Source organism: Colletes gigas, unplaced genomic scaffold (genome assembly GCF_013123115.1).
Source record: "Colletes gigas isolate AHSC1104 unplaced genomic scaffold, ASM1312311v1 Colletes_gigas_Sc00004, whole genome shotgun sequence".
Lineage (NCBI taxonomy): Eukaryota > Metazoa > Arthropoda > Insecta > Hymenoptera > Colletidae > Colletes > Colletes gigas.
In genome coordinates this window covers 4,469,888-4,614,066 of record NW_025106633.1, presented here as the reverse complement: position 1 = coordinate 4,614,066, position 144,179 = coordinate 4,469,888, and the positions used below count along the sequence as shown (strand labels likewise).

Genomic DNA, 144,179 nt, shown 5'->3' with positions numbered 1-144,179 from the left:
GCCACAAAGCGCGCGTTCGCGCGTACAGTAGGTCCCGTGCAGTCGACTACCGAAACGACGAAAAGGAAAAAAAAGGAACCAACACGCGAGAACCCGAAAAAAGACCAGCTGCTGCGTGCGTGACCGTGCCCCACAGAGCTCTGACAGCTCCACGGCGAGTGGCCTCGCTTAAGTCTCGACTGGCCCCCACTTCCTCGACCGGGGGCGACGCTGATTGGTCGACGCCGACGGCTACACCGGCAATCGGCACTCCGATCAAGCTTTCGGAAAATTTCCCCCGATATATCGTCCGTCCCGGACGAGCCCAACCCCCACGAGCCGGCTGTCCCCGGGGCCCACTACGTGGGGAGGAAAGTGGGATTCGTTGGTCACCCGAGGAAGGGAGAGAACACTTCCGGACGGCGGACGCTCCTCCCGTAGCTCTAGCAGAATATTTCGGGACCCGATTGGTTCCAACCTCGATCGCCTCCGCGGGGAGAGATTATTAATCACGGACAGGGGGGGTATGTTCGAAAAAAAAATTTGCGTTGGACAGCCCCGAGCGACGCGCGGTTCCCAAAGCGGAACAGCCCGAAACTGTGCCACCACATACTGGGACAATAATCCCGAAAATATATTACACCTCCAATATCCACGCAACTCGATCGGTCTATAAGATTATTCTTTAAAAGGAAAACATAGAAAATTTGATATAAAATATTCTTGAACGATAGTTTGCTTCTAATCGAATGTTACCCATTAAAAAGAAGAGTAAAATTGTGGGGCCCAAGACGAACGATGTAAAATTGACATGGGAAAATTGAAAATGGTGGAGCAATCGATGTAACTGTGGTTTTTAATGAGTTCATCTAGCCCTGGCCCATAAAGTTCGCGATAAGTTTGAGGATGGGAAAAGCGACGAACGCGAATATGATGAAAGGAGTCGCGTTGCAAGCGATGGGACGACAGAATTTTGCATCGTCGAACGTCAGCGGTAACGGAACGGTCGTTCGTCGTTCGAACGCAGCGATTTCTGCTGCTCGAACGGAACAGCGAATTCATTGACCTCGTGTAAAATCGATTCCGTCGTTATCGTCTTGCGACCAGGCGCACTCAGCCCCACGGGACGGAGCGTTATCGCCGAACTTGACATTTTTCCCCCTCTGTCGCCGCCATTTTCTCGCGACCGTCGTTTTTTAACCTCGCAACCTTTCCTCTGTGTAAAATATTAAAAAATCTTCAAAGAACAAGACTTTGTACGAAGCAACCGCACCCAGGGAAGGTTGAAATTATTAAAGAAAAATATGCACGCGCCTGTTAAAATCCGATACTTCGATTTGAAATCGAAAAAAGGTGTTTTTCTTTGAAATCGTTTGTTCGTCGTGTATTCTTCGATGAATCGGGAAATTGCCGGTCGAGGCAATTTCGCTATAGAAATCAGAGCGCGACGCCGAGTGGTTGAATCGCATCGGCGACACGCACGATACTAATGCCGCGAAAATAAAATCCAGCCGGCATTAAATCATCGGTGCCGCGGCGGTGCTAGCCAGTCGCATCCTACGTTCGTCCTACGAACTGGAATTCTGCGACTTCCCTTCATTCCAGCCCTAATCCTCCCGATAAGGAAGCTCGTTAGCTAATAGGCTCTATATCTCGAATCGACTGGGACGACTAGACGCTTACGCAATCGCTTGGAAATGTCGGGAAATCGACGAAGTCTCGTTCCTTCGTCCACGAACGATCACACCCTATCTTGCACCCTGCGGTAACCAGCGATGGAAACGACACTGAATCAACACTATCGTCGCCCGGCCATAAATTATAATCTGCTATCGAACACTACCAAACATGTAAATTGAAATTAAGATATCCGACTTTGATACAAAGGACGACGACCAGAGATAGGAAATTAATTTACTAATTACTTAAACATTTCTGCTTGAGGCTTTGACCCCCTTCGACAGGAATCTTAAACGTTAAAATATCATATCGATGCCTACGGTTAATTTAAAACTCAAATAGTATGCAATTATAATTAGATTCAATTAGTTACGATAACCAACACTAAAATTGATACTTTTATGAAAGTAATGTATTCAAACGAACAAGACACTGGTAAATCAGTTTCTATCTAACATCGAAACCTCTACTGTCTAAGCTAATAAAGAAAAGAGGTGGGGATGCCAATGATCCTCTATTAACCAAACTGCACTGTCCCCTGATCGAACAAACGACCACCGTGCATTGTTTTGCAGGTCGAACGAAGTCGACGAAAGGGCCCCCCGATCGTCATAGGCCCGTGGGCCGGGCTTTGTGCACCACTGATCTAGGGGCCCCGGCAGCGCGAAAGGCGGCAACTCGCTCGAGGCTTCCGTGGGTCCGATGAAATACGAGCCTTCCGCGAAGTAACCCTTCGCTTTTAATCCCTCCTGGACAGCGCGTCGACGCGTGACGTCCGAGTAATAAACGCGTCGGGACGTTTTTCGTGCGGTCCGCCTCCCCTGTCGACTAGCTCCCAAGGCCCAGGTACGAACAATCGCGTTCCCCAGTGTGGTATTCGAATACGTGGAAGGATCGCGCCTCGCGGATGGCTCGTAGCGTTTATTGCGCATCGCAGCTATTCTTAAGTGCCGCCGCGGATTAAGGGTGTGGCCCACCGCAGTTACCGTTCTGGCCCCATTAAGACAACAGGCCCATGCCGTGGCTCCTCGTTTGCACGAGAGACAATGACCGGTGTCCCCAGACGACCTACCTTCCTTGTCCCACCTCAAGCTTGCCTCTATCAAACCAACAGATTGCTGGAAACATGGACTCTGGACCTTCCAGTACACTCTAATTTGCGTCGAAGAACAGAAGCCACGAGCCTCTGGTTCTCGACGAGTCGATTGTGTTCACAAATATCGTCCAAGCCCCTTTTCGTCACGATTTACTTTCTTTCCACTGTGACCGATTTGTATTATAGTAAGTATGGTCCCCAAAAGATTGTCTCCCAAGATATTCACATTCTTCGAGCGGAAAGAAATCGAAAATTTACGTACCATTTTGTAATCTGGTGCTTGGTTTTCGAAGTATAAGCAGTTAAAGTTTACCGGGACTCCCAACACGCGCCATTTGTATCCCAGTCAGCTGATCGCGCGGCTGCGCACGCATCTAGTGACACTCGAAAAAGATCCATGATGCTTTCACATGCAGAATCTTTAACTGCTTGTATCTCGATAACGAAGCCTCGAATTGCAAAATGGCAAAGGACTTTTCGATTTCGTTTCGCACGAAGAACGTATATGTTTCGGTTTGAAGCCCCTTGTATATCATAAAACAGATGTGTCGCGCAATCCTGCATAACAAATTTAAGGAAATGGAAACAAGCATAAATTGAATAAGGTCTAGTTACTTAAGTAGTACAATAAATTGAAAAAGACTTGTAATTTATAGAGAGGAAGGACGGAATGTGTGAGAACTGGGGAGTAGCCAAAACTGTTATCGTTAAAACGTAACTCCGAACGGTCGTGTAGTACATTTCTGTATGGAAAATTTAAGGAAATGGAAACGAGCGTAAATCGAAGAAGCTTGAGTAACTTAAGTAGTACAACAAATTGAAAGAAGGTTGTAGTCCATAAAAGGAAAGGATGGGACGGTGAAACACGCCGGCATCTGATCGGCCGATACAAATAAAGCACAAGCCCTGCCATCGGTCGTGTAGATATACCGCGAGAACGTGCAGTTTGTAGTTTGTCGCCCGTCGTCGCTCGCGGCTACGACTTCGTGTTACTGGGATAAAAGGTGAACGACTCGCTGGTACTCGGTTTGCTCGTCCCACCAGCAGCATCCCGCTCGACGTTTGGAGGGGTAGCGTCCTTCTGCAAAGTCTAACTGAGAGATACACCGGGACACGATCGAGCGGGAAGGGGAAAGGCAGCGAGGCAGGGGAAGAAAAGAGAGAGAAAGAGAAAAAGGGGCTCTCAGGGGGGGAGAGAGGGGAACCATAAATTACTTGATCATCCTCAAGGTTCGATTCGCCGACTGCGTGCACCTTCTCGCTGCGCCGCGCGGTGTCATTAAAGCGATTTTTGCGCGGAAATGTAAATCCCAGTGTCGCCAGGTCTGACCATCAGGCTGCCCTCGCGTGGGCGTAATCGATCCGTCCATCGACGGTAATTTCATTGTTATTATTTATTATAAACGGGGCTAGGCCTTTGAACACGTCGCGGCACGACTACACTCTGCAGGAAGGCAATTAATCAAAATTGACAGGAACAAACTTGTAATATTTTCAGAAACGTCAGATTAATACGATTTCCTTCAATTTTTTGTTTATTAAAGTAGTTTAAGTTTACTAAATTTTTGTCCTTCCTCGTAGCTCCAAAAGTAAAAAGTAAAAATAAAATAAAAATGAGTCGGAAACGTAGAATAAAATTTTTTCGTAAGAGGTTCCGTTCTCGAGATAATTAATTGTTAATACTACTTGGGGCAATGATTAGTTTCACAGTAGAAAGCTCCGTTCGGAGGTGGGAGCAATCGTTTCCTTTAACGAAAGACTTTGACTCAGTTTCAGTACTTGCAATGCGTGGGGAATTTTTCATGACGGATAATTTTTTCTAAGATGACGGCAACAAATAGAATCTCATAGTTGGAACTGCTTGGAACTAGCGCGAGATGTTGCAATTGCTCGAGTACTCGGACGTAAGACGTACAGGATCAATTATTTTTCTATATGCTGAGTCACGTAAGACGCAGTGTACCTTAGTACATATTACAGTATTATAATAATCGGTTCATTAATAATTTATTGTGTCTCGAGTTTCTTACACTATCGAGAACAAGAGCAACAGAAAAACCATTGCAAAGTTCACGTCTATATTTATTTATTTTCTCCGGATGGCGTTCGAAACGGAGACAATTTTTACGAGCTTTGGAAGGCGAAGAACCACTGGTCTAGAATAAACACGCGTCAAAATTCGACAGAAATATGCCTGTTTCGACCGATTTTCTGAATTGGTTGCAATCCTGATCCCCCAATTGTTTCGAAGGGGATAATGGCATCCAGCAGAGGTTAAAATCAGCCCGCAGCAGACCGTGGGCGTACGAAGAAACAGGAAACGGTATAATTTAGGGCCCCCCTCGACAGGTTATCGATTCCCATTTAACAGTCGCTGCACCGAATGTCGAAATCTCAAATCGGGTGCCGCATAGTTCACAGGTGACCGATGCCCTTCGTTCCACGATCAAGGTGATTCGCTGGTCTCTTGCATCAATTCAAAACTTCCTTTATTTTTTATCTCCCCCGCCCTTCCCCCTTTTTTCTTCGTGTTACCTGTACGCGTCAGTGCCGTAACCGTACGACAGAGAAAGATTGTGCAAGAGACGAACAACCTACCTACTTATCCGTTTGCGCAACCGGACCGTTTCGAAAAGACGTTCCAGCGTGGAGCGTCGCTTTGGAGAATACAGCGGCGCGCGTGCACTGAAAGATGGCGCCCACTTCCCGTATTGGCCCGCGAGTAATTAAGGGTGCTCCTCCCGTTTCGAATCGAAAAATAGGTTGAACGTTTCTTTCGTACGCGCCTGACGTTTTGGTCTCGTTTCTAGAAAGGCACGCCGCGTATTAAATTGAAACTTTGTACAGCGGGGGTAATGAATTTATAAGGATATTGCGTGAATTATTTTTGTACGATTTGGTTAAACAGCAAACGAGTTATTAATAATATTCTAGATGCCGACGTTAAAGGAAGTATTAAATGTATACGATTTTTATCCCGGGGTTCGATTTACGTAGCCGATAAAACGACTTTAATTACACCTGGCTACCTATAACTGGCCCCTTTGGGCAGTAGCTCGTTTTCTTGCTTTTATTTAGCGCGTTGACGCACGCCGGACGGCCCCATTAAGACGGTTAATGACGGAATTAAAGACTGGGCGCCTGGAGTCGCGAACTAGACATGCTAGTCAGTGAATTCTACACAAAGATAGGCAAAATTCTTATCTGGATGTAAGTTTCGAATAACTAATAAAAGATAAAGAACTTGTTGAACAGAAATAAAAATTTTAATTATAGAAGATATTTCGCGGCCAAGGGATAAAATTTTAACTCTTCGATCGAGGAAGCGTCACGAATAAAATTCCTTTACGATGATTTTATGAGTTATCTGTTATTCCAGTATAATTTTTATTGGAAAAAATAATTCAGGAAGAAACTGTTCGATCTAGAGGAGCAAATACTACAATTGGTCGATCGTTCGTTTCAAGGTTATATTTTTTGACATTTAAAGACTACCGTTGACATAAAGTAAGGTTTCGAACCGGTTACGAGTAGTTTCCGAGGTGTCAGTTCAGAATGTCATGGTCTGGCAATTTTAATTTTTATATTCAGTGTCATTCGAAGGTCATGCCCCTGTAACTCGAATTCTCCTCGATCTCTGTTAAGAAATGAACCTCGAAAAACATATCTTTGAAACAAAATCGTGAATCTAGTGAAACTGAAGAAGAGGGAGGTAATCGAAAATGTTCAGGATTCAAGAATCCCACCCTTGGAAGTTAGAAATAAAAAGCATCAACATTTCTCAATGAATAAATAAATTATTTGGAGCAATTAAAATTCAGGAAATAGGTGGTTTCGTTCAATGGAGGAAAAGGTCAACCCCTGTAGGCCTCCCCCCTCGTGTCCGTCACTATATATCATTGAACATTTACATAATATATTGTATGTGAAGATCCAACCGATATGAGCTACTGTCCACGCCTCTCTTGTATACTTGCAACATGAGTTATTGGTGTAAACCTGATTTTATGCAAATTATGTATCATTGCGCACTGTAAGATTACGTTGGCCTTCCAGGCATGGTTGGTTCGCAAAAGTGAATATAAAAAGTAAACTGGGAACAGTGGAGACGCGATTTAATATCATGAGTTCGCTAATAATTTGAAAGTATATTCAATAAATATCAATAACTAATTTTATTTAGTGAAACAAAAATTGTAATTGATACTGCAATAATTCTAATGCTAACCATCTCTTTAAGTGGCTGTATACTGCTGTTCCTTCGGCACAAACCACCAGTTTATGCGATGGTATGCTGCCTAATTTTAATTTTAGTGCCAATTACTTTGGCCAGACATTTTCTACAGACTCGGGGTTCTATTTAATAGCAACATATTTAATAAAACTATCGTCAGGATGATAATCGACAGTAATTCACAATGTTTAATTTCATTCAGGACCCCCATTTTTACAGTAATACTCTTAGAGTAGATAGATTAGGTTCCAATATATCTCTAATTCCTTATATCATATATTTTATGTTCCTTTAGGTTAATGACTCGAACTAGATTAGAAACATTTTGAATTAAATTTAAATTATAATACTGGCTAATGCAACAATGATAAAGTCACGAGATCCTTTGAGGACTTCCTCCGCAAAGGACGTCGATCATCCCTGGTATGTTAAGGGTCAAGAAATTGCAAAAAAAAGAAGAAAAAAGGATATTTTTACCTAAAATGACCAGACTGCCCCCTTAAATGGCTTCTATTCATGAAAGTGAACAGTTCCATTCACTCCCTGTGGTGCAACGTTCCATCGACACTCGTCATTCGCGCGATTCACCAAGTCGTTTCCCCTTCGCGTCACGCGTCCTAATCGCTCGCGACGAGGCAAAGACGGGAAACGATCGCATCAGGGACGTCCGTATCAGGAAGCTCCGCGTGCCATCGCAGCCGCGTGGACCGCGAAGGTGTTCACACCGGGTGGAAAAAACGTCAGGAGTAGGAAGAAGATGAAGAAGGAGCGAGCCAACGATCTTAATCGCGCGCCTAGAATATGATCCTAGGTCGTCGAAGGACCCTGAAGTCTCGAACGCAATTAAACACGCGCAAAGAAATAAAAATAAAACAGAAGTTGATATTTGAGAAAAGAGAATTTAGAGCGATTGATCCAACCTATGATGGGGATCTGTGTACGCCTGACTCAGTTGTGTATCAACCCCTAGTTGTGTTATGTAATTGCAAGTGATTTTAAAAAATATTAGACTCCATGGCGAGTGCAGTCATTGTGAAACTTGGCACAAAGAACTCACATGTCAGACTCGTCATTATAAAAGAAGAGGTTAAGAATAAGCAAGTGTTTATGAGACAATATGGTACGCCCATCAGTAGGCGATATTTCCTGTAGTTCTCGCTTAGCCGGAGGCGTCACGAAGGCGGCGCTAGTGTTTCGTGCCGCATTCCTCGCAGGATTTTTCTTCTGAGAACCTTATAATACATGGGTGTATGCCAGTACTTATTATATACAAAGTAATAGTGCAAAATGAAACTAAAGGCAATTTAATCAAAGACGATCAAATTGAACAAAGTTTCTAATATTATTTTTTATTAAATACCTTCGGAGCTAGTTCACGAACTAATCCAAAAATTAGGAGAAAAAGTTAAATTAAATTTGAAAAAATTTCAGAACAAAGTTGCTAAGGTTCAAATGACACATAAGAAGGAATCCATCGCGAGTGATCTCGATGATCTAGACCCCATTTTCTAGTGCAGTATGAATCACTTGGAGTCTGTATACAGCCACGGACACAGTCGCTCTCGTTTCGCTCAAAAGTAAGCGTCGCGAAGAAAAAATGGCCGACAGCAGCGTCGAATGAACCGTATCTCGATCCGCGAAGGTGTTCCAACTAGGTGGAAAAAACAGCGCAGGGGCAGTGGAAGAAGAAGAGGAAGACGACGACGAAGAAACAGAAGAAGAAGAAGAAGAAGAAGCGATCTTAATCGCGCGCCGCGGACGTGATCCTAGGTCGTCGAAGGACTCGGAAGTCGAGGCGCGCGCTAACGCCGTCACGCTGAGCCGTGCAAGCCTCCGCTTGCTCCACTAGCGGCTGGGAAAAAGTGAAAGACACTACGAGAGGAGGATGCGAAAGAAAGAGATCGAGGGGTGGGGAGAGTCTGTCGGAGAGAGACGGGGCTTGACATCGCGACCAAACGAACAGAGAGGGAACTAGGAAGAGGAGACGACGCGGGAGGGTGATGTCGGTGGAAAGGTGCGAAGGCGAGGGAGGACAGGAGGAAGCGAACCGAACCGTAAAGAGGGACAGGGTGAGCTCGCGGAGCGAGGAGGACGGTTGAACGTAAGATACAAGAGCGAGAGGGTTATAGAAGCAACGAGAGATAGATGGTTGGGAGGAAGAGAAGGAGAGTCACTCGCTCGAGTTGTCGAGGCGATTGTGCCGATGTGCGTGGCAAAGTTTTGCGCCGGGCTCTCCCTGACCTAACCACTCCGCCTCTCTCGACTCGTCTCGAGCGCGCCACCGGGGCCTAGCTGGTCAACAGCTTCCCGAACGCCGTCTGGCAACCCACCGAAATCCACCCAGCTGCCCCAAATCCAGCCCCCACGAGCCCCGAACGCCCCCACAGTCCCAGGAATCTTGCAACAATATCGGGGATATGCCTTTGAAATCTCTAGCATCACGTGGACAGCTCGACGATTACCACCTTAACGATCTACTTAATCATGTATTGCATAATGTGCTGAACCAGGAACTAGGTGTACCTTGTCCGACAAGACGATATAAATAAAGACAATTTCCATAAAATTAAGGATGTTTACTCATGAGAGTATCTAGTGACAAAAATGGTTACCCCAATGATCTATGGTCCCTGGCCATCGAATCTGAACCTCTGGAAAACTGCTGAAAAATAGTCAAATTCTAGCTTCGACCTTCTATTTTTTGTTCTTCTTGAGCTTATATTCATTCGATGTCTTTTCAGTTCAGGCTCGAAAAAAATTCCCATTTGTGGGACCGAAGAGGCGCGAACGAAACTCTAATTAGGAAGTAGAGACCGCGACGAAACGTCCGACCGCGGTGTTCCATGACGAGCGTTTCTCAGCCGCGATGATTCAGGGCTATCCGCGTTCGTTTAGCGATCCGTCAGCCGCGAAAGATTTCTCCGGGCGCGGCGACTCTTCTAGATCGCGGCGATCCCGTCTCATTAACGACCGCGGTCGGTCAGCCGCGGCTAAAAACGACTGACAAACAACCTGGAACCGATAGGAATCGGCGGACAGCGATCGACGATGTCGTAGACTCGATCGGCGCGTTCGCCAACGACGAGAGCCTTCCGTGCTCCTTTTTCCCCGAGCCGTTTTCCCGGAAGCGAGTTTCCCGGCGACTACGCGACCGCTCGCGGCGAACGGGCGAAATTCGATCGAGTTTCAGCATTCCCGGGCACGAGTCTCGGGCGGATCGTCGGGACAGGGTGAACGGCCGACCTAGAGGCTGCGCGCAGCGTCTTGGCTGCGCGCGATCGTCGGCTCTCGCGGGAGTTTCGAGCGGGGCTGCCGCATCTTCTCCAATTTTTATCCGTTCGAACAGTCCACCACCCGTCTGGGAGAAATCTTTTGGTTACAATCCGACCCCCGATTGGAATTTGATTCCCTTACCTATCAGATATAACCGATCGCTATCTTCAAACCTAACCTCAAACGATCGTTGATATTAAAGTCTTCGTAATCTTCGTTTGATACATCTCACGATGAAAGTTGAAATATCTCGTAAAATGTTCACTTTTTTCGAATCTTCTATCGACAGAATAATGAGAAACCACTTATACAGGGTGTTTCCTAACATTTTGATGAATCGAGGTGGTCTACGTATACGTTCGAGCTCGTTACTCGATCGTGAGTCAGGCATTTTTTCGTTCCACTCATTCGACAAATTTAGATGGAACAACTGAGTTTATTTACAAATCGTGAGGGATCTATGGCGGGCGACCTCGATCACTAGGATGTGGACGCAGTTTTGTAGCACAGTATGAATCACTTTGACTTCGTGTATAGCTACCGAGACAGTAGCTCTCAGCATTTCTCCTAAAAATAGGCGGTGCAAAAATGGTCGGGAGCAAAGTCGAAGAAACTGACGCCCGATGTAACTCACTAATTCCCAGAATTAATTGCACAAGGTTCACGGAACGCGGTACGGGCAGGATTCATGATTCCTCGCGTTTTTTCACTTCCTACTTCGCAATCTCTCCCATCGTCACGTGCCTTCCCGAACATTAAATTTATCTTTCGTCGTTAAAACCTCTCCAGATATTTATACACTATTCTCGCGATGATGTAACGATACACGTATTTCTGAAACACCGTGTACAAACGGTGGAGGGGACGTTGCTGTTGCTTGAATCCGGGGTAAATTTTGTCGCTTACATTCGATGGTTCGCAAAATTGGTCTCTCAAAGATCTCGGTTGGATCAAACAAATGGGGATTCCATCGATCACTCGAAAGCGGGCATTACTTACATAATTCTAGCTACTGTATAAAATTCAACTTCCAGAAATTTTAGTTAGGTCAACCGAACGTGGAATTCCATCGTTCGAATCCAAGATGAAAAAACTGTTACTTGAAAGCAAGAATTACCATATTTCATCCTAGCTACCGTATAAAATCAATGCCCCGCAAAATTGATCGTCCAAGAGTCTCCGAATCAAAAGATTAACGCGTCCACGTGACAGACGGGCTCCCGTAGTCCGGAGCCAATCCAACAATAGCCGTGATACGAGTCCAGATTTGACGGAGGCTGACCCGCTCGCAGTTAAAATCGGGCCCCCGGGGGGCCCGATACTCTTTTTCAAGGTGAAAAAAGCTCCTGACCGTGTGATACCTTTCCCCCTCCCGGGAAGTGCCTCCGCCCCCGTGCCCCGCTGTCCGCCGGAGCTCGTTTCTTGCGAATCGATTCAGCTGGATCAGTGACCTGACGCGGGGCGCCGTGCCGTGTTCCATCGATACGGGCTCACGAATTATCACCGTTCCTCTCCCTTCCTCTAACCTCTGCGTGTTCGCCTAGCGTACCGACTTACACACCGAGGCCCGTCGCCGTAGGCATCGTGGGTCCCGCGGTCGCCGAGGGGACGCAGCCCGATTCACCAATTCGAGATTCCACGGTCGGAGCTGGCGAATAAGTGACGATAAGTAGGTAGATGGGTAGGTAGGTAGGCAGAATGGATAGGTTGGCTGGCTGGTCGCTCGTTAGGCTAGGTGCGTTGACCCGCCTGGCGTGTTCACTGTTCAGCTAGAGACAGATAGGCAGAGAGCGAGAGAGCCAGGCGGGGGAGAGCGAGAGAGATGCGAGGATCCTCGGTTAGCGATAGAGAGAGAAGAAGACCGGCGAGCGGAGAAGGGAGGTTGCCAACACGTCAAGTCCGCGATCCTCCTTCCGCGGCCGATCGCTCGAGCCGAAAACCGAACAAAGAACGTTGAACCCCGGGGCCCGCCTTTCGGGCCCAGCGTTCGCACGTTCGACCCAACTCTCCGGGGGATACGGTCATCGTGTCACGATCGAGGCCACCGGTTCTCCCAGCGTCCGGCACGCGTCTTCTCGCTCGACGATCGCTTCCTCGATACGATTTATCGCCGACGACGAGGTACCTTGGCCTTATCAGGCCCTGTTCGGCCAGCAGGAAGCGGCTTGTGATCCCTCACCGACTCTTGCACATCACTTTGGACCAATCTTCCTACTCGGGGGTGGCGAACCATTTAACAAATGGGTTTATAGCCTTGCGAGGTGGAGGAGCGTATGATCGTTGATGGTGACCACTGTATACCTGAGTTTTATAGATCGCCAGACCTAGTCGACCATTGATATCTCTTGTCTCAAGGAGCTATTTTAGCTTGGAATCTTATTTGGAAGAAGCACAATGTGGTTTTTGCCTAGTTTGATGTAGCCCATGGAGGATGACAAAATAACTTTTTAAAAAAGCCAATACTTGACAAAGATGATGAACTCCAAACCTCTTCCTCCTACAGTATCAGATTCTGAATTAAAAATAAAGATTTATCAGCCGCGATATAACGTTTTCTGAGGTTAAGCGGCTCTATCGACCAAAGGCACGCTTCCGCTGGCCAAGAATCGATCGCTGGATCGGCATGAGTCACGATCCGAGACATGGCGATTAAGCGGTACAGATTCTGGGCCGTCGATCGCGGGGAAAATCAGGATTGCCTGCGATTCCTGGAATTCGCGATCAGGCTACCGTTTCTTGCGCGGATCTTGGGCAAGCGATAAATTAAAGAACCGTCGTTTTTTTCCGAACCCGGTCGTTATCTGTCATGGGACGGACGAAATACGAGCGACTTCGATAGAAAAATTGATAACGCGGTCGCCACTAGCGTTGCGCAACCGTACGCTGGCATAAACTTTCTAGCAAATTAGCCTGAACGTTGTGCGGATCAACTTAATTGCTAAAAGGAAACGCGATCTGGCGGAAAGTCGTCGGTTTTTTGTCTACGGATGAAAGGGAAACAGGCTTTGGTGCCTCCTGCGTGTTCGACTTCTTCGTTGGATATCGTTAGCTTGCCTTTGAAAGAGAACCGAGGAGTTCTGATATCTAGAAAAGTGAAAATACAGTCGTTGGGCTCGACGAGTCTCAACCCCTCCTTGTTACTTTCATTGTGACAGCTCGTAGCCGAGTCTTTCTAGGGTTAACACCTCGGACGCCCTCTCGCTGCACCGTCTCTATATCTCACGGTTCTCTTTTACTTTCCCCGCGCTGGAGGGAAGAAAAAAAAGGAAAATAAACGAAAGAAAGAGACGGAATAGAGGGAGAGGCACCTTCCACGTCGGGGAAAGTGAAATCGGTCGACTGCACGGCTGCACGCGTGCTCACCTTGTTCGCCGCTGCTCTTACCTGTCGCGTAAATCAGACGCGCTGCCTGGCCAAGTGCCCCACCATTAATAATGGAACGCGCTAATTTACCTACGGGGCCTCGTGCGGACGAAAAAGCTTGGCGAAAGCCGACTGACGTGGGTGGACGGTTCGCGACACGACAAACTTTCCAAGACGTGACACTTTGCAATAAGTGGAAAAGGGTTGGATAAACGTATTTGGACCACTTCAACCGTTAAAATGGTAGGAACGAGTGTAGTTTAACCTTGCCATGCCTTCGTACAAAATTATTGCACGTAATGCTGACACGTGTAATGTTTGATGCGGTAACTTAGCGATTCTGACGAGTAAAAGACGAACAGGGCAACGTGCAATTTTTTTCACGTCACAATTTGGGCATTACAACCTTCCCTTTTGAGAGTACATTCTTCTACCAGTGTATTACCGACTTAAGCATCCACTTCCCCCCTCCCACTCGTCGAACGAGCGTTACGTGACAGACGTCACATCGATCGTACATAACTCCCGAAGCATCTCTCGCGTGCTCCGGACCATTTATCTCCTTCGTCGGAGAACATCTCCACCAAACGTGATTCCCGTAGAAAAGATCACCGAGCCAAACTTGTGAGAAACACGAACTCCCTAGTAACACCAATAACATTAATCTATTCCTGGCTTTGACAAACTTTGTTTTCGTCAACTATATTAAACGGCTCATCCCGGAAAAATCGAATCAACCGTATTTAATATTGAAATAAAAAAGTAACTTGTAAAGTTTCAGAAAGCGACCAAACTTGATCGCACATTCCTATAAAACTAGCAGAGCAGCAAGTGTCAAGGAAGCTACCCAACGAGACTCTTGAGAAGCTAAAAAGAGGATAAGGAACAAAAACTGGATAGACATTTCAATAGAACTACCAACTCCTAGTATCACTTAATCTCCTGAAAAACGAATGTAATGTGCCTAAATATCTCACAAATACAACATGTTCGTTAACAAAAATCCTTAGGATTCTTTTTTAAATCGGCCTCTATAGATTCGTCAGTTTTCGGAAGATAAGAGTTTTGTCCATCTCTGACAGAGATCTCGCAGGATGTCAAGCGAACGTCACCCCTCTGCGCTTTCGAGCACGTCCGCGCGTCACGCACGCAGAACTGTTGTGCAGCGTTTCAGCGCGCATTTGCATTTCGCCGAGCGTGTACGTGGAGTCTGCGCGTGTGTGAAGCGGCCGGTGCACGTGTGGGGACGTAGCCGGTCGCGTGCAACGACGCGCGAATCGACGGTCCCGGTGGTGTGCGTGCACTCGGTCGATCGACTCGAACGCGTGATCGGCACGCGAGTCGAATCTCGATCGAGTTGTGCGCGTGCGCTTCGATACGCGACCGGACAGTCGACCGCGAAACAGGGTCGACGCGAGCCTCGAGTTCGCGATCCGCGCCGGCTAACGATCGCCATTATGCGAGAGTGAAAGAATCGAGAGTCTGTTTTGCCAGGCGACGCGCGATCTGACTAGAAATCTCCACGGCGGAGAAATTCGCCACGAGTTAGGTTATGTTTTCTTCTCGGGGCGCCAAGAATTCTTGAAAAAAATTGTAACAGCAAGATCGATGGGGCCGATGAAATTGATGGAGAAAATTTGGATAAATTCTACTTTGCGAGCCAACTGTACCCTATGCATGACGTAATACTGCGACTGGGAATCCCCATACGGCAGGAGTTATTATCGAGGCTTCATTACGCATGCGCGGAGTCGTGCACGTGCATGAATATAGATGCATTTTACTATCGAATCTATTAATAATTAAGGGTTTTGTAGAAGAGGGGACCTGAATGAAAGATCGAAACGTTTTTAAAAATATAAGCGATAACCTAACCTAGAAATATTGAAAGCGGGAAATCCCAATGTGTCGACTAACGAGGGGTGGGAGAATGGTCAAACAGAGGCTGTTGTAAGGAACAAAGGAAAGTGCGGGGGATTTCTGGCACGCGTGGCGAGAAAGAAAAATGGACGGCCGCGGTCAGGAGGTGCAGAAAGAGATCGCCGTCCAGTCTAGCGAAACTGGCACAGTGTCAAGGTGCCTCGCGGGCACATTTGCGATCGGTCGTCGCGGAAGAGGGGCGGTTGACACGGAGGTGGGAGGTTGGTTCGTCCGTCAGCCTTCCTCCTTCCTCGTTTCACCAGCGGCCGGTTCGCCAGGTTCCCTTCTCGTCGACTTTCACGGGGCTTTCTTCTTTCGCGGCCGACTTGCGATCGTGTGCCACTATTTCGCGTAAACACGCCCGAGATAGCAACGCCGTCGTACGTGCACGGACGCCGTGCTGCGGACAGCATGTCCGGGGTGAAAGGCAAAAGGAACGACTCGTCCGCGGATGGATTTTCCATGGAAATGAAAACCCCGTGACGCGTTCCGGTGACGCCTTTCTCCGGCCAGGCGATATTCGCTTGCGTTTCTTGTCCGGCTCCCACTGCACTTTCTTACTTTCGTTTTGTAATACTTCGCCACGGGGAGTGGACGCCGCTTCAGGTGGCTTGGAATGCTGACAGGGAACTGTGTTGAAAATCTAACGACTCTGGTTTGTTGGCACGGTAGAAACGGCTGTTTCGAGGATGCATCGGAGACTCGTCAGGGATTCACGACGTCGATTTGTTGGTTCTGGGACGCGTGATGCTAGGTCTATAATTTCAACGCCGGTTAAACGTGTCTTGTGCGTTCGAATCTGTTCTGTATGTTGCAACGAGCTGGTATTCTTCGTTGGAGCTGGAATGTTGCTACCTGGGAAACATGTTGCAGCCGTGGATGTTGCATCAGGTTGACACGTCGGTGGTCGGTCGTTCGGAAGATTCGTCAAAACTCGAACGAAGCCAGTAACTCCTAATTTGGACGACGATGGACGACCTGGGTACAGTCTTCCTGGGAGCGCGGACAACGTTTGTTCAACACGTTTTGAGCTAATGGGGTATGGCTATTTAGACACGGAATGCAGAAACCGCGGAAGTTGCGTCAGGTTGTTTGATAAATTCATCAAAACCTTGCAAAGTCAGTACGTTACTTCTCACTTGAGTAATAATAGGTAAAGTAGATCGAGTCTTGTACGAAGCGTGCCCTAAGTAGCGTCTGTTCTACATATTTTAGCGAAGGGGTATAATTATATAGAGATGGAATGCTGCTACTTGGGAAACATACTGAAACTGTACAAGTTGCATCACCTTAGATAGTCGGTTGTTCGAGAGATTCTTCAAAGCCGTATAAAATTGGAACTTCCAGGAAACGCTAACAAAGTCTGTTCAACATGGTAAATAGGTTATGACTAGTCGGAGATTGAATGCTGCTACCTGGGAAACGTGTTGAAATCGTAACAATTGCACCAGAAGTCGGTTGCTTGAAAGATTCATCAAAGCCTCGTGAGACAGTCTGTTCTTTGTGACTTGGTTGTCGATAGAGATTCATCGTGTCTTATGTAAATATTCAGAGACAGAGTCTTGCACTCGGAAGTCACGTTGAAATTCTTATTTCACATACTGCAACGAAGCGATTAAATGCCTATGAACCACAGAAGTATCAAATCGAACTGCCATTCCTGATTTAGATCTTGAAAGACACTCTCGACCGTTCTAGAAACAACGATCAAACTCTGTTCTACATATCGCGGCAAAGTCGCGTGGTTGCTTAGAGCCAGAGTACCGTTATCCTTTCCATGAACGATACTAGGTGAGCCAGTCCACTCTTTCACGGAACATAACTAAAGTTGCATAATCAAATATATGACATGACACGTCTGCAAAGTGAATTCGAAGCTGCAACGATGAGCCAAACAGAGCACGAAATCCATTCCGACGCGCTCATTTTCAACAAACAATCCCCGTAGAGGAGGCAACGCGGTGAAGAGAAACAGAACCTGAAGACGGTTGTCGTTAAAGGGACGTCGCACCGTCGCGTCGCGGAGTCAGTCTGCGTTAAACAAGCCAATTATCGCGACGCCGTGGCTCGGCTGCTAAAAAATTCATATCCAAACATGCCGATGGATGCGACCGCGTTCCGTAACGCAGTCACGTAACGTCCTCGAAAATCGAATTCTTCCGTGTACCGTCGCTAAAGCATTCCGGTCGTCGTACCGGTATGTCATTCATAAAGAAATTACACCGGCCCATTACTCAACCATTATTTATAGCGAACGAGCATACGTAGGCAAGCCCCGAGCGACTTCCTCGTCCCTTCGGGGCCCAGAGTCGCGCCAGGGGGACCGAATTCGACGTGCAGGTGTATCATCTGGTTATACGTTTGGAGAACGCCGAGAAAGATTCTCATCAACATTTCAAAACGGTAATAGTTGGTACCAATACGGTAAACTGGAGGTTACAACCCTTTTCACGGTATTTAGATGCATCTATAATAATGGGGGCCCAAAGATTGGTCCCATCCTCGAATATCGTGTAATCAATAGCATCGATACGATTCCCAGATCTACATAGAACATCCAAACAACTCTTACCGGAGTTCTATTTCTATGGGGCCCAAACGAGGCCCAACGTTCAGAAAACAATCGTCCCAGAAATTCGCCTGGGTCGCTCATCAGGTGCCTCTGCGCTCGGCGCGGAGCAACTGGGCCCAGGAGGTGGAGGGGGGGAGGCGGTGTGGGGGAGGCGGTGTGGGCCCCGGTTAAACGCGGCCCCGCGGTGCCACGAAATGATATTCAGTCGAGTGTTTCGACAGGCTGGGTGTCGTTAACCTCCCGCGCGGCTAGCCGGGAAACAATTGTCCGTTCTAGAACTAGTCGGGACCAGTCGGGACGCCCACTCCCCGGGGACTATTTCAACGCCGTTGGCGTGTCCCGTAGGTTGCGAATTGGGCGTTGGCCTCCGCCTGCTTCCTCCCGATGCCAGGTCGAGCGACGAGCACGCGTGGAATGCCACGTGGGAACCGCGGGCCCCAAGAAAACCTTTTTCCTCCCACCTTCCCGTACGGATTTCAGTGGGACCCACGAGGGGGAACGGGGCACCGTGCTGCCCGGTGGCATGCGAGGCTGGGACATGAGAGGAGAGGGGAGGGGGGAGGAGGGTGGAAGACGAGACTCGCTCGCGAGCAACTGGTGCTCTGAAAATTCGAGGTGTACACGTGGACGCTCGGGAGTGTTGCAATCTTGCACCGGGTTTCCGCTTCTTCTATGACTCCTCCCCCCGCGCCGTGTACTCCACGTCGCTCCATCGATCCTTCTCCGTGTGTGATTTCTCACGGTGAACGGGATGACCGGTACACACCTACGCGGGCGGCGTTCGTTTTCAGGGCCCGTCGACGTGTATACACGGTGGGACGAATATAACGATTTCGTAAAAACCGTAGGGCACCGAGACGACGGGGACGTTGACTGCAGAGTGCCAACGATTCAGGGCCAACCTGGGGAGAGGGTCGAAGGTCGAATTTGGACGCTAGAACTTTAAGGTCCCGAGGGTCCCAAGGTGAGCAAACGTTATGAGCGGACAGTACGTGTCTTTGATTAATGAAATGTTATCACGCAGGGAAAATTATTTAGTGATTTGTAACTAACGAGGGTGGGGTTCGACAGGCTAGACGAAAAACTTTATCAAGGACTTCCTCCTACTAGATATCGTGGACCACTTATTCTCGTTTCTGTGGGTAAATTATATCTTATAGTTAGGGTCTTTTCTCCCTTGTCTGATTACAATGACCTGTAGCTCATATAATTTACTTTTATTTTGAGAAAATAGTGTGAATGGTCGAAATATAAGTATACAGTATGTAGGATAGAATATCCCCTTAAATCGATCACTATACCACCAGACGATTCCAGACTCGTTCACACTTGGTCACGTGTCTGGCTGACGTAAATCGGTGGCGTGTCATCGCGTGGATTATTCGAATCAGCTTCGATCGGAGTTTTCGGTACACTATCAACCTATTTAAACTTAACACGTCCACCGTCCAGCATTTCAGACAGTATATTAACAGTGTGAATATAAAGGAGGTCGAGAGACGAGTAGGCTGGAGGATAGGAACACCGTTAGGTGCCCTTCTTTAATTTCAACTGGTCTCCCGCTGTTTGTTAGACCTGTCACTCTCGTATATCCGCATTAACTGCCTATTACCTTATTAAAGGCCCAATAAAAGTAGTCCAGCCGTTCTCTTCGTCCGAAATAAAAAATCAAACGGCAGTTTATTCAATGTGGATGTCTCCGTGGTCAGAACTCGAATCGTGCAAAAATATTCATAACTAAAAATTCGATAGCATTTAAAAGTAATCGACCTTTTATGTTTGTTTTTACATTAGAGCTAAAACTGCAGTAGTCAAACCGAACGAAAAAAAGAATATCGTCCTATAAAAGAAATTTCTAAGAAACCACTAAAAAATCGCGATCTAGACGGGAACAGCACCTTGAATTCCAAGAGCCACCCATCTCGAATGCATTTGAAAGTAATGCAGCTCGAAGTTTACGCGTTCCGCAATACAAACCACGGCCGACAGGTCCGAAAACAGTTTGAAACGCGAAATTTACGGCCGTGTTTCCCAGACAGGACGGTAGTTCGCCTGGTGTTTAGAGGCGGTGCACAGCCGTATAGCAGAAACGTCACGCGAGACGAGCCCGACTGTCCGTGGTAACGTGCACTAACTCGCGGCCCTGATCTATGGTGTCGGGGTCCGTGGCCGACTGATCGCTCTATTAGCTTGCGGATCGACCATTGAACTTCCTGTCCTACTTTCTTGACAGTTTACCTCTCCGGTCGCCGCTATGTTTCGTTTCGTTCGCAACTCTGGTTCACGAGCCAAGGATTTTGAACCCGCTACGTTCTATTCCGGCTTCTGAAATTGTTGAAGGAGCTATTGTTTGACGACAACCGTTACGCGTCTCCGCTACTCAGGTAGCTACCGTAGGCGGTGAAATTTAGGAACTTGGTCATTGGATTCAGACAGGGAACATATATTGAATAAATTAATCAAATGAATAAAAGATACAAAGCCTACGTTTTGGATTTTAAAAGATACAGGGCATCCCAAAAGCAATGATCTATATTGAATCTTCTGAAACATAGTTCGATGACAGCAATCTTACTGATCGTTAGTCCACGCGATACTAAATCTTCACCAACTCTGAAATAACCTCCCCAGATCCCCCGATCGATACTGAACGGGGCGATTCTGGGGCTGATCAGGATACGGAGCATCATTGATCACCGAAACGGAGTAGAATCGCGGCGGATAAACGCGATGGCCGTTAGCGGCGCAACGATGTTCCCCAGATACGTATGCAAATCGCAGGAAAGAGGTTGTTCGAGCGAGAAACAGAGAGGGGGAGAGACAGAGAATCTCCTCTAAAATCTCCGCGGAGGATCAGGCGGAGCGAGCAACGGTAACCCATTGTATCGAACAGCCGGTTCCTTTACGAGGAGTTTCTCACGATCGGTCAGTCGGCGGATAACCCAGAGGCGAGCCTGGGCGATCCCTCTCGCGGAGGATGTACCCCGTGCGTGCAACTGGGTTTACAGCCGGATGCAGCGACGACCAGGTCGCGGATGGAACGAACAGGCGCGCGCCAGGGCGCAGCCGGATCTCTTTTTTCGTGCGGAGAGCTCCGCTGCGCCAGGCCGCTCGCACGCGGCTAACTGTATTTTGACTTTGTGGCCTGAATTGCGGTAACACGGTAACTGGCTCCACCGCGCGCGACACCCCGGAGTAACGGGCCATATCTCGGTGCCACGCTCTTCGGGGCCTTTACGCGTGTAAGCTGCCTACGTAAAAGGTGCTCTCCCGCGCGCGTACCCGGGCCTCGCGCGTATCCTCGCTCGCGGACACGTGCATTTATCAGAGATTGCACAGAAACATCATACGGGTTCATTCGCTGGGGTTTAGACAGTAGACGTGAAATTCTGCCTCAGTTTTTCACTTTGGGGATTCATGGTTCAGCTAAGTGGATAGATACGAGGCTACCTAGCACCCTAGGTAGGGCTAAAGCAGACTACTTGTTGTCTACTGGAGAGTTTTGCTCCTTAGAGCTGATATCAAGAGTAGGATTCTCTAGTCTAGATTCAACATTAGGGATCTTCAAGCTGGGAGGATAGATACGAGGCTACCTAGCAGCCTAGGTAGGGCTACAGTAAACCTAAAGCTTGTTTTTGATAGTTTTGCACCCTAGAGCTGACAGACTAGGATTCTCTAGTCTACGTCTAGTATTAAGAATCTTCCATCTTGCTACTATGAAAGGGCTCCTATTCCTACTCTTAAGAGTGTAACTTTCGTGTAGACACCAAGATGCTACTTACAATAACTTAAATTGCAATTTTGATCTATTAAATAAATCAACAGCCCCCGTAACACAGCAAATGTGTTACGAAGCATCTGCCCCATATCGTGTTCCAATCCCAACCTTCGAATATCAAATACCAGGACCTAATGCGCGACTGACCCAGGCCGGCGAGTCTTCGCGCGAATCTTGTGCTCGTTTGAAATTGGTATCGAGATAAGAAATGTGGCCATCTATGGCGTTGATGCCCCCGGGAGGAGAGGCGGAGAGTCGTTGTTAGTGGAACGGAGACACGGGTACGAGGAACCCGGAACAGAGAGAGAGCAAGACGGTTTTCAGCGTGTGCGTTCGCCGGGCCCGCGCGCGGTCATTCCTGGTCGCGTTGCAGCGTGAGTGTAGGTACAGTTAGGTAGAAGGTGGCCACTGACTCTGTAGGTCGGAGCCGCGGGACGCGGCGGACCGACTCTGTATATCCTTCGCATCCGGGGGATCGCCTTCGAGACGACAGCAGGACCTTGGGCCTTAACCCACTCTTACTCGGAAAGGGACTAGCTGCCTAACGCTTCTTATTCTCGTCTCCTCTACGCGCGATCTTCCGCGTTCGCCGATCTTGCTCGCCGGGATCCCCCCCCCTCACGGGTTCTTTCGAGGATTTTGGCGTTCGTCGGAGGACGATGGTTTGGGGACGATTGTGGAGACCGGTTCACTACCGCGAATGGCGACTGGAGACTTTTAAACAGGATCGAAGGGACTCTACGACTCCAAACAAAACTGGAGTCAAGAACGACAAGTTTGATTCGGTGTTTTTTTTAAGGCAATTCGAAAATCTGTCTACTATTTTCTGGTCGATATTTGTATTACAAGCTCTAATTAGTGATCTGTTCCACGTACTTAAAATGTATGCACATGTAATTACCCGTCTTAATTCGCGATTTAACTGGATTTTTGCGATGATGCTGATTGAAGGTTCCGGTCGTTCGAGCAAAATTGTAGATTCGCGACGACAAAAATGACGCATAATTACGCGTATAAAAAATTATAAATTACCCGTTCCGTTCTTAAATCGCCATCTTCATTTAAAATGTATCTTGTGTACACTTTCCTCGTGTTCCGGGAATGGTAACACTGATTACAGTGGTTGAGTTGACGAAAAGGAGTAAAGAGAGTCAAAGAGACCGCGGATAAACACGTTTTCCTCAAAGTTGGAAACCTCACGGTGCACGTGGATTAATAATAAAGTGACTACGTGTCTTCAGCAACTTTTGATCCACTTCTCTTTGGATCTTCTTCCATCTTATTACTTCTTTTATTTACCATTTTTGCTGTTTCGTTTTAGAAGTTCTTCTACCTTCACAATACTTTTCGCTTTTAACGTGGCCTTTTCATATGAAACTATATAAGTTACATAAAATATTGAATTGACAGGACAAAAGTTTGACTAAAAAAGATCCGGAAGGACGAACACCGGTGGCCATGACGCAACGCGTAGCGTTTCCAGTGACAGAGAAAGAAACGGAGGGATGGCGGCGGTGGCGGTCGCTGAAGGGGCCATGAATGGACGACATAATCCTTCCCGATTCCTCGGGCATTGTCGATCGGTCCTCGATGCACGACGATCGACGTCGACGACGCGCAGAGGCGTGCCGCGGGACGATCACGTGCCACGGCACGCGACACGTAACTCCCGTGGTCTCCACGGTCCGCAGGAGGATCAGGAAGCGCGGACGGAGAGAAAGGTATCCTGTCCCTGGAACACGCTCGTCCCTTTCCACTCTTCCCTTTCATTCACCCCTTTCTTCTCGACGCTGTCTTCCTGCCCGTGGAAAAAGGGGCGCAGCTGTTTCTGCCGCTTTCTCGAGAACCCTTTCACGAGCTTTCTGTCCGCGAAGACAGCGGGCCTTCTTCCGGGATCCCGGTAACTCGTATTGCATCGGACTGGTTTCGGCCCGGGGAGCGCGGATGAAAGTGAAAGAAAAGGAAAAGGGAAAAAACGATCTTTCGGCGGTCTTTGTTGTCCATATGGCGATCCACGCCTCGACGAGACGACTCCATCGGCCTGCACGGGATCGATTTCTTCCTGGAAATGCTCGAATTTGATCCACGTGATCGACAACCGCGCCGGAGACCCGGAAGTCGGTGCCTGGCACCGCGGCCCACGCGACGACAGACCTCCTCGGCCACGGGGATGCATGGCTCCTCGTACCTAAGCCGGAATAATCGCCATTGATATTCGATCGAACGTGTTCCACTCTCGGAAACGTGTTTCAAGCTTCCTTCGAAATCTCCATTTTGGTGATTCTTGTACTTTATGTTGTAAAATGCATAATAAATTTACCTACAGCGCCTCCATAGTTGCCCAAACTTGATACAATAATTGACCATCAATTTTCGATACCTATACTCCTCGACTACACGTGTGCCATCGATTTAACGTCATTGTCCCGATCAGTCGTGAAAAGAACATGGAATATTGCTTGATATAGCACAGGCATTTCATCGAGTACGGTACCCTGGATTACTACAATGGGTGGGGCATACTAGACAGGTTATCCGAACAACTCGTTTATTTTTATAAATAGAAAAGAATGTTTGAGACAGAAGTCGTTTCATTTTATGAGGGACATGGTACGATGACGTTTCTTTTCTTGGTGGTAGCGTCCAAGACATTCCAAAGCCCTTCATTGATTTTCAATGGACCGATATATTTGTATTGTTTACTTTCCAGTAGAGCTTCCTAAGATGAACAGGATTATCTACGATTCAAGTTCATCCAGAGTCACGAAAGCGCCGCTACTTTGCATCTTTGCATTCTAAGTTTTAAAAAGTGGTTTGAAATGATTTGATCTCTACACTGTGTAGGTTTTTTACAACACAAGAATTCCTCATACGGTGTTTCACATCTTCCTCGGTTGTTGGTACCTGGCTGTACACTTGTTGTTATATTGTAGCCTAACGGCATGTCCTCGATTACCACTGCATATGTAGATAAACAACATTCCACCATGGCGTACACATCACATTTATCATAATATTCTTGCACTATTCTGTGACAAGATAACGACGAGATTTCTTACTCAAAAAATTTATTAAAACTTTCAAAATGCTTGACACGAGGGAACAGAGAATCCGCACGCAGGCTGTTCAAAACACGCGTCGTCGTTTCGATCACTTGGTAGAACTTCGAATATGACAAAATATTTATTGGAGTTTAACATAAAAATCGTCTGGAAGCGTAGATTACCAGCTGTCCTTGTATTTAAAATAATAAACGGCTCCATCAAGCACGCACCCCTTTTGGAATTAATTAAACTTCATACTCCGTCTAGACTGTTCCGAAGGTTATCCGTGCTTTATATTCCAAGGCTTCTATCTCATTGTTGCTCTTGTGATCAAATTAATTGCAATATTGTATCTGGAAACTCCTATGACCCCTGCCCTTTAAGTGCGTACAATCTGACAGACAGCAGAATTGTGTTTCCCTTATCAACACTTGTATTTTTACGATGCTCTCAGGTTTGAGTTATCGACTCTCTGAATTTCAAAAGTTCCTGACACTTATTTAGCAGCGTTTGCTTCAAATTTCAGCTTGTATGGGACCGCAAGATCGAGCTTCAGAGTCCGCGTAGTTAAAAAAACCAGCATAATCGATGATCCACCGGGTCTTCCGCCCCCGTGGGCTCGTCGAGCGAAGAATGATCGACGAATGAAAGAAACCACGCGCGTCCAGCCGTTCCGGAAAATCGTCGGGCAGATGTCCGGTGGCGACCGATGGAAAAACGGTGGTCAGTCGGAGCACGAAAAATGTCTTTTTAATTGGCAATTAGACGCGTGGTGGACCCTTTCGCATCTGTCAGCCGGCCGCGGGTGATCTTTCATCGCGCCCTCGAGTGCCCATTCAGGACGACACCGGTACCCGGGTTAACTAAAAAGACCGCACAGAACGTCCGAGCATTCTTCGTTAATCCCCGGGGCACGCGGCGGTCTATTTCCCGGCGAGTGGACACGCGAAGTCGGCGAAAAAAGAAGAATGAGAATCGGAAAAGTGGAGGCCTCACGGTGAACGATGGCCCATCGGGGGCATTTTTCATCCCTTAATTTGACGGACGGCCGTGCCGCTGTCCACCGCGCCGGAACAAGGACGGGAAGCGTTCCTGAATGTGTTCGTGGGTTTGTAGCCTTTTCAGTCGTCGTCGTGTTTTGCATGCCGCCGCTGCATTTTGTTCGTGCTCGCTTTCACGAGACCCCGGGAGAAATTTTGCTAAGCGGACGCCGAGAGTAGCGAAAGTTTTGATGGAGCTAGTTGACGGCTGTTTAGCGATAAGCGGGTGTCGGGTGATTAAGCGAACCTACTCTCGCGAGATTACCCGCTGGAACGGTTTACTCCGCTATACAGGATGATTCGAAACGCTTGGTCATGATTTAGGACGTCGCTCGATCTACGAAGATAGGCGAATTCTACAATTTTTCCTCGCGTGGCTGTTATTTGGAACGCGGGGGATTTTATTTTCGAATAGTTTTTGTCCATAAAGTTAGAAAATGAGTTACAGAGCACTTTCAACCAGTAGATCTCCAGGATTCTAATTGAAAAATATCCCAGAAGCTATGATTCCTTTGAAAGGAAAACAAGTTTATCATTGCACAACAAAATGAAATATCGTATCGTCGAAAAATAGTTGTTATTGCAAGGTTCAACTTTCTCCAGTATTAATTTGACGTGTCTTTGCTTAGAAAGTAGCTACAGCTTGTTTCAGTTTTTGGAGGCACTGTGCACGGTAACGTCAGTTAAGCGAGTAGGAATCAAGTAAAATTCGATCTGTTATACGGGAGCTTCTATTCTTTACGAGAATAGAATATAATGAAATAAATCTAATGAACGATTTCTGAAAAAGTGATCGTTTCTGAAGTCAGCCCACACGATGGGACGCTCGGTGGAGGAAAGATGCAGCGCCGTGGTCCCGGAAAAGCGATATCTCCAGCACGCGTGTATAGCAGCGCGCGGCGGTCACCGGTTCGAGAAATATCGTCGAACGAACAATGGGAAGGAACGCTTGCTTAGGAAGCGATAACAGAATCGAGGCAGCATATCACGGACCTTGAATTGCGCCGGGCACACCTCCGTTCTGCCATTACGCGGCCACTTGGCACCGGCCACGCTGTGTGCGTCTACCAGCCGCATACATCGCGCTTTTTACCCGCTGTGATCTATGCGTTCTACGATTACGCGACGTTCCTCTCATTCTCGAAACCTAGAGCTCGGTCGTTCCGGCTGAAAGAGAAGCTAGACGTATCGGCCATTACCGGACGCTAGTGATGGGACCAATCCAATGTCCCATTAATACCGATACGTATCGATCCACGAGCATTGTGTCGCGATATAAAGATATAATTGTTGCTGGTTTACTCGGACAAATCTGTAGAAATTTCTTGTGGGTACTGTGGGATATTGATAGGCGGGAGAAAAACACTGCAAAGTAGCGGTGCAGATGTAGATAATCGAGCAATTATCCGGGTACTCTGGAACGAAGACATATGGATATCCGTTGCTAGTGATGGGACCAATCCAATGGCATATGTTCCATTTAATAACGATCAATTCTCATGTATTGCGTTGCAATATAAAGGTATCGAAATTGCTGCTAGTTTACTGAAGTTAAATCCGTGGAAATTTCTTGCGAAACTCAGGATAATTGACGCGTTAGCGATACCGAGCTCCGAGTATACCTCGGTGCAAGAGCGTTGACTTCGAACGTCATCAGTCCCATCGCTACCTACCGTTTTCTCGCCTAATGCGCCGTCACTATTGTCACGGCTGCTTGATAAATCGGTTTCTCGATTGCCATAAATGACAAGAGAAATTCTGCGGCTATCAGTGATCCTTTCGAACCCGATGATCTTTGTCAGAATATTATCTCATCACTGTCAAGCGCCACGAACAAATTTCCTATCTTCGGTGATTTATAGTGACCCTATTCGTTAAAGCTGATAGATGTTCTGATTCTGCAAATTTGAGAACATCGGAGGGGTGGAATTCAGTCGCAGGGAAACGGATCACTTTGTTTAGAATGTATATATTTATAGTCGATAAAACCGTCCTAACCAGAGAGGACCACTTTAATGATAGATTGGGAACACAAAAGAAGATGAAAAGAGTTCATACGGATACATTTCGTACAGCTGTACGCTTTCATAGAAAGTGCTCAAAATGGCCACCTTTGGCCCGCAACTCAAGCCTGCAAACGTCGCCCCGTGAAGTTCCTCGATTTTATATTATTCCAGGGATTCGTTTTGTATACGTTGAATAAATAAATGTTACAAGTTTCTTCCACTTCCCGAGACCCCACCGCGTTCGTCGATGCTCTCAGCCTCCATTCCTGGCGTCCGAAAACCACTCGCTCCCCCCCCTACCAAAAGTCCAACGACGCCGTACGCGAAGCTTCCCGAGCAGAATGCAACGCGTCGAGCCGCAACCCAGGCGATATAAACACAGAAAGTCGACGACTATGGCGAAGTCTAATTTCAAACACTTACGCGACTCAGCCGAGGCGTCGAGGGAATCGTTAATACCCAGCAACGCCTGGCTCGTCTTCTTCGTCCTTCTGTTCGCCGCTCCGTCCGTCCGTCCGTCTTCGTTCGTTTCGCGGCTTCCCTCCTGCTTTCCCCCTTCCCCCGCCATCCCACCCCATCCCCCGGTCGGCTACTTTCTTTCCTGGTCGATTCATTCGGACTGCCGATGATGTTTCGAGAACAGTTATGTGGGAGTCTGGGTCACGAGGCGTGGCTTCTATGGGGACACCGTCCACTGTCCCATAGAACCACAATCCCATTGGCCAAGAAACGCTCGCGAGGCACGACCGGAATAATTATGTAACCTGCGCTTCGCGGTACGCGAGCCGACGCGTTCGCGCTCGAGGGGGGTTGCAAACAGTCGGCGGGGGGCGGTAGGGGAGGTGTCAAGCGGCGGAAGGGGGTGGATGAGGGGAAGGTGGGTGGGGGGTGGGGGGAGAGGGGAGGGCACCGTGACCCCTGAGCGCAGAGGAAAATAGGTGCCGGTCTGCCCACGTGCGCCTCGTGTTTTTCCTCTTTTTCCTTTCTCCCTTGGCCTTTCGTCCGTCGTCGGCGTCGCCGGCTGTCTTCTGTCGTCTCTCAAATGGCAGTTCGTCATTCTCACGCGCGTGGAAGTGGAAACGATCGACGTGACCTCGACGAGGATCCCGGGGTATTTATTGTCTCCGTTGGCCACTCTTATCGACGATGGATTCGTGTCAGGGAAAAGGTTAATTATACCCAGTCACGAGCGAGATCAAGCCGCTCCAAGATTTTCTGAGAGGCCGCGGCTAGCGATCGGCCGGGGAATTGACCTTTTAGGAGCCGGGGTTAAGCCGTACGGACTGACTGCGTGTGCCCCGGCGCTCCGACCGCCGCTCTCATGCTCGCGTGAGTTCTGAGATTCAACTGTTAGATGGCCTTCGTCGCGTCCGAGTTTAGGAATCCGACCCTGACGAACAACTGTTATGCGTACTTGATATCTATAAATTGTTTTGATGAATCATAAATGTGCCGGGTCGAACGTCACGGCGACCGACATCGGGTCAAACGCGCGACCGTTAAATATTTTTTTTGTTTACGAGTACGATCTTTGCTACGTTTGCAATCGGGGGTGCTTGGAAAAAATACAACATTAAATAAATGCGCGTTAGTTTCGTTGGAGCAAGAATGTGGATTCCGCCTTGTTCGAATTTTGAAGCGTGGATTCCTATAACCCGGAAATGCAGGGTAAAAAAGTGTGTACGATTACGGTCGAAGGGAGCAATCGTTCACGAGAGTCGATGCCATCTGTGTATTTCAAAATCGACGCCCACACGACGGAGGTTGCATTCCATTGATAAACTTCCGCGGTGAGGATACAATGAATCGCATACACGCGCTCGCAGGATATTATATCCTCCTCTTACGTCAGACCGGCAAATTGATTCCACCTTTTCACGGCGAAAGACTCGCCGGAGCGAAGGTTCTTCCGTAACGCAGAACGAAATAAGTTTCGCGCGATTGTTGTCCCTGATTATACCCACGCGATAGTTCCTGTATTAGGCGCAGATGTTACGTGGCCAGAAGAATTCTAATTGCCATTGGTTTTCGCGTGCCGGCCGTTTCCGTGTTCCATTATTTTCACGTTACGCCGCGCCGGGCTCGTCGCTCCTTTCTTTTCGTTATCGATAATCGTTATCGACCCCGCGAGTCACGACTTTCTTACGAGAAACCAACGAATGATATACTTGTATCGAACAGGTCTCAAAACGAATAGCCGTCGAATAGTGCTATTGATATTGAACGTAAAATAAATCTTTAGATTTGATTATCTACAGTGGAGCCACTTTTACTCAAATCTTGTGATCGTCGAAACCCAAATTGTTATTATCTTTATTACTTTTCGAGACGTTCAACCGAACGGGTATTTTATCTGAAACTACTGATGGAGCCAATCCCTATCAATTTCAAGTGTTGCTTTGAGGCATCAAACAAGTATAGAAACGAGAATTTGTTGGTATTAATAAGATGTACTTGTTGATATTTTCAGTGGCGGATCTCGAAGAGTTCAAAAGGTTGAGGGCTAACGAAAGATCACGAGAAAGATTCGAGATTCTAAGAACTCGAAAATCCTGCTCTTAGAGCGCATAAATAGAATTAGAAATATGCTACGTTTCGTAATCGATCATGAGGAACCAAACTTATTTTTGTCTATTTTTATTAGTCTCTGGGATGTTAAAGCAAAGAGGCATTTTGTCCACGACTGCTGATGGAACCAGTCCAATGTCATGTACATTAATGCCTTGTTTAATATGTATCAATTCCTAAGCACTGCATCCAGGCATCAAACAGGTATCGAAACAAGTTTCTATTGGTATTAGTAAGATGTATTTTTCGACATTTTTTGTGGTATCGATAGAATTCATTGGAATCATTTGAATAAATATTTATGCAGATTTGAATTGCTACAGTGGTGCTACCTATGACTTAGAGGAGTGGTATATAACCTTTCTTTTCCACGAACACGCTTCGTCGCTTTAAAACTTGAACCCTTTTTCTAGGATAATGCCTCATAAGAGTTTCAATTTGAAACTCATCAGAAGACTTTTTTCAAAGAAATTAATAGATAATTTACAATGTAAATTCAATCCCGGTAAAGCATTTCCGTCGACATTTGAAAGTTGCAAAGATGCTCCCTTCACTTATCTTCCATATAAATAGCTCAGCCAAGAAAGCTTGGTGCAAGACATAATAACGTCTTCAGGAAATTGAATTCAAGGATTTTCATAGTCTAATAGCTATAATATAACTTTAAAGCATCGAAAGTGTGAAAATTAGTATTTTCAGGTAAAACGAATGCAATAAACATTAATATTTAATATTTCCTTAATTACATCAGTCCGCGGGCTTGTATAGACTCGATTAATGAGATTCCGCCCCTCACCTTAAATTACCGCAAGTTTACTATATTTTTTGCAAAAATACTTTTACTTCTGATGCTTCTAATAAAGGAATATTTATGTGAAAAGTAAGACATTCACTCGCACGTGTAGTTATGCAAATGAACAACGACCTTTTCCAACATATTTTACACTGAACGTTTACAGTTTGTCTTACACCACGAAAAAAAAAGATCAATAGTCGAAACTTGACTCCAACAAGTATTTATTTATAAGAAACACAGAATACCAGGATTAAAAAATCTCCGCGCGAAGGGAAAACGCAAAGGCGTCGGTGGTTCTTCGAAGCCATGAATCTTGTTCGTTCCTTTCGCGTTCCCGAGGGCCCCAGCGTTTCCAATTATCATGGCCGCGTAAAACGACGCGGTGGATTTTTTAGGCACGGCCGTGCCTAATGCCCCAGTAACGGGATGACGCTTCTTTCACGGCGCCGTGAATTTGCAATTCAAATAATTAACGAACCCGACGAAAAACGTACCCGACGGTCTGTCTCGTGACCGCCGCCTTCGAGCACAGACGGCCACGTCCATTCGTGGCAAAATCGGACATGGGTCGTTCGCTCGCCAAGTTCCGCGACGAACGGCGAACACACAACAGTGACTTTTTGACCTAAATTCTTTAACGACCGGCGAAGCTGACGTCAGTGAGTCCTTGACCGTAACCGCCGATCGCCCATACTCCACCACCACCGCTGCCGCCATCGCCATGGGATCGCTGGTGACCCTACCGGGAATTTGATTCGCGCCAGCACTTCCTGTTTCTCGTTTCTGCTCCTTCACTCTTGCTTCGTCGACGCTTCGACTCTGTTCTCTCTGCCCGTGCCTCGGGAATTCTCCAAATTTTAACCAGACGTCGCGGGAAAAATTATGGGACTACTATTTTCACGGCTTAAACGTTCTCATCTAAATTTTCTTTCCGTTGCTCGTTATTTTCATTGCATTTCAGCACCGAGACAAATGAAATCATTTCATCCAGAAATCTTATCTTATCTCTAAACTATTTTTTTTTTATTTTTTGAATCGATTTATTTAACGTTCGATCCAAACGGATTTACCGATCATACTTTTATAAATTTTTGCAAGTCACGAAACGAATAGAAACGCGCATTAACGTTCGCCGCTCTTTGTCCAAAGTTCGTTCTCATTATCGCGACAGGGTTAACCGTGAAAATTGAGTTCGCAGATTCCAAAGGGTGATAATTCGCGTGGACGCGATAATTTCACGGTAACCCGGTTCTTCGGGTTCGGGGAACGTTTCGCGCAACGAGGAACTCTTTTCGCGGAGAGCTCGACCGGGATCCTTATCGTCGCTAACTTTGTACGAAACCGTGAAACGTTCGGGGGAACCGGTGCAATTATATGTCGCGTTTTGTACCACTGCGACGGGATGTTTACTTATTGAAATTGTAGGCCTACGGAAATCGGTGAGGATTACACCGAAACCGGTTCCGATTATGTAGCTATTTTTGGAGGTTCGCAAACTCATAAAAGTCTTTTACGAGGACCGATGGGCCTGCCGTGTCCGCAGAAGCGACCGCTGGATGGACGTCCATTGAAAACTCATTTGTTTCCGCAACGCGTTTCTGCGTTTACCCAGCTATCTATTCTTCTACGACTTCACTTTTTCGAAAGTGCAACATTACCAAGCAAATGCACTTGCATATTCCTATTCACACCCCATTTATCTACCCCATAGTCGCTCCATGCCATGGACTACAGACTCAGAATTACTTACAAGGACCTTAGGGTACTCAAATGACTTCTATCAAATCTATAATATTTCACGAACAGGGTACAATATTCGATTACCACTTTATGAATTCTGTTTGAAATTTAAACCTCCGGTAGAGGGACGCTATTTAAAACCGTTTGGAAACCGTTGCTCCGGATCGCGAGAGTCCAGCCACCCCCATAACCTTCCATTTCTCGACGCGGAGGAGCCCCTGGCGCAGGACATCGCCGAACTTGGCCAGCTTGACGATGCCGTGCACGTTCCCCCGCGTTTCCCGAGGGGTTCCTGGCCCGTGCATCCCGTTATGCATTTTTCCAGCGGGAAAAGGGAGGAGAGAAAGGTGGTCGTCCAGCGGGCGAAAGGAAAAAAAACGAGGGAACCGACAAGAGAAACGACGGCGATGGAAAAAATGGTGGCCGGCAAAAAATCGGTGCATCCTGTGCCCTGACCTCTCGGAGCACCCATTCGGGTAACGCGGATACCGTCCGATCGGCCTGGCCAGTCCGAATACTCTCTCGTGCACGTAACATCCTATCCTTTCTTCGTCGTGCGTGCCCTTTTTTCTCTCTCCCCGCTTCTTCTTCGTTCGCCAACCTCTCTTTTTCACGTGTCCCGTGGCCCCCTTTGTGCTCTCTCGCGTATTCGATTACGAGAATCTCGTGTTACGCCACCCCACGCGCGCGCGTCCAACGTTTCGACGCATCCCCGGAATCGAACGCGCGTCGGGACGCTCCTCGACCACGCGATTTTAACCCCCAACTACTTTCACCGAAATTTATTAAATAAGAGTTATCTTTATATTGTTAATTCTTCTTTAAATTTGATCGAGCTATAGATCTGTATCCAAAAATGATGGAACTATTATTATAAAATATCGAATGTCTTCAACTACTGAAGAGGTCACTAAGTAGACATTTATTCTGAAATCTTTCGACACTCTGGAACTTTCAATTTACTCAATGTACGAAAGACTAGTTTCAATAATTATTTTCCAACGAGACTATCGACGGTGAATACGGAAGCGATGAACTTTGCGATTATTATTTTCCGGAATGGAGCGTTTCGTTAAACCGATGGACGCCTATCAGTAACGCGACGGACGTGCACGTTGCAAAACGCGCAGACAATTTATTTTCGCATTAGAAACAGGTGGAAATGATGCGTCAACCTGACGGACCCCCAAGGTTTCCTGGCTGGTAGTGAGTAAGCAGCAGGAATTGTCGAGAATCCTTTTTCTTCGACTCTCGAGCGAGCCTTGCATTAGTTAGTTCCTTCTGGTTGGATACGAGAGCCTAGAAAATACAATCAACGTCGAAACTTTTGATTTTAAGATTACGCGGCGTGCTCTGGTAATTACAGATACCCAGAAACGGAAACACAGACGTCTTTATTACCGAAACCCTCGTTCTCCCGCGTTTTATTTCCAGGGACTGATGAAATTATTATACAGGGGGTTTCATAACATGTGGCACCTACATCAATAGTGGATGAATTCATTGTTACAATACTGGTAATACATATCTGTTTACCTTTGTAGGAAGTGCTCAAAATATGGAAAATCCTGTAAATTGAATTAACGTAAGAGCTAGATTGAAAGGGACTGTATGCTATGAAATATTCTATAAAACAGTGAACTTTTGTACTACCCAGAAATAATTAATTTAACAAGGGATCCCAGTTTAATAAGGCCCATTTTTTTTATTTTTATATTCCCTGCACATCACTGGAGTGGGTATCGAATATTATGAAACGCCTTGTAGAACAGAGCAACTTCCTCTCGTATCAAGCGGAAGAATTAATTTAACGAGGGAACCCAACTTCAGCTATCCCGACCATCTCTAGCAGCCCCCATCCCCCGCTGTATTTACAAAACAAAAAGGCACCGAGGAACCACAGCAGCCCGTCAACAAGGAAAAAATCTCACGCACGGCGTCACATTTCCTTCCATCGATCAACCGGGTAACACGTGACGCGGGGTAGGCTCTAGAGAACGCTTCGAAGATTCGACCGGCCAGGGCTGACACTAATCGCTTAGGGGATACTCGCAAATAGATTCTTGAACAGAAGTTTATCGAAAACTCCTGAAGCACAACACGGTGGAACGATGTTTGTGACATTAAAATTGAAAACTTAGAGCTTAAAATTCACAATTCTATTATCAGTGACGAGTGGTGTCGATGTTTAGCAGGGCGCTGGAAGTCCTTTGACCGGCCCTGCGTTCACCCTCCCGGTGTCGTCCGGCGGGCGTCAGGCAAAAAGAAGAGAAAAGGACGCGACGCGTTTCCCGGGAATCCAGAATTCGAGTTGCTCATCGAGGTGCCGCCAGAGGTTTCGGTGGTAATATGCACGAGGTAGGCCCGGTCGTTGTCGCGCACGAGGAAACGTGACGCGAAAGCCGAGTCCTTTCCCGTGCATCTCATTAGGACACCCGAGAGCCAGGACCTCTGTCGCTTATCAGGATGGATATATTTTACGATCGGGAAGTTGGGGAGGCTTCCGCTGTTGGCGGCTACCTAATTGGACGGCTCCTCTTCCTGGTACGATTGACTCAGGAACCCCTCGACTTTGGTAGCCGGGGAGCTTAGAAACGCTGCTCATTCCGCTCGGTCTTCGTTTTCTCGTACCGTTCCGCGTCCTTCTCGGTGCCTCTTTGTCCGCCCTACCTCCACGATCCCGTCCCCCTGGACTGTTATTCGCTCCTCTATCGACCTTCCTTCTCGCCTTCCCTCAACCACCCGGGACAACCGACGAGGAAGCTTAACGCCGCGGCGCGGAGAGGCGCGGGCCTGCGTTCGCCGCGCATCCGTGAAAGTGAAACGGAGAAAATCAGGTTTCGAAGACGAGCCTTCGAACCTCCTGGACGAGGTTCGAGACACGCCGATAGAGCCCGGGGAGTATTGTCCCGCGGACGAGACGGTGAATCGAGCGCGAGTCGATTGGACGCGATCCAACGAACAGGGACACACGTTCTTATCGTCGTTCCCTCCTCGAATCGAGAGGAACTGTTGACATCGATCGGAGATCCAGCTCCGATAATAGACAATCTACAACCAGACACTTTTCGCTTTTTTATCTCCTCACGAAGGTGTTCGTGCGCTAGCGTTGGGCACCGTATGAATAAAAAATCAATCGTTATTCCATCGTTCGTCGTTCTTTATTTGTCTCTTGACAAGGGAACTTGCTTTTTTTTAAATATATAGAGACACATTTTTAGTAGCTGAGAGGAATTTTAAAATCTAAAAATAATTGAGTGTATAGTTCCATTTGTCCTCTTTACAAATCGATCTTCAAGAAGAGTGACTCTGCATCGTTGCATAGTGACTCGTTATTATGGGCCTTACGTTATTATAGGTCAAACAGCTGTATTTGCCATTCTAACGCGTCAAGATCGAGTAACATCACCACGGGAATTGTACGATCTTCTAACTGTTAATACCGGAAAAATTAATTTTAGATTCAGCTTAGCGAGAGAATCGTCTTAAAAAAATACCCAGTGACCAACATTAAGACATTCGAAAAGAACAAATGAAAACGCACGTGTACGATAAAAATAAGTATACGTTAGGCACAAAGGCGAGGCACAGCTACACACATGCTGTTATCAACCTAACTTCAACGTAAAGAACTGAAATATGCAAACATGTATTCAGAACGTTCAGTTGGCCCATTTAGCTCCTTCTTGACAGTAACAAACGTGTACATAATATATTAAAATTAATAATTTCGTATCCTTTATGCATACGCGCCCAATTATGAAACCGTGTCTAAATGTATTTTACATCGTACGTTCGTATTTCGTTAAGAATCCTGAAGAGAAGTTAACGATTAGCGAGACTCGACTGGGAACGGCGTGGCGAGTTTAAAATTCAGGCCCAATGGATACATTTTATTTCCACGTACTTAAAGGCATGCACCACATCGAATAAAACTACCATGAATACGTGGCCCGGTGACAAGTTTCCAACGGAACGATGTTAGCGAACGCGTTACACAGAGCGTTCGACGGTTTTGAATTTTATTCGAGCCTGGCGAAACCGTGGACGACGATGTCATGACGATCGGGCCCGATAAACGTCTCCCACAATAGCCCGATACGCCGTCTCAGCTGAGAGGCGGCCCAAGTCAGCTGACTTCGAGTGTTGCCCGGCACGGGTCAAGTCTCCCCCCTACTTTCCTCGCTGTTTGTCCCCCTCCCCCTTTGCCCCCTCGAGCTTCGACTTCTGGATCGTTGAGCCGTGGCCGCGAACGCCACGAGAAAATCTCAAATTCCTCATCGGACTAACCAATGAGTCCCCAAATTGATACCCGAATACCTTCCCGGTGACGTTGACAAATAACCATTCGTCGGTGCTCGCTAAATCGCTGAAAAACAAACGGAACGTCCGCATCCCGGGGCCCAGCGTCGATTAATACCCAGCCAGAACAAAGTGTTCGGAGAGAAACTGATCGTTACCACGGCCTCGGTTCATAAACCAAGAAACCACAACGCTTCCCGTCAGGAACGCGCTCCGTGTGATCGTTCCTCCCGACTCCTTCCGTAAACAGACCCCAATTTATGCAACAGTTTCCCCGGCTACCGTATCCGTGAACCTCTTCCCAAACGCGCGATCGCCACCGGAGGAACGACTGTACGGATCTTGACCAGCTAACCAACTTACAGGCGCTTCCCGTTCGCGAGAAACAAGATGGCGACCGGCAATACGCTCGAAACCGGGCTAGGCATCGACTCCGGTACGAATAAACATAAACAAAGACGCGGATGACACCCGTCCCTTGAATCCGGGGTAAAAATTGGGTCCTAAAACCTCTGCCCCCCTCTCCCACTGGCGTCGCTTTGGTCATCTTCTTTCGTCCGCGCGAAATCGTGCGAATCGATCGGCCATGGGACAGAGTGCAAGGAGGAAGCGAACGATCGAAAAAGAGCAAACCGGGAAGACGAACGCAGAGGATGAGGCGGCGGCAGAAGAAGAGGACGAAGCGGAGGAGGAGGAGGAGGCTCGAAGAAGGAGACGAGGCAGAAGGCGAGGAAGAAAGAGGAGGACGAGGAGGCGCACAAGTCGTCGGTGCAAACCGAACGAGGTATAGAGGAATCGGTAGGCGATACGGGAGCGGGGGAGGTCGAGCGTGCGAGGGAGGGAGGAGGCGGCGGTCCCGGGCACGGGGACGAGGAAAGGAGGTGGCACGGGGCCCAGTGGGGGAGGGGGAGGGCTCGCGGGGCCACGGACGGAGGGAAGTCGGTATCGCGGATGGCGATGGCGATGGCAGAGTCAATGTCCTAGCGCTCGCACTGGGTCACGGCGAGTTGCGGCCAACGACCCAAGGCAGAGCTCCTCTTTACTTTGCACAGAGCGAGCGAGAAAGAGGGGTCCTCGCGGGAGGCGAGGGGGGGAGGGGCGAGGATGGAGCGGGAACGAGCGACAAAGACCGCCGAGCCGAGCCGGAGCAGGAACGTGCCAGAGTAAAAGAGACACACAGAGAGGGGGGGCGAGGAACGAAGATAAAGAGCGTGTTCCCTGGTTCCTCGTCTCGCGGTGTGTATACTGGGTGCTCGAAGCGAGAAGTCGTGGATCCTCGCGAGGATCCGCGATTTTCTGGCTCCGGTACGATCGGATCGCCTTTGTCTCGCGCGACTGCCTAATGGGGATTACACACGCGGAAGTTTGTTAGAGGTTTGCCTGCGGATTTCGTTCCTCCCGCTGATCTTTTCGTGAGAAACCGATCAAACCCGCGGGCAAGCCTCCGACCGAACCTTTGCTAAGCACGGATCCTAAAACTAGTAATCGTCTGGTGGATCAACGATGAGGCTGACGAGGATTTCCTAGAGGTCCACTTTCGTGGGAACAATAGACGGTAAAACATGCGGGCAAGCCTCCTTAGTTTAAATTATAGTTCATATACAATAATGGACAATCCTTCTCATTAATTTTTCTCGTAAAACAAATGATTGATCAGCCCCGCGGACAAATCTTCGATAAATCTCTGTTAAGGTCCTACGCAACAGAACCACCTCGTGGATTAATCATACTCGATGCAGAGTATGTAGATCTATTCAGACGATTGTTCTTGCCATCTTTCCGTGAGAAGGAGGGGGGATCATACCTACAGGCAAACCTCCAGCAAACCTCCAGTAAACCTCATACAACGAGGGATTACCGAGATAATATACACCTCGTATATATTAGTTTCAATTCACAGTACGTAGTTCCATTCACGCAGGGGTTCCTAAGAGTTTGAATTTTGTTTCTCTCGCTAGTTGATTTCATGGGGAAGCTGGTCGAACAAACCCGCTGGCAATCCTCTACTAAACGTGTACTAATATAGACCTAGTGCCTGGGGATAGCAGAGCGATCTCACGGCTCCATCGCGCTCGATATAATGTATATAGCTCCGTACACCCGGAGGTTCGTGGAAAGTTAACTCGCGAGTTGCATCAGCCATCTTGCTCGCTGATCTTTTTCGTAAAAGAGACCCACCAAATTTTCGCGGTTGGCTAATGGGAGGTTTATCGCATGTTCGACCGGGGCCTTAGACGATAGTCAATTATTCAGTGTACGGAGGCTCTATAGACTTAGGAGCCTGAGACACCTCAGACTCATAAATGCAGAGGTTTAGTAGAGGCTTAACCGCGGATTTGGTCGACAACATTTCCCATTAGTCTTTCTCGCGAGAAAGATGATTGATCCTGCAGGCAAACCTCTTGTAACCTCTGCTATACACGGGGCTGCTACGATAGGCATAGATCCTAACCGTAACAGAGCCATGGATCACACTCTATATAGGGTACGTAGCTCAATTTACGAGGAGGTCCGTGGAAGGTTTACTCGCGGATTGCAGCAATCATCTTACTTGCCGATCTTTTTTGCGACAAAAACGGTCCACCGAATCTGCGAGGTTGCCGAATGGGAGGTTTATTGTAAGTTTAACACAGACTTTGGTCAACGATCATCGTCGATTCTAGAGATTTCATAAAGCATTCATAAATGCCGAATTTTAGCGGAGGCTTATCAACGGATTAGGTTGACGATCATACTTCTTGGTTTTTCTCGATCCTGCAGGCAAGCCTCCAGGAAACAGTGTATGTGGATCCTGGCTAGGAGACGTCCAAATCCCCGGTACAGCGGAGCCACCTTAAACGGCTTACACAAGTAGACGTTTACGGCTGTTCTGGCCGACAGTCTTTCTCTCTGTTCTTTTTCACGAGGAAGACAGTCGATCCCGTGGATAAAGCTTTCGTAAACCTCGGTCATGTAAGGACCACTTTACGACTTAATCAAATTCAATGCTGAGTATGTAGACCCGTACAGGCGGAGATTTATTGGAAGATTGCCTGCAGGTTTAGTGGACCGTCTTTCTTACGAAAAAGATCAGCGAGAACGATGGTCGTTACAATCCGCGGTTAAACCTTTCGTGAACCTTCGCGTGTGTGGAGTTAGATACACTGTGTCGAGTCGTGAGACGGTTCTGCTGTATCCACTCTAATTCTATATTGGCATGACTCTAATTAACAAAGGTTTATTGGGGGCTCGATGTGATAGAGTCACAAGCTGGTTTTTGGATGACTATATCTGTATACTACATATATTCAAGCTCTAGAAATACTATATGTAAAATTACATATAGCAGGAGTTAATTTGCCTATAGGAAAACTGTCTCGAAAAGACGATCGATCCGTGGGCAAACGTGAGGCTGTACAAGCCACCTTATATACAGGACTAAGTATAGAGTATGGAGTGTTTATAGGGTCGTAAGTTAACTCTGTCATAGCCAAGCTCTAAACCAGCGCCATTAGGCGCCTACATAGCAGAGATTTACTAAAGATTTGTGCCAAACGACGATCAAGGTCCTCTTATCGATCAAATCATTCAAGAAAAGTACTCGAATGACGTCACTTTTTAATGAATTGAGACACCTAGAACAGACTCCTACGCAAAGTTTACCCAGAGGCTTTCTCGCTAGATTAACCCAGAGGATCGTCCAGCAAACCTTTCTGTTTATGTTTCGTTTAACCCAGAGTCTGGGTGGACTCAGTCGCGGGACGCGGAAACGCGATGATCCTGGCTGCAGGAGGACTCGAGAGGAGCTCGTAGTCGGTTTCTTTCCGAAGCAAATCGGCGGCAATTCGGCGACGGGACGCGGGGACGCCGAGGGTCCCGATGAAAACTGCTTCCGGCCAGGGGCCGCGAGGCTTCTCCCTTCCTTCTCGTTAATCTTCGAGACCGGGACCGGTTCCGCGATGTTCCGCGATCGGTATGACTCCTCTTTGTGCCAGGCAGCCTCGGACCGAGACTAATAGATTACATTCTATCCGTCTGTCTCTCCCGTTCCGGCGTCCGTATCCCGCGGACCGTCTCTCCTTCTCGGCGAAGCGAGAGCTTCTTATATAATTCCCCGTGTCCTTCCTTGAGGAATCGACGAGACGCTCGGAACACGGAACACCGCGAGATAGAATCTACCTGGCCGGGGCTGGCTCGCGAGAGAATTCGAGGAAAGTCGATAATGAACGCCCGATCACCGGCTACGCAGATTCAACGCGGGGATAGATAAATCCTCGAGGCGTCTAGCCGATCGGCGAACCGCCGTGTTCGGCGTTAGCCACGAGAATGGAATCGAGGATTCTACAAAGAGTATGGCTCCCCACGTTCGAGGAAGCCGGAGATCGACTTCCATTCGTAGCCATCGGCCGCTGGGAAGCTCTGAAAATCGTTCGACGTTGGGGGCAGCTTAGCCTCTCGGCGGATGAATTAATCGCGAACCTAAATTTCGAGATTCTTGAATCCCAATGCTGGGCATTAGCATAGTGAGGCAACGTTTGCGCGACGTGGTCGTTGGGAAACGGGATGTCCACCACGTGGTCCGAGCCGAGCATTTTTATTATCCGTAGGAACGATTCCGAGCAACGCTGGATAAATTATCGCGTCATGGATCGGACAGCTTTTTCGCTAACCTATACCCAGCGGCCTGGAATAAAATACCATCGAAAGTGATTACTCGATGGAGTTGTTTCAACACGGGCGGTTGATTTTTCTGCTAAGCTGCATGGGAATTGAGAATTGTTGCGTGTGGAGAACGCTTGTTGCGAAGTTATCTGTATTGTTCCCTGATAATGAGGCGTATACGGTCCGATCTATGCGCGACGCTTGTCCGTCTTGCTCGTTACAATGTAGCCAATAGTGTTTGCTGATAATGCGCCCATCCACTCTAATCTATGCACGACCTATCGCCTGCATTGTGTCAACATTGTTACCGTACGAAGCTTCCTCAACTTTGTTCTATCCCATCACCCCTATTCTACCAAGTTCTCAACAATCGTTACATTTTTGCAACTCGAATGGTATTCAAATTCTAGCTGAGTATCGATTCATTTCTATAGCTGTACTGTCACTTTAGTAAAGTACAATTCTTATAGCAATATTGCAACTCTAGTCAAGCGCCACTTCACTTTCATAGCGACATCCGAACTGTATTAAAGTAACAATTTCTATAGCTACATTGCAACTTCGGTAAGTTCATTTTCATAGCATCGTATCAACATTCGAATTCAAGTACCAGTTAAATTCTATAGAAACATTTCGAATGAACCCTGCAAATATTCCAATTGGAGTAGCCATCTCTATTTTGCTAAACGACGAGTATTTGCACATCTTGAAGTACTCACGAGTGCCCAGCGCAAAGAATTCTTATGCCCTCCAGCGAATCAGCGAACGCTGACCTTTGGAAAACGGTTACTAAGTGGCTTTCCCCAGGATGTTTTTTTTTCCACGTTTCATTTTCCATTTTGAGCCTCTCGGGTAAACGCACGGTCGTAAACAACGTTAGGATTAAATGTTATAATTCCGAGAATACTAATAACAGAGAGGCGTGTGTTTGACGATTAGATTTCAGGGACGATACAGTCGTTGATATAAATGATAGCTGGAACGTAACGTTAACATTCTTATCTATTCATCACATTCTTATCCATTGCCTTTCTTTGTGTTCTCCCATCCGCAAAATAATGCTAGTTTACCATAATACATTTTGTTCACGTACTCGTTGTTGTACTCCTCGAGTCGTACTCGATTCATGGCGTAGCAAGTATCGTCTGTGCCCAGAAAAGTCGCCTCGCTGGTGTATTTATAGTGACTCACATATTTATTCGCGTAGGCCAAAATACATAGTACCATATACGTAAACACCCTCTATGCTATACTTATTTGCGCTTTGTTAGCTGTATCTTTGCAATTGCTTGATACCAGCTACGACATTGCAACTATACAAATATAAAGTCACCCAGTATAAGCTACTCGATTTTAAGGAATTACTTTAATTTGACGCGAAAGAATCATTTACCAGTAATCTTTATTTTTTTGTTAACGCGTGGTAATTGCAATGGCGGTCCAGTTCCCGATTTATATAGTCGGCCATCGAGGATCTCGCGATCGATCGCGCGGGCGACCTCTGTGGTGATCGATCGCGAACGTTCCGCGCGTCTCGGTGGGCCCCGTCGTGGCGTTCTCACGCGGAGTACGCGCGGGGCGGGTCAGGCGGTCCCGCGCGGGCCTCACCGAATAATCGGGCTGGTTCGGGCGCGATCGACGGCTAATTAGAGACGCAGCCAGCGCGAGGAGACACAGAGAGAGCGTCGATCTCGCGTGATACGCCCGGCACTCGCGATAAATTTATTCGGCCAATTACTTCGGCACTGACGCGAGCCTATGGCGAATCATTGAGCGTAAAGGTCAATAGCACGTAGACTCTGACTCCGCGCCGTGGAACAAGTCATCTGAGCGACCGTGCTCGCTGCGAACCCGACGGAGATTCAGCTTCTCGAGCGATTAGATTTTATTCTCGTTAGCGTCGTCGACGGGGGGAAGGGCGCAGAAAGGGGGGAAGAAAATATATACTGGGTCAAAAAACCATTCCCACGTATCGGGGTTCGTGATTGCTACGACTCCATTTTTAGCATGGTAGTCAAAATCAAACGACGTTATGCTGTATCGCGAAGTAATTTTTTTCCGAACCCCATAATAAAAAGGCGTATTTCTTTCAACGTTGTCGCAAATAAGTTTTTAGAAATCGCGTGGTTCCGGGGAACGTGGCTGCCACATTAGAGGCCTTCCTCTTCCGATCCATCCCCGACCGAATTCCCCTGTTAAGGTTGTTACGAACAATCACAACACAGAGGGGCGAAGCACCATTCAACTGGAAGTATCCAATATGCCTGATTTGTAGTGGCAGGTTCTACTCTGCGTAGTTCCCCATCGTGCGCAAGAAGTCTCTACTCATGATCGTGGGGCTCTAATAAAACTACGACCCTATTACCCCACGCCGCAATGGAAATATACAGGGTGTATACTTCGACCATAGCTGCCGATACATTTACATCGATATCACAAATTAGATAACTGGTACTTAAATAGTCCTAGTCATCTTATTTTTAACAATGTCAGCCAAAACATTGAACGAACGACCATATAGTCTAATTGACCATTAATTACTCCTGACTTCTTCTGTATACGATAATTACCTACAGAAGAGGGTCGCGACTTCATTCGAGGATGCGTTAAGGGTAGTACTTTATATTTTAATCCACGTTCGGCAGCCAGGGTCGTGTCCGTGCAGATAAACGAGGGTTCCACCGGCGAAGTAATCGCACGGAAGGGTTAATATTTTTTCGAGGCACCCTGTATACGTATCTTTATACATACTGCGCGTAGTACGTACTCACGAGTTCCCTTTGGGATGTCTGACGGCGGCTCCCAGTTAAATATCGCGGAATTGCTTCACCCTGTTATTATACGTACCACGGTCCCTATACGTGTAGGGATTAATTAATCGCGCGATTAATAAGCGCGCTGCGAATTTCAAATATTTATGAGAATGGAATTCAACTGTACGCGGCTCCCGGGGAAAGCTAAGTGGGGGAGATCGCTGATAAGCGAACGGAAAATACAAGAGCGGAGCTGTACCCGCGCGCGCTTACAGTGAGAAGTGAGTGGCGATTAAACTCGCTGAATTACATCGGATCTTCGAATTCTGCGCTCACTCGGCACGGCAGGTGGAAAAATAATTGCCGCCTCGTGGGCCGGATTAATGATTCGGTTACTCAATCGATCTTCCCAAGGTCCGAGATCTTGATCTTCGATGCCCGATCCTCGGGAGCCCCCCCGCCCCCCCCTGAAACTTTGCTCGAACATCGGGACAAACTATACCATCTCATCGATACCTCGAAATAATAATTTTATTCGAACGCATTTATTTTTAAACAAATATTATTGAATGCAAAGGGCCTCCGGATCGAAGACGTTTAAATTCTCGTATCGACGACCGATCCGGAGTCCATAAGTTCATTTAACCTGACTGGTTAAGCGCATAAATTTTAACGCGACTTTTCTAAGCGCGGTCGATGCTTCGCCGTGAATCGAGAACAGCTTCGAGAGCAGAACAACGAGTACGTGAAGAAAATTTGGTATTATGGTAAGCGCAGCATTATTTTGCGGATGGGAGAACACAAGGAAGGGCACCGGCTAAGAATGTAATGAATAGACACGAACGCAAACGTTCCAGCCATCATTTATATCAATGACTGTATCACCTCGGGAATCTGATCATCAAACACACGGCCGTATTTTTGCAATTATAATTTTTAATTATAAGACCATTTACAGCGGTGGGCTGGCCAAGGAACTCAAAACAGACGATTGTACTATGAAAATTAAATCCTAAGTACTTGATTCTTTCTACCGACGAGGAGTGCTAAATTACGGGGTCTTGTAAAACCTCGTATGATTTTTTAATAATTGAAAACTATTCATTCGATAATTAGATTCGTTGCAGAGCGTTTACAACCTTGATTTCTCGAGTCATCTTCAGGCGTACCGTGATAGGTAATTGACAACATCCTGAAATAGAAACTTTTTAGAAGCTGATAACCCATTTGAATGTCGAGACTATAAATAACATACGGCTACGGTTACTTTAATTACAAAATTCAATTACGAATATGATTCGACCGATGTCTTCGACCTCAGACAAGTTTGGACTCTCATACAAGAGCCGATGGTTACCTCAACGCGGCCTCGATTTAAAAATTGAACGTACCTGTGTATGTAGTTATGCATGTAACTGTATCGGAGTCACTGTTACGCCAGCTTATTATGAAACCGTAGAGAGTAAAATGGAGCGTAAGAAATTCTCAATAAATAATAAAATCAAGTTTCTCAACGAGCCAGATAAGAACGGAAGAACGCAACGCCGTACTGCTAATGGATTCTCGATACCATATTAATCTCTTCAGAGATACTAACTCGTACGTGTAACGTTCAATCCGTTTCAACTATTCCCACTCAAGTGACCACAAATCTCGACCATCCCACTTTTTACGTTCGAGTTTCGGTCCATGGCGATCAGAATCCGACGAATTCCGATTCACGGAACGGTTTCTCAATTCTGGGCCCGTGGGCCCTCGGTCCCAGCGCGTAACGCGCATGAATTATTCCCCCGACCTCGCCCCTGACTGTTAATCCGCCAACCTACGGTCGCCGGTGGACCTTTTCCTGGCCCGGCGGACGTCGTCGGTCCCATCGAGCGGGCCCATCGATTCGTCTACGAGCAATTATTGGCGCTACCACGAAGGACCCGGCGCGCGACGATCTCGGAATTCGCGTCACGTTCCGTTCGGTCCGGGAATTTTCGACGCAGTCTCGTGACTTTCCTGAGAAGAAGGCTAATTCGCCGAGGCCGGAGGGGGGAGGGGCACGTGACGCTGCACGCTCGAGGGACCACGGAAACCGGGCCCCGCAAGAACAGATTCGACAGGGGGGACACCGAATAAATCCGAAACAGCGCTTGCGCGCCGCTCGATCTCCGCTCGGGGATGTACCGTTATCGCGTTGCCCACGAATAGTTCGCCGCGATCGAGCGATCCCGATTTTTTCCCCCGTCCGTCGGCTCCCTCACCTACTTTGTGGGCCCGTTGTTCTGGGCATAGCCGTCGATCCCACCGTAGGCCCTTTTGTTGGATTACGTGGCAGTTTTCCATGGAATTACTTGAAAAACATTTACAGATTCGAAAATTTCAACTTGCACTGAGAAACGATAAATATATAAATAAATGGCTAAAGCGTTTATAGAGTGCATGTACTATTATTTTGCCTGAAAGGACGTTAACGTTAAATGGGATAGATAATAGAGTAGCGTGAAATTGAAGCAGGTAGTAAAACGCCAATCAACCCCAAGGCATACATATGTATACAGTACAACTTATGCGATTCTAACAAGATACAGGGGCACTATTTCCCGCAAGATTCAGTCCTTATTAACTCCCAATTAGCCGAGCGAAGTCCAGTAGTGTGAAACACGTACTTCTTCTAAAAATGTATCCTGAGAAGGATTCAGTCAGGGATTCTGAAACTGAAAACGGTCTCCCTATATCATCTATTATCCTAAAAATTGGCCGATCGGCCGGATATAAAATTTGAATCGTGCTCATTCCAGATCGAAATCGACGAGGTGCGTTTCGGGCATTCGATTGATTCGGATTCATAATATACGCAGAATCGATTCCGGTCGCGAAGACGATGGGTATGCGATAATTTAGATAGGAAACGACGCGAGAAGCCGGCTGGCCGTCGCAACAGGGTCAACGTTGCAACGAGGAAGCGAACGAGAACGAACGAAGGGTTGCGTAATCCGGATTTCAATCGTCGGCGTTGTCTCGGGGTCAGCGTGCTTCTGAAGAAAATCACTTTCCTTCCCAAGAGGCAAGCCAGCGCCTTCCTTCCTCCCTGCGAGTTCGAGCGTGCGCGCGCGATCCGGCTCTTCCTGGTTTCTCAGCTCGTTACGAGGCGAACCCGACAAATTATCGGCTCGGCTGCCTCGCGAACAGGCGACGGAAAAGGAAGGAGGAACGAAAGAGGGAACGACAGCACGAAATCTCGGATGCGCCTGTAACGCAGCCCTCCTCTGGTACTTTCACTTCCTTTCCCCCTCGAGCTCTCTTCCTCTGCCTCCCACTGTTTTTCTGCCTCTTTCTCACCTTCCCTCGGACGTTTCTCTCCTCCTCGGACGGCCGGTGCTTCGTCTCCCTCTGTACTTCTCCCTCGGACATAGAACTACTTTTCCTTTCAAGCCCTTGACTGAGGATACCCGACCATGCCCATCGGGAATCCGTGGATCCTCGTGGCGCATACTCCGTCGAAAGGGGATCCCCAGGTTAAGGGTAAGATGATCGGAAACAGTGTCCCGAGCAATCTTCGCTCGGTCCTAGCAACGGACTGCAAACCTCTGACCCAATACTTGCGATTCCATCTAAAGGTGGGATCTCTCGGTCTCGAATCTGTACTTCCCCAGTCCTCGAGCGGACCCAGCCTTCCTGTCCCGGCTGCATCTCGCTGGGCCCGGCAACGCGTGGGATAAATAGTTGCGTCCAGCCGCGGCTATTGCCGCTCGATCACTGAACGAACCGCGCGCGGAGGAGGAGGAGGAAGGAGAAGGACGAAGCAGAGGAAGAATGAAAGAGGGAACGCGCTCGGCGTGACCTCTCCGGCGGTCGTTCCGCGTGGAGAGTAGCGGCAGCGTGGCAGTCTGCGTGGAGCGTGGTCGGGGGCTAGGAAAGGGTGAGAACGGGGGAGGGATAGGCAGGGACACGCGGTGGCAGCGACAATGGTGGCGATGGCCAGCGGACCGGGCAAAGAAGACGAAGGAGCTCGATGGAGCAAAGAGATGCTGCGAGCGAAAGAAGAGAAAAAAAAAAAAAAAAAAAAGAGAAAAAAGGACGAAGCGCGCGGGGCAGGGTTGTTTCGCGCGTGTGGCGACGCTTTCGCGTGATCGACAGAGACGGAGAGGACGTTGACGTCGGGAACAACAACAACCAGAACGCACCGGCGATAAAGAACGAACGAACGAAGACGAGGAAGCAAACGGGCGAGCGAGGAGACGAGGATGGCCCGACGATAGAGACAGCGCGCCGGCTGAGGAACGAGCGCGAAGGAACATGCAGAGGAAGAGGCCGAAGGAAGGCTGCAGAAGGTGGACGGGGGGCAGGGGAGCGGCGGGGCGACGGAGGCGAGCCGAGATGATGCAGTTGTGCGTTTGCAAGGAAGGCGGAAGGAGGAACCGCGGAGGGAACCGGTCCCGGTCACTGGGCCACCAGCCGGCCGTCGAACCCGCCTCACTGCCCCCTACCACCCCCTACCCCCTACCCCTCCTCTTCCTCTCACGCTCTCCGTCCCTCCTTATTCTGCCCCCAGCGTTTCGCGCGCTCCTCTCTGTCGCGCTTCCCTCGCCTGCCCGCTGCCGCCCAGCCCCCCTTGCCTTGCCACCACCCCCCCGTCCCCCACGGCTCCCGCGGGCAGCGGTTCCCTCCTCGCGAACCTTTCTCGCCACTTCGATTCTCCGCGACGACTTTGCTCGCTTCAAGTTCTTCAAACAATGTCAACTCGCGTGTAGCACCGCAGCGCGCGACCGCGCCGGCCCGATAATGCCACCGCTGCCACCATGTTTACCGGCCGGAGGCTATATGCTACCCGGAGGAGCCGTCTTCCCGCCGCGGGCGACGTTTTCGCGTGTCTTGCACGACCGGCACGGAACGATCGCACGGTTTAACGGTGAGAATGAACACGGCTCGGTGCCTGGATACCTTGTTCCGGGAAGGAACTTAGCGCCGAGGACGATCGGTCGATGGTAGGACTTTGTTTTGGCTACCACCACTCCTTCCACGCCTTTCCAATAACATGAAATATTATTCGAACGACCACTATGAACGTATAAATTGGTCCTGTATCTCGTCAACAACGCGAACGATGTTTATAATTTGTTCGAGCGAGCGAGAGACTCAACGTGACCCCGCGAGAAAAAAGCCTAATGGCGTCGATAGATTCAGCGGAAGCGTGACACGTGGCACCATCTTGTTGGTACCGCGTCCCGGACAAATCGCGCCTAAGAGAAGATGAAATCGTACAACCAGCCAAAAAGGATAGCGAGCGTTCAGGGGACTCTATATCGACGGTGCTGTCGTGATTACGTTTCTAAAGAACAGCCATAGGCATTCGAAGTCGCTTATCTACGACCCACCAACAGGTGTTCCATTTCTCACGCGTTGCCCGATCGATTCTTTCCCGCGAGCAATCGTGGCAAACGAAGTCGGCGGGGAGACACTCACGCGTTTACGCGAACCCGTCTGATCGATAGACGATAATCGTGATAATCGTGTTACTCCCTTCGGGAGTCAACGATCGAAGGAGGCGCGTACATCCACCGCCGATACGTACAGCCCCGGCGAAAAGAAACGGAGACACGGGGACGTGGCGGACACGCTCGTTCGCGTGGAAAGAATGGAAGAATTAGTTTTGGATCGGGCTTTCGATCGTGAGAGAACAGGCGAGCTGGTAGCGCAAACGGAAGCTTGACTCGTACACGGTAATCTCGGCAAGATACGCCAAACATTTTCTCTTAATTAAGAAAGGACGTGGCCGTAATTAAGTTTCCCTTCCACGTTATTCTCCTGCTGGTTACAGGCTCGCGTATTACGCTGTTGCGGCCGTCTTCAAAACTGAGGACTGGTTCGATGACTTGTCGGGGACTGTTAAACTCCGATTCGCGATCGGCCGACGAGGGGAGCGCTCGAGTCCTTCGGGTCACCGATTTAGGTGAATCCTTCCACGATCGTGGGCCCGTAGTTCGTTCAACGAGGAGAGAAAATAAAAATTTAATCGTAAATATCCAAAAAACTATCCGTGATCGGGATGACTAGACCTCCAAGTGTGCAAAATTCCACCTGAATCGGTGACCCAAGGGAATGGGACAACACGGTTTATCGTTACGATAAAAAAATTTGCTGCACAGCGTGTAATTATGCCAGAAGCGAAGTGCACAGAAGTTCAGAGAACATTCCGAGAAACGACCGCGATCCCTATCGTCCCGTAGCTCGCATTTATCAACGTTTCTCAGAACCTATCGCGGGTCCCGGTCGCGATAGCGCTATCGGGCTGGCGAAGCGTTAATTTAGCAATCAGCCAGATAATATTACAATTCTGTCCGTCGAGTCGAGGCTTGTAGTCCTTGTCCGTTTATCAGGACTGGTCGATCGACTTCCTGATAGGAGGGGTTCGCCTCAACAATACCGCGCGCGCGGGGCGTTATCGTGTCGCGCGCGTTTCGACGTTCGGTAACGCGTTCGTGCCGCTCTGTCACGCGGTGATCGACAGTCTGGAAAGTTCGATGATTCCTATGACTAGTCGTCGGCTGCTTAGATTGCATTCCGCAGATAGGGCAGGCTGGAACGTAGGAGGGGGGCACGATATATGCTTATTGGCATATGTCGCGGCGTTTCATAGTTTCAAAAGGAATGCGTGTGATTTCCGATTTTTCACCCGGTCGCGTGTTTTCTCTACCGGATCGCCCGTGAGAATCGTCCGACGCGACCGCGAACAGCTATGAGAAAATCGATGCGACCGAGCGAGCCTTCTTCGTTCCTCGAAAGTGGGGGTAAACGAGTAAAAAGTCATCCAAACGTTGCTACTTCTGTCGAACGTTGCAATATTGCTACCACGATGGAGCAACGTTGCGTTCTGTTACCTTGTATGTGCAGATTTGATTAGGGATGTCTGTCAGCAAGATGCTTTATCGATGCGATTCGAAGCTGAGAATGCACAGGCGCTACTTCTCGAGCAAGATCTCTATTTCTGTACTATCGTAACTACAATAAATAAGCCACCATCTATTTTATCCACTGCCAGTTTCTTAGCACCCGCCGGGTGCTGTGACCGATGGTCAATAACGTTTAATTCGTAACTCTATCACAAACAAGGTATACGAGTAGATCTTTCACCACACACGAGGTATACGAATAGACCTTTTACTCAATGTATTCTTTCGTCCCATTTTTATGGGATTCTAGAGCCCCATTACCATTTTCGTGTCACTCGCAACGTTACCAACAGATTCAGAAATGAATTTTAATCCCTTCCATAGTCACCTTACATGTATTTACGCGCGCACGCAGCTGAATACCTATCAATGCTAATTCAGTGAATAGTATCTCAACTGACCGCCATCCATGAGAAGAGGACGCTAACAATCACCTCCGAATTTTCTGGTCGGTATGGCAGTCAGATTGGACCGCGAAAGTCCATAAGGTACATAGGTAAACGTTACAGCACAGACGAGGTATATGAATAGACCTTTCACCTAATGTAATTTTTCGGCCCGAGTTTCTGGGGTCCCGGGACCCCATTACCATTTTCGTGTCACTCGCAACGTTATCAACAGATTCAGAAATTAACACAAGTGGAAGTGAGACAGAAAATAAAATTACATAAATTTCATTATTTTTGAACGGAATTAAAGCTGTATGGTCCAGAATTGAGCATCGATCGATCAATTTCATTGGAATAACCAATCGATTGAGATTATTTAAAGATTTCAAAATTATTAAAATACGTAAGGATCTCATTGATAAATACACCGCAAATCCTCTATTTTTTATGTTAAATTGTAATATATTATTTATTTAAAAACTAACTCGGCAAAAACGTATTTGCGACTCGAAATCAGTCTTATTAGACCGCACACCAGGGCGAAGAAGGTATGTGGAACTATAAGAAGAACTCAGCCATTAGCTCATATTATTTGCTATGTAATTAATAATTATATTAATTACATAGTAAATAATATGACCCGGGTCTCACCACGTGGAGGTAGCTGCGACTGGGGACCCACCCTAGCCTCGCCCTAACCACCCTTCCTTTGGCGAGAAATTCGAATACCTATCTAAGGGAGAAGCTATCGAAAAGTTCGAAACGAGCTAGAAAAGGAGACTTCTTAAAAGAACTGCCCAATCAAGAGATGAAGAACCTAACAAAATGTCAATATATGTGAGATGATACACATGTTTTCTAAAAACGAAATTGGAATGTGCAACTGCACGTATGAATCCTGATTACTAAATTATCAATATGTACTTTATTATTAATTGTTCCTTCTTAAATAAATACTTGCATTATGACAGTGCCTAACAAGACACTCGTACAAAACGAAGAAAGGATCCTGAAGATCCAACCAGAAATGTGCAACTGCACGTATGGACCTTGCATATTAGAATACTAATATGTATCTTAATATTAATCATTCCCACTTAAATTTACGCACACGTTTCGGTAATATTTAATAAACGGCAGGAGGACGCTTTTTTATCTTATAATCTATATACATTTGTACTTATATTCTAACGCAATCTGTAGAAACATGAAGAAATATGAGGAAATATTTTCTTCTTGGTGTCTTCATCAATCCCACGATGTTTATCTAAAACATACACTAATATACAATAAATTATAACCGACATGAAACAAAGAAATACGACAAGATATTTTCTTCTTGGTGTCTTCGTCACTCCCACGATGTTTTCCTGAAACAAAAACTCATATTCAATCAAATATATAACTCATATCAAACAAATAAATATGAAAAAATATTTCTTCTTGGTGTCTTGATTAATCCCACGATGTTTCCCTGAAACATAAATCAGACAATAAATAAAATTGTACAAAGAAACTAACTACATCAAGCTACTTCAAACTACAATAGAGTGGCACATATGGGGATGAAGTTACACGTTTTAAATATCGCAACACTACGGGGCAACAACGCGATAAATCAACAATCGCAACGCTAATTTATAATAGAACAAATTCCAAACGCGACTTGTAAGAATAAAAGGAACCCGCGAATGGTAATTATTCGCAACACTATCCTGAAAAGCAAACGCGAAAAATAGTAATTCGCAACTCTAATTCGCAATCGCGTTTACTAAAAATTCGCAACGCTATTTTTAAAGCAAACGCCCGGTTCCTAGGTTTGCATAAAAACAATCGCGAATCGTGTTTAGTCGCAACACTAACCCATCAACGCGATAAACATTTGTTCGCAACTCTACGAGAAAACGCGAACATTGTATATTACTCGCAACTCTACCTTTAATCAGGGGCTATTGGTACATGTACATAGACATGTACTGGCCACAAAATAAACTAACTACTACTAGTACTACAATTGGGGTAGAATTTGGGCATTGAAAATATCGCAACGCTAAATAAAAAATCGCACGATTAATCAAGATCGCAACGCTAACTTATAGTATGAAAATTGCAAACGCGGTTGATGTCCATTATATGTATAAAAGAGAAAAAAAGCAACGCGAATCGTGATTGTTCGCAACACTACCCTGAAAAGCAAACGCGAAAAATAGTATTTCGCAACTCTACGAACAATCACGTTTATCAATAATTCGCAACGCTATTTTTAAGCAAACATTCGGTACCTCAGTTTGCAAAAAACCAATCGCGTATCGTGTCAAGGCGCAACACTACCCTGAAAAGGAAACGCGAAAAACAGTGATTCGCAACTCTACAAGCAAACGCGATTATTGGATATTCGCAACTCTATGTATATAATAACCGCGAGTTATGGGGACGGATGGCTGGCATGTATGGTGCAATCATGTACCATCAGGTACATGCATACGTGAGCGAGTTAGAAAAATAAACTAACTACAACTACAGACGAGTTAAGTGACAAAGTAGTAACAGGAATGACTTTCCATCGTCATCCGAGGATGAAGATGAAAAACCATTTGTTGTAGCCCACTCTTGAGACAGTTTGTCAGGGCCTCTTCAGCTCATATAAAGCCTTTTCTTTCTTCGGCGGTCCTGCCGATGCCTGAAACTTACGAAAGACCGGGCTCGAGATTTTGTGCAATACGTAGTCTTCCAACAATATACGAATTGTTGCAAGAGCATACGTGGTGAATTTCGAGCGGGACGAACGTTTCGAAAAGGACCTAATCCCGACCGCGAGCGCGAGAGAGCGACTTGAAGAGTCGCGCGATTCGAGGAATCGAAAATAAAGCCGAAACAAACAGCACAAGTGCACCATTTGAATCAGCAAGATTTCTACCCTCGAAATCGTAACTACAGTAACAGAACTGCCACGCGAAAACGCGCCTAGCCGAATTACTAATGTGGACAGTCCTGCCCTGACCCTACCTACTTAGGTTTAAACACACACACCAGAGAATAAGTTACCTACCTACCTAATCCTATATTTAAAAAAATGCAAAACTCTGTCTCTCAAACAAACACTCCACGGTTCTCATTCTCAATGTCCGGGCGCGACCTAAACTAGAGAGGACTCCCCGGGGTTCCTCCGACACCCGGACACAACCTCATTCATACTCTAATTGTGTACGTACCAGTTTTTGCAGTGGACTGACAAAGCTAGTGCCCATTGCGTACTTTTATTATTTATGTAAAACATTTTAATATATCTGATATAGTCTTTATTAAAATATACTCTATACATATATGATTATATAAGATTGAAAAGCTAATTCATTATGTATTTTACAATATTATCGACGTGTATGCAATGCGAACAATTGCCAAGTAAATAATAACTACAAGATTAATATTATTATTGTGATTGTTATGAATCTAATGTCAAAAAATTCTGTATCTGAATTGTGATGAACTTTTGATACGATGCACTTCCACAACCTAACCACAAACACACATATGTGGACAGTACATCGTGCACGAGACACTAGCATTGTCAGTCGCACAGATAAATTATTATTATAAATGTTACAAACTAAGTCATCGTGCTCCGTTGCCTTCGCTCGTGCAAATAACACTTGGGCATGTGCATGAACTTAGGCAACGAACACGGGAAAGTATCCTGAAAATCCTGACTAGAACAACTGGTTATTAATAATTAACTAAACGGTATCTATTCTCAATTGAAATGACTCGACTTGTTATATGTAATATATCAACAACAGAATACGTTAATATCGAAAGATGTTATTATTCCAGAAAAATTTGTGACTGAAATTTAATTGTTCAAAATGTAAGACTTTAATAAAGATTTCATGATAAAATAATTTACTTTGCAAATTGAAATAAGTTTGTTAAATTATTATTCAAAATATTCAATTAACCTTGGTCGATTCTGTCGTCAAAGTAAATTTTTAAAAAAATAAAATTAACATGCACGTTAATTTGAGTTGAAAATCGACCAGTCGCGAAACGCCTTCTTGCACATAAAATACATCATATGATGTATTAATTAATAAAACGAATATTTAATAATTATATTAATGATGTAAGATATTTTACTCAATCGTACAATTAATATAATGTTTTCACATTATATTAATTCATATTCTACTCAATTATTTAATTCATATAAAGATAATAAACATATTTCATATATTTTATCAAAATTGTGTAATAATCATATTGTGTAATATTTATTGATAACATTAAAAAACGCGAGTGCAAGAAGACCCTAGCCTGCACTAAAAAAATATAACTCATGGGTATTTTTCATACCCGCGGTCACTTAACTCGTCAAAAATACCAAATATACAACTGGTCACCCGTGTTGATTCGGATATTTCATCCTACAACATGGTTGGGGACCAGAGGAAACAAAATAGCATGCGACTCACCAACTGTAGAATTCAAGTACCTGGGCGACGATGTCGCCTAGTAGGAGTCATCAGCGAAGTCATCAGCGACGTTAGAAACGAAGTCAGCATCAAGGTCAGCAGCGAGATCATCGTCGAGTTTCTCTGGATCCACAAGTACGATGATGAGATGTCAGGATCCTTTAGAAGGAAAGAGTAAATGTTTTTACGAAAGGTTTCTACCGTATTTGAAAACTTGATGGCAAATTTAAATCAAACAATTTTTTTTAAGCGTAAGGAACGAAATACAAAGGATACTTACATTTTTCGCACGTGAGCATCGCCAAATACTCTTTTTCGTATAGATACAGGTTTCCTGTCGAAACGTGTTCACAAACTCTCAAAGCATTATGGCGTCGCGTGACCGTAGTTTGGCGGCAGTTGAGAGTCTCACGTGGTTGAATTGTAATTACGAGCTGCCACAGAAATAAAACACAAATTTGTTAACAGACACTTATTAATATTGGATAAATGCATCGATGGATAATGACGAAAAGAAGAGAACCGGTTAAAAATGAAAAATACGTTTGACCGTAGTTGAGCATCTCGTGTTTGAATTGTAATTACGGGCTCTTACAGAAATAAAACACAAATTTGTTAATATGCACTTATTAATATTGTATAATTGCATCGATGGAGAATGACGAAGAGAATAGAAATGGTCAGAAATAAAAAATACGTACCTAATTAGACGCGAAGCTGTCAACGCACTTCTCACACCACTTTCCAGACGAAGAATGACGAACAGGATCGGACACGTCTCTCGCGCGAAGAGTGGGGAGCGGTGTGGGGAGTGGGGTGAGGGAGTCACGTAGTCCGTCTCGACTCGTGATGTGTATCTTCGAAATAAAGGTTAAACCTTATATCTCGAAGAACTGAAAATAACTAAAATTAAGACATGAAGAAAATAAAATTAATATAAAAAGATATCAAACAAACAATTAATTAATGATTTCTAATCTTTATACTCCTGTGACGTCACAATGAGCAGCATCCGACTTTCGATTATTCGATAGATTCAATAGTGTCTCTTGAAGATGAAATATCGATATACATAGGGAACTCATTTTATCGAAATATGTCCTAATTAATATGTAAATATATTCATTTTTAATTGAAATTTTAATAAATGCTTTTCATATAAATTGAGTGAACGCAACAACAATAGACAAATAATATGTATAGAATATACAAATATATTAATTTTTCACGATGTTTTTCTTTTATTCGTCATAGGACTCCCACTGAATACTGTTCCTGTCTGTTACTCGTCTGTACCTATTTCTAGTGTATTGTATAATATTCTTGAAAAATATTTTTATTCATACCATTGTTAGCATTCCTAAGCCAAGGATAATGATGCGATACGTTTCTTATCTTTTAAAAGTTCGGTCAGGTTGTGTTTACATTCTCGGACGCCGGCCTCTCGACTTCACCTTGGAGATGGACTCGTGAATTCCTGAACTGCGTGACACTAACACTGTTGTTTTATGCATCTATACTATGCATTGTCTGTGCCCTTAATCCCTGTCTTACGAAAAAATATCGCGTTCGGCGTCTACTTCACACTACGTTTATGCCTGTAGAAGACTTCTTACCAAACTGCGTCAAGTTCAATGTTATCGACACCGCGTCAAAGAAGGTTGGATATCTAGTGAGAATTAAAATAAATATCTTTAGAAAATTTAGTAGAAACAAAAGAAACTTTTATATGAAAAACTGATTGAAATTTAGATTGAAAGTTAATACTTACGCATTATATGGTTATAATTAATATATTTTAATTGATCTAGTTATATATGCAACCAATAACAGATCGATATTAGATCAGCCAATGACAGCTTCTCATTGGACGTCACAGGAGTATAAAGATTAGAAATCATTAATTAATTGTTTGTTTGATATCTTTTTATATTAATTTTATTTTCTTCATGTCTTAATTTTAGTTATTTTCAGTTCTTCGAGATATAAGGTTTAACCTTTATTTCGAAGATACACATCAAGAGTCGAGACGGACTACGTGACTCCCTCACCCCACTCCCCACACCGCTCCCCACTCCTCGCGCGAGAGACGTGTCCGATCCTGTTCGTCATTCTTCGTCTGGAAAGTGGTGTGAGAAGTGCGTTGACAGCTTCGCGTCTAATTAGGTACGTATTTTTTATTTCTGACCATTTCTATTCTCTTCGTCATTCTCCATCGATGCAATTATACAATATTAATAAGTGTATATTAACAAATTTGTGTTTTATTTCTGTAAGAGCCCGTAATTACAATTCAAACACGAGACGCTCAACTACGGTCAAACGTATTTTTCATTTTTAACCGGTTCTCTTCTTTTCGTCATTATCCATCGATGCATTTATCCAATATTAATAAGTGTCTGTTAACAAATTTGTGTTTTATTTCTGTGGCAGCTCGTAATTACAATTCAACCACGTGAGACTCTCAACTGCCGCCAAACTACGGTCACGCGACGCCATAATGCTTTGAGAGTTTGTGAACACGTTTCGACAGGAAACCTGTATCTATACGAAAAAGAGTATTTGGCGATGCTCACGTGCGAAAAATGTAAGTATCCTTTGTATTTTGTTCCTTACGCTTAAAAAAAATTGTTTGATTTAAATTTGCCATCAAGTTTTCAAATACGGTAGAAACCTTTCGTAAAAACATTTACTCTTTCCTTCTAAAGGATCCTGACATCTCATCATCGTACTTGTGGATCCAGAGAAACTCGACGATGATCTCGCTGCTGACCTTGATGCTGACTTCGTTTCTAACGTCGCTGATGACTTCGCTGATGACTCCTACTAGGCGACATCGTCGCCCAGGTACTTGAATTCTACAGTTGGTGAGTCGCATGCTATTTTGTTTCCTCTGGTCCCCAACCATGTTGTAGGATGAAATATCCGAATCAACACGGGTGACCAGTTGTATACTTAGTATTTTTGGCGAATATTGTGATCGCGGGTATTTTTTGTACCCAAGCGTAGGAACATATACATATATGCCTACATAGGTCGGAAAGTAAAAAATGTCTGGGCACTCGGGATTATGCGAGTTCGAATTTCAGCTGTGTTGAGAGCAAGAAGGATAGACTCACATTCGCCGCCTTTCTCGAATCCTCGAAGTTATACTTTTTCAATCCCTCCCATAGTCAACTCACATGTATTTATGCACACATTCAGCTGGCTGCCCATTAATCCTAATTCAGTGCCTAGTTCCTCAACTGACCGCCATCCATGAGAAGGGGCCGCTAAAATCACCTCCGAATTTTCAGGTCGGTATGGCAGTCAGATTCGAACGCGAAAGTCCATAAGGTGAAAGCACAGATGAGGTATATCATATATCTCGTCTGTGGTGAAAGGTCTATTCATATACCTCGTCTGTGGTTACAGACGAGGAGTACAAGTAGACCCTTTACCTTATGGACTTTCGTGGCTCAATCTAACTGCCATACCGACCTGAAAATTCGGAGGTGATTTTAGCGGCCTCTTCTCATGGACGGCGGTCAGTTGAGAAACTCACTGAGAATTAGTGTGATAGGCAGCAGACTAGTTGCGTGTAAATGCATACGAGTTTAAAAGTACGAATTATTCGCGATTCCTTGACTAGCTAAAGTTGTTAATAATTTGTTAAAATCAGTCTATCCGCGGTTTCTACCCGAGGCATCCTTCGGGTTCGTAATACAAGCTTCGGGAGACGTCGGAGCTTCCCCCACCCCGCCACCTCATGCGCGAGCATTACCGAGCACAGCGATCGGCCATCATTCGTACTTTGACGTCAAGACGTACCGGCGTTCCGCGACCGAGGTGCGTATTCCTAACCTGTTGATCTTTCCACTATTACTACTCGCGTATTAATTACTATCTCTTGCAATACGGTTTCGATTTAATCATTATTTAATTATAATAATCGTTTGTGTACTTTAATGCATCGTTATTTCGTTTCTGTTACAGTCTCTTATTGGAATTCGAAATCAAAAAAGAGTAAGACTTGTTGAAACCTGTCAAGACGTGTCGGCGGTTCGCGACCAACGAAGTATGTATTTCTAACCTTTTGCTATTTCCTCATTATAATCAATTATTGTTTAATTATGATTTAATTTGTATTTTATTTCTGTTGCAGTCTCTGATTGAATCGACGCCATGGAAAATTTTATTGGCGCGTAAAGGACACCATAGCAGATGGCAGACGAGTCGACAAACTTTGAAGGGAATATTGGTAACGTTTAAACAATTACAACAAAAATTAACATCCATATTAATATTTATACATTTTTATCGGTTTATCACGTTATTCGTTGGAAGCATGATCTTAATTTTCTAATCGGTCATTGTTAAGATAAAATATTAAAGTCGTTAACAAACTTTTTATCTACTTCGGTACATATCGAAGTATACAGAAATGGCGTCGGTAGATATTAACGATACATTTGAATAGTTTATATTAGACTGTATTTTGATCGCGATTAAATGTTTTCGACTGTTATTTATTTAATTGATTGTTTATATTTCTTTATGAATCGTTGCAATTGCAATTTGCATATATATTTCGATACAAGCTTCAGTAAACGTAGTAACTGCGAAGTTGGAATATGCTATTCAAGCATAAATAACTAATGAACTTTAATTCTTGCAAATTTCGGAATATTTATAAAAATTACGGGATATTCTAACATTCGATAAAGTAAATATAATCATGCTTACAACTCTAACTATGAAACTTGGTGATATATTTATAAATTGAATAATTATTTTCGTAGTTAATATTTTTTCGTTGAAATTCTCATTGATTGAGAATATTTCGCCTTCGTGGCATTGATAGTTTACGTGGCAAACAATCTATACAGTAATATTAAGTAAACCAGTATTTCTGTTGACGAACATTAGCTAGAAGATGAAAAGAGAAAACCAGTAGGCTAAGCACAGGTGTGCTTGTTGTTTTTCTTGTCTCCTGTCCCTTTCTTTTCAGCTCTTTTCTTTCCAGGAAATTTGTTGGCCGCGCGCAATGCGGCCGGTAGATTCAGTGATTGTACGTAGCAACAAGTTTGTTTCTCGGGGCAAAGTGACCTCAGGCACGTTGTCGTTCGCGATGTTAGACAAACGCGAGAATAGAAGCAGTGTTTTCTACGCATTATTAAATTACTTCCAGAGCATCGTGGCTCTCCTTGTTTTCTGAATCGCGATAATAGAATCATTTGTTCGCCGATTTGAATCTTCGGTCGCGGTGATCTAATTTAATACTTTCTAATAAAATTAATTATTTTTTCAATTTGAAATTTAAACTCCTCGTTACCGGAATTAGAGTCAGTGCATCACCGAAGAGGACTATTGGGCGATGCTCCACGAGCAAACAATGTAAGTATAAATTTATACTTTGAAATTTTTAATTAAAAATCTCTACAATTTTGACAATAGATTCTAATTGTTTTCTTACAGTTTTCTTACAGTTTCTGAGCATGATCCTGGGAACCAGTAGCAGTACCCGGGGGGTATCGGGCGGTGGACCACAAGCGAACAACGTAAGTATAAATTTATACTTTGAAATTTGTTAATTAAAAATCTCTATAATTTTAACAATCGATTCTAATTGTTTTCTTGCATTTTTGTTACAGTCTCTGGACCTGAATCTAACCAGCAGGACCATGCTGACTGATGGATGACTGATGGATGATTTCGAGGACTTCAAGTCATCACTGGTAAGTTGCATGCTATTTTGTTTCCTCTGGTCCCCAACCATGTTGTAGGATGAAAGATCCGAATCAACACGGGTGACCAGTTGTATACTTGCTATTTTTGACGAGTTAAGTGAATATTAACATCAACTGTTATATTTTTTAGAGCAGGTTTTAGGGTCTTCTTGCACTCGCGTTTCTTAATGTTACAAATGAATAGTACACATTATGATTATTATAAAATTTTTACAAATATACAATCTTTATAGAATATATGAAATATTTTTCTTAACTTTATACGAGTTGTATGATTGAATAGAAAATGAATTAATATAATGTGAAAACATTATATTTATCATGCTATTTAACGTGCAAGAAGGCATTTCGCGACAGGTCGATTTTTGAGTCAAAGTAACATGCATTTTATACTAGTTTCATCTTTTAAAAAGTTTACTTTGACGACAAAATCGATCAAGGATAATTGAATATTTTGATTGACAATTTAATGAATTCATTTCAATTTTTAAAGTAAATTCTTTTATCATGAAATCTCAAGTAGAGTCTTTCATTTTAAATAATTCAATTTCAATTATAATAGTTTTATCGAATATTAGTATTTTTCAATATTATCGTATTTTATTATTGATATATTACATATAAAAAGTCGAGTCATTTTAACTAAAAATTAGATACGAAATACCGTTTAGCTATTAACCAGTTTTTCTAGTCAGGATTTTCAGACTAATTTTTCCGTGTTCGTTGCCGAAGTTCATGCACATGCCCAGGTGCTATTTGCATGAGCGAAGGCAACGGGGCACGATGAATTTATTTATAACAATTCAACGACATATCGAGGACTGACATTGGCTAGTGAATCGTGCGCGACGTACTGTCCACATGTGTGTGTGTGGTTAGGTTGTGGAAGTGCGCCGTTTCAGATGTTTTATGATTGCAATTTACATACAGACTTTTATAACATTAGATTTTTATCAATAATAATATCAAATTTCAATTTATCATTTATTTGAATACTGTTGATCTTAATGGATTTGAATCTTAATATTTTTCAATTTTGAATGATACATCTATACAATAGATTTTATTAAAGACTATATTCCATATATTGAAACGTTCTATACAAACGTTTATCTATATAATATAAGAACGCAAAGATCACTAGCCTTTGTCAGTCTCAGAAACTAGTAAGTCCACAATTAGAGTGTGAATGAAGTGTTATGTCCGGGTGTCGGAGGAACCCCGGGGAGTCCTCTCTAGTTTAGGTCGCGCCCGGACATTCAGAATGAGAACCGTGGAGTGTTTGTTTGAGAGACTGAGTTTTGCATTTATTTAAATATAGGATTAGGTAGGTAGGTAACTTATTCTCTGGTGTGTGTGTTTAAACCTAAGTAGGTAGGGTCAGGGCAGGACTGTCCACATTAGTAATTCGGGTAGGCGCGTTTTCGCGTGGCAGTTCTGTTACTGTAGTTACGATTTCGAGAGTAGAAATGTTGCTGATTCAAACGGTGCACTTGTGCTGTTTGTTTCGGCTTTATTTTCGACTCCTCGAATCGCGCGACTCTTAAAGTCGCTCTCTCGCGCTCGCGGTCGGGATTAGGTCCCTTTCGAAACGTTCGTCCCGCTCGAGATTCACCACGTATGCTCTTGCAACAATTCGTATATTGTTGGAAGACTACGTATTGCACAAAATCTCGAGCCCGGTCTTTCGTAAGTTTCAGGCATCGGCAGGATCGCCGAAGAAAGAAAAGGCTCTCAATGAGCTGAAGAGGCCCTGACAAACTGTCTCAAGAGTGGGCTACAACAAATGGTTTTTCATCTTCATCTTCGGATGAGGATGGAAAGTCATTCCTGTTACTACTTTGTCACTTAACTCGTCTGTAGTTGTAGTTAGTTTATTTTTCTGGCTGGCTCACGTATGCATGTACTTCGTACATGATTGCACCAGACATGCCAACCATCTCTCCCCATAACTCGCGTTTATGATGTACATAGAGTTGCGAATATCCAATAATCGCGTTTACTTGTAGAGTTGCGAATTGTTATTTTTCGCGTTGCCTTTTCAGGGTAGCGTTGCGACTAGACACGATTCGCGATTGTTTCTGTGCAAACTTAGGTACCGAATGTTTGCTTAAAAATAGCGTTGCGAATTATTGATAAACGTGATTGCTTGTAGAGTTGCGAAATACTACTTTTCGCGTTTGCTTTTCAGGGTAGTGTTGTGAACAATCACGATTCGCGTTGCTTTTTTACTCTTTTATACATATAATGGACATCAACCGCGTTTGCAATTTTTATATTATAAATTAGCGTTGCGATCTTGATTAATCGTGCGATTTTTTATTTAGCGTTGCGATATTTTTAATGCCCAAATTCTACCCCAATTGTAGTACTAGTAGTAGTTAGTTCATTTTGTGGCCAGTACATGTCTATGTACATGTACCAATAGCCCCTGATTAAAGTTAGAGTTGCGAATAATATACAATGTTCGCGTTTGCTCGTAGAGTTGCGAACAAATATTTATCGCGTTGATATATTAGTGCTGCGAATAAATACGATTCGTGATTGTCTTTATGCAAACCTAGGAACCGGGCGTTTGCTTTAAAAATAGCATTGCGAATTTTTAGTAAACGCGATTGCGAATTAGAGTTGCGAATTACTATTTTTCGCGTTTGCTTTTCAGGATAGTGTTGCGAATAATTACCATTCGCGGGTTGCTTTTATTCTTACAAGTCGCGTTTGGAATTTTTTCTATTATAAATTAGCGTTGCGATTGTTGATTTATCGCGTTGTTGCCCCGTAGTGTTGCGATATTTAAAACGTGTAACTTCATCCCCATATGTGCCACTCTATTGTAGTTTGAAGTAGCTTGATGTAGTTTGTTTCTTTCTACAATTTTATTTATTGTCTGATTTGTGTTTCAGGGAAACATCGTGGGATTGATCAAGACACCAAGAAGAAATATTTTTTCATATTTATTTGTTTTATATGAGTTATATATTTGATTGAATATGAGTTTTTGTTTCAGGAAAACATCGTGGGAGTGACGAAGACACCAAGAAGAAAATATCTTGTCGTATTTCTTTGTTTCATGTCGGTTATAATTTATTGTATATTAGTGTATGTTTTAGATAAACATCGTGGGATTGATGAAGACACCAAGAAGAAAATATTTCCTCATATTTCTTCATGTTGCTACAGATTGCGTTAGAATATAAGTACAAATGTATATAGATTATAAGATAAAAAAGCGTCCTCCTGCCGTTTATTAAATATTACCGAAACGTGTGTGTAAATTTAAGTGGGAATGATTAATATTAAGGTACATATTAGTATTCTAATATGCAAGGTCCATACGTGCAGTTGCACATTTCTGGTTATATCTTCAGTGTCTTATTAGACACTGTCATAATTAAGAAGGAACAATTAATAATAAAGTACATATTGGTACTTTAATAATCAGGATTCGTACGTGCAGTTGCACATTTCAATTTCGTTTTTAGAAAACATGTGTATCATCTCACATGTATTGACATTTTGTTAGATTCTTCATCTCTTGATTGGGCAGTTCTTTTAAGAACTCTCCTTTTCTAGCTCGTTTCTAACTTTTCGATAGCTTCTCCCTTAGATAGGTATTCGAATTCCTCGCCAAAGGAAGGGTGGTTGGGGCGAGGCTAGGGTGGGTCTCCATTTGCAGCAACCTCCGCGTGGTGAGACCTGTTTAATATTATTTAGCGTTCAATTAATACTCGTATCGCTCTTAGCTGGGTAATGCAATTATTAATTGAAAACTGAATAATATTAGCTAATTGGTGCGATCCGCTTTGCATAGGTCATCATAAATATACAGCTTCTTCACTAGGTTAGTTTTGATTCTCATTGATTCATCAAAGATTCTAGAGTACTGTCACAGATGTGGCATAGAAGTAGATCCTTCATCTAATGTATTTTTGCGGCCTATTTTTATCGGGTCTCGAAACTCCATTACCATTTTCGTGTCATTCGCAACGTTACCGACAGATTCAGAAATTAATTTTAATCTCTTCTATAGTCAACTCACATGTATTTACGCAACACTACACTGTTTGCCCATCAATACTAATTCTGTGAATAGTTTTTCAATTGACCGCCATCCATGTGAAGAGGACGCTAAAATCACCTCCGTATTTTCTGGTCGGTATGGCAGTCAGATTAGGCCACGAAAGCGATTTGTGGCGACTAAATTTTCAATCTCGTTAATCGATCGATTACTTTAATGAAATTAATTGATAGATGTCCGACTCTGCACCGTGGTTTTCATTTCCCACCATATCAAGCGCTATGATTGCTTTCTATGGTTTGTCGGTAACGTTGCAAGTGTCTCGAAAATTCTGAGTGCCGACAAAATAGACACCCCATAGCGTTAATATCTGTTGGTAAGCTGGAATCAGCAGAGTCCTTCCTTCTCAACCGCCAATAAAGCAACTCAAATTCTTCATTCGTTGGTCGATAACTCAGGAACGGGATATTGCACGTCAATTTCTAAGGGGTCGTTGTAAGAGAAAGACTTTTCTCTTCAATTTCATTCTGAAACGAAACTTAGATAAAATTACAATACTTCGTACAGTCGTTTGAAGTCAGAGAATTGTCGCGAATAGATATACCCCGGGTTCTATTCTCGTAGGCAGCAAAGTAAAAGCTAAATATAAAATTGTACCAAAATCCGAGCTCTCTCTTACGTCTCTTTATTTTCAATATACCATACAACGTTGCGTTCTCAGCATACGTTCCTTTGAACGTTCGGTTTGCATATCGGTTCGACGACTGTCACCGGCTCGGCGCCACACGGTGGACAGTTGGACGGCACAATGCAGGGTGGACAGGGTGGAGGTTGATAACAGTTCGGTAAACAACAGGGATCGCACGGGGGACAACAGGAACAGGTTCCTGGTGCGCAAGGGACCTTGACCTCGCACGGGACGGGGCAAGGTGGGCATGGTTGGCAAGGTTGCAGACACACTGGCTTGCAGTCCACTTCGCAGACATATTGCATCTCAAAGGGCAGGTCGTTTCGGACCGTCAGGCACTTGCCTTGAATGAGGTAGCAGTAGGACAGTGCCAAAACGGGGTTGCCGCTGTAGGGTAGGTGGTGTGGTTTCGGTAGATGGCCGCATATGTCTATGTGCGTGTATTTTAAGGGGGAACAGCTACAGGCTCCGTGCTGAAATCGATACGAGGGGGATGAGAAAGTGAACTGGTCGGGGAACGGGAGAGGGAGGCCGGGTAAACGAGGCTTTAAACGTCATTGTAATGGAAAAGCTTTTTAATCTATCATTAACGCCTCCTCGCGGTACTTGTACTAAACTGATCGTCCATAAAAAATTCATCGTTCTTCCATTTGGGGGGTGGAGGAAATATGTTGACTTCCGCGGAAACAGAAGCTATGTAACACGTGAGTGGTATCTTGGTGTAATATCGGGTTATTCGGGAAGTCGTGGAAAAGAAATACTTTATTTCTGGTATGCACCATTCTTGACGATTACTTTTTGCTATCCGTTCGGTTGCTTAACGATTCCTACTTAGTAATAGAATAGAATATTGGCTGAGAACAGTTACAGTATCGATTCATCTTTCCTATTCGCTATAAATTCACTGTGGACGTATGCGCTTAACGCGTTAAAGTTTGATCCGTCAACGTGTGGGAGGCAGGGACGAAACTACGTTCGATCGAGCATAAATTTCAAGGCCCCGCGATTCCTCGACGTCATGTAAGCGAAGCCAGTTTGGCCAGCGTCAAAACTGGAGCACCTGTTGACAGAATGGGAAAGTCGCCAGCGCTACCCGCAACGTCCAAGCGACGGTTCGCTCTGGCGTTTCCAAGCGCAGCGCCACAAGTCATCAAGCTTGCACGGCAAAGGGAGCAAAAACAATGAATTAAAAATTTACGGCGTACATTGTCCAGCCCGGACGCCAGGATCAGAAAAGCCGACGGTCCTTGATGGCCTCTTTCCGTACCCGTGCACAGTTTGTCCTGCGCTTGGAGGACGTCGTCGCCTTCCGTCAGACCTTCGTGGAACCGGAAGTCCTCCCTGCGTATCCTCGATATCTCGAATGGGTCGCCCATCGTCTCGCCAGAGGCCTGAAGCTTCTCCGCGTTGCTCACTAAACGCGCCACGGCATTGTCCATGGCGATCTGAAAATGGCGGTCGTTCGTTTTAACAGAACAAAATTGTTTTGATGCATCGTGTTATTGCGTGGGTTTTTTGTCGGTCAGTAAAACGGGGGGAAAAATAGAGTGCAATTAAGGGTTAGTCGTTGAGCAGAGTTCGTTCCTTTCGTCGATGTCCACTTCCCCGATCGTTGGTGACGTTATCTAGCTATCTTTTCTCTCAGAGCATCGCTAACAGCGATTCACTGTGCTTCTTTTCCTTAATTCCAGCGAAACTTATTATCCTTCTCGTCTCTCGTCTCGTACAGAGACTCCTTAGCCCCTGCGTCCCTGGTCTTCGCTGTCGGCTTTGAAGCGAACAATACGGGAGATCGATAGCGAAACAAACGTGGATCGAAGAGATGAGAGATAGACCAGTAGAGTAATTGAGTGATGCGATCATGAACAGCCAGTTGATTTGGTGCCGTGTATAGTAAGCGAGCAATCAGCTCGGAGCCCTGAGCAGTTTGAATCTCGGCTACCAGGCTCGGTCGAAGCGCTGTATCATCAATCGTGTTGCATTATCGTTAACATCGGTTCTAAGTGCACTCATTGTTCTATTAAAATCTCCGTATCACGAGCCATCTATCACCCTGACGATAGTGGAGAATCTTCTCCTTTGAATTTATTCGATTCTTCGAAACTCAGGTCGGAATAAAGACTTCATTATTACAGCTTATAAAAACAAACTTAGCAAATCTAGAAATACAGAAAAAGATGATTATATTTGTATGGATTCCAAGCCATACCAGTATCAAGGGAAATGAAAAAGCGGACACATTAGCGAACAAAAAGACAAGAACTGCAGATAGTAATCTACACCCCATAAGACTAGATGACATTAATAGGCACATAAAACAAATCCTAACCCAGAAATGGCAAGACGAATGGAACACAACAACTACACAGCTAAAACTAATAAAACCAACGGTGGAAAAATGGGAAATAAAAACCACACTAAACAGAAAAGAAAAAACAATACTAACAAGACTCAGGATAGGACATACACAACTAACCCATAACCATTTATTCGAGAAACAAGAACCGCCAAAATGCCCGATATGTAAAATATCAATATCAATCAAACACATAATAGAAGAATGCCCCACCTACAACAGACTGATGAACAGGTTACACATAAAAAGGTCACTACAGCAAGCACTAAACAACGATATAAACAATATAAGAAAAATACTGACATTTTGCAAAAAAACGAATATAACACAGAAAATATAAAGGAGAAAGAAAATAACAAGACAACATAGGAAGAACAATAAAACAAGGATTAACTAAACCATACACAACAGCCAAAGACCAAGCAGTCGGTGCTGTTCCAAAATTAATAGACTTCATATAGACGAGACTCAAAAACAGGAGGTTTCACCCTCGAAATGAGAATCTCCAATTAATTACACACCCACTGGTCACTTAAGCAGGAGACATAAACATTTAAGACGCGGGGGGCGATCGTTCCGAGTATCCCTAACGCGGTAGTTTCCGTCGAACCGGAACGATGGAACTTTTAAACGCTCGAACTTACCGAGTATCCTCGACCAGCGGTGAGCACCGCGTGGGTGGTTAGCGTCGCGACGGTGAATATGTGGGGATTGACCGAGCACAGGGCCATTTCTTTGACGTGGCAGAGGGCGTCGGCCATCGCCATCCGGCCCTCGGCGTCCGTATTCCCGACACGTACTCTGACGCCGGATTTCGCCGTGATCACCTCGTCGGAAACGTAAGAATTCTCGCCGATGCTGTTCCTCACCACGCACAAAGCCGCCACCGCTTTAACCGTCGGCGGCTGCAGTAAATTCACCACCTGCGAGCAAGGAAGGAAGGCGATTTTCTTTCTTGGCCCGCCCGCGGACAACGAGACGATTAACCGCGGTCCCGACAGCAGCCGCGCGCTCCATCACGACCCACGGACTCCATTTCTTTTTCCCCCCACCGTGTTCTCTCTATCACCCCCTTCGTTTCCAACCCTTGCAACCCGGCAGCGTAGCTGGGGGACACACAGCCCCCGGTACACGGGCTCTGAATTACCGGTGTCAACGGCACACCGGAGTCCCGGAGCACTAACCGTGTTCACGGTAGCTTAACTCCGACGCTGGTTTCTATGCGATAAAGGAACGTTTGAACCCGCGCCGAGTAACACGAACCATTATTGCACAAATATAACGAAGTTACCCCGGTCAATCGAAGATAATACCGTGCAGCTACAGAATTTGATATACCCTGAAAGCCGGAGTTAAATTATGGGCTCGATCAACGATGACGAAACTCCGCCGCGGGAACCGTGGCTGTAATCGCATCGATTAAATTTCGATATTAATCGTCGTGAAATGAAACGCACGATTTCAATTAAATCTGTACCATTGTTACGCGTTACGCGTTACCGCTGTGCTGTTGCGGGGTCTATTAAACGATCGGATAACTTTGTCGATACGCGTTCTCGTGGATGGTAAATACGAGGTCGGATCGAAAAGCTTCCGCGATCGTCGCCAGGGGTATTCGTTTTTTACTGTCTTTTTAGCGAAGTAGCTCGACAAATATTTAACGACATTCCTCCTATTAAGAGAAACTGGTCCAGGGGTGCGTGTATAATTAAAAAATGGAATCGAAGAAAGTAGATGGCGACGCAGAATGCTTAATAGACGTATAATGGCATTGCTGGAGGATGGCGACGTCTGTGATATTAAAGTACCTGCATGAATCCAGCGCACGCCGCCGCCCCACATTTGTCCCTCGACATGCCAAACATTGTGCCCTGGATTTTGAGGTCAACGCCGCCGGTGTCGTAAGTGACACCCTTTCCCACGAGCATAACCGTCTCCAGAACGCAGGCAGGATTAGGGGGCTCGTAGGTCAGGAAGATAATCCTGCCAGCGTGGCGGGGGATCATTGACGCGGCCCGATTCACGCACGCGAACAGAGGATACTCCTGCAACAGGGTATCCTGGTCGGATACCACCTGCATCGTCACGTTCGAACCGCAGAACAACTCGGCCAGGTACTCCTCCACCCTCGGCGGCGCCATTCTTTCCGGGTCCGCGCCACCTTCGAGCACAAGTTATTCATTAGTCAGACTTACAAATTAAATCCACCACTATCGGTAACTTTTACAATTGTTACTACTTTCTCTTGAGTGACAAAATACTCTTTTTCGTTCCCAAAATCATAATACTCGACTCAGTTACTGACACAAGTTTTAAAAATAGCTCAACGAGAAGATTTTGAGAAATAGCTCAAAAAACAATATTTGTTCGTTCGACGATCCGGTTGAAACATTCACGACTTATCTCGCGTAGCCTGTCGTTTTTCCCGCCATTGCTCGGCCACGGGAAAGCTTTCATCGAACGGTGATCACGACGCGGCAAGAAGGGCCGTAAAAACGTATTCAATCGAGAGGACACGGAAAATAAAGCGCGGCTCGGGCGTTCCTCCCGCTTTGAAACGTCTCCGATGGGCCGGGGCGATGGTTTCTTCGTCGTATGTCCGAGCAACGCCATCCTGCAAACTCTCGTTTCCCGGTAAAATAAGAAAAACGATAATGCGACGTACCAAGATGAGATCTAACGAGCGACGAGATTTTCGCTGAAATTTAAATTTACACGGAACAGCTGCGAGGAACGTTTCCCTGCACCGTGTGATCTATTTTTTATCTTTCTTTTTTCGTGTTAATTCTGTCGCGTAAAGGGACCTTCAGTATCATATTTAAACTAATTACAGTCGTCGGGCAGAATCGCGTTGTGTTCCAGCGGGAACCGTCCTTGTGCAACAAACTTGTGGAAGAAACATAATCCCTTTATATCGTCGAACGAGCACGCGTCTGGCCACGGGCAGACGTTTTCCCTTTAATATCCCTCTTCTCGCGTGCGTTCCATTAGAAAGGATCAGCGTTGCTACTTTTCACGCTTTAATTATCCTCAACGCCGTTTCACATTAATAAAAGCTTCGAAACTGCGCGCGGTACGAGTCTCCCGGGATCCACTTTTCGTTATTCGTTCTTTCGAACTTTCAAAGCGTAAATCTTGAATTCGTTTCTCACCCACGCGTAAATTGTCTCTGAAATACGATCCACGCGCTATTTTATTGTCAATTAAATCCGCGAATTATATAAGGTGAAGTTAAACGATCCTCACCGCAATGTCTGTGAAATTACTTTCCTCGATTAAAAGTGTTAAAAGGGAGCTCGAGGTTTGAGAAGCCCCGTACAATTGTTTCTCGCGTTCCACGCGCATCGAGGCCACGTGCATTCACGAACTGGCGAAAAGCGCATCGTCGACGAAATAAGGAAATCCACAGGCCGAATGCGTACTGTACGCAACTTTTTCTCTCTTAATTAAACGCCCGAGATTCTTGAGGAAACACGCGACCGGGCCGAGCGGAAATTTACATTCCCCCGCTGTCCGCGGATCGCGCAGAAATGTCAAACTCTCCGCCGTGCCGGAAAAAGAATTCGGACGACGACTCCGCGGGGGAATCGTCCGTCGCGAAATTACGCGAGACACGGAATTCCGCGGTCGGGGCAAAAATTCGCCTAACGATTTGCTCCCCGAGACCCTCGAATATTAAAACAGCGACTCAATTTCTGCGCATTAACGCTTATTGAGCGCACCGTTTCGCGCGACAACGAAAGTTTCGTCGTCGGATTGTTTCTTCGCGTCCGAACGGAGGCAAATATAAACGCCGTAAAACACCCTCCTTTCGACGTCGAACAGAAGTACGCGAAAGATCGTCCGCGAGTTGCGGAACAAACCACTTTTCGGGGAAGTTGCGTGGAAGGGACGCTCGGTCGACATCGGTCCGAATCAAAGTTTCGAGTGCCTGCGTTTAGGACCGTTTCGCCGAAAGCCAGGAGGTGTCTGAGTTCACGCTCGACGAGCCGCGGGCGAGTTTTCTCCTCGACGGTGTCCCAGTTCGCCGCGGCTGGTCCGCGAAACGGAAGTCGGCGGCCATTCTTCGGGGATTCCGCTCGATAAAGCAACAGGAATCTAGGCTCTGAGAATGACTCACCGATATCCCTCGCCACGTATCTTCCGCTCTCGAGCGCCGAGGCCAACTTCACGATACCCTGAAGCTTCTTGCTGCAGATCGGACTCCAGACGGCCAGCTGACACGCCTTGTAGCAACGATCCGGGCATATCTCTCGCACCTCCAGCGGCTGGACGGACAGAGAACGTTTCAATGGAACCAGAATATTAACAATTTACGGGAACGGTACGATTTCTATCGGGGAAACTACGGAGTGCCTCGTGAGATGTGTAACATTCTGAGTATCCACAGAACTTTCCAAATATTGGAGGTCACAATTTAAGAAACAACCTGTACCTACTTCAAAGAACAGGCTATATCTATATCGTCCTGGTGATTCTGTACTTATGAGGTATATTAATACCAAAAATAACGGCCCCGTTTCACGAAGCAATCTGTACGGCTTTGAGGGCGCGCCTCCCGTCGTATTTTCTCTATTAAACGGAAAGGAACCGCCGTTAATTAAAGCAGAAAAATCGATCCCACAAAATGCACCTGTCTCGGGTTAAACGCGAACGTAAGGTTGAATTTAGCCCCGCGGGGGACAGGAGAAAAGCACGAAGGGCATCGAGTATGACACCGGTACCGTCGGAATATTTCACGAGCCCCGGAGATCAGGTTTTTCCCCGGTTTCTACACGTATCGCGTTCATTCGTAGCGAGCAACGCAGCTCCTTAGCGACTTTGTTCCATCGTACAGAAAATATTAAAGCGGATAATCCTCTTACTGGATTACCGGAAGACGTATGTTTCGTTCGAAAGTCCACGCTCGAATTAATCCCTTTAATAATTTACCCGGCTTATCGGGAGTCACTGTTTCCCCTTTCGTTTTTTTATTTTCTTGGAGATCGAAACGCCGCGACGCTTGGTCGTTTCTTTCTCGTTCTTCGTTCGTTTTTTCGCGCGAGCAGGTTACTTCGAGACACCGAAAACGGCTCGTTTCTCAGTTTGAAGACGGGCTGTCTTCGTTATCCGAACGCTAGGCATAGTTTCGCATTAATGTATTCGCTGCTCGTATCGGAGGCGCGGTATAGATACCCGCTGCCTCGATAGCTATTATTTCGAAGTAGGTGAATAGTTCAGCGTCGTATATGTATAGCGGTATCGCATGGAGGCCTGGAATCGCGGGAAACGTTTTGTAGCAGTTTAGCGCGGCGACAATGCGTCCTGCGCTAATAAGTATCTCGAGCGATTTTCGTGGATCGTTCCCCGGCTCAACGCGAAAACGAAGAAACAGGCATAGAATTTTTCGGGGTTTTTTCTCAGAGGCGAGATTGCAACTTTTATTTGGGGCGAAGATCCGTTTTTTCGGAGTGTCTGTGCGAAAAGGGATCGAAAAATCCTTTACCACTCTGCAATTCGAAGCTTCGTTGCGGAGATATAAGCAATCAAAGTTTGCCCAAGCACGCGCCATTTGCTTTCCAATCAGCTGACCGCGCAATGGCGTACTAAAAAAACTTCAAGTGCCTCGATCACGACTTTTTGATTCATATTTGCACGGAGAATCGACGATTTTATTAGCTATCTGTTACTCGAATAGCTTCGATTCAAGTGATAGATTCCTGTTTTTGCGGAGCAAGAATTTTATTCTTTGTCTAAGCGGGGGACGTGTTTTTCCGGGATTAATTACTGATAAATTGAGATCCACTGCCCAGCTAGATTCCAGGTTCACATATTTTAGAATCGTTGGAATCTCGGTAGTAAGAACGAGTAAATCAGAAAATACTGAATCCAAGATTTCCGTGAAATCATTTCGCCGAACAATCGTCGGACGAATAAAGCTCGTTAATCGCAGTAATAACGCAGCGTTCCGTGAGCGCAACTGGAAATACCCGCAGCACCGCGGTCCTTGGGAAACCAATATCTCCGCCGATTATTGCCGACGTAACCAAGAGCCCAGCCCCAGACATCCGGGCCGACTCTGTCTCGGGCGAACATTTAACGAAACGTCGGTGAATGCGCGTCACCCTCAATAATAACGCGCCCGAGCCTCGAGGAGCAAAAAATAGAGCGAAACAATATTTCGTGCAACATCCATTTGGAAGGCAGACAAGTTAGAGGAGTGGCGAAACCGGGGACGAGAAATCCCTGGAAATAAAAGGTGGAGACAAAACGACGCAGTGATCTTCCCTAGAATGGCGGTAGACTCTATTATCAGGATGCTCAATTACTTATTTCACTAGTTCTCGGTCTTCCAATTCAAATCGATATTTCTACGTGTGTCACTGTATATTCATGAGAGTGGTATCGATGGATCGACGAGGTTTCCCCGGTGAAAATGAGTCCAAACACGACTATATTTGGAATATTCATTATTTCACGTATTTGAATTTTTCTAGAATTTTGGGTTCTCACTTAAGCGGGGTGTAATTATAAGTAACGCGAATGGGGTCGTGTTTAGACTCATTTTCATCGGAGGAACCTCACCAATCTACCGATGGTGGTAATTTACTTCTAACGCGAAGTTGTTCGAATAATGTCTGAATCTCGTGTCTCGGTTCCCGTCGCGAAACAGGAGGAAATAAAAAGGGTTACCTCCCGATGTCGAACGAAAGCGACGTCGAGAAGTTAGGGGTGTCGGACGGGAACGAAAGTGACAGAAGAGAGCGACTGACGGAGCGAACGGAAGCTCGCTGGGGACGCACGAGGCGAAACGAAGGAGGCGACGCTCCCGACGGCGTTCCGATTACGCGTCGTCGGAATTCCGTGGGCGTCTTCCGGTATTTGGAAAACGATGGCCCGCATTTGCGAGACCCGTCAGAGGCGCAGGGTTCGAACGACGGGGGAGTAGGAAGCGCCCGGCGAAAGAACGAACGAGCCCCGACATCGACGTCTCGGAACACAGACTCGGGGGGCCAGGGCCTCGAGTATTTCGCTAATTAGGTCGCCCCGCCGACCGTCAGGATTTAGGAACGCGAAGCATCTGCTACTCTTGGCAAGACGGAACGCCCTGCAGCCCTCGCCTAACCTCCCCTCCTATCTTCATCCCTCTTACGATGCTGTTCATCGTGGAAAAGGCACGCGCGCCTTCCTCCCTTGATCCTTCTCGTGCACCGGGGCTGGAGGGGGGCTTAAAGTTACAGCCCCGAAGCACGCGGAGACGAGCTTCGTGTCGAAGATAAGGGATGAAAGTCTCGTGGAATGTTCCTCGAACGGTAGCGAGGGGGGTGTGTTGCCGGGAGTACGTTCACCGGGCGCTGGGAGCTTATTGAGAAATCGTTGATCATCTCGAGTGGAGGGAGATCCCGATGCTTTCCGCGGAAGGCATTTTGGTTCTGTTATTAGGTACCATGGAATTAGAATAAGGAGGGTGGGTATCTTCGGAGGTATTCGTTGCTCGGTGGTGCTCTCGGGCGAGCGACGCCGGGGCGAAACTTTCCGCCTCAATTTTAACGGAGTTTTGGATTTTCGTGCGAATCTCGCTCGCTTTATTGGTTTCTCTCGGTCGAACTGCTAAAGATACGGCGAGAATTTCGGCGTCGAAGAGTAGAAATTTTAGTGGTTCTACTCGACGAAACGAACCTCACCGTCAACTTCTAACGGAGTTTGTCGAAGACGCCGATGACCAATGGGCGGTCGAAATCGTCCGGGTCTCTGCTCGTAAGACACACTTATCCATCAGCGGCAGGTTGTCCCGGCGCTGGCGTTGACAGGTGTTGTTTAATGGCTCTGTTGACCGCGCGTTCCCTCGCTGATACCTGTCACCCGCCGCTGTTTACTCAAAATGTCGTCGAACCGGGCAACGCACGGGGACTTGGTTCGTCCCGATAACCGACTTCCGCCGCGAAAACATTCGGATCAGAACCGGGGGAGAAACGGAGGGACCGAGCGCGAGTTCAGGTCGATATTAAAGCGTCCGGAACGACTCGAACCATCTGCGATTCTCGAAACTGTGTTAAGGGGATGTACCACGCCGAGAGTTTCAAAAATTCGAGCTTTGTTCGTCTTTATTTTTTAACACGCAGAACACTTGACTCGACTTTCAGGTAGATAGAAAATACGACGATAAATATTACTTATTTCGAGGGGGTAAATGTTTGTATAAGTAAATATATTTTTATAGCCAGGATATCGATGTTACAGTGACGTATTTCGACATGAACCTTCGAACGACCCTTGCTATTTAATACGTTCCGGTCTGTAGATAGAAGCAAAGCGAGAATCGAGCTTTTTAACGGGATTGGTTTCTGCTTGGCAATTAACGTCGACCATCCAGGGTGTAACGAAGTGAATACGGAGCGTTCGCTTCGTGTCCGTTAAGTTCGGTCGTTTACCTTGAGACTAACGGAGCAGCTTGACCAAGAGTTTGCGAAGTATTACAGTTTCATGTAATGGGGTGATTCGAGAGCACGCTGACGTCATTAGTTATAGATTAAGAACACCACTGGCTATTCAGCCATGGCATAAGTTCGTCGTATTTAGGTCGATTGGGTGGAAACGGGTCTACTAATCAATCGGACACCCCACTGATGAAACATTCAATCTAAATACTTTTCCAAACGTAACCACCATCTTGTTATTTCATGAATTCAACCCTGTTATTGTAGTAGTCGTACTTGTTGCAATTATTGGTGATATATCGTGCTATTAACACTTTGACTGCCACGTCACCCATAAACTTACAAAAATAAATTTTAGATTACGCAGAAAATTGCACGGTTTTCGTCTGACAGTGAACGTGTTAATAGTTGCAGCTTCAGTTGTCGAACTTTAGTAGCAGTGCATGTTGCTAGTTCCATTATTATCGTGTTACAGTAGCAGTTGTCGCAACTGCTGCGTTTTGATACCGGTACTCTAAAAGCGCGAGAATTTTTGTACGCGTAAGTTGGATACTCACCACATAGAGGCCCTCGAGAGCGCCAAGCAGCGTGACGAGTTCGACGTTCTCAAAGCGGATGTCCGGCAGAAGCGCAAACAGCGGACATCTGACGCCAGCTTTCAATGCTCTGTCGGCAGAAATTCTTCGTTAGCAGCTGACATTTGCTCGTGGATGTCTATCGCGCGCGAAAATTCAACGGGAAGAATCGTATTTCCGGATCGAGACCAAAAGTAACACTAAAACTCTGCAACGTCCATTACGCGCGCCAAAAAAAAAACTACGGTACATCAATGTCCGTGTCAATGTCAATTTCGTGCACGAAACGAGAAAATTACGATCAATCTCAATATTCATCAATTCCGCAACCGAAATCAATCCCTGTCCTGGAACGAAAACACCTGGCATTAGCATTCGAATCGGCCGAACCATCAATTACTCGGATCGAAAAGGGAAAACATTGTCGAATTTATCTACGCGCGAACGACGAACGAAACAAACGCTCCAGTAACGAATCATATGCGCGCTTTACGAGCTAAAACCGTGGAAAGTCTCGCGATATAAACGGGATGTCCTTTCGGGAAACGGTTTTGACGTCTCGCTGGTGCCGTTAGCTCCACCGTCGTCGAGAGTTTGCGGCAGGTTACAACTTCTGAGAGACCTCGACAACTTTAATTGTAAGATTCTGAACAAAGAGACCCTCAAGGATGTCGTTCTTACAGAGTACCGCAAAGTAAAACTACTGGTTAGCTTCCACTGTCGGTTATGGAACGTCGTAGAAGTCAAAATCGTTATTGTCGTTGCTTTATCATAGGATCACTTAAGAGCAGGGAAATACTTTCGTACTTGGAATTGGTATACAAAGAATGATATACTGAAGAATTGTTAAATGGATCTTAAAGCTTTCACGGAACCTAGGACAATTTCTGAACGCAAACGCTGTAACCCAAACTGTCCATATCGTGATCGTGATCGTGCGCTATAAATAAAACAATATCCCATCCCAGAAGGAACTTATGGCTCAGCCATCCCTCCAGACACACTGTCTTCCCAGAGATCCTTTATTCGACGGTTGAAAAACCAACATCGCCAAATGTCGTTCAGAGTGAAGACCCGGAATCAAAAGACGCGACCGATATCGAGAAAGAAACGACGCGCACCGCGAAGCCGCGGAAAGTTATTCTTTCCTCTTCATTTCGCGGCGATATTGTGGCTGTCACCGACGCGAGTGTCGTCGACGTACGCTTGGAATCCCGTCTAAGATCACAATCCCGTTCAAGATCCCGTCTAGGGGCCCCCAAACTCCGTGGAATTTCATTTTTCAACCGAATTTCGCGTGAATCGGACACGCGCGACTCCGCTGGAATTTCTATTCTTCCGCTCGAGCGGCTCTGCCAGCCAAAACATCGCGTACGAAGCACTACAGCTTTCGTTATTGAAATTAAATAATGCTAAGGAACGGACTTAGTAAATTTCGAAAATTGAAAGAAGAAAATATCCTGAACTCTCCAAATTATTTTTCATTAAAATGGAATCTTTATGGGGATTGTTTGTTTGAAGTGGAAAATAGTTTTGTCATACGGGGCTTTGTTTACAAGAAACTCGACTTTAAAGAGCATGACTTGGAAATCAGCGCAAGTAGAAACAGTGAGTAATGGTGAGACGCGCCAAGCACTTCGTATTCACTCGCTCGCATACGCCAAAAATTTTACTCTACATTTTTGATCCATTTTTTTATCCCCATCCCGGAATCTCACAATTTTTTTTAAATTTAAATGAACATCACTTTACGTATCTTGGATTTAAACAGAAATTTTCAGGAGTTGCTAGCTTTGAACAATCCTGAAATCAATAGTTATATTTTATTATGAGTAATTACGAATAATTATTCTGTTTGTGTCGCGAAACGGGAGCCAGGCACGAACGCGAAACCTAATGGCGAATAAATATTTATCTATCGGTCTTAACGCGAGTCCATTTCAAATTTATTACCGAGCTCTCCACGGATCAACCTTGCTCCTCGCTATTATAAATAGACAGGCTCGATCTTCGGTTAAAAACCGATAGCTGCTATGAATCATTCAGGCACCCCTGAGCACGGTCAACCCTTCCTCGATTCGGGGTTAACTAATTCCGTGCATGTTCTTATAAATATTCAACGCCACGATTTATCTCCTCTTCGGCGGGCATCGATCATAGGCAAAGATTGAGGGAGCCACTAGCGAACGACAATGTCGAGGCATTCGACACCATCTTTGCTCTCTTTTTAATACCTCGCTGATCAAAACAATCTTAGAAACGCGTATCCTCCAATAAGTGCTCAATCTCAAAAAAATGTGGCGACAGAAGCCAGATTAGTGAATACACCGAGCACGAGCATCGTCGTTTTGAAGTTACAAACACACTCGTTATACTCTATTCACTTTCCTAGTTGGACGATTCACATGAGAATACCAGCTCGAGTTAAAAACAAATATCCAATTCGCTCTCAAACTATTTAATATTTGATCGATTTGTGTTAAAATTTGTTTGGAGTTTTTTCCAGTATTTCCGTGAAAAAGGACAATATTTCGCTATTCGAGAACTCGCGTGACTCGTTAGACGTTGGTTTGTTGGCGAATTCAGTTAACAACCCACCCCAGGAGGGTAGAGTGGGGGTGTGTTCGACGTCGCTCGCCCTTTTACGGAAAGCAAACATTTGGGCGACGTTAACACAACGAAGTTAACCGGCGTTATCAAACTGGCGAAATCTCCTTCGTTATTCGGCAAACAAGTAATCCGAGTTTCATCTAATGATCCCGCGCTCTGATCCCCTCCAATTAAGCCGTGCAATTAATAAGCAATTACGAGCGAATTAGCCACGGCTAATCTGTCCCCGATTTGTTTAAAGTTCTGCGGCTGGCGCGCGGATCGATCGTACCTTTTCGTTGATGAATAAACAATCGACCGTGGATGTAAACTTTTTGGATCTTTCGCGACTATTCCTGAACTCTCGGCGCGTTTAATATTTCCTCTCGAACGAGGCTCGAAAAAGACTGAATTATGAACGCGGAGGCAATATTATGGTGCACTTGAAATCGAATGCTACGTTAGGAATGTAAAATTGTATATCTTTAAAAATTTCTAGCTTGCGTTTACTTTTCGTTCGTAAATTACGATCGAGAAAATTAGTTTTTTTTCCAAACGATCTTATCGTACCTTTGGACTCCTTTGGTGGCCGCTTCGGCGAAGCTCCGTACGTCGTGGTAGTCCATGTTGAGCGGGCCAGTGGGACTGTAGATGAGCCTCTTGGCGGGTAGATTGATGGGCAAAACCGCCCCGATGATGCCCAGAGCGGAATCGATCTGTGCAGCGGCGTACAGCACCGTTTTAAAGGGTTCTGGCTCGTCGAACCCGGGGGCGCAACCCGACACTAGGATTATGCCGTCGTAGTCGCAGCTGCAGATGTTCAGCTCGATTTTCAGCTGACACGGCATCCATCTAAAACGGGGCACCGCGATACAGGTTAATCCTATTGTCCGTCGAAATAATTATTTGGCGAGGCGAGGTTCGTCTACGCGCGGATTCCCATAGACCTCCCTTCCGCTCGGCGGATTCGTTCAGGAAGATAGTCGGAGACGCGGGAGTTATGGTAACCGTAGTTTCTCTTCAAGATGCAAGGAGATTAACCCTTCACGCGATAGGATTTACCGCATGGTCTGAATTTCATTTAGCGTGGGTGTAGCGTTGGTGCAACGTTACAACCTTTGGTGTCTCAACCGGAGACTGATATAGAGTTAAGGGACAGCTGCTTGGAATATTAGGTTTAGGAGGAGGCGTCTGCGCGACCTGCTCGGTCCAACAGTGCTGTGGATCTAGCAGTTGATCCAGACGCGAAAGATCCGACTACTCGTTTCTACGAGGAGTCTTCAGAAAAGGCATTTAGCCTGGAATGTGTATAGTCGGTAGTGTGGCTGGAAATTTTGAAAAGCAGGTCAAGCTGAGTTAGAGCAACGCGACAGGTATATGCTGTAGATCTTAAAATACGATTTTCAGAATTGGGATTCACTCTAATATAATATTCCTGCTTCAATGCATACGCGTCGAGCCACTCTGTGGAAGAGAATGGGGAAACTGACACTTTGATATTAAATGTCTCGTAAACTATTAATCATCTGCACCAAAAATTGGGATCGTTAGCTTCAGTTTTACGAGCTCTATCATTATACAAAAGCTCGTCAAAAAGTTGGCATTACACTTTAGGATCCCTCCATGTCAGTCCTAGTATCGTTTCAAATTTTAAAGAGTTAGGTTTTAGTACGACGAGCCTGTCTGAGAGTACATAGTAAGATTAAATGGGGATGCAAGTATATTGCCAACTAGATATAAGAGTGTAAAGGTAACGGAATTACCGTGCAAAAAGCATTTCGCGGCGTAGCATTGACACGACCGTCGAGCAAAAAGGCGAAAGAAAGTCGGCGGGAACGATCGACATAGACGTTAAAACGATATCTTTTCCCCAACTTCGACTATTCGATACGAATCTCGCGAAACATAAATCCCGTGTATTTCCCGAGTAGTCGGGGATACAGTTCGCTAAGTGAGTGTTCGGTTGAAAGGATCTCTCCCAAAGATTTACCACGAAACACGCTACGAGTCGCGTACTTTTTTCTCGTCGCTTTGGAAACTTCCCGCGGTTGTTATTTTTTTTTCACGGATCCTCCAACCTTTCGAAACTTTTATACCCCGTGCCGCGCTATTCAAATATTACGAATGTCTAAAGGCGCTCGATCGGTGCACGCGATAAATTGAAAAGTTCGGATTGAGGTACTTTATCGAATATTTTACTTTATAATTCGAACGTTATCGTTTGAATGTCCTCATTGGAACAGCGTTTGTCTAATATTATTATTCGAATAGTCATGTCTGGATTTGATTTGGTTGATTCATCGACTATTATTCCTACGAATATACTTTGAATATTTAATACCCATTCGAATACTTAAATATTTATATCTTTGACTATTCCAATACAGAGAAATTCGCGAGCAGTCCTGGTCTTATCTCGAAATAGGAATTGGAGATTTTCATGTCCTCTGTCTAAATTTCAGCGAAGAAATTTCGCAAGGATGACTGCCTTTTAAAAAGAATTCCCGTTCGTTTCCGCGGAAGGAATCCCACGCGACAGGGTTAGACGTGTCCAGGATGACGTTGAAAGTTTTCCCGAGACATTTTCGCGGGCCGCGGAACAGCCTCGCACCCGAGGGGGCTCGCGACGTCCTTTTGTGCGTCGCAAGTTTGCCAGGCGGATCGGTCCCGCGGGCGGAAACATTAAATCGTGCCTCAGTTCGCCGTATTCGAAACATTTTTCTCTTCGCCGCCAATCACGGGCGAGATCTACCATCCTGGGAGCGTTCCTCAACAGAAGAGAGCTCGAGAAGTTTCAATTATGCATTGGGCGATTCCTCTGAAGCCAATACACGCCTAATTTTCAACGATAAACAAAAGATAATAATAAGAAATTACAGACATATCAAAATTTAACGATTATCTATTATTCGAATAATCGTTCACCCGATACTCTTATTATTGAAATGTTAAAATATGGTCGGTTTATATTATTTGAATCGATAGAAAATATTTCGACGAAATTTATGACAGTAGGCCACGTGGCTCGATCGCGGTTTCTAACACATTTACCTCGACTCCACTGCCATGATGGACTACACTGTGTCATCGACGTTGCGCCGGAAGACTCGCCTCTGCTTCCAGAGATCACCTTCTGCTCCGATTGCTGCCGGATCGAGTCGCGGGATCGGATATCCCAGCCGTATCTTCGTCGATCGCGATTGGAAAATCGGGAAGAGCGATGTTACGATCCTCGACGTCGAGAACGGACACCGAAACCTCGGTCTCGAAATCTCGAATCGTCGTCGAGAAAAACAGAGCAACGACGAATCGACGTTCTTCTTCGATCCTTGCTTCAGGCTTGACTGATCGTTGCAACTAGATCCCGTTGCTCTTGGCTGTCAGACGACCGATAGTGTCGATGTTGCTCCTTTCCAGGGGCCACTATCTTCATTGACGGCTATCCGGATTTCCAGAGAAGCCTTTAACCTCTTACAATCCGGAAATACGCCCATTAATCGACATACATCGAAATTTAACTTAGCCCCGGGCAATTTTAGTTTAAATTCAAATTCAATTCTTTCCATTTTGTTAATGAAAATCTGACTTTTCTCGCGAACCAACGATCAGATAAGTATACACGCGACAAGTGCAATATACGATTACGCGATTGGATTCGGCGATACTGACGGATTGCTGGTTTCCAGGAATTCGGGCGTCGATCTCCTGGTAAACCGCCTTGAATTCGATCCCTCGATCGCGACACTAAATTTGCGAGTTGAAATTTATCGGCACCAACGCGCCCAATAGGTTTGCGGTGAGAAACTTTCTGGCGAACTTCGACGATGGTTTCCCGATATAAAGTGCGCTAGATTGATGGGAGTTCATGGTTGGTTTCGCCCCCCGCGACGAATGGACGCTGATTTTTAATGGTCGTTCGCGGAATAAACTTCGATGCAACCGATCCTCGGGAAACTTCGATCGAAGTCTTCGTTACACCGTGAAAAACAAATAATAAATAAATACAAGCGATAACGATATCTAATCCGTCGATCGATAACTCGATCTTCGATCAATAAGGTGTATCAGATTCTTAATTTGTAAAGAATAATGACATTGTTTCTAGAATATTTTACTTATTTGTTCAAGTACGACGATATTATCGACCGATTAGGACTACATTACCGTCGGAGTTCATTGTCGTAGCACTTAGGCGGGAAATTTGAACAATCTAATCGATTCGCGATGATTATTTGGGGTATGAAAGAACGAATAAGACGTGATTCCTCAACAGAACACTTATAAAACGTTATATATTTGTATGCATCACAGTATTTCGTACAGATCCATACGTCATCTACATCGTTAACGCCGCTACTCGCTATCGTTATAAAAATAGTCGCCTAGTCTAGGAAGTACATATAAAACTTATTAATATCGTGAGAGCGCAGGCCCCGCCGTCACCGATGGGGACACACGAAAATTACACACGCACACAGCGCACGCACACCGAGCGAACGTTGTTCCGCGTGATTGCGACTTCTTGACATCCGTCGCGAGGGAAACTCTGACCTTAAGAATCCGATGCTCGACGCTACGGACGCATTAACATCCGCTTGATTCCTCGCAATCTTATCACGATTCAATACTTTTATTACACGCTAACGCGGGGGCGGGTTTAGACACAGCCTTCTTGGAACTCTGCGCGCGTCGCGCCAAGAATTTCATTCCTCGGGACCTGAATTCAAATGTCAATTCCTTTCGTATCCGATTCATCAAACGCCGAGGACGAACGTTTCTCCTGCTTCGGAGAGAATCCCGTGGAACGTAATTCTCGGTTACTCTGGCGAATAAAACGGGACGAATCAGTGTTATCGGAATCTTCCTGAATTCGATCCTCGTGAAAATTTTATTATGCGTTTCTTTTTGTCGGTGGACGTACTAGAAATCGATTCGGGCAAGTCTTTATTCGATTCGGGACGCTCAAACAATTTAGCCCGACAATGTGTTCGAGGCTAACTTTGCTTCTAAAGCAAAAATATTATATACAAACGATTAGTAATGTGTGATTTTTATTAAAATAATTCGAACGTTTAACCAGTCCGGAGACTTGCTCGTATCGACTAATAGTCATCGACAAACGAGCGTTTGGACGTTCGTGTTTCAGAATTCCTCTGGCCCCGCCCCCGACTTTGAACAATGAGTATTTCACGCGCGTGTACGTATAACGTACAGTGTCCGTATGGCAAATTTGCGAAACTATGTATAAGGGGCTCGCAAACGTTAGAGCGAGGTTCCTCGAATTCGAAACCACGTTTTCTTAAGTGCTTCGCGTATGAAGCTCGTCGATCGAAGTGGCCGTCAGTCTCGTAGCCCGGACGAATAAAGGGACGTCGAAGGGAAAGCAAACGAGAGATTGGGAATCGGTTCGGCGGTAGTCGCGACGCATCGTTGCGTCGATAAATGCCACCGTTTGTATCGTGGCAAGCCGTAAAGAATGCCTGCGAACAACAAACTAACAATATGTGTTCTTGATAGCAACGCCACTATAGTGCCTCGCTTCTTGCATCGATCTGCGGTACGGATAGTTGCAACGTCCCTCCCTCCCGCCTCTGTTCACGTTTCCTTTGAGTGAACTCTGATGATTCAATCGCAAGAAACGAGTACTATATTAGTTTAAACCATTGGTTTAAACCGTACAAAATCCTAACCAACGTCGAACTTTTCCAAAAATACTGATCGTTGAACACGATTTTCATCCAGAGACAGTTCCTTCAGCTTCCCAGAATACTCTACAGCTACCGCGATAGGGGCTCAGGGATAAAATCCCTTGAAATCTAACTAACGCAATTACTCTTTTTAAGTATACGCATATACACATATGTATATAGTTCTTACATCATATGCAGGCACACGTGTCGTTTTCAAGCGACTCGACGAGGCCTCGAGCCTATCCTTTGTACTAGCGTCTACCCTGTAACATTCTGCTCGAACGTGTTTAAGGAAATACTCTCTACATCGAATTACAGTGACCGCGTGGGATGTGCCCGTCCACGCGGGAGCAAGATCTATAGGGTGACTCGACGGTACAGAGTGTAGAAGAACGAAACGGTACTGAGAATGAGTTTCAGGCAGGATTTTCAGACGGGCTTCAGGAGTAGTCCTATGTATCTCGATTGGTGGTGATTTGTGAAAAATAAATTACCACGATATTCGTTTCATTCTCACAAGGTACGTGACAATTTTGCGTATAGTAATTTGCGCAACTATCGACGATAGCAGAGACAAATCGAACGATTCGGTAATCGAGATATACCTAAAATACTGAACTGGAACAACTTGACATTATACCCAAATATAATCATTCATTTGTATTCATTCATGCTGTCAAATATTAATCATCTATAATCTAAATTATTTTTTTCTGGCGTGAAAAATTCTTATTAATATCTGTCGTCAAGAGATTGCTGGGTGGCCATTCTAGTGTTTTCGAAATACAATAGCGTAGAATGGTAAATGAAATCAGACTTTGAAGCTTAAGGCACGCGAGTATGCGATTTACAGAAAGTCAAATACTCTAAGTACCCGTCGAATACAGAATACATTGTTTTGTATTTTGTATTAGTGAAAAATAATTGTATTCAGTTTCATCATTGTTTCTGGATTGCTTCACCAATTCACAAGATATGTATGTGTATTCTGTATTCGATGATAAAGCTGAATGAGTATTCTGTAGTTTCACAACTACCAAATACCACATGCAACTACTTCTAAGCATCCGACTATAAATAAGATGCAAATTAGCAGGGTATACGTCGTTTGAATACCATCTGAGATATATTTTGGTCATTTCTGATTATAAAGTGTGAAGTTAGAGAACATCCTGCCGTCGGTCGTATTGGATTGCAAATAATAAATGGTTTCCTAAAATTGTTAGGTATATTAATATATGGCGGAGTGCTTACAAATATTTATCTCGACCATCAAATGTACCATTTATTATTTCGTAATAAAATACTAAATAAATTACGCCAATGGCCCCTATTAAAATCCGGGTCAAGAATTTCGATTATTTCTATATACACTAAACAGAAGGATAAAAAGTTCATCCTTGACTCAAAAAATTACTGTACGATCTAGTTACCAGAGACTCCAACAATCTTCCCTAAAAATAACCACTTCATTTGCAACATTCAACCTTTCCATTCTTCCACCATCAAGCGAAATACATTGAAATACTCCAACCTTTAATGTCAAACGCTCATCCCTCACCAGTATCTTCCTGAAACCCGGTGACAGTTACTTCCTTCTCTCCCTGTACATCGTCGAGCATCGTGTTGACAAAATCGTGAAGATCACGCTACTCTAAAGCTATCGCTAACTAAAGCTAACACCGAGGATGAACGCGGCATCTTCAATTCTACGGCTCCTGCAGGCTCACGGGGATCGTTAAGCAAATCGACAAAGTTCGATCCGATAATGAGAGTCCGCCAAGGAACAGAAATATCACCGAGTCACCGATTTCGGAGTCACCATCACTGAATCACCAATGACGTCCCGGTCTCAGAGTCTGGTACCTTTGTTGACCTCGTTGGTCACGTCCAGCGAGACGGCCTTAAGAGCATTGAGCTTCTCGATGTAACCGATGTCGATCTGGAGCTTCCCGTTATCGTCCACGACCCCTTGCAGAGTGGTTGTCTTCCCCACGCCATTCGCGATCGAGGTCACCGAGGAGGAGGAGGTGGCGTTGGCAGCGTTGCGCTCGTTCCTGAGCCGCGTGCTGCTAGCGTACAGTCTCCGTCTCCCGGGGAAGTATCTGGCCATCTTCACCGCGTAAGGATGAAGCAGGTGTTCCTCGTACATGTCGCGTTTGGGGTCGGCGGTGATCAGACTCACTATAACGCCCACGATCACCGTCGCCATGCTACCGATGAGCGCGTAGTACATGTACGTTATGCTGTAGAGGAACTCGACGGCCCCCATCGACGACGAGTCGCTTATTTGTTCGGTGAGCAGGCCCTGCGTCACGTTCACGGTGACGTTTGGCGTGGTGTAGACCATGTTGCCCGGCTTGGTGATCCACGGCGAGAACGTGTCGTTCTGACAGTTCTCCGTGGACAGGGGCAACGTCTCCACGTTGTTGGTGATCGACAGATGACCAAACATGATCCACATGGTGGTTACGTGGCTGAAGATCATACCGGACGCTGCGCCCTTCCAATTGGCACACGGTATCAGCATAGCTAATAGGAAGACGCCTAACAGGGGGCCCGATGTCGCAGACGTAATCAGCATCGACGACTCGATCACGCCCGACAGCATTGCCACCAGAAAGCTGACGCCCACTATCAGCACGCCGTAGATACCGCTGATCAGCTTGATCACATGCAGCTGTTGCTTATCTTTCAAGTCCTTCATCGAAGGTATCTGACTGAGGAAGTCTTCGTACGTGACCGTGGCCAGGGAGTTCAGGTTAGAGACGGCAAGCGTCAAAGCGCTGTTGAACAGAGTGGCCATCACCAGACCCAGGAGTCCAGGGACGCTCAGGAACTTGTCCTCCACGTAGAACGGCACGATCTCATCGAACTTGGATATGTAGCCGAGGGTCAGCGGGTCGCAGTCCGCGTAGTTAGCGAAGATAACCATCCCCACCACCCACGAGAGGGAGAAGATGATGAAAATTATCGGTATGTTGGCCATCATTGTTCTGGAAAGAAGGAACTCGTCAGATTTATGGAATTATGAAGAAGAAAGGCTTATCGTTAACTGAAACTCTTATCTAACCGTGTTGTGACTGTGAACGATTAGAAGATTTACTATGTCGCGAACTAGGACGTGTTCTATGAAATAGATAATGATACAGCTATTATGGTAAGCGTACAGTCATTGTCTGAATTGGGATTGTCTGGATGTGTTGCAAGCTTTCTTTTATCTTGCTACAATGTCTTATAATTTTGTCACTGTTTTCTCTATTTCAAAGTATTTCAATGTCTTCTAGTTCGAACTGAATGTGGTACTAACGAGTTCTCCCATTATGCTGATATAATAGGTCGTTTCGAAACCCCAAGTGTAACTATTTTGATCGATTTTGCCGCGCACGTGAAAGTTCCCGGGTGTAAGACTAATTCGGAGTGGGCAAATATTCCCGAATTGCGTCCCGGTTTAATTAATTCATATCCACGTATAATGGCTCGTCGATCAATGTTTATTCTCGGTGTAACAAATCGGACGGACCCTCGAGGCGAGTAGATTTTATCAACAGGAACCGTATGGCCGTTCCTTACATAGTAGAGCTGATAATGTTGACCTTAGCCGGGGCAGAGTATCTACCGATAAAAGTTTGGCTGCTTGCCATTTAACCCCGTCCCTTCTGTCGCGGGAAAGGACTCATTGAATATGTGGTAACGGGAAGTGCCGACAGAAGTTCGCGAATTGGAAACCGTTCCAAAACGTAAAATCTCCATGCGAGACCGCTGGAACGACAAAGTAGAAACTATAGGCACGTTGGGTTATCGTCAACCTTTCAGAAATAAAATAGTACAATAATAAAAGCATCAAATAAGATCAGATTAAATTTAACCATCAAAAGTTTGGAGATCCATTCGAAAATGAAATATTCCACGAGTTTCATATTTTCTTGATATTTGACAATTTTATAAGAGAACACTTCGATGTGTGTTTTACAAAGACCGCGCGATAAACCGTGGAAACTATGACAAAAAGACTGGACGCGCGTGTTTTCCCGATTATAGTCTAATAAACATCCATTCGGTGGACACTTTTATCGCGACGTGCAGCGATTATATTCTAATAAAAATTCATTTGTCCGAACCGTTTTTATCGTGACAACGCGGCGTGTCGTTTTTTACGGTTTACTCTCCGGTAAATGTCCGCGCGTAAAAATTTCCAACGGGCCCCGCGACGCCGGTATTTCACTCGAAAAGCTGAAGTTAATTAAATACAAATAAATAATCAAGGTTTCACCAAAAAAGTTGGACGTGCAAATAATTTTGTATTCGCTGTAGTGGACAGAGAGGCTGTTGATGCTGTCGCATGCAGAACCCGCGGTGATCGTTGAAGAAAGTCCATAAACGATCGATGAACGATCGTTGTTTGTCCCGTGACTTCGATAAACCCGAACGGGGGAGGAGGACGATCTATTACGGGCCAATCAGAAATGAAAATGACGGGCTCGATAAGTGTTACGATTTGCATAATGCCGAGTGACTTGGTTATCATGCACCGTCACGCGACGCATGCTGTTGGATCATAATAATAACCGATAAGATAACAAGTGGCAAAAATTCTTGCGTCTCGGCAGCGTGACGGTGACTCACTCGATCACTCCAGGCGCGGTTGACCTTTTAATTGAAACGCAGCCCCAGACGACGACTGCTCGAGTCACGCGGGACAATTGACTCGTCAGAACCAACTAGAAACCAACGAGGATGATTTGGTGACACTGGTATTGGTCTAAAATCTATTCCTCGTCGGGGAATACATTCCATATTTTAACGAAATTTTACGTCAATATACAAAATATGTAAGTCAACATGCAGACACACATCCACACACAGAATTTTTTATGTGGGAGTTATCACACCAAATATTCTGATAAATATGTCCCCGAATATAAAAAAGAGGAATTTAATGAATTTCTGATAAGTCTTCGGATAAAGAAAATCAGAGGCCAACGTTCATACACACGCACAACATTCATAGATACAGAATTTTTGTAATCGATTTTTGTGTATGCTTTATTTCGAAGCAGTAGTGTTCGGAGAGTAATGACAGAACAAGTTTTTGACCCAGTTTCTAAGATTAATCGAGCAATGGATCAATGTAAAATTGCATTCCGTATTTACAAATATTCGATAATAGTCGAAAAAAGAAGACTGGAACTTGAGGAATACAAAAGGAAACGGTCGATGGCGGAACGCGTCCGAATTTCTTTGAGATCGCCTCCGGAAGGATTTCATCCTGTCGTCTGGCTCGAGGGGAAACAGTCGATCCGTGTATACACGGCGACTAAGTGATCCGCAAACTTTCGTTGCACCCCCGCGCCAAACTCCCCGCTTCCGGGGCTGTAGCTAGAATCTCGATCCCAACGACAGAACACTCGACAACGCTCGTCCTTTTTACCAACGTTACAATACCGCTTCTTTTTATTCACTAAAAATTGGACGAATCGAAAGATTCCATAATAAGAATGTGAATAGCAAAGACCATTGTACTTTGATAAATTAAGACTCAAAGTTAATGGGTCTCAATTTTGGTACACTGTAAAAAGGGTACTGCATTCCCCACTCGGTTTTATTTTATCTATTTTTAAGCCTCCTTTATCCAGTTACGTTTCTTGTAATTTCCATACCATAATTACGCAAGTCGTTAACGTCGATGATTTCGAAGTCGAGAGTTAATAAAATAAATTGTATGTATAGTACATTCGCGTTGGAGCGTTAAGTGGTTAACAAGTTCAGTTCGGGCGGATAAATTAGAAGGTTCGTTCCGTGGATTTCGTTAGGTAGGAACAATTCCAAAATGGACGGTTCCTCGTGCGTGTTTCCGGGCTAATCTTTGCACGTCGTAACGCGTGGGTTTATCTCCGCGATACTTGTTTACATATCTGACGCGTAAAATGCTAATGCGGTGCGTGCTTCGAAGCCGTACGAAGGGAAGCCTCTGTGATTCTGGAAATTTCTGTATTCACGACCCGGCCCCGAAAGCCGTGTAATTTCGGGCCAAATTACGGATAGGACGGTGCAGATTTCGGATAAACACTCGGTTCCTCCAAGAATTTTGCAATTTTACTGCTAATGTATACGGCCCCGTACGCGATAGTGCACTCATTTCCTGCTAAAGCGTGTGAAAAATGTTTATAATCAACGGGAATCGAAGAATTAATCTCGCCGGAATTGCCAACGATTCTCAGTTTTAATTGTACTACAATAATACTGCTGAAGCGATTTTAGAAAATGGACCGAGGCTGCAGTTTCCATGTTTCTTTTTTTTGTAACGTTTAAATTTTTAACCGTATATTATTTCCTTGCATTTTTATTTCGCTGCTTTTGTGGTTCCGGGTAATAACAGAAGCTTATCTTTATTCCTAAACTTTACTTCCATTTTTACTCGATATTTAATATCTTTTAAATGTACTGCCATTATTATTACTATTTTTATACTACTATTATCAGAATACCATATTGGAATACCATTTTTATCAATAAATAAAATGTAGAATATAAATCCATAATTTTATACGATTCATTCAATTTATATTAAGCAATTTAAGATGCAACTCGCAGTAGTCATGTGTGGTTTTTTAAACCGACGGGTGCACGAGATAAATAAAAAACGCATTGTTTGTTTAACGGTTTCATTTTTATCGGTGGTATTTGAAATTCGAGTGAGATATTACGTTCCATGCTTTTTTTGAAGTAATCCTCATCGTATGTTACAGAAAATATTTGCATAGAATACGGGGAGTATGTTGAATAACGAAAAGTGCAGTTTTGAACGGGTTTCGAGGAACAGCTAGAATGTACGACACGCGTGTAGGTTGTAAAATGTGGAGCCGGCTATTGTTTACCGTCTATATAAAAATGTTTCATTTCTTTCGTTTCCTAATACTTTCCACAACGTGGTATAATACACACTCGCGCGTAACACATATTAGCTGTTCACCACACTCGTCCAAACTGCAGTTTTCGTTGTTCAACATACTCTTTGTATCGTACGTTTCCTGTAATATCCGATGAGTATCATTAAAAGAGAAAAGTCCAATCGAAATATTCCATTTGTTGTACAAACATTGCGAATCAAAATGATGTTATTATCCGAGTAACAATATTGGTTTTTAATTACGACGATTACAATATCACGGCGTTGTTCCATTGTTTCGACGAGCAAAATATGCCTGTCGGCGGTTCGAACAAAGTCCACGATCTTTAGAGGAATACTTTATCCTGTCGAGTTAAGATGAAAGGGTTCTTGGAATAGCTTTCGTGAACATGATAGTAACAATGTAGGAAGACTATCATTTGTTTACGAACAAGTCATGCAATCAGTCATTGTTCGGCGAATACTGTACACATTTTAATATTGGAACTTCTGCATCAAAATTGACTCGGGAATGTGAGAATATGAAAATTGAAATTAGAATTATCTAGACGCTATTTTCTTGATACTATCACCAACAGATAGGTGAGATTCTCACGATGAAAATGAGTCCAAACACGACCCCATTCGCACCATTTACAATTATCCCTTGCTCAAACGAAAAACCAAAATTCTAAAATAATTTCAAGCACGTATAATAAAAAATATTCCAAACATAGTCGTGTTTGGACTCATTTTCACCGTGGAAATCTCGCCAATTCATCGATACCACTCCCACCAAGATACAATGACAAATATAAATATATTTTCAAATAAATTTTTACTCACTTGACAACTTTGCGCTGACTAGACATGCTGCAATACCTCTGCACAAAGTTTTGTTGACAGCCAAAAATGGACAGGCTCATGAATAGTTGACCCAACGTCGCCGACATTGTAGTGACGCGTATCGTTGGATCCAGATCCATACTGAAAGCAAAGATCGAGGCTATTAGTCACGAAAACTAGCGACGATTTTCTCGGAATTCGTAACAGTTCTCTTTAAGACGCCTCGATACAGGAAGCACTCCGAGAAGGGTGACGTCAGTTTAACCATTCAAGAAGTTTCGAAGTAAATGTAGACCGAGGCTAATTCTGCAGGTAACCCATTCATTTCCGTGCCGTAAATCGGAGTTACTTTGTTCTTCCCTCTTTGTTCCCGCGTACGAACGATGTTTTGAACTGGAACGACGCGACGAATGTCGGGTAATTTTATTACTGATTTCAACGACAACCGCTGCTCCGTTTCCCGTAGTTAAACGAGGGAGCATCGAGGACCCCTTCGAGCGCAAAGTCACCCCCGTTTATGACACGAAATTCGTAATAAGTGAAATTATGTTTCCTCTATTCGCGGCGCAGGATTCGAGAGATAGAACTTTATTCGTTATTCGAAATTTCCATTTAAATGTGAATTTTACTCTGTTCTGCTTTAAAATGGATCGACACCGAGTATCGAATACCGTCGTATTCGCAGTATTATCGAGTTTGATGTTTCGGAAGCACTCTGATTTGAATGTTTACACATACTTGAAGAAATCCAGTCTGCCTCGTTCGTACGTCACGTTCAAGACTTTGCTGGGACCGATATCAGCCACGCCGTGTGCGATTATCACTAGAGAAACACCGAGCATCGTCACACCTTGAATAACGTCCGAGAGAATGGCTGCTTTCAGTCCTCCCTGAAATCGAATAAATATCATTCTGTTACCATCACTGAAAAATAAATTTAAAAACTTTTCTTTCGTATACAAGTTTTCGATAAACAAACGGAAGTTTTATTTACATATTTCGATCGCGTGAAAAACGATTTAACGCGGAGGATGCTGGGGGTTAACGGTTGGTAATAAATATAAACTGATCGAAGAGAAAATTTTAGTCCCGAGTAATTTAAAAAGCACCTGGACGTATCAATTTCGAATTAATGGGACAAAATCTGCTAAAAGTGATCGAAATCGATTAACGAGATTGATAACCGCTCTTGATGACGCACGCGAACACCGATTTGACGTCGAATTAAATCGTGACCTCGTCGCGACGCCTGCGAATTAACCGACGCCGTTGCTTTTCAGGCGACGGTCTCCTCCCTGCCCTCGCTCTTTACGAGAAACTTTACGGTCACGTGTGTCGTATTTACGATCCTTTCGGCCGGAAATGGGCAAACAGCGTGCCTCTCTCGAATTCTGAATAATTGATGACCCCCCTCCTCGTAAACAGTGGACTCGCGACAACGATTTAAATGTTTCACACTCGAGGAAGCTTTCTTCTTTACGTCGGCACTATCAATTAGACGCTCGTTCAATAACAAGAGTCATTACACAACCGACAATCTCCAATGCTTAAAAAACTCATTAAAATATCTGCTGGTCAGTATCTATCAAACATTGCTTCTTCGACTGTGATTTTAGTCGTCTTTGGTGAATAATCATTTACGTACATGATTATATAACGACTCTCGAGGTTCGCTAACAATTTTTTTTGCTAATCGATATTTTATTACAAACGAAACAGATGAAACCATAGAGAAAAATTCACCAAATAACCCTAGGCCTAGTGCTCACCCCTAGTACCATATAAAATAAAATACGTGTCCAATATTCCTCGAGGCTCAGTACGAAGTTCATACAAATCAAAGATTGTCGATCGCGTAATATTCGTCGAAGAAATGACAGATCGAAACGATCGTAATTTATTAAAAAAATTCCACGACACACGTGTTTTTTATTACTGACGTTTCTTATCAAGAATAATCGATAACGTTCGCATTCCTAACGAAACTGTTTAAATATGCGTTCCCACGTCTTTAGCGAAAGCAGAATTTTGTTCGAAAGCCAAATACAGTTTAGGGTTAAGAATCACCGTGCTCCATAAAATGAAACTTTTCGAAATTTTTCACGGTTACGAATTCGATTCTTCCCGAGTTTCCAAGTGGCCCCGCAGGATCGGAAGAATAGATTTTCCATCGTTTCAACGAAATTTCCCCACCGAACTTATCCAAAGCGTCGACGTCGACGAAAAGTTTTCAGAGCCGGACGATGATTCGATTTCGTCGGAGGTTTGGTTCGTTCGCGATCGAGGCGCGCAAAGTGTTTCTATTCGATATCGTACGTACCATAACGGAGAAAATGACCGATATCGTCGTGATCCCGATGATGCTGGCCCAGTATGGCAGCCCTATCACAGCCTTCAGAGCGACGCATGGCGTGAATATCGTGACGGCCAAGTTCAGCAGGCTACGTATCACGTACGAGAAGCTCGCCAGGCATCTGACTAGCTTTGACTTGAACCTGGGGAATTAGCATAATTGCAAGAGGTCTGTTCACCGGACATAATCGTTAAGCGCAAAGATAGACTCAAGGCTCGCGTGGTATCGAAGTAACAATGCCGTTCAGTTTTAGAATAACATTAATTTAATAGTCGATTCGCAAATGTGACGTGTTATGGGATTCAAAGTCAATGAATGAAGGCCATATCGTTGAAAGATCATTTTAAAAAAATGTGGAATTCCCCATTGGGATGGATTCTAGATGACAATATAAATCGAAAAGTTCTTTTCCATTTTGCATTCTGAGGCTTTGTTATCGAGATACGAGCAGTCAAAGTTTTCGCGCGCAAACGTGTGCGCCAAAAATCATATCGGTTAACTTTAATTGCTTGTATCTCGGCCACGAAGCATCAAATTACAAAATGGCTCGGAACTTTTCGATCCATTTTTACACGAGACATGCAAAATCGACGCTTGTAATTAAAATTCATTCGTGTCATGCTTATAATAAATCTAATAGTTAATGGAATGACGTATCTGCAACAGTTTCGCGTAGTTTGTCAATTAACATCTAATGAATACTTGTCGAAACGAGCAAATAAAGTATTTATGCTACTGTTACACAACGAATAATTATTCCAGGAAGGAGAATGTAGATAGTTTGTTTTTCAAAGTTCGCGTGCTATGATTACGATTATTTAATAAAATTCGAAAGTTTTGGGTGATGTTTCAAAATTTTGACAGCGACGCAACGGGATTTCTTTATGCAGAGGAGCCGTGCAGTCGTATCGTTCCGACGCGTGGCTTGTCCACGATTTATGGCGGCGCTGCGAAGCGAACAGAAAATGTAAAACAGTTTCGATTTTGGAGAACCGAACTGGTATCGAGCAACGCGTACCGCGGTGAATGTAAATTTTTCTGCGAACCGTCACGTGTCGTCGTTTTGATAAAAAAACAGATCGGAGGAAAAAGATTTCTTCTTTCATGAAAGTTGATGTCCCCGTTCGGAGCTTCCGTTCCGGGCAAACGGGGGATATTAACATTCCATCGGGTCGGATTAATTCGCGACGTTTCGAAAACTGGAGGTTGTAAATTCCGTGCGGGGAGTTCATGTTTAAGAAAGGCCGGGAATTCGACGGTCGAGCGGAGCGTTGTTTCTGCCGGGCGTCGTGATATTTCATCTTCCGTCGTGTCAATGCAATTTCCATCGTGATATTTCTTCCGCCATTGTGGCAACATAATTTCCATCGGGTCTGTGACACCTCGCAGACGGAAAGTTTGAAAGCAATTTATGCGAGAGATTATACCCGGAGAATACGAATCGCGCGGTCTACTGTTTCGTTAATTTACATGTAATTATAGCATCGATCAAACTTCGTAATGTATGCAGATCGAAATAAGAAAACAGACTGAGCAGACGCGACTTTGAATTAGATTCGTCGCTGGAAACTTTGTAGATCGTTATGGTCGAGGAGACGCGGGAAGATTTAGAATACATTAACCTTTTCGTTCGGTTTTTCAGTTAGTTCGAATATTCTCACACGGATGCGTTTACTGAAATTGCGGGGAAATATTTAAAACGGGAGATTCTGGTGATGATTTCGTGTTCGATAATCTTTCCTAGGCTACATCATTTTTGGATTTTGAAAATTTCCAAAGGCTACATCATTTTTAAGTCAGTCGATCTGATGCAACTTCTTAACACGTTCAATGCCACGTCATGCATATATGTATGACACTGATCTTTCGGCATTGTTACATCATTTTTCAAAGCATGCTATTTCAATACGAATTACACTATGCAAAAATTCAAGTGCTTGAAAGGCTCCATGGAATAATTAATCAGCACTACTAACGATCTATTCAAGCTACTTTGAAATGAAAATATTATTTCAAACGGCTCCAGTAGCAAAGTCTATCACGATTTATCACGTTGCACTGGGACCAAACTGTTTGTAACTGTGACAGAAAAAACCTCATTTTTTACAAACAATATTGGCAATACCGTGACACCTGAAAATCAAGCTTCTTGGCAATGGATCTGCCAGTCTATAAAAATGAGGACCAGAAAATGGCTGATGATTCCAAGCTAGCAATATTTGCGGACACATGAAAAAATGTTCCCATCCAGGAAGAAGAGGATTGGCAAAAGATAATTACCTCATGTCCAGGTACTGATAGACGGACGTGATGCCGAGGCTGTAGTAAACAGGAACAAAGACGAAGCACACGATGGGATACGCGAGCAGCATGCCGTACATGGTCTCCCACATGGCGCTGCCCCTGTAGTAGAGTTCAGAGGGGTAGCCCAGGAAGGACCTGACTCCCAGCGTCCCCCGAGCGATGGACAGCATCATGGCGCCCATGGACACGTTCCCGGTGGCGAAGACATAGTCCGCCTTGGTACCTTCCTTCCGACTTCCTCGCAGTTTGCCCCATAACGGTATGATGAACGAGATTATGATGCATCCGACGAATACCAGATAATCTATCACCATGGACGACGCGTTGATCGTCATCCTGGACTCTCCTGGTGGGCCGTCTCTGACTTTTCCCTCGAGTTCTTCGTGGTACCGGAAAAACGGAGGATGTCGATGTTAACCGGTGTCGTACAGCTTGCTACGAACGACTTCGTGTTTGAATCTACCCGCACGACAGCGCTCGAGACGCGGATCGATAGTCGGATATATCGATCCGTTCGATTTATTTCGATTTTTACGCGGTCGGACGCGATGCACCGGCGCGCGTCGATTCGATGCGAGTTTACTGGCGTTGCATGTACATGCGAACAATGTTGTTTTGTGCGAGTGCGTGCGTAGATGACTGGTTACGCAATTATTCGAGGCCCTCTCGATACGATCGATGCGACGGCGCGAGTACTGACTAACGTCGTCCGTTAACCACGTCACGTTATTATGCTCAAGACCCGAAGCGAGACGGAACGATACGCGCACGGAGTTGAAAAAGGATGAACCGGTGACTATCTTGCCGGAACGTGGTGGGGGGGCCAGGGGTGAGAGTGGTAGGGACTAGAACTGGGAAGACGCCCAGGCGAGCTTTTTCTCTTATCTTCTATCGCGCTATTGTTTATCGACGCCTCGCCGCGGCAACGCGTTTGTACGCACGTTCGAACAATTTGCATATCGACCCGGGATCTACCTTGGATCTATGGCCGATCGCGAGCCCGTAGAACGTCCAGTCGGTTCGCCAACCCAATTATTCGAAGCTGACATTATATCGTCTCGTTGGAGGTATTTGAACGTGAATACTTTTCAACATTCTTGGAGGAATTTTTTAAGTATTTTGAGATTTGAAAAGAATCCAATTAATTTTAAACTGTTAAAAATATATTTTATGTAAAATACAGATACCGTATGTAATATCGTTAATGAATTTGAAGATTTTGATTTGTATAATTTGAAACGCTTGCTCGATATACGAGATATTCGAGTTATATTCACTAAAAATATTTAAATCGTCGAACCGTTGGAACGAGCAGAGAAAAATTCGATAACGAGTCCCGACCCTAATCTGCATGCTTGCGCTCATATCCTCGAGTTCGATTCCCCTAGTTTCCGACATTACAATGCGAAATCAATCGCAGCTATTTACCTTGCTGCGTTTAACCCATTTCGCTCGGCCGATTGACCCAGCGAGTGTTTTGAACATACTGCCCCCACCAAATCGTAGATATTTCATATGCGAATCGAAGAATTCCAGCGGCAGTATTCCTTTGAGTTCGATTGATACGAATCTGCCAGCCGAAACATCCAAAACGAACCGAATCTCTTTGACACCATTTAATTCTCGGTTTTAAAACTAGGACGATATTTGTGAATTTTTTTTTTCGTGGAAACTATTAGACCCCCCGGTTGCAAATATTTTCATCGATATTTATACACGAGTCTTGTCGAATAATCAGAATTTTTCGAAAATTATCCAGTTTGTTGACGTTACGCATTATTGCGTAATGAGCTCGAAAGAAGCGTTCGCGTTTGATACGATAACTCTCGGTCTGGTCATCCGCAATGAAAAGGTCATAGACATTCTGAATCTGTACAAGTATGGTTATCGTTCGTACCAAAATTAACACAGATATCCACAAATTTAGAAAACTGACGTTATGCAATTTCGCGACTACGCGATGTGATTTTTATTGCGAACAGAACTCCGCGAACGTCGAGCTGATTTCAGTCATGAATAACAGTGAGTCATTTGCTTTATATGCACATAAAACTCCGAGCCGATCGATCATTTCTTCCTCGAAACATGTCAACAACCTGGAAACAAGTTCTTTAGAGAAAAAGTGTAATGTTAAAGTATTTAAATGGGAAGTTCGGTTCAAAGTCCACTTTATATTTATAACGTTACAACGTTTACGTTTCGTACAGTTTGAAAGAAGTTATTTCCACAAAACCGGAGTTTAGAGATTTGTACATCCTGACATAAAATTTTCATAATCCACTTGACGAACATATTTCCAAGAACGTAAACATTTGAAGATGATATAAAGTGAGAAATTGATTTTCTGATATTTAAGAGACAGATTTCGAAGAGGAGTCGATTTAGTTTCACCTCGGTACTAGACAGAACCCATAAATCTGCGGAGACAACTATTCAGTCTCTTGTTCCTTGAATTTCGATAAGCGGGAACAGCTGTCTTCGTTTCAGCGCGAAATTTCATGCAATTGGAGATAAGTCGAGGATACGGTTATCGGAGTAGCCGAATTTTTTGAGAGCTTTACCCCGGTTTTGCATCTCGATTCCTCCGTTTAGCGTTTTAACGAGACAAGCTGAATCCTCGTAGATAGAAAACTGGGTCACAGTTGTTTTTGTTGATTCAACTGTTGATGGTAGTCTTCCAATTTTTGCATCTTCGCTCAATAATAGGACCATCGAGTATCTCCATGTTGTTTTCGACGATTCGTGCAAATCTCTTAGCAAGAAATGAATATTCTCGTTTCTAATCTAAATAACGGGAAATCTTATTTTATACATTTTAAAAAGAAAGAAAATGGATCGTGTCTATCGCGAATAGAAAGAAATATTCTTCCGAACGTTCTATAAATAAAGCCACACAATGGATCAAGGGGGAAAAAGAAAATAGAACGTGCATGTTTCTTTCAATTTTTCGCAACTCGTCCTCCACCCCCTGCAGCGCAGATACGAAGATCACCAAGACGTGACGAATTATGCAAACATCGATATCGTAACTGGATTCATCTGCTCCAGTTCAGCTGATACATCGGCCTCATAAACAACGCGGCGAATATCGCCAGTGGCATGTGACACACGAGCCACTTGTTTTCTGCGTGCCTATCGAAACTCGTTTAGCGTGGTAATTAATTGTCAGTCGCTGATCGCCCGATGAATCATCGAGAAAGACGATCGAGCCATTCAACTACGGAGAGTGAAACGCAGAGCACTTTCACCGAGCAAAGGAAAATCGATCCTTTCGGAGCCAACAGACTCTTTTCGCCGATGCTTACGAGCACGTGGAAACACTCGTCAGAATTTTAATTATTTCCATAATGAACAGCTGTTCAAATTGAATAACACGAAGATATAAACGGGCAATTTTCACATCGACTTTTAAGAACGCGATCTTCGAGGGAACGGATTCCCAGCGATTCGAATGAAAAATCGATTGTTTTTCCTGTAAGAATCGACCGTCCCTAATGAGGAGGTTCTTGGACGTAGCACGCCTGCAATTTTCCTACGGAAACTGGACCGTCTTTGGAAACTGGTGCTCGAGGGTAGCTCGAGCGACTCGGAAGCTTCGATCCCGATCGAAGAAAGGGCTTTCCTGGCTTTAATCGCCGCGGGTCGAACTCGCAAGTCAGCGACTCGTTCGCTGTGAAATCACAGGGGAGGGAACGAACCACTTGTTTGGCCAAGACACGGCGAAATGCATGGCGCCACGGTTGAATTCTGTTCGTTCATGCAGGTATATCAAGAGCCGACTCCCCTTCACAGAGATCAAACGTCTGCCTTCTACTTAACAGAGGAGGGTCAGCGATGGCAGACGCCGATTGCATTAAAATTGCTATGGGACGGCTGCTCTGTACTAGTGAACATTTTCGATTCCGCTGGAAACTTTAATCCTCGAATCGATTTTCCATCGAAATACATCAAACGAATGGAGCCATTCCGCCTCCAAAATCGTATATTTCAATCATAAGCTTCGAGCTCTGATTCGTTGAAAAATTTCCAAACATATAGATAAATATCTTCTGAAATAAAAAATTGTTCAAACTGTCGTGCAAAAATCAATATTAACGTTGCATTCTATTCGTTAAAACATTGATTTTGTGAACACAATTTAACCGAGTAGTGAAACGATCGCTTCTAAGAATTAATAATGGAAACGTTGGGAAGAATTCATGATTACCCATCAATGCACTCGTGAAAAAGATAATTGTAGTCACGACGCCCGAGAACAATGTGTTTGGGTTAATTAACGGCTCGGCCTATCAGTGATGTTTCTCCGTTATAAGCGTTTAACAGCACGTGATGTTTCGACCGTATCATGTGATCTCCGGACATAGTGTTATATTAATGTATTCTCTTCTTCGTTTAGATGTAATTGTCACCGTCGCAACAATTTATCAATCTGTCGCTACGTTTCCGTTTTATCCAATCCCCAACAAAAAATATCGAAAGATTAGAATCTGAAAATATTATCTAGAATGTAAAATATAGGAACTCTAGACCGTGACGTTGAGCAAGAGATTCGATTCGTCGGGATATACGGATCCCATTTTGCGGGTTCGTTCGATGAAAAGAAAATTGCAAATGGAGGCGGGTCGATCGCCAAACGAGACCGATCCACGTTCGAATGGCGGGATTTAAAACGTATTCATGCAACTTTTCTCATCTCTTACCAAGAGTCTGTTGTTTTAACCGCACGTTACCTGGCGCGACCAGGAACAATGGCCGCCGCACAATGCGAAACGCTGACGAAAGACTCACATGGGTGGCGGTGTTTTTAGCGAGGAAGCAGCCAATGAGACGGCCAACCGCGGCGCTGAGTAAATGCGAACCCGGGCGCTCATTGTAACGTGCACTTTGGAACAATGAGACGATGGCCTTCCTTTTTCGCGGACATTTGTCTCTTAGATCCCTTTTCGCCCTTCGACACCTCCCTCGTGTAAAATTTTTCTTCCACCTTTTGTTCCTCGCCTCTTACATTTGACACGGAGACAAGGGAGCTGAAAACTTCCCGCTAGCCATGATAGCGCGCCACTTTGCCGTGAATCGGTCCCCCCGAAGTTTTTTGTTCGCGGTTAGCGTGCATTTTTCGCTCAGGGAGCCTATAGGGCCACTAGGAACAGGATTAACTCGTTTACTTGGAGAAATACAGGGTCAAACAGATTCGTTAACGAAAAGTTGTAAACTAATAGTTAGGTAGTTTATTTTAGGTATTATCAAGCTCTAAAGTGTATGAAATGTAATTCTGGGTTACACAAATTAATAGTGAAATCGTGGGTGAAGTTGTGCAAGGTTGCATGTACAACCATTAAACAATTTTTCTGTAGAAACTATTTGGCCATGCCAGGGAGATAGAGAAAGATTATAGAAGATTGATAAGGTTCCAACGTCGAACCCCGACAATTTAACTTGAGCTATACATTGGTGAATAAGCTTTATCTCGAAGGAGGAAGTCATCCATCGACGTCAGTGCAACCATGCGCTTTAATGTCCCTCAAATTTTCACACACCCTGTCAACACACCTTACCTTCAAACTATCGAAGAATCGTTTCACTATTCCGAACGAAAGCTACATTATTTTAGAGAATGATTCATGGACCTAACGGTAGGAAGGGCCCACGCAGCGTTTCTAGTATTCTATTCTCGATCGTTGCACCAGAGCACCTTGAAATTTCCCGCGAAGCGCGTCACAATGCCGACGAAGCTTCAGAATGATTTCCTGAAAAGATCTTTCCTGCCAAGAAGCCGTTTAATAGCCCCGCTCGTAGGAATCCACGTCATAAAAGTCTCAAGAAGTTTAATCGACCGATGAACGTACTCGTTGAGGCACCCGGAACCTTTAATGTTGGGAAACGTTGAAATTGAAACGACCGAGTAGCTTCGATCAACCCCCTTGTCGGATACCTTGCTCTCTGTACCGGTTGCTTTCTTGAAGAGGAGCTACCGTTACGGTTTCTTTCTACGCGGTAGCCGTTTTGGGGAGGCAGGATGGAACGCGAACGATGCGGATCGCGCGCGGAATACGTGGGAATCGGGACCGGATCAAAAGCATTTCGGTCGAGCGTGCAAATCCCAAGGAAATGTTTTCAGAGCTGTCCGTCGGAACTCGAGCAGCTCATTGGACTTCACCGGAGGCCAAGTCGAGCGAAACGCTTTCCGACGATTATTCCGCGTGTATCGACGCTCGGGGATCGCATTCATGGAATCTTTGATCGCGGTTCCACGGAAACGCAAAAATGCTGAAACGCTGGAAATGCATCGCGACGGGCAATACTCGCGGCTACTCGCGAAATTCTCGAATCGTATGAAATGAAAGCGCTGAAATCACGCGGAAGCCGCATTGCTCGAGCGGAAAACTACCAAAATAGATAAAATTATTCAGCTATTTTTCCGAATTTCTTAACTCTGCCTATTTCTCATTTCTCGAGCCACGATATCCACAACGTTTCCAATTTTCTTCGTAGAATGTTTCTTCTTATGAGGCTTCTGGTAATAAATGATAATATAATTGCGCAAAAAGTTACGAGTGATTCACCGGCGGTGACAATATTAAAATTAGTCGATTATTCCCGCGAGCGAATCGTTGAATTGACTTCTGAGAAGTAAGGAAACAAAAAACGCGAGGATTAATTCCGCGTCGCGGATGCACCGATGGCGCCCTTACTCCCCGTTCCGTCCTTTTCAATTATTTCCTTCCACGTTGCCCGACGTCGTCGAGCAAAAGCAGCAGGGCCCTGACGAGGTATTCGCGGAGAAGCGCTCGTCGAGATGAAAAGAGGCTTCCCGGGGCACGTGACCGCTTACTCTTTCGCAACGCGCGATTAACTGAAAACTGTACGACAGAGAGAGAGATGAAGAGTGAGGTCATTCAATTTATCATCCGCGATAAAACACGCTTAAAGTACAAATTTTCTGTTGTTTTCCTGTCGTCGTTAACAAATTTAACGCTCGCATTACTGATTAATAGGATTGGCTTACATATAGGCAAAACATTCGAATAATAAGTATCGATTAGTAACGTATAGTAATCTGCTCATAAGTTGTTAAAACTGTAATCTGGTTGGATAAAATGAAATTAATAGCATGAAATTTTACATGTGAAATTTCAGTCAAATAACGTAATTTATTGTAAGTCATGGGAAATAAAATTAACTTCAATTTATTAAATCGAAGATTTAATGACTGTCTGAATTTTAAATTTGTAAGTTGTGCCCAATCGTTAGACTTCTTAAGAATTTTATGAATTCTCTTAAATACGAGGGGTGATTTCGACGTACGAGTTGGACGATCGGTATGCATTAGGCAATTCTTTTCCACTTAGATGCGATCTATGCTTAATTACCAGGGTAACTTTCCACTATTCTTATCGGCGGTGTCAGGGGCCACGGGCGAACCGGAAGATCGTGCGCGCGCGCGCACTATGTTCTCTTGGCAAACATTAGCTCAGTTGGTCGGCGATTAAGGCCCATTAAGAACCACGAGTGACAACAAAAATTCCCTCCGCGACGATTCATATTCTCGTCTAGCAAATCGATTGCCATTACACTTTTCACTTTTCAACATTTTCAACAGCAGTAATGTTATTAAAAATTGCACTAATATTGGAGCTCATTTGTTGCAAAATGTTTCAGAAACGTTGCAAGTTTCAAATACTGATTTTCAATGTTTTTGGAGCACGTGGAAATATTTATCTATATATGTATAATCTGCCCCACAAAGAATGGTAGAACCAAAATGGAAATAGTTCTACGTGGAAAAATATATCGAAAACGTGGAATAAAATTTTTGCATACAAAGCTCTGTTTTCCCGAAAATCGATTTTGGAGATACGCGGGGCATGCGCGCGCTCCAATAATGCCGCTTCGCGTTACGGATCATTCTATACTACCATAATCTCTTCATAGTCAGAGTATAACATTACCAGTATAAATTATTATTTTAAATCATAAATATTGTGCAGCTAGATCTGTTAAAATGTAATTTAGGAAATCGTGCACGTACCCCGAACAGTTTCAATATCAATTTTCTCGGAAACCTAGCATCGTACGAAGGAAGTTCATTCTACGTTTTCGATTCATTTTTGGACGTATGGTCACTCCCTTTTATAGAATATTTTAAATAACTTTTATATAAACATCATTTTATTAATCCAATCGCATTCTGGTTTTTGTTTTACTTACTGGGAAGAAAGTAGTACTGGTATAAAGAGATCCAGGGACGTACAAGTGTCGAGTTGACTTGGTCCAAGCCGGTCCCTGCTAGCACGTGATCCGAGTTTACGGAAACCGACCGATCACGCGAACGGTAGTCACAAGACAAACAATTGGCGGGCCGCAAATTTAATCGAGGACTCCGCTGCCCCTTTCGACGCGCCCCGGCTGTTTATTGCGATTCATTGGCGGCGGGTCCGACGGACGCGTGCAAATTTATTCGAGTCGCGTGATCCCTGATCAATTGACCAATAAAATTTTTATCGACCCACCGAGTGACGTATCCCCAACGCAGACACGCTCGTCGAGAAATTACTGTAGCTCCGCATCGACGGGGTACAAAAGTCATCCCTGACGTGAACAAAGGGTATATGTCGGTACCTCTTGAACCACTGTTCACGACAGCTTGTGCAGAGTGTAAAAAAAATATTTTTCTCAACTTCAAAACTCGAATCTACTTATCTGAATCGGTGGGATATTTTAAAATTTTATTTTCACGATTTTCTTTGCAAATAGGAAATAATTTGACGGAAAGGATTTGATTTATTTTTAAAATTTGGTTGATATTGAATGAACGAATGTTTCTACGTCCCTAAAACTAAAGATCCGGCGGATTTAAATTTAGGAATCGAGCAGACGAAGCAATAGGTCCCACTGGACCTATCCATCTGCTGGAAAGTCGTTCGTTCAAGACCGTTCGGTTACTCGGCTGAAACGAAACGGTGCACTGGTATGCATAAATCACATGATGCGTGCAAACAGTAATTCATGCAAGTGATTACTCCAGAAATTGACGTAGGATTGACCTGCTAATCTCCCATTAAGAAAAACAAAGAATTATCGGACGTTGTGAACAAGCAGTTTAGTGGAATCAACTGTAATAGCTCAGTTTTCGATTAAGAATCGTGGGAATACGAAAATAACATAAGTAGACACTACGTAGGTGTTTTTTTTGTTCGTACGATTATAAATTTTTTAAAGAAACGTTTTCTTTTTATACATACATTTTATGTAATCTTTAATGTCTCCTCGTACCATACACTTGTGCGAATAAATCTTGTCGTCGTTGATTCCGTGAACATTTAAATACCTCGATTAGAATTTTTATTCTTTAAATAGAAATGAAATTTAAGTCTTTTGGAAAGGGGAAAACGTTCGCGTTCGAATCTCGTTTATTAAAGGATTAAAGAGAATTCAATTTCGTTCTTACCTTTCGAGAAAAGGGAAAACGTCGAGTTGAAACACTACCTGTGGCGTTACTTCGCTGAAGCTGCACTTCGCGGGCTCGAACGAAGCGGACGTCCGGCGAAGTGGACGCGCCGCGAGCGAAAAGTTGGCGAGAAAACGAAAATGTAGTACAAGGGTGGCAGCAAAGTGGGAACAATAGGAGAAAGCCGACCAATGGCGAAGCCCGTTTAACGGCGAGAAGTTCGAGGAGAAACATCAATGACGAAACAGCTCGATACGTTTCACAGCATTTCGCTTTTAAACAATCCAATTTTTCGCTGTCACGGTTCGCCGAATGTCACGGTTCCGCCGCAAATGGTGATCGCTTGCAAATTTAATTGAAGCTTTCTGCCAGCAACGGTTTCCAAATCGAGGGTAGGGGAAAGGAGAGAAACATTTCGCTTTGACAATAGAACGGCTTTGTGTTCCTCAAACGTTGGATCAAAAGATAAAAAGAACCATATTAAATATATAAATCAAAAGCTCGTACTGCCCCATCCCCGAGAAAAATTTTAATGGAAGATTTTAAAGACCAAAGTAAGACGAAAATCAAGAATATCAATTTGTTGATCGAGGCTTCGTTAAAAAGTTATTAGAAAACTTCACTTCATTCTGGAAAAATTATTTTCGGTTGCGGGGGTTAATTAGAATCATTTTTGGTGAATAGACACACCTCCGAAATCTTACGCACTTTCGAGACAAAAATTCAGGAAGGTGGACTTTGTCGGCAAAATTCAAATATTTCAAATTGTTCTAAAAAAATTATTTTTGATTCCAGGGGTCAATTACAATCATTTTTGGCGAATAGACATACCTCTGAAATCTTACGCACTTTCGAGATAAAAATTCAGGAAGGTGGACTTTGTCGGCAAAATTCAAAAATTTCAAATTGTTCTAAAAAAATTATTTTTGATTCCAGGGGTCAATTACAATCATTTTTGGTGAATAGACACACCCCTGAAATCTTACGCACTTTCGAGAAAAAAATTCGAGTAGGTGGACAAAGACGACAAAATTAAAAAATTTCAAATCGTTCTAAAAAAATTATTTTTGATTGCAGGGGTCAATTACAATCATTTTTGGTGAATAGACACACTCTCGAAATCCTACGCACTTTCGAGACAAAAATTCAGGAAAGTGGACTTCTTATTCTTATTCTTATTATGGACTTATTTTTTTAAATTTCAAAATTGGAAGCAGCAATTTATAGAAGAGTTACTGCTATAGTAAACAGTATTTCAAGATTTTTTTACTGTATGAGAAAGACAATGGCTGTCCTGATACTACTGGAGGAATTAATTCACTTCTAAGTAGTGTTTCTAAAAATCCTGTTGGAGTTCTTAAATATTTGTGCATCGTTTTAGGGAAGAGTATGTTGGATATTTAAATGTTTTGTAGTTCAGAAAAATTCGCGAAGAAATGCTGTCATCGTCCGAGGATTCCTCGTCTCTTTCAACGCGATTCGACAGAAAAATCTCATGACGCGCACGTGCTCGCGCTGGCGATAACGGGTGTTTGTAATTGGCCCACGGAGATTAACAATAAAGCATGCCGGGCACTCGAAAGCTTTACTGGTAGATTGTCTGCATATTGCATGAGCTTCGACCTTTTTTTAACCGACACCAGCTACGGTTTATCGAGTTTCGCCGGTGCGTGCATAATCAAAATGCTTTCGAGAAGAGGACCGTCGCGCGACCAGCATTATTTCGGGAATCTATACGTCGCGATGCTTTAAATTCGTTCGCTGATTTATTTCTGTAGTATTCCGACGACGTAATTGCATTACATAGATGAAGGAAGAATTTTAAAAAAATATTACGATAGCAGAAACAACATTTTTCAAGCATATCTAAAAAAAAATTAATTTTTCACCAAATTGAAGTCGAACTCAAATAATGGAAATATTTGCAGAAAATTCTACCCAATGAGCTAGTTTCTGAAAAGTGCAACGTTTGCATAGATTTCTAAACAACGCCCGGCGATTCTTAGAAAACAGATACACCGTTATCAAAGAAAATTTCTCAAAATCAACTACGAAAGAGCGGAAACGCAGCCCCGGTAGTAATAAACAATAGCAGTCTAGACTAGATCATGTAGGTATAGTGTTTAACGTTCAAACGTCTGCAAACACGTTAGATCATATCGCGTTTGCGTTAACTTACAGGCCTACACGGTTGACGCACTATCTTTCGTGGAAAAATCCGTTTATGGAAAATTGGGGAAAACAAACGATTCATAGGAAGGCTTTCAACAGATGGTTTGCAGATAAGAGAGCAAACATCGGTTAGTAAATGATTCCCACGAAACACACGATTGCTTTGTATGTCTCAACAAATATTCTTGCTAGAATAATGCAATCAACGCCAAGAAAGTATCGCAGACGCGTGTGGTGAAAAATCTCCGGCAAATAGAAATCACGATCCGTAGATTAATAGCAATATCTATCTGCTAAAATGTTCCTTGAATTAGCTTGTCGCGCGTCATTCGTTGGAAACGTATTGTCGGAAATTGACCGTATCTTAATTATAATGGAACCATAAGTGTCGGAAAATCACAGTGGGTGGCGATTGACGAAAGCGTGACGTCCGTGGACGAGGTTTCGAAGAAAATAATTCAGAAAATCGCGTGGAACATATCACACACCAGCGTACACACGCATAATACGGCGAGGAAAAAATGTTGAAAAGTAATTATTTCTGCTGAAAATTTTAGAAAGGTTTTAAAAAGTAGTTGAGGCTGGAAGGAATGGCGTAAAATTTATGCAAGAAAAATTTGCGTGCTGTTCGTTCATTGAACGTCGGCGCCAGGCAAACAAACATATGGCATTAATTAGAGACTCCATTAACGTCGATAAGAATATTATTTGAGCATCGTTACGTACGCGCGGGATCGAGAATTTCGTTGCGTCAGTTGCTGCTATCGATCACGAGATTCGAGTTAGTATTAATCGTGAAGTCGAAACTCCTCAGTGATAATCACCTAATTAACGATTTTGTTAATACCAAATCGATAGCCTTGCCAATCGAGTAACCAACGCGAATTATATTCTGTTTCTGAGAAAAATTGGACGATACGAGCATTGACAATCGACAGATTTTCATTAAATTCATGAATTATAAAGTCTCGATAACATAAATAATTTAGTGTAGAGTTTACAGCGACGATTGGGTCGTTCAACACTGGTGTAAACGAGTAAAAATCTCTCAGTTCTGTCGAACGAAGGTGGCAAATAAATTGTTGGAGGTTAGCACGATTGGTTACCTATTATCCGAACTAAAATCTGCCCATCTCTGGCGCACCACTGTTGTAATGGGACTTCCGAACGGGCAGAAGATTCGAGATGCGTCGGTTGCAGCGTCGTTTTGCGTCACGGGCTAATGAAATTCATTGGACAATCGATGACCTCCGCGCTGATAGCCGACTCGCTACCGCGAACAACGATTTCCGCGGAACGAGTCGAATCGATTCCTGCTGGCTAGAACGCGAATCGTCGGTACCGCGTTTAATGTATCGATACTGCTTGCCAGAACGTTTATTTTCGTCGATTGTGCAACTGTAACGCGATGATAGGCATTCTTTGCACTGCATTTTCGACCATGTACACTCGTATGTAAAAGATATTTACGAATATAGACTCTACTCCGGCACGACGTATCGACTACCAGCTTCCAATTAAAACCCAATTACGTATTTCTACCGAAAATTAGTACGGAATAAAAAAGTTTCATTACATGTTTTTTCTGTGAAAACAAGCATAAGCGAGATATCGTGCATTTTATAGGTGGTCTCGACCAATAGTGTGGCTAGGTAGTTTGGCCCCCGGGGGAAATAATTGCACACGAGAATAGGAATTCTATTATTACTTTTCATGTAACGAACCTATGTATAAACTCGTGTTTTATATTTTTCGTGTCAATTACCTATAAAATGTATTTCGCGGAATTTTTCTCGCAACGCACGAGACATTAATGTCTCATTTGCACGTCGTTTGCATCCATTTGCACACTATTAGGGTTAATGCAGTAAACAGGGTGAGTCACGCGACTGGGACACGTTGCACCTTTTCGATTCTAGGTAGAAACAAATGGTACAGGAGCTTGTGGAATCCAATCTCCCAATAAGAATAGTTTTAGCAAATATTAAAAACTGGTCTCAAAAATAGAAAATATTATTTTTATAGAATCCATTTGAGCGTTCCGTAACGACGGGTCTAAGGACACGATCGATCGTTTTATTTCAAGAGGTCTGTTTTAGTAACCTCTATCTTTTCCACTGATAATGTTCCAAATTTTAAATGCCCTCACGGAATGTTTTAAGATAACAAACGCATCGTTGGATCGTCGAACGTCCATGTTTTCCTGGGGCAGTAATTTAGACAAACGTTGAGGACATCTCTAAAACAGAAAGAATTAACTTTTTTTTATTTTTATTTTTTCCGACTGTTGTTTGGACAAATGTCGAGGCGTCTCTGGATATGGAAAAATTGGTATGTCAGGCAACGCGTTAATTCTTAATTCCTCGCGATGCACCGCGGCACGTCGTTGCGCATCGCTGCGTCACGATGCACCTGGCTGCACTCCAGATGCACCGGGGACCGATAGTTGTCGGATCGGGCCAGAAAAGTTCCAGGTTGTCTCGACTTTTCGCGCGACGCCGGACGTGATTTAAATTTACCCCCAACTTCGATCGAACATTCGTATTCACGTTTCCCCGCAGCATTGTTAGAAACTGTACCCAGCGACGGTACTAAGACAGAGACCAACCAGAACTTTGTTTAAATAATAGACGACGAACAATAATCCAACGATTCGCTCCGAAAAGAAATCTCCACCTACATAATATATTTCTCGTCGGTTTAATTAATCTTCCGCAAGAAATAATTCATAGAAGTTATTAATTCTCTTCAATTTTAAGTTTCTTACAAGTTCCCCGTTGTTCTCAATTTTCCTTAAGCTCAGTTTTACTCTGAAACATTTTTTTAACGAATCAATCTAACTTAATACGGAGTTTTCTTTCCGAAGGATTTTCAACTCCGTCTCTTAATCGATTAATTTTTGACGGATTAATATTTATATCAAATGGTGGAGACAGCTCTGGGAAGAGATACAAATCTGTATAACGTGTTTATGTAAAAATATAACTATAATACCGTTGCGCAATGCAGATTACAATGGATGGAGAGCTATTTATTTCTTGCTTGTTATTCAACGTCTTCTATCTGGATAAGGATTCCGCCCATTTCTAAAACGAGATGCGATTAGATTCTATCGACACATTGACGTCAGAAGTTAATTCCCTTGTATTAGTACCTATTTACAATTATCATCGTGAGCGAAACAAACCGATAATAAAAATTCGTTCCCTGGATTCCCGTCGGTGTCCGTTTCGGAACGAATAGTAATAAAATTCGCGACGAACAGTAACGAGAACTGGATTGTCCCGGGTTCCCGCGTTATAATTTCGAATAGCCGCCGGGAGAGAGCGGACTGCAGAGTTGTTTTCAGTCGATGACGCTGTTAATTATACGTGACAGCGTTTTTGCCGGTAACCGATGCGCCATATTCCGCGTCGACAATTAATTTGTCGGCACGAAACGCGTCGGGGGATTATTTATGCGGCAGGATTTATCGACGTCGCGGTCGGGAATCGTATCTGGCGTCGTTTACTTTGGTCGTCGACCAGGCCCTTAGGGTCGATCGATTAATAACTTCGAAACGGGAACGAGTCCCGCCATTCTAATTACCGGCGGTTAATCGAGGCTCGCGAAATTTCAAAAATATACGCCCACCCCGACGACGAAACGTATCGATCAATTCGGTTTCGCTTTCTTCGTTCCCCTGCCACCGCTATTAGGCTCTCAGTCTTTCTGTCAGCTGTCTTCGGCAACAAATATTTGCCTCGACGGGGAAAGAAAATTACGCCGCTCCCCTGCGTCTAACGGATGAAATGAAGTGTATTTTGCGCCACGAGACGAAAATGAAAAATTATGCTCGCCCCGGCAGAGGAAAAGTGTATACGCGCAGATTGGGATATAGTACTTTTCAGAACGATACTGTGCGTTCTCGCACTTTAGATAGTGTTGCAATTTAAGCAAATTACTAAAAATGTTAAGAAATAATTAACTTTTGCTTTTGACAGCTTTTTAGAAACGCTTAACAGAGCCTAACATCCGCAAATTCGAAGATAATTCTCATCGTTCGAAGTATCGGTGGATACGAAAAAAACTACGTGTTAAATATTTTTAAACTATGTGTTTGTACGGCGAGTTTCATAAAAATTCAAGAGATTGTCAATTATACTGATGTTTTGCGCCAATTAAATCGAGATTACATCTGCGCACGAGGAAATACCCAACGTCTCAATCAACGCGTTTCGGTTACTCGTCAAAGCAGCAATTCCCGACAGTTCGAAGGAATCAACAACTTAACCAGCTCCCAGGGCTCGAATTTCTCGTGATTCGATCGTTCACGCTAATCGAATCAATCTGTCCGCGTAACACCTGACGTCGGTCGACAGTTGCATCCAGGCTATAATGATCATCGACCGCGTATAAATACATTTGAATGCGTAATGTCGCGTCGCTGGACAAGCCAAGTTTTTCATACGGTGACTCAACCCAATGTGATCGCCAGCTAATGACTGGTGTCACATTGGAGAGTTTTCCTATCGATAGTAACTATCTAGTGCAAGACTCTCCGATGTAGCAATTCTCAACCTTTTCAAATTTTATTTATCACCATTCGAGTTCATTTGCGAAGCAAACATTCTCTATTTTCTTTTCCTGCACAGAGTCATTTTCTAATAATTATTTCCCTTTGTCGATTTCCAAAATTAAAGGAATATCGTTATTTATTTTGCCAAAAATTCCAGAGTCGAAACTCTCTCTCTTTTTCGCGGCACTGATTTCCAGAAATGAAATTCCCGAGCGAACGCCGTGTATAAGCCCCGTCTGGGTTGCGTTGCTCTAATCACGTGCGTGATAACGATCGAGAGATGCGACTCACGTGTATCGTTTGATCGAAACCGTGTCGAATCTCCTTTGCTCGCCGACACGGTTCGTCAATAAAGATGCACAGTTTCTGGTTTTCAATGTTCATGGTAATAAACTTGGGAAAAACCTGGATCATTAGATAAGTGTGATCGTTAGAATGCCAGAACTGTACTGGTCGAATATTTGATAGACATTTAAACAAATAAAATAACAAACTATTCATATAATTATCTTAATAGATAAAACGAAAATTGGAAATAATATTCTTCGACACATTCAGTGTTTCCTAACGAATGTATGAGACATTCTAAATAATATACTCGTATAACTAACGTTCTATAAAACTTTCGTGAAGTCTATAAATTAAATAAACGAAACTGAAAATTTACTTTCGAACCACGGTTTAAAGCCAGTATAATTGCATATTAATTTTTCAGAGACAATTAACTCTGCCAATATTGAACACAGTGATACATAATGCATGAATTCCTTATGAACGGATAATTCTGCAAACATGTCCCAACTTCAGCTAATTAAAGCCCTACTGTAGTCAAGCACTCGAACAGTTCGAATTGCCCAATATTTAAATATTTAACCAACAAATAATTCGACAGAAGGTCCCTATTTGGCGGGGACGTTTCACGATACCGTCGATTCCACGTCGTTGCAAATATTTGTTTCGCGCGGAAGCCGTGTCGCAATAATTCTCGCGAGGAATTTCAATTCACGTGGTTCGAAGGCGGCAGTTTTGTTTACCGACTTTGTTCCTCGTTGTTGTCAAGAAACTGACGTTTCCCTGTATCCACGTTACATAACAGAAAGATCGTTGCTCCTTTCGCGCGTTTCGTTCCGTCGTATAAACAAATTGGTTTGATTTACGACGCGTGTGACGCGGGCCCGGAACACACACGAGTTTTTGGGGGTTCGTTGTTTGTCGGGACTCGTGACTACGGGTGTCATTAACATCACGTTGTATCGTGCGTGCCCGACCGGTGACTCGTAATTCTTATCTGCGTTCGCGTACAATTTGCAATTTTAAATCGACGAGAAACCGACAATATTGATTTATCGCGCGTGCACGAAGTCACGTGGAACGGGACGCCTCGATCTTCTCGGAATGGTACTCGCAGATCTCTTCTTAAAGTTCACGGTTTCTGTAGTTTTCTCAGAACGCGATATTCTCAACCGTCTTGTTCGGAATATTCGAATACGAGGGAAACGTAAAAGCAGGTAATGGTTAAGATCATTCGGGATACATTTCTGAGACAATCTTGTTTGTGTTTTGCAAATACACCGATGGCAGCAACTTTCTAGCGATTAGTAAAAGCAATTACATAATTCAAACTGATTCGATTTGATACGGTTGACGAGCAACATGTTGGGAAGCAAAACAGCTCAAGATGCAAATCTATCGCAAACTGAATGAAATGTGTTTACAAATCGCATTGTTTACATGACGTACGTAATCACAGTTATCAGTGCTACGTAATCAGGTATGATGAATGCAGTTTCTACACGAGGACAGAGTTGATTACAAACATAAAATGTGAAATGTCTCGTGGAGTGTTGCTTTTTTAAATTCTATTTGTTTACAGAATTGTATACGTTACAGCGCAATGGTATAATTTTTATTCTGTGCTGTGAACAGAAAATGAATGCGCTAGGTGAAATCTCACGAATGAAAGAATTTCGATTAATCGAGCGAACCGAGGCATAAATGAAGAAAGTCACGTAGACTTTTCATAAAGTTACAACGTTGAGTGATTGGGTCAACGTTTCCAAGATTGTGTCACTAAAAAGCGAGTTCGAGAAAGATAACGGGCCAACGAGACGAATGAGAACATTAAACCTAATTTCTGGACGTGACAGACGAGATATCAGACGTTTAATAACTGGAATAAAAAGGTTGCAGTTTAAATTAAAATTCCACCGGCGGCAAGAAATGTACGATACTAGTTTAGACTGGGTTTCAAAGGGAATGGGAATAAATTGCTATCGCGCGGTGACACTATCTATTGTCCCTTTTTAATATTAATGAAGTAAATTTCGAAGCAAGATTTTCTCAATCGATATTTTTCTGAATCATAGTTGTTTACATTATCCAGAGAGAAGAATTCTATTATTCGATCTCTTCCATCATTTAAACATCACATGATACCTAACAGGAAAGTCTCGTGACATGTTGCAATAAATCGCGGAACAGTCACGTCAAGAATTAAACGCTTTGACCTTGATGACGTCCATATTAAAATTGCTTTTAATCATACTGAAAATTAAATATTGAAAAGGATATATAAAATTAAAATACAAATGATTTATACTCGTTTAAATACTAAAAGATCAGAGGGATTCAAACCACAAAATTGGAAACGTATTCGATGCGATTCGAGTTGTTAAAAAAAATAATTAAATTATGTAATCAGATTTCAAAGTTCAGGAAACCGTTTCCAAACGAACTTATCGAGATTTCCGAGCATTGTGCGTTACGTCTGTTCGGGGAACACCGCGATGGGAGTAGAACTGGCTGACAGTGGAAAGTTCCCGTCCGTGGTCAGACCAACAACACCAGCGAATTAATATTATGCAATTTCTACGTACGTATTATGGCAGAATGTTGATCACTGTGTTTAACCGATTTATCCGTGGACAAACACGCTCGTTGATTCATGGCTGTCGTAGGTGTCAATAAATCGCGAGCAAGTCAAATAAAACGGAACTCTGTCTCCGCGCCGCGGTTAATCGCGCAAACAATATCAAAAACTTGGCCGACGTGGGTGCACGCTCGTCGCGGCTTTGTATTTGCGCGGGAATCATCGTCGTTGCCACGCGTTTCGTAAATCATCTTCTTCCGCGACGAGCGCCGCTACCCTGCGAAGAAAGCCGCTAGGCGGTTCGCTGGAAAATCAACGCAGATAGCGCGAGTAATCGGATTTAGTCGCGGGAAGCGAGGCTTCGCGAGAAATTGTTATTCAACGATGCAAGAATGTCGGTCGAAGGAACGCCTGACAGTTAAACGCATTAACCGACACGTCGCGGAGTTGAAAAAAATATTAATTCTCACGTCGAGACGGCGAGGAAAATAAATGTTGGATCACGTGGTCTCCGACTGGATTGAAATTCACTTTGTTTTGAATTTTCGAACTGTACGGAGCAACCGAAAGGATGGAACGGCAAAAAATTGTTATTTGACGTTTAATCAGTATTCGTTTCAATATTTCAAAGTCGCCGAGTCCACGAAAGCGGAGGCAGCGGGAGAAAAAGTACCGAGGAGGAGGAACGAAACGGAACAAATGGATTCCTCGTTCGCGGGATCCTCGCGGCGGGCATTTCTCTGCATTACAGTTATTTCAAGAGTAAATCGTGCGGATTGATAAAAATGGTCCGTGTCGTGTACAGTTCTCCTCGCCCCGGAGCTACGAATTCACGAACGTCGAAAGAATATAAAGGGCCGGGACGAAATTGGACGATGATATACGTCTGTCCCTTCCACCCACCCTTAGCAACGATCTTCGTTGATCTACGTCCATTTTACGCGGCGACTTGACGAGGGGCGGCCTTGGCGTAACGATTTCATCCACCTGATGTTGCCCTCTGCCCTCCAATTTCCTGCTGACGATCAGAACGCGACTGACCGTTGGCTAACCTTGGATTTCGGTGGAGGAAATCGAGGCCATCCGGGGGCGCCAAGGTCGTTTCGATGTTTTTTCAAGGTCATTCAAAAGCATCAAAGACGTCTTAAGGTCACGCTTCTCGAGACAAGATCACCCACATTTTTCTTAATCCGATCTGTACATTGTTCGCTAATGCGACACGTGACGCAACCGTAACCTTCAAATGACCTCAAACGTCGTCCTCAAAGATGGCGATAAATATCAACGCGAATGCAAGCATCATCCTCCGGTGACACTCTTTTCTTCGTGCGATCAAATATTAACCTAGACTGAAATTTATTACGCCTTGTTGTCGCAAGATCATTTTGTTAGATGTGCGGATCAACCATGGTTAAAAATACGTCTTTACTTATGTGCCTAGGCGTTTTAAGAAGGCCACGACGGTGAAGTTTCCTCGGATATTTACATTGGAGCAAATATTTGACATTAAATACGAAACACCTCGACGCCGCAACGTACATCGCGTCAGCAAATCTAATTCAAACACAACGTGATTTTGCAAGCAATTTCAGCTTCGATACAAGGATACGCCTGATTTTGTTACCCTCGCCAATAGCACTACGTACAATATGGTTAACATACGTTATTGAACCGTAGTTCGCTGATTTCTATTAAAATCGAATGCCCTACTAAATTCAGCACCGATCGATCGGGTCGTAAAAATGACGAGTATTTCGTTTTACTGTTCGAAGTTGAGATATCCGCTTCGGTTGGGTCGTCACTATAGTTTTGCCAAATGAAGTGTTTCCCGGCGGGCTTAATCGAACCACGTCCGCTCGAAATCCGGAATCCTCTGGCCGAAAGTTTCCAGGCTTTCGTTTAACGTGCTAATTCCGAGCGGGTTTGTTTGGACAGTTCGCGTCTTTAAGGGAGCGAATCCATCTGAATTTCAGATGCCCGGGGACACCTGTGGGAATATTAAACACCGACATTTTATTATCACGACGAAGATTGGAAGGGTGCTTTTGTATGGAGATCGGGCGCAGTGTATGGATTATGTAATTCATCCGTTACTTGAGGCTGCGTCTCGAGTAACCCACGCTGATCGCAGCAAACGTCTGGAAATGTTGGATCGAGAAGCATAGCGCTGTAAAAACTGTCCGTGGTATTGTCGAAAATAGCTCGGACCACCCGTCGATCCGATCAAACGTCTGAAAGTTGCTCGAAACGCGGGCGCAAGAGACGAACGTACGTCACAAATAGGACCAGGGCTATCTGTAAAATTATTTCGTATTTCAGTACTCGAATATTCGAGGTCTTGACTGTACCAGGAAAGAAAGATCGTATCTCTTGAATGAAGCATTTACGTAGAAATTGCACATTATTCACGCGTTAAAAGGTATCAAATGGAATAAAATGTCGAATTATCCTGTCCATTTAAATCCTTAGAAAAGGGAACGAATCCCCATTGATGAGTCTTCCGATCCACTACTTCTACTTTCAAACGCGATCCATTACCACCGTACCCCGCGATCCGTGCAATCCACGCCCTACACGCAACGTCCGAAAAAGAACAGAACCGATACGATCAGCACGTCAGTCCGTTGGAACGATTATCAGCTTTCCCGGCGATAAAAATAAGCGGAATGATTCACACATCCGCGAATGACGTGTTCTCGACGTTTAAAAGCCAGAGGGAGATAACGGGTGCAGAAGAGCCGCGAGATCGTTCTTCGTCTTTCCATCTGGCCTGTCTTAAAATGGACACTCAGGGCAGGGGGAAGGATTCCCATTAGCACCGAGGTTATTCAGGCAATTACTAGATTTACTTTTAAGGAAAAGGTTTAAAATGCGAATTTTCACGAACAAGTAACCGAGATTTTAGTTAAATTAAAATACATTGACGGCCGTGGGGGGATAGAAGTGGGTTGACTTATCATAGCAACAACTTTCACGATACAGTTCGTTCATCACGCGTCTCTCTAATGTTGCACGAATCGGTATCAAAATCATAGGGCATTTCTAGCAGAGATTCCCCTAAATGTAGGGGTCACGTAAGCGGGAACCGTGCCGCTCGCTCCACGAAACTCCATCCTGCGCATCGAACCAGGCTCCGCCGCATGCGGTATTAACTCCGAAATTAGCGAGTTCCTCGTGAAATAGCCACTCTCGGGCCTGCGCCTAGATCTAATCAGCCTCGGGCCGAGAAGCCGCGAGCCACGCTGTAATTTGCGGAGAAGCGTGAGATAAGTCGCGGCCGTTGTTATCACGCTGGATCGGCCGTCGTCGTCCCGGATTCGCCACGGTGCGCCACGAAATTCCGCAGGAACGCTAAATCTGGCCGCCCTTGCCTCTATCGGGGCTGGAATTATTCTTTCACCCTTTTTCCCTGCTTCGAGGAATCTCAGTGGCGAGTATTTGGTCGGCGTTCATTCATTTAGTACCCAAACAAATAATAATACCAAGTACAGTACGTCTTTATTACGAAAATATAAACAGATCGTAATAAAATCGTGAAACTTTTGGGATCGATTTTTTGTGTGAAAAGAAATCGAAAAGTTTTTTACCATTTTGCAATCTGAAGCTTCGTTGCGGAGATACGAGCAATTAAAGTTTACTGGCACACGCCATTTTTATGCTTGTCACGTGACCGCGCGACTACGCATGCGCACACTTACGCGCGGGAATGTGCATCATGCGTGAAATATTTAACTAATTATACATCGATAACGAAGCCTCGGATTGTAAAATGGAAAAGGACTTTTTTATTCGTCTTGACACAGGGAATTGATCCAGAGAAAAGGTCCCATAGCTTTTGTAACACTTTGTGCATAAATTTCTGTAGCGCGTGTAATTGATCATCAAACGAATGAAAATTTAAGATTATTGACATCGATCGTAGTCTGTTCGGCACAATTGGTGAAGTATGAACGTAACCACAGTGTAGAGAACGGCGACAAGTCAATGTCTTGGTGTTTAGCAATTGGCAAATCATGATGCATTCCATCGAGAGCTTCGGAGACGTCGATTAGCATGACAAACGCGAAACATTTTCCGTCAATGGCTCGTAGTATCGTATTGGAAATATGCAGGATGGCGGTTGGAGTACTATAACGACGTCGGAAGTCTGATTGAAAGTCCCCTAGGATGTTCGAGTCATTTATAAAGAGTCGTAATTGGATTGTATTGCACAGCCTTTCAGGTTGCGAAACGGAACGTAATGGAGTTAAAGTTGGAGGGTCAGTGGGTGCAGGAACACGAAGAAGAAGCGACTATGGCTCGTTTCCAGATAGTGGGAAGTACAAATGGTATAGTATCGCATTGAAAATATGTGGAATAGTTTTTGAAGAGTGCTATGAAGATGTGAGCAGCCTGATCGAATGTCCCCTACCTTGTACGAGTGATTCATGAAGTGTTTCAATCGAGCACTGCGCAGCTCTTTGGATTACGAAACAGGGCGAGGCGAAGTTAAGGTTGAAAGGTCAGTGGATTTAGGAACAGAAGAGACTGTGGCATGTTTCCAGATAGTGGAAAAGGTCCCGGTGGATACGAAGTCACGAAATATATGCAACAGAGGATCAAGTGCATAGGGGATTCAGTGCATGAACGTGAAACCGGATATATCGCATGGTCCAGAAGTAGGAAGTTTAATGTGTTTATGAACGGAATACAAATCGCTGTTATCGAATAGAATGATCGGGAGCCTACTGCCGTAGCTGGAAGAATTGGAAATATATTCATTGATGAGCGTCGGAGGTAGGGAGTCGATAAAATGGTTGTTATTGGTCGTTGGGGCCTGGAAAAATATGGTGTGAAACATTGGTGGGTGTGCTTTTTGGTATGGATGGGGGTTGTGAATTGGTGTACAGGATGTTTACCTACAGGTGGGCAATAATTTAGGGCGTGATTCTACATGGAAAAATAAGACGATAACTGAGAATGATGATACTGCGTTTGAGACATTGCGTTGGAGAGTGTAATTGCCCAAGACTTTATTGTCCTTATCGCTTCCTTGAGTAATGATTTATAACATGAAACGAAAGTTTGAATTACACCATCGTTTAAGCTATTTTTATTATTATATAACTTCGAATAAGATAAATTTGACTGTGCAATATACAATTTTCAACGTTGCAATAAGTACAACTTTTGCTACGCGATACGAACTATTCTGTTAAAGCTGTACTTGTAATTTTTAATAATCGAGAATTCTGACGTCAATCACAGGATAAGATTGTTGTCTGCTCCCATTAATCGGTTTTTTCGCTATTGCAGGAACGATTAGCTCTTTGATTAGAACCGTGGAATTATTAAGATAAATTGGAATGGTTCGTCTAGCAGTTGAGTTAATTCATTTTTGGCGATGCACGGTACCGTCTCTTTCGTTAATCAAGCAGCCCAATTGACGTTAGCCCGTATCACGGAGCTTGTTCCGCCGTGGTTAGGAGTCACTTTCGTGATCCCGATAGGAAATTCTGACACGAGGAGACGCGGGCAGAGAAACACGCGTCCCGAAAAAGGGCGAGGCGACTGCTCGCGTGAATAGCTGCTGACGAGTGCGGTAACGAGGTTTCACTTTTCGAAGTGTATATACAGGAGGCACCTAACACGCTCACCTTGAATAGCTTGTAAATTATGCGTTGCACGAAGAATTGTTGTATACCAAAGTTGCATGGTTTCGAGACTGCGTACAGCGGCGGTACGAAGTTTTTTCCTAGCTGGCGCAAGATCAGCTTCAGTTTTGGCAGATAAAATCTTTCATAATAGAATAGTGTAATGAATTCTGATGGAGGTGCATTTGACCCAGAATTAATTGTTCTTGAGATATTCGATCTATACAAGTGGGCGATGAAATCAGGATTCAAGAGGTGCGCCAAAGAAAATTTTCGAGAATGAAACTGAATTTTATTTTGCTTGGAATATTTAGAAAGGTCGTGGAAACAGTAGTTCGTTGCCACGGGCTTTTTAAAAAATATCTACAGACCCTGATGTCTCGTGTCCCGAAAATATTGCTTTATAAATGTTGACATTTGTCCGAAGCACCCTTCACGGCCGTGCTGTAGCCACTGTACCTGGAACACCCGTTCGACGAGAGATAAATAGGAGACGGTTATACGTCTGAACGACGGTACGTGAGCTCGCGAGGTCGCTGTTTGTTACTTGTAACATCGGCGACCGATAAAGAGCAACGCCGATAACGCGTGAAGAACGATTTGCCGCGCACGTGATTCCGTGCGTAATCACGGATAAGATCGGCGTATTGTTATCAACTTCTCGTTGCAAATCATCGTGCTGCGTGACCCGAGTCACCAAGAGCCGTTGCCCTCGCAAAATGGCGGGACAAGAAGTCGCCATTGTTTTTTTTTAATTTACAGAAACACGAAACTTCGATTTAATTTAAGTTCGACTCGAATTGAATCGTCGCGCGAATTTTGGAGGGCATCGACGCGAATGTCTTCGGTGAGAGACTTTTCACTTACACGATCGCATCGATTACAATTAATAAATTAAACATTATCCAGCCGGGATCGGCGGATATAATCGTATCGTTTTGTATCGCGTATCGATACTAATCTAGCCATCGAGTGTTCAATACCAATTTCCTAGTATTTGTGTTAGATCGTGCGTCATAGGTCACAACTTAACGCTAGATTAGAAGAAATAAAGTATTTTGTTTTTCATTTACCAATCTTATTTGCGACAACTTTCGGCGATCGTATCGCACGCCATACACGATGGCTCTTCCAACCCTGTTATTGGACACATTCGCCTAATTGTTTCCGGTAGAATACAGGATAACTCTCCTCGCTTGTCGTTGAAGACAGGGAAAAAGTGTGATTTATTTAGAAAGGGCAAATATTTGACCATATTTCTCGCAATGTCTGGTCTTTGTTTCTATCGTCGAGAACAAGTGAGATATTTGGGGTAGTCGAGTTAAGTGGGACACCCTATATATTCTTTTCGGGCAAACACGTCACTCGGGACAGTCGTGATCCATCATGGCGGCCTAGACTTCAGCCACGGGTAGCCCGAAGTTCCCGACGACAGAATATTTCTAAATAAACGAGGGAAGTTCTAAACGAGCACTAGCAACGTGAAACACGAAGCAAAAAGTTCCAGGAAAAATCGATGAAAATCCTGTACCATCTGGAACCACGATTCTTTATGAATTTTGCTCAGCTGTAAACGCGACATCCCGATGGTATTCAAAACGATTGTTTAAATCATCCAAGAAGAAGATCAGTTTAAACAGAAACACAAGTTACAATATTATAATCATGAATGATGTACGAGGAGAAGTAACGGGCCAACTAAATCGCGTGGCGATTAATCGGGGTCTGCGCGCAAGGACTCCCCACTACGCGCATGCGTGGAAATCATTCGAATGCTACGAACAAACTTCGAATATTCGAATATCGTTTTTAATTCGTTGTTGGAAATTTGTATCTATTTACGTAAGAATTCTGTCCGTTTCTGGTCACGGTCGTAACAGGACACCTTGTAGATTCTACAATGCAGAGTGTTCTCCGGAATGTTGCGCAATGCGCGATGAAGTCCGTTCGGAGCGAGCAGCGTCTCGTCGCGTGCCGCGCTGAACGTGTAATTTGAGTTGCACGAGGCGCAAGCAAGGTTATTCTTGCTTCTTTATTTCCTTTTCGTAGATCATTTCGTAGATTGGCGAGTGTCCATCGATCACGAGGCTCCCCGTTCATTGGACGCCGCGAGAAAAATTAGGCTGTCCCGGAAAATACTGCGCGTCTCGAAATTTTTGTTCGTTAACAGTAAGAAACTATCGTTTCACGTGCGATGATAATGAAAAGTAATAAGAAAATTCTTTCTACGATGATCTATCGTTTCCTGTTGGTAAATTGCAAATAATGCACCTCTCTGCACCGCCATGCTGGTTTTTTACATGCAAAAAATGTCGCTTATCACATCGTCGTCATTGTTAAATCACCTATTGTTCGGAAAGTGCACTATTGTCGGGAAAACGTGATAATTAAGGGTAATATCAGAATTACACATTACTAAAATTACATATAAGACACAGGATGAACATGCAAGATAATGCAACATATCAATATCAGTATTAGTTGTACAGATACGTGTATCTTATTTTGGGAAACCCAAAATTGCGGAATATTTCCCGGGACATCCTAATAGATGAATCCGCGATTTGCATTTAGGCAGGTGAATCGATCGACGTGGAAATAAATTTTCGCCGGAGGACCGCGAATGGGGAAAAAGGAGTCCTGGAACGCCTCCAGTGCGCCTCGACCATCAATTTCGCAGCTTTCTGACTCGTTGATGGATCGTCGAACGCGAGAGAGGGTAACTGTGCGCTTTATGAAACGGTCGAAGACTCGGTGCCCGTTAGCAGTAACAAGTTCTGTAATCGTAATTAATTGGCCCGGCGAAACGATCGAGCCCGAGGTGAAAAATTCGAAAGTTCCGTCGTCCCGGTGGAAAGTTCGGTGTTTGAACTTATTCTTTAATGTCAGGATATCGGTTAGCACCGGTAATGGTCGAAGAGATTCGCTCGACCCGACTGCGGAGGATCCGGGGTCCGCGCGCACAGATTCCCGGGGGTCACACGCACGAATTCCCGAGGTACGGGAACGTTTCAGAACGCGCTACGGTTAGTTTTAAAGATAACGAAGGAAGTCGACTCTGGTATCTTCCCGCGAGTGGGTCGAACTAAAAATCTGGCCAGATACGAGACGAAACTGGATGGTCCGTTGCGTAAAATAGACGCCACGTAGCTATTTCGCGACGGGAATTCGTTTCGACTCGACTTAATTAAACTTCTTAATGGTATTCTAAGACCGTTGACGTCTAAAACTTTCATTTAACTCAAGTCCATTCTCGTTTGCGCAATTAAACGTCTTTATCCGAGGAGGAGAACCGAGAAACTGTCGCGGATAATTCTTGAACCCCTCCGAGCTTTCCAACCGAACAGTTTGGGGATTAATTTACCATTTTCTTGCGGTTTCCAAAAGTTTCAGCGATCGTTACAAACCCGTCTTTTCTCAGCCGTAGAATTTTATCTCTTTTTTTCTGTTGGATAAATCACTTTACGCGTTGAATTAAAAATTGATAGGTCGAACGGTTCGTGTGTTTGAGTTTCTGGTCGACGGTCGGGCGAACGACGATTCCAAAAAACTGCGTTCGTCATTCCTCGCGGCTATTATTTCAAACCGAGTGTACTTCCGGTTAGGTAACGAACTGTTTATCGTTTACGCTCCCGAACACGAATGTTAGAAGTCAAGAACAACAGAAAATTCACACCGTTACCAGAACGCAAACACCGGCGCGCCTATGTACGCAGCTGCGCGTTTCGCGAATCAATCGCCGTGCCTGACAATACTGTCAGAAACGAGCACGTTGTATCAACGTTAAAACAATAAACAGAAAACACACCTTCGTGTTTGCAAAGTCGTGCTCTTTGCGTGCTCTTTGCATGCCGATTGCTTCGACATGTGAGATAAGCGCTCGAACGGCTCGATCGTCTTTTCCCAGCGTCGCGTTTCGCATACTTTCGCGACCATGGCTCGCTTAGTCCGCGGCGATCATTTGACAAACTTTTGCATTCCGCACAGAGCCGAGCAAACTTTATTCCAACTTAAATTTTAGAGTCGTTGAGAACATTATTGGAAGAGGTTGCCTCGAGAAAGAATTAAAAATTGCTATTTGCTGTTTATTCTTCTTGGAGACTTCGAAATTTGAAAATTATAGAGATAACGCTATCTCGTTTAAAAAAATTCTTTATCGAGTGGACCTCCAGTGTTTCGTCAGCTCGAGGCTTGGAAAAACCTTAATTCGGTTCCGCTCCTAGTGAATGTCGATGACCGTGTGAAACTAGCGAGCACATATCACGCGTGATCGCGGCGTAAAATTCCCTCCTGACCGTATCCCGGGGCCCGAGTTAGCCAACTGACCGTAGGATTAATTAAAAAGTTTCTGCCGGGCCAAAGTTAGCGCGGGTTCCGAAAGACGGCGAGCAAAGTGGCTCGTCGCGCTTCGCTGGCCTAATCATTATCTCGCATAGATTTACCGCGACCGTGCCAGGCTCGCGTCGAATTATTCTGTTCTCGAACGTTTCGAAAAATTACTAGAATCCCTCGAATCAACTTTTGTTGCACGGCTGTGCAAACGTTAATACAAAACCGGTTTTTTCAGCCGATAAATAACGCGAAATCCAAACAATATACCGCCATCGATAATTTCATTATTGGGTGAACTGCACTATGGACTGTTGAATAACGGAAACAAACGCACCTAATTAACGAATATAATGTCAAATAAATGAAATAATGCGATTACGGGGTGGGAATCTATTTGTCCAGTAATGTAAACAATTATCTCATTGCAAATCCATCTATCTATATTTGGTGAAATTTAAGTACACCTCTGTTTCAAATTTCACGCGCATTATCGTCGTTTATTTGGGGCAGAAAACACGTATACAAAGAAACCCGAAGGAAATAAAAGAAAACGGTGGCCGGTAAGAAGTCGGTGGTTTGTTTCAAACATCGACCTATTTAAAGAAAAGATTCTTGGCAGTCGACCAAAATAAAGAAAAATTACTCGACGAGACCGGTTAACGAAACAGAATTACCCCGGGGAAAAAAATTTTCCATCCCCTTTGACCTAGTAACGTTCTCTTTTTTCCAATAAGACATTTTCTCCCGAGTTCGACCTTCTGTCACTGAGATATTAATTCCACAATACCGAATCTGTCATTCTATCATGATCTTTTTAATATCGAGATATACTAAACGCGTAAAAAGAAAGTGTTTCGAATAAAAACTTCCAACAGATTTCCATCGCGAGCATAAAACGTCGAAGTATAAATTCCTCCCCTCACCCCCTATGTTGTTATCGCTCTTCCCGCCATAAGGAATTTTCCATTTTTATTTTTGACTCTCTGAATATTCCGCCGCGGGTTTCAGCGATCGTTTTACGTATTTTTCGAATATCTTTTTATACGCCACAGCTCATTTACCCAGTGCACGAGAAAGGACGCATTATCGTTCCCTCTAATCGATGCTCCAGTTCGAGGCGTGCATTTCGACCCACCGAAAATCGTCGAGCGTGAATAATGGCTGGCTCGGGCGGAGGAAGAAGTTAACAGTCGCTGTAATTTCCTTCGTTTTTCCACCGTGGTCTGCGGAGAATCGCGAGTCGCGGCACGTACGCCCGACCAGCGATTTCGATATCCCGTTACAAGCGCAAATATTTGCCTGCAAGCGCCACTCGTCGATCGGTCTTTGTTACTTTATTTCACGAGACCGTTCAATTTGAATTAGAACCCGATGGCTAGTGGCAAACTGTCGATGTTCCCGAGAAGAAACAGGCTTCCAAATCTTTTACAATGTTTTTTATTCGATGTCACACTTCTACTGAATCTACACGAATATTGTAACGATTTAGAAGGGAATGAAATGGCCACGAGCAGAAAGACACTGCGTAGAATAGTTGGAAGACATCCTTCAGGCACTCGTAATGAACTACCTGGGATATCAGGACAGAAAGAAATATTGTGTACACCGGAGCTTTGAAAAGCTCTGGATATAACGAGCTAGAAACTCGTCTGGGCGGATGATCCTCCATTTCGACGACTTTCTCTGCAAAGTTGCTAAAATGTTAACGCGAGACGTCGCGCGAAAAGAGTTTTCGACACCGTTTCGTACGGCTCGCTAAAATCGTCGGTGTTGTTCCGATCCGTCAACTCTGTAACTCGTAGACGACGGCAAAGTGTGCTTCCCTGTTTTAATAAACAAGCCCAGGCGTCAAAGCTCTTTGCGCGAAAGTTGACGCAGCCCTCTTTTCCACGGACAAGAAACAAGCAGCGCTCTAATTAAAGGACTAAGTAAAACGACCCGACGTCGATGCAGAACTCGGCTTTCGAGGGTAAAAAGCGCGGAACAATACAAGAATCAACTAACTATGAAACTGCCCATAGACGCCCAGCAACACCGACGATCTACTAAAACGATTAATCGTTAAGGGCGCAGAGAAAGAAGCACGGAAAATCTGATAGAACTTCCCTTCAAATCTTCAAGGAAAAACGAAGAGATGCCTGGGATTCGAGGAAGATTTTGATACGCAAGAAGTAATTCTCGAAGTAACACGAGGAGGTCTTTTAGCTTAAAATGTTAAAAGGGAGACTGTCCATAATAGCTTTTGTAACTTTGGAGATTGATTAGTAGCAAAGTTATTAAGGCATTAAGAATGTATTGGTGGTGTCTCCCCGATAGAAATGAGTCCAAACACGGCCACGATCAGACAATTTTTAATTGCATAAATTTCCACATATATTTTAACTTTTTTTTTGGCTCGAGGAGCGTATAATCAAAATTAATCCGAATGGGGTCGTGTTTGTACTCATTCTTAACGGGAGAACACCATCAATATATTCTTGAAACTTTCGTGAAGATAGAATGCATAACAGTTCGACGGAAGAAATCGTTACAGTGTTTTTATCCTTCGTCGGTCGATTAAATGAAATTTTGCCTATATTTCGATTTAACTTGCAATCGAAAACGCGTGGCCGCGGTGCAGGAATGTTATAAGGGAATCCAGTCTGGCGCCATAGGCCGTCGATGGAACCGGGTGTCTTGGTCTCCCGCAAAAAAAGAAGGAAACGCGAAGAAAAGACGAAACAAAGAAGCGGCAGTCGAAAGGCACGCGGGTGTAACATCGTTCCTTCCAGCCGCGCGTTAAGGACTTTTTGATGGCGTCTGATGCTCGTTGCCCACCATTTTATAGACGATTATTGCGAAAACTTTCGGTGTCTGAGGGGGGAGCCGAGCCATCGTTCTTTTGCGCGTCTGGAAGTTGGCGAAAAAACAGGCTGCTTCGAAAAGTATGGATATTAGGGGGGCTGCGTTCTCTGAAGATGAAATCTGGTTGGGTCGCGTTATAAGAATTTTTTTTATTAATATTTGTCGTACCGTAAAATTTCTGCCCGGGTGGCTCGTTTTATAGGCTCCGCGGGGAAGGAATTTTAAGCGCGGCATGTTGTAGAAAAAAGTGCAACTCGTAGTCCAACGATAATTGCAGTTTCTCGCGCCCGAGCGTTTTAAAATTAAAAATGAATTATTAAAATGAAAGATTCTATCCGGTGGTTGGAACAACGGGAGCAAAATTCAACGTTTATTTCCCGAGGTTTCCACGCTGTTTTCTTCTCGAGTTTGCAAATCAATATACTTGCCAGTCAGTTCAGTCGTTCCACGTGTTCCGCAGATCCCACATGTTCTGCCCCCTCCTCGGTCTCATAATTGATACTATACGGTACATGCTGGCGACATTGCACGCGATAACTAAATACAGGGACTCTAAATATAGAATCAAGTGAGTTTAACGTCGTCGTACGAGCAATAGTAACTGGTACGTAGCGATGGGAATTGATGTCTTTGGTTCGAGAATTTCTGAATAATTCAAACTTAATTTATCTGCCTGTAAGTAAAATTTATTTAATCGATGACCTCTTCGGTAAAAACTTTTTTCTAAACATGATAGAATACTCGAGTATTCGAAGACGATTCGAAGGGTGTTCGAATAATAGTCAAATATTGGGATCGATGAAGGATTCTGACGTTCGAGTGCAGAAAAATTGGACGAGTGGTCTCGATTCCATTTGAAACGCGAATGTTACCGCGGTTCGTCGAAACAAACGAGTCGATTCGTCTCCCGGGACCAGGACGGGTTTCGCGCCGTTGACGGGAAGTTCGTTTCCACGCAAACCTGTTTTCCAATAGATAGAACGCGCCTCCGCGGAGCGGTAAACAAGTGACGCGCGAAGGACAGGAGTTTCAAACTCGACAGTCTATTTCTCGAGCATACTATATCGATAACTATTTTTACACTCGGAACGCAGACCCGCCGGCCCGTTTGGCGACGATCTTGAACTCGCATCGTTCGAGGCTGCATTCAATTTTGTGCGTTGCTCTCTGGTCAGAACGATTTTGAGAAAAATGATTCCAAAATTTCGTTTCGAAAACTTTTCATCCCCTTCCGGTACCGTCGTGGCCTCCGGGCGTGTCTCGTTTTATGTTTATTCTAACGTGTATATTCGAGTGACAATTTTAGAAATCCGAGTAACAGAAATCTTCGTCACGTGTTGATGAGTATTTATGACTCAGAAGATAGTTTCAGAGAGGTTTCGTTTACAAGATTTTTGGCACCGAAGATCAGAGCACCTCCTTGATCTTGTTCGACGCCTTTAAAAGCAACGAGACTGGAATCTCGCCACGCTTTCGAACCTAATCATTCAAAATTACTGCTTACTAATACACATCTCATCCACTAATAGTAGCCCATATTCTCAATATGACGATCTCCAAGTATTCACCCCGCGTTACAACCGCGTCACTTGAAAGCGACTGTCGCTGTATCCGAAGAAAATGCATTTCACGTTATTAAAACACTTTTAGCCACGACGTCCAAGGCCACGTTTAATGCAAAACTAACCGACACCGGTTGTAAAGGTTTGTGGAGTCAATCCAAACATAAAGGACGCTAGAAAAGAGCGAAAATAATACGGTTCTCGATGAGAGGGGGTGCGAAAACCAGGTTCGGAGTCTTCGGGACGCGACGTCGCATTTTCAGCGGGATTTTAGCGTTCACAATAGAAAATCACGCGACGCGAATAATCGCTAACTCGAATCGGTACGGCTGATCGCGTTCTCGATGCTAATGGTTAATATCCGAGCGTTTCCTACCCGGAATTCGTATCTACCAATCGAACGAATCTGCGAGTATAATGAGATCCGTAGGTTCGTTCGTTTCGTTCCGAAGAGGCGGGCGTGCACGCGTGTACGCGCGTAATGCGCGCTCGGAAATAGCTGGCTGCACGCGGAAGAATCCTGTCCTGGAAACCGATCAGCGTTTCGCCCGTGAAAATCGACCGTCCCGAATTTAAATGGCTTCCACGGTTTAATTCCGCCAACGCTGGGGGAGCAGCGACGGAAATTATAACAGAACACCCCGCGATCGTTCGTTTCCAATTTCGATCATGTTCGAACGAGTTCGACGACCTACATCCGCGTGGCCATCCAACGACCTTGGACCGTGAAAGTTTGCGATTGGATCGGATTGAATTCGTGTTAAAATCGACGACCTGCATCTGGGCGCGACCTTCTAACGACCTTGACCTGAAGAAGTTCACGATCAAGACCCCGAGCTACGATAATTTGCGATCAAGTCAAGTTGAGTTCAATGACGTGTACCCTTGTGACCTTTGACAACCTTGAGTTGCGAAAGTTTGTGGACAGGTTACGCACGGGTTAGTTTCGATGACCCGTACCAGTGTGACCTTCTAACAAACTTGAGTCGTGAAAGTTCCTAGTTAGATTAGGTTAGCTTAGGCTCGACGACCTGTATCAGTGTGTCCTTGTAACGACAAAAAATTGTCGTGAGAAATATTAGATTGGAACAGTAAGTTTGTCTTCATAGTTCACATAGTCTTCACTTTTGAACACGTGAGAATCATTTGAAAAATATCAAATCAAGCTAGAAATTGCTTTCAAAAAATTTATGTTACATCAAGATTCTACTTGACGAAATTACCTAATATAGACGTTACACTTATCGTTCCAAATTTTGTGCACTTTCACTCCTTCGTTTCCCCCTGTCCTATTTCACAGTCCCGCCGAGGAATACGCTTTTCCGGTTAATTTAACTGACAATACACGGTAAGAGGAGAAGAAACAGTTACCTTTTGCAATCCCCTCGATCCAAGTTCAATGTCTCCGCGGGTCCAATCCTCTCATTCCCGAACACTCCGTGCGACCAGCATCCGTTCGACTGGCCGACCCACGCGAACCAGCAGACGCTCGAAACTTCGGCGTCGCCCAGGCGTCCTTCGTCGACCTCAGGTATCTGTAGAAAGAAATCGACGAGTCCCGTGACACGTTCGATCGATCCCGAATCGCGGGGAAAGGTCGACGGGCGTTCGCCAGCCACGTTTCCATAATTTTAATCCCCCGGCTAACAGTTATATCCCCCGCGCGGCCATTCCCGTTCAAAATGCCCGAATTTCCCGTCGAACCGGACAAAGCTCGCTTCAGCCGCGAATTATCGCGTTAATTATCCAGACGAATATCCCTCGACTCGATTCGGTTCGTTTGCCGCGGTGGACTGCGCGATTTCGGTTCAGAGGCCAGAAGAGAATTTACTTCGGCATACTATGCAAATATTCTTCGGTTTTAGCAGAGACTGGATCCAAATTTCAATGAGTCTTTTCCAAATAAATTATCGGTTTCACATCGATTTTATTAATAATATTATTGAGTCATACAATGGTAAACGACCCTCATAGTTGTTGCTCCACCCCGTTTTGGAAAATCTGTGGGGCACGCGGAGAAAAATTTCTTCAACGAATTTAATCTCAGAAAGCATCTGTCCTAGCCTTCTGTACTAAGCAGCCTAATCAGACAGAGTCTATACTACGTAATTTTTACGTTAAATAAAATTTTACTCAACATTTTCGATTCATTTTTATACGAAGACTCGCCCTACGTTGTACCACGAATATTAGAAGATAAATTTCCGTTGCGAAAAAGCGTGTTAAAAAACTAACTACAATAACGAAATAAAAATGATGGACACAAGGCCTTAAGCCCCCCTCGGAGCACTTTGTCGAGTTTGGCAGCCATTAGGAGCAAAAAATTCGCTAAATAAATGTAAAATTCGAGCTAGCTTCCCTCGTAAACAAACTTCGATGGGATTAGAAACGTTGCGTCAGCCCGGGGTTCGGCGCGTGGGCGAGCTGGGCGCGAGGAGCAAAAAGTGGAACGAAAGGAGCAGAAACGACGCGCGAAAAAGAAACGACACGGGGACAAGGGAACGAGACGTAAGGGTGGGGGGTTTCGAAGAGATAAAAACGAAGGGACGAAGAGGCCATCGGCTGTCGGTGGATGAAGAAGGACGAAACTGGACCCGTCCCCGTTAAGGTCCGTTTTCACGTGATGTACAGCCATGACTTTAAGTGCCCCGGCACTGAGTGCCATATTTATCACCGTAAAAAACTTAACCGTTGCTTTGTCGGGACATTTGACAACAGACGTTATATGGTGTCAATACTTTTTCACCATTTTATTTCACGTAAATAATATTCGTTCAAATGTTACGAGTCACTAAAATCGTATCGTGTTACTTCAAAATGTCTGATTTCAGGTTACGTGAAAACGGACCTTTAATTTGATGTAACGGACACGCTCGACTGGGTCGTTAGCTCGATCGAGTTGCATCGCAATAAGCAAAGTCGCGCTCGCGCATGCGTTGTGCCTCGAGTATCGGCGGGACCGGAAACGCGTTTATCGGGAAACGTTTCCAGTCGCGGCTCGCGGTTGTTTCCAAAGAAAACAGAGAACCTTTTAACCGGCTGACTGCGAAAAATTCCATTTCCATCCAGGGATTTTCATTCGTCGCTGGAAAATCCGACGCGCTGGGACAAACGAGCCGAGCCTTGCTCGACGAGTCGCGGAAACGATTAACACTTTGGGGCAGTGGTTTTCAAACCCTTTGAAAGAAAAAAACCTTTAAGTCATTTAAATTTAATCGAATCTTGCTCGTCGAGTAAAAAGTATTTAACGTTGGAATAGTATAGTGTAGTGGCGTTTGACGACCATTTTAGTTTTCTGTAAAACTCTTCGATAGGTGTAAATGATAGCATTGAAACTGTTCTGAAACCTGCCGATTTCGTTTGTAGGCTTCATTCGAATAATATAGAGTGAGAATTGTATGCCCAACCGAGCGCGTGGATCGATTACCTGAAACGGGCCGCGGCTATTGACAGCTCATTATGATGTCAATTATAAAACTCGTATCCCAGAAATAAATTTATTCCGCGGATGGAGTTCCAAGGAATACGTTCATATTTTTCTGAATTTTAGGAAACAAAAACAGAAATAAAGTTCGTTTAAACATTCGCCGTTCATTTTCAAAATTCGTACAATTTTTAAATTTAACTCGAGTCTCCGAACCAATTAAAATTCATTTGGTTTTCAATTTAATACCGAGAATTCGTCTGAGTTCCACCAGCAATTAATTCAATTATCTTCAACTCCATTTAATTTTACTTCGATTAATTTAAATCAATTGTAATTCAGATCACAGTGTACCGGAAAGAGCCAATAATTTCTGAGTAATAAAATTTGTCCCCGAATAAAATAACCGGAGGTAATCAGATTTTGAAATCAGAAATTAACGAGAATTTGGTTTAGAATCCAAGTTCGAGGCAAGTTTATTTAACAATGTTATTCGGGCGGTAACGGCTCCGTTTGACGTGAACATGTAATTAGGCTAATGGAATGGTCGGGGTTTCGCAATTATCGAGAGGAAGAATCGAACATCGTTAGGCATGCGATACGGATTTCCTTTGCTCGAAGGTGTTTGAAATTCGAGTCGTGGAGAACTCGTTTTGGGGAACCCGATCATCCGCGTGAAAAAATTCGCGTTATCGGGATCTCCGTTGTTCCAGAAGCGAGTGAGACGCGCGTCATGGGCCACGGAATAATGTCTTTCTTCTTCGGAGCAAGGGAATCTACATAGAACTAATTTGTTATTCAATATCACACGCTTGATTTATGGGACACGGTTGACCTTTCTCAATAAGATCGTATATTTTGCTGGCGGCATTCTATTTTTACACGTTTCTTGCGCCGCTTTTGGTGTACGAAGCAAATGGGACTACAGATTGAAAAATAAATGAGAACGAATCGAATTAATATTAAATCGTAAAAATATTACACGCGCCTCGATTGACTTCGAAACGAATGGAATTTACGATTAAGTTTTGAATAAATTATTCGATCCACCGAAACAAAAACATTCATTTTTCCGATCCGTAATACAAGGCGAATATGAGATTTATTGACTTTTTCGATCGATACTTTCTCGAGTGATTTGAACAGCTCTGTCACTTTCTGTGAATTATCCATCAGCTAAACTGGTCATTCGATATTCGACGAATACACCGTCGAGGGAAATTTCTCGGCTTTCCAAGCAGTCCATCGACAGAAATTTCCCCCTGGAAGAAAGCCCGACGAATTTGACGGATATTAATCACTGGCTTGGTAGTCGAGCCCACTTTACCGGTGGCCAACGCGTCGAATCGGAGAAAGGGATCCATTATCGATCATTTCCAGGGAGTAATTTATGAAGCGACTGCCGATGAACCGCTTTATCCGCGCGAGATCGCGTCATCGCTCTCGCGGCGCGGCCGTGATCGTCTTCGTTTCCAGAAACCGTGATTTCATCGACTAGTCTGCGATCTCGCGCGTCCTCCGATCCTTCAGAAACTACTATATCTTACTACGACGTAAAATTAAAACTATGAACATCACGATGCAGTTTCAATCAATTCAATACCGTTGAAAATAATTTTCAAGCTGAAAAGTGCGTGGTTAATTTTTGCGCTACACTTGAGATCAAATTTATAATCAATAAACAAGATACAAACGTTTCCTCGCGAAAGAGGTAAACGACCTTTGCAATATCGAACACCCATCGTAGGTATTTTTAGCCTCGTCTGTAACAGTATTACGATCATGGATAATTATTCGACTGCTCATCGAAAATCGATATATTTCCGTAGTTATAAGGAAAATATTATTCCTTCAACAGTGCTTCGGGAAACAAAACGACCGATCGCGCCGCTCTGGCTCTCGACGAGGGAATTTATGAGTTGCTGAAACGTCACGGTGGATTCGAGCCAGCGAATGTTTTCGTAGTCGAGCCCGCGCGGTTATGCAAACCGGCTGCGAAGCACGGAAGTTCAATCGCGATGTTTGATTGTTAAACCAACTCGACTCTGGCAAACTGTCGTCTGTCTGCAGTCTGACTTCTTCCATTGTCGTCGGTCGATGACGAGTCAGCCCGAAGAAGTTGCAAAGCAAAAGGACATAAATCGATGCTTTCGATTTGAAAATCAAACCTTACGATTCAGACGATTACATTATTTATAATAAATACTTCCAGTTTCCCTTTATTCATAATTCAATTCATATTTAATTTCACCCAAGTATTACGCAAAAAGTTGTTCAAATTCAGTTCTTTATTTACAATTTACACGTGGATAAGAATTTTCTGTTGGCACGGTGTGACGACGCCGGGCGTCGTTCGTCTCGAAGGACGCGTTAAAACCGGTGGATGACAATTCGAGAGCTCGCGTGTACACCGGGTCGGAGCCATAAATTACGTACCACAGAAGATTGACACGCTGGACCGATCACGGAGAAGAAGGGGACGGTGGGAACGAACGAAACGAAATCCTCGATCGATGTACGCGGTTGGGAGTTCGAATCGTCCCGCGGCGCGATCGTGCAAAGATTCCCGTCGGATTGCAAGACGTCCGCCGTGGTCAGTCGACGACGTGGTACTGGGAAGTCGAGAGAGTTCGGCTTGGTATATTTAAAAAGCAGAAACGCAGCAGCGTCCGCGTTACGGGCTCGAACGACTGTCAGCGGTGCAATACTATTGGCACCGACGGCCGCGAGCACATGCTCCCGGCGTGCATTGTTTGCACTCGCGGCAAATTAAAAATAAAGCCCCGATGAAAACCGGCGCGGGAACTTCCCCGACGCCTTTCGAAAATGCAAAACGCTCTGACCGTCCCCCATATGTCAACAAGGCCCTCGATTTTGGAGAAAAAATTACTTCTCAAGTCGAGGCGTTGATGGAGATAAATCTGAATTTTAGCGAGTCTCTATTCGAGAATTTATTGCAAAGAAAGTGTTGTACTAATTATTCTACAATTGATCAAAATAATTTTCTACGCTATTAAGATAGAGGAAAATCATTTTTGTGTTCTCACAATCAGTCTAGCCTGTTGTATTCCAAGAGTATTCGAGCAGGTAGTTCTTCCGATATTACACGAACGGTCAGGTATTCGAGTTCGACGATGGTTCGGGCATTTAAATAAATTTCGATGTAAACGCGAAGCGCGGAGCAGTCGGGGAATTCGACAACGGAAAAATTCGACTGGAGGAAAATTTGGCAAGTAGCCAGGGGCTCTGGTATTGTTCTTCGCGCGGCTGACACGAATGTTTCGGAATCGAGCGGGGGACAACAGTCCGATCGCGGCGATAAAGAGGAACAGATGACGAGAGCCGTTCGCGGTGAATTGCGGCTACGTTGAAACCGAACACCTGTAATCGAATGTCCGTGCCTTTGCATGCGGCGATTTTTAACGCGAGCAGCCGTTTTTTCTCGCGCGTAACGATCGCGTACAGGCATCGCGTGAAAATGGTTAAAACGATACACGTTCGTCGCGGCGAGCATTGTGCGATCGGTCCGCCACTCCGCGAAACGAGGACGCGTCGAATGAAAAATCGAAGGCGAGCTCGTATTGTGCAACAGAGGGAGGGAGGAGGAGTGGGGAAAAAAGGAAACGCAGTTTCCGGGAATCTCTCGAATAAATGAGCCCGCTTTCCATTTTCACCGGCCGATTAATTAGCTCGAACACGCGACATCGTCCGACCGGCAACTGTAACGCGTTTCCAGACAGAAATTTCCTGGCAATTTTATTCACGGCACTTTCCATTAACGCGATTTCCATCCAGCTACTTCTGTTTAACATTTTTACCACGTGAATCGGTGGGGGAAATACTTTATATTACGTATTATTGAATTTATTACAAAAGAGAAGGCGAAACATTGGAACCAATCGAACCGAAAAGTGATTTAATAATTTTGAAAACAATCTACAATCGTTGGAGGCTGACCCGAGTGTTGAAAGAATATTGAAAAATTGCGTGGAAAAAGAGCAGTTCGTAAGTAAAACGGAAACGCTTTTCGTTCGCGGAGAATTTCAGTCCGAGTTTAATTGTGAAATTATGAAATTTCCGATCGATAGGTGTTTTAAACTTCGTTGGCTTTTAATGGTGCTCTTTGTTTCGCTACCGACCAATTTTTTTATCCGACTCTATAGAATACCGTGGAAGCTTTGTACGAATTCATTGACGAAGTATCGACTGGTCAGAAATAACTTCGAACGGTGGGTGGAAAGAATTCATGCGAGTTATTGACACGTTAATCGTTTCGACGATCTGTTATTCCTCGAATAAAAACGTCTTCATCGTAACGCTGCGGTACGCGCAATGCCATGATCGATAAGTCTACTAGAAGATACACTTGTTGAAAAATAATTATCAGTCGTACGTAACCGTTTTCTGAATACAATGGCATTCTCAAGGCAGAGTGTCTTGTCGAAAGTTACATCTGCGCATGTGAAGCTATGCATGCAAAGGTATTTTCAAACATTTTTTTTGTAGTTTCATCACTCACAATGAATAATTATAAATTATGCTTGTCGAATTTTTATTAGTGCCAGGTCTAAAAATTGCAATGTTTCGTTATAATACTTCTTAACCTCTTCACGTCCTTGGCCACATATGTGGACATTTAGTTTTTTCTTTTATAATTATAGTTACTGTCAATAATAAATAGACAAAAAAAAAAAATCGTCCCTGAGGAGGTTAAATATGTAGGAGCATTTTAACAAGTGTCTGTTACTCTTTATAATTTTAGTCACCGAAACATTAATTATAGTAAGTTACAAAACTAATATAAAATAATACTTTTTACTGATATGTACATACATACGTACTAATTGCAAGTGTTTTGAAAAAGCAAAGCATGGCTTTACTTATTTATCTCTTGACCATGTTTCGAGAGCTAATGCGGGCGTAGTTGTCAAGTGTTTAATTGCTATCAATTGCTAACTTCCGTTTAGGAAACTCGAACTTTTAGCAATAAAACCACTCGACTCTCCTAAGTCTCGATTCCTCCTCGTATACCTTCCCGGTTCGCGGGCAAAACATCCTCCCTGAAACAGTGTTTCCCAACTTTTTTTGCTACGTAACTCGACTAACTGTTGGTCCAATATGCCATGTCCTGACAAGGATCATAGCAATTTTTCTGAACTAAAAAAACATGGCTAAAGAATCACACATTTTAAAAGTATCCGAATGGAAGATGAGTTCGAAACATTGATAACGTTTCGACCATGGAGAAAAAAAATTCTATGTATAGTTCGGTTAAGCAGAAATGAAACCTAAGAACAGAGGCACCCAGTGGAGTATATGATTACAGAAATTTTAATTAGTCACAAAACTAGAACGGCTATTTTGATCTATGTACCATCGGTGGGTTACAGATAGTGAGTCGATTTACACATGCGCGCTAAGAACCTCACTTTTGTCTAGCCGAACTATACATTTGGACTCACGTTTGTCAACAGAATTGTGTCTAAACGGCTGGACAGATTTCAATAAAATTTTATATATAGGCCCCATATTCCCATATGAAGATTTGATTACATTTTGAGCAAAATTGGCTCATGGATAATGGCGATTGCCTCTTAAAATATTCTAACGTATCTCTGTTAATTACTAGCGTCCATTGATATCTTTTACCATTCATACCGTGATTGAGAAACCCTGACTCGGTTAACAGGAGGTCACCAATCTCCAAAAACACTCCTCCAAAGATGCTCCATGATATAATCCGCCATTCCACGAAAGTGCAGTCGGGGACACAAACGTTCGGTACGATTAACGGATCGAAGGGAGTCGTTGGCTGGTCGACCGGTCATCCATCGATCAGCCAGCGGTCCGGGAAAGGGTCGAAAACGGTTGATCTTTCGAGGGTGGTTGTTCGCGAAGTCTTAGGACTGCCGTTTCCTCGTGGGAACGATCCGTCAGGATGACGGTCCTGATCGCAGGGCGTCGTTTGTTGCGCCCCCGATAATAGATATCCCTGCAAGGACGGTAATCGTTTGCGGTCGTCCGTCGCGGTATCGATTCCTCGGACTCGCCGGGGGGCGGGAACGCGTACCGCGTATATAATACCGGCTTAAGTCCGACTGATTAATAATTTCACGCCCCGAAACATTAGAGTTAATCTACGAGGCCGCGGTATCGACCACGCGGAATCCGTTGCGACTCGAACGCCGTAGGAGCGATGAATGATTGAACGGGAAGAGTTACCGTTCTACGGGCGCAGGTTCAGCCTCCACGGCGGGAATTTGTGTGTTTGCGAGGGGATTGCGTGGAGCAAATTGATGAGCTGTTCTCGGTTTTGCGGAGGAGACTAGAATCTCGAGGATATGCAACCCCGCTCACAGCACCGGAAGGCCAAACAGTCGCAATTCATGGTTAACGGGACCTTCCGACGACTGCCCCTAGCTGGAATCCTGAATACGACTCGAACGTCTGCGGGGACGAGGAGACTTTCGTCGCGATAAATATTCCAACGGATTCGCTGAACGTTATTGCGATGTGGATACAGTTCTGAGTATTAGACATTTATTTTGCGTTTGGTGGACCTGTTAAACTCCTTTTAGGCTGGTATTAGACTCTGATACGGACGAGTATTCGACCTGGATTCTCTCAAAATTCAAATCACCGAAGCGTTCGAATACTAGAGTATGCTAGATTCTCCTCAATTATCCCCAGTTCGCAAGGAGCCATCGGCAATGGCCGCGGACGTGCCTTTCGGCGAGGTCTTAAGATATCCGGCGACGCGACGGTCGACAAGGCCCTCCGTCTCCGGGGGGGGGGCTTAGAAATTCTTCAGGCTTTCGGAAAAATATTTAACTCGATCAATTGCCCGCTAAACTTAAGCGTTTGATTTACAATGGCCGATGTCAGTCCGTTGCTCGCTGGCGCCGGGAACAGCCGCGAACCGAGAACGCTAAATAATATTTGATCAGACCGCCTGGCTACGTCTCTCGTCGTAAATCAACAGGCTCGAGGAACCCGTTAGCCTCTTCTTTTTCGCTCTGTTTTTTCTTCGACCGATTTCCGGAATCTCGCGGCGGTGAACACGCGTCGCGGGAGTGGCAACGGCTAAGACGCCCGTTTGACGTCAAACCTTGTCACACGCGTGTGCTCTCCGTATCAGGATGAATTATGCTCCGAGAGACCGCGGCGCTCTCGTGTAATCAAGTGCCGTGCAAGCCGCGCACGTGAGACATCGTCACCTACAGGTGCGCCGACTTCCACGCGGATGAATTATGCCGCGCGTACACGGTGTTTTGTAATTTATCGACGGGCCGACCCGATACATCGCGAAAGATTCAATTATTCGAACAATAATCATAATCCTTTACCATTACACTGTCTAAATTATGTTGGAAGATTCGGTTATTCGTACTGGAACGATATGTATTTATTGCACAAAGTCACGAACGTCTGTAGAATAAAAGACAAATGAAAATAATAGAGTTGGAAATGAATAGTTTCAGTAAAATTGCGCTACTAAATTTAACTAATATAGACTGTAACCCTTTGCAAACATAATCAACGAAGCAAGTAAAAAAATTAATTCTCCGAAACGGTGTCAGAAAATTGCATCCAAGTGTATAGTTATTTTTACTGATTGTAGTTGGTAGAGTTGTGAGGGAACACGTGTAGAAATACCTATGCACGTTCATTGTTAAACTAGAAATAAATATGTTGGAATAATAATGAGTCGTTTAGAATGAACCAGACACAATCTCAGTACCAAGTCTTATCAGAATAAATTCAAATGCAAAGGGAATAAGATCGCGTAGATTTCGTGTTGCTGTTTGCGAGGGCAAATTTGTTCCAATAAGCACGCGAGGGGAACGGTTGAAGCGTTTCATTTCGTTTCGCGGGACCTTGCCTGTTTCCGCGAGGAGGCGAAGAGACTTTCCCTGTGCGAATCAGCCGGTCCCGTACGCGAACTTACGACAGTTTACATTCGCGTTTAATTCAAACGTATGCAGCCGTGCATGCCGTTGAATTTCGGTGTTTCGCGTGCGGGACTCCCCCGTTCTCTGTACAATTGTCACTGTTTTCGATTCGCTTCCCGCGGCATCCGACGCCCTCACCCGCGCTCGGCTGTTTCCGGCCGAAAGCAAAGATTAATTCCTGGCACACATTCCGCGCGCATATCAGGGCAAGGTTTAAGCGGAATTGTATTCACCGTCGCTGAATCTCGCTCGTGCCAGCGACAGCCACCCGCGTGAGAATTGGATACTGGCCTCCGACGCGTTCGTTTATTTTTCACTCGGATTCGGTATTCCGGAGGGTGGAGCGC

General features: G+C 44.4%; 2 protein-coding genes across 5 annotated transcripts; both read right to left on the bottom strand.

The window, feature by feature from the left end:
- Positions 1–67,048: 67,048 nt before the first annotated feature.
- On the bottom strand, positions 67,049–84,024 carry LOC122405125 (putative aminopeptidase W07G4.4). Its single transcript, XM_043409638.1, has 8 exons — positions 84,008–84,024; positions 81,527–81,808; positions 78,350–78,458; positions 73,496–73,643; positions 71,184–71,536; positions 70,020–70,298; positions 68,225–68,464; positions 67,049–67,492 (listed from the first exon to the last, which is right to left on the bottom strand). Exons 1-8 carry the CDS (start codon positions 84,022–84,024, stop codon positions 67,049–67,051), a joined length of 1,872 nt encoding a protein of 623 aa, XP_043265573.1.
- A 2,805-nt stretch (positions 84,025–86,829) lies between these two features.
- LOC122405540 (sodium-coupled monocarboxylate transporter 1) lies at positions 86,830–138,483 on the bottom strand. 4 transcript variants are annotated; one of them, XM_043410396.1, is made up of 7 exons: positions 138,317–138,483; positions 133,828–133,991; positions 99,015–99,417; positions 96,702–96,876; positions 95,120–95,271; positions 94,382–94,522; positions 86,830–89,642 (listed from the first exon to the last, which is right to left on the bottom strand). In XM_043410396.1, the coding sequence occupies exons 3-7, from the start codon at positions 99,371–99,373 to the stop codon at positions 88,499–88,501; spliced, it is 1,971 nt and encodes a 656-aa protein (XP_043266331.1). In that variant the 5' UTR covers positions 99,374–99,417; positions 133,828–133,991; positions 138,317–138,483; the 3' UTR covers positions 86,830–88,498. The 4 variants fall into 4 exon arrangements, with proteins under 4 accessions (XP_043266331.1, XP_043266330.1, XP_043266333.1 ...); XM_043410395.1 differs by lacking the exons at positions 133,828–133,991; positions 138,317–138,483 and adding an exon at positions 118,093–118,161; XM_043410398.1 differs by lacking the exons at positions 133,828–133,991; positions 138,317–138,483 and adding an exon at positions 108,487–108,591.
- Between the last annotated feature and the right edge of the window lie 5,696 nt (positions 138,484–144,179).

Excerpts from the sequence above, each read along its gene's own strand:
- LOC122405125 (XM_043409638.1), bottom strand. Across the intron at positions 78,459-81,526 it reads GCCACCAAAGGAGTCCAAAG|AGCATTGAAAGCTGGCGTCA; the intron begins GTACGATAAGAT and ends TTCTGCCGACAG. Across the intron at positions 71,537-73,495 it reads ATACGTGGCGAGGGATATCG|GTGGCGCGGACCCGGAAAGA; the intron begins GTGAGTCATTCT and ends TTGTGCTCGAAG.
- LOC122405540 (XM_043410396.1), bottom strand. The coding sequence starts at position 99,373 with ATGACGATCAACGCGTCGTCCATGGTGATAGATTATCTGGTATTCGTC. Across the intron at positions 94,523-95,119 it reads GGCAGACTGGATTTCTTCAA|TATGGATCTGGATCCAACGA; the intron begins GTATGTGTAAAC and ends CTTTGCTTTCAG. Across the intron at positions 89,643-94,381 it reads AGTCAGCGCAAAGTTGTCAA|AACAATGATGGCCAACATAC; the intron begins GTGAGTAAAAAT and ends CCTTCTTTCCAG.